The 144,179-nt window shown below is 39.6% G+C and overlaps 1 long non-coding RNA gene across 4 annotated transcripts; it reads left to right on the top strand.

Moving 5' to 3' along the window:
* The first annotated feature begins 38,344 nt into the window (after positions 1 to 38,344).
* On the top strand, positions 38,345 to 127,399 carry LOC140915997 (uncharacterized). Of its 4 annotated transcripts, XR_012160343.1 has the most exons (8): positions 38,345 to 38,755; positions 44,618 to 44,715; positions 80,767 to 80,880; positions 95,853 to 95,997; positions 103,231 to 103,314; positions 117,360 to 117,461; positions 122,614 to 122,685; positions 122,770 to 127,399. It is a non-coding gene; the product is annotated as an uncharacterized lncRNA (long non-coding RNA). The 4 variants fall into 4 exon arrangements; XR_012160342.1 differs by having other exon boundaries at positions 38,348 to 38,755; positions 122,614 to 127,399; XR_012160341.1 differs by lacking the exons at positions 122,614 to 122,685; positions 122,770 to 127,399 and adding an exon at positions 118,556 to 121,009 and having other exon boundaries at positions 38,349 to 38,755.
* The last annotated feature ends 16,780 nt before the right edge of the window (positions 127,400 to 144,179 follow it).

The raw sequence follows: 144,179 nt of genomic DNA, 5'->3' as shown, positions 1-144,179 counted from the left end.
TAGAAGGAAACTCAGCATCTCTACTCCCTTTCATGGGAACACAAATCACACTAACTGTTTTTGTGGCACTAACTACTCAGATGGAAAAAAATATGTCCATCATGGAATGATGGACAGGACTATTTAAGTGACTACCCTGGGAAATGGAGAACATTTCTCATATTGTTCAGGGGATGTTTAAAATCTGGGTTTTGCTTCATTGAAACAGTTCATAATCTAAATGCACCTGTCAATCTGCCACTTAACATCAGGCCTCCTTTAAATATGCACAACAAAAAGCACAATTCTTTACTAAAAATGTTCTGTTCAGTCATGTTTATTTAGGGTCTGAGTAGGGTGACCATATTTCCAAAAGGGAATATGGGACACCATGCAGGGCTGGCCAAAGCCCTCCCCCATCCCCCATGCGGGGCTGGCCCGAGCTGCTTGCTCGAGTCCTCCGCCCCGCCCTGCCCCCCCCCCCCCGTGGGGCTGGCAGTGCCATTCGCTCCCTGCCACATTCCTCCATACCCCACTTTTTTTGACAAAAGTGGGCATTTGTCCTGTTTGCTCTTGTCAACTTGATCAGTCGGCAAGAGCCAATGAGACAAATGCCCACTTCTGTCAAAAAAGTTGGGATGGCTGGGACAGGGCTTAAAAAAAAAAAGGGACTGTCCTAGCCAAAATGGGAAGTATGGTCACGCTAGACCTGAGCCAAATGTCCACTGAAGTCAATGGTAAAACTGCGATTAATTTCAAGGATCAGTGTCTGATCAGTGTCTGACAAAGATACCTAGTCACAGAAAAGGAGTTTACTTTTTGTTTTTGATTTCTTTGAATAATCTCAGATACATTAAATATAACACTAGAAATTGGATGCAGGACATTCCTTTTTCTGGATAAGGAGTCCTGTGATGCAAGGTTCCATCCACTCCCCACCCATCAGCATGGCAGGGAGAGTAGTGTCCTGTGGAAGCTTCTGTCCTTGTGCTGACCCACAACATGGGTAGTCCCTACAGGGAATAAGGGGATGTCCGACATAATTAAACAATTGATTTGCATATCTTGTTTTTGGTAGTGTAGAGTTTTTAATTAATTATTATTATTAAACACTGAAGTCAGCCATCCATGGAAAAAATTTTAATTGCCCCTGATTTTATTATGAAGTGAAGTGAAAGGGAAGCATTACAGTAAAATATAGCTTGCCCATTAAGTTTTTTCCAACCAGGAAAAAAATGGTGCTATAAAAATTGCAGCCATCTTCATTAATGCAGTGGCTGCTGATTTACAGTCATATCAAAAGGTGAGAAAACTGCATTACTTGAAAGAAGAGGAAAATAATTGCAGTCTCTTGGAACCAACTTCCCTGACCCTCCTACATCATCCCCTCCAGTGCTCCTACAAGTACTAGTCTTCAGCCCAGGTTTTACTATACAAAAACTCATGACAGGCTAGAACAGGACTTTGGGAGTGTTAGAGCCTGATCCTGAGCTCACTAAAGTCAGTGGAAATACTCCCATTGACTTCAACAGACTTTGAACTAGGCCCTTAGTTGGTGACAGGTAGATGTCTAGCCAGAATAGATGTGTTCAATAAAGCCGGTAGCACTTTGGAATGAATACTGGAATGGCTCAATATTAACGAAGACTCCCAAGTATCTGGGACACAATGGTGCATGCAAGAAATGAGCACTAAACGGTTTCATTGATAGATTAATTGCAGGTCAATTGAAGCTCTCAATTGATTTGATTTGGAGAGATGCTACATTTTTAAACTTAGAGAACCCAAACATTTAAAGCCCAATTGCAACTTGCGTTTATAAACACAGAATATTAAAATCAATACAGTTGCAGGTGCAGAGAGATTTTTCCCTCTCCCCACATATTAGTACTCACTTGGAAAACTTAGAGGCTGTGGCTGTAGTCTTACCATTAACTTTGCACTGAAACCTAATTCGTTGCACGGCAAGCACATCTGATAATCGATAAATAAACTAATGTTTAGAGCAAAGTTAGTGGTTGGAATACTAATGGCATTTCAAGGCTCCTCCAGTGACAGTTCTGTAAAGGAAACCTGCCTCAGAAATATACTTTGATCCAACAAAACACTTAAGACAGTGCTTTTAACTTTAGCACATGAACATCCCATTGACTTCAATTGAATTACTCGTGTTTAAAGTTAAGCAAATACAAATATACTTTGCTGGAGTGGGGTCATAGTGGTTGATCCAGGAACCATATGCCCAAGTCGAGTCAGAATGGATAACTGACATGTCAAAGTCACCTCAGGTAATTTCTCTCTGCCCATGGATACAAGTATTTTATAGCCAGCACATCTCTAATTATAAACACTGTACATTCAACACACTTTGCTTATAATTCAAAAGCAGCTTTGTACTCAGTCAGCCCTAATGAAATGTCTGCTGATTTTGCTAAAATAATTTCTAGAATTATGTAAAGTGTATTAACGGTATTGGGTGATTGACATGAAATGGATACAGTAGATAGCTAGAGTAAGCAGAAGTCCATACTGGCACTTCCTATGTGATAAGTCAGGCCCTCAGCCTTAAATGCTGCTAGCCACATACCAATAAAAATCACTAACACTAGTAGCAAGAGTTTCCCCAACCATAAATGCTTTTGCATTAGTGATTATGTAATCCACATTTATGGTGCCAGCAGTCTGGGAAAACAAAAAACCTAGCACCTTACAGTGCTTAATGTTAGTACAATGACCATCACATATTTTTTCTCACTATTTATAAGTGGTAGGGGTGGGGAAACCAACAGGCAGAAACTAAGAGAGAGAGAGAGAGAGTGTGTGTATGTGTTCGTTCCAAAAAGGTCCTGATTCTCCACTGACCTGTACACTGTAATCTACACCAACGTACAGTAAGGCAAAATGCTACAATTCTGTGGTGGTAGCATTTTAGGATTTTTGTACTGGTGTAAATGATTGCATATGTGCAGGGAGATGGAGAGCCAATCCCAGAATGTTATAGAACTTTCCAAAAGAAAACTTTGTTCATGGGCAGTTACTTAAAATGTGATCAACCTTTTAAAATGTTATTTGTTTGCATTTCAAAAATTAACCTTTTCCTTAAAAATAAGTCAGAGCCAACCAAACTCCCACATCTTAGGCAATATGTATTCAGCTCTAAAGCCTAGACAGATCACTCTAGTTAGATTGCTTGCTCACAATCTTTTCCCTTGGTTCCCTTTCTTTTCTCCTGATCTCCCTCTCTACCCTTTTGGTCATGTGTATCTCTTACTTTCCCTCTATTTTTCCAGCCTCCCACTTTTCTTCCTGTAATTGTTGTAGATCCTCAGATCTCCAGACTAGCTTCTCCTTTTTCCACTCAATGGCATTCCCATTACTTTTACACCTCACTACATGCATATATTGCCTTCCAACAACTAGCCCCCAATGCCAGTCAACTGTGCTAATTCCATACATTCCAGATGCCACAGATACTTGTCCACTGCATTGTGTCCCTTCGGCCCAGCTGCTAAAATCAAATTTTCTGGATCAGGGACTAAGTGAATTGGTACTCAACCCCTCCCTACCCTGCCCCTGAAAGAATCCAGCCAGCGTAGGGTCAGTGACAACAACAGAACTTTGAACTCAGAACGTTTGGTCCTGTCAGGAGTTGGTCAACCCAACAAACTAAAATTAACTCACAATTGATCAAAATGAGTCCTTGTGTCTCTATTAAATATGATTAAGCTGATGAAGAATCTTTCCAAGAACTCATCTTGGAACTATTTTGGGACTTAAGCAGCTGATGTACAAGCCCTAGAATGGAATCAGGATTGGTTAACAAATAAATAGTAGCAGAGGGTATTTACCAATGCAGTCATCTTTAAAGTCCTCACTAACTGCATTTCTATTTTATATACACACATACACTGCATACCATCTGCTGATGTTTATTTTAATTCCGCAGGAAAGGCCTGTGTTTAAGTCAGAATTTAAGTGACAGAATCAGAACAAAAGGAAAAGGGCTGAAGAAAAAAAACTGAATAAATTCCAGATATGACTTGCAAAGGCAGACAATATAAAAGCTATAATCTTAGCTTAAGACCCACACTTTTTAAACACAGTAATTACTAGACATCTGCTGGTAACACAGCTTTGCTATTGGATAACCTTAATTACCCTGTAATATTTCCTGACACTCCCCAAAATATGCCCCATGGATAATAATTCATTCACCGTTCAGCCCCATTATTAGCTACTAATTCAAACAATCAAGACAAAGACAACGAACAGATGACCTTGAACAATTACCCACTCAGTGAACAGAATTTATTTCATGCCTTTCAAAGACTTTACTGCTTTCCTGGCTTCACGAACAACACTTCAGAATTAGCAAAACCCAGGCAAGAAAAAAGAGCTGCAAAATAAATGCAGAGGTCTGTTTCCCCCTCCCTTTAAATACTGTTTGCTCAGAATTACAGTGATAAAGCCTCCTTCAAAATGTTTCAACTTCTAAGGTTTAAAAAAAAAATCTGGAGAGTCTACGTATGAAACCAGAAATTGCTAAATTTGTCATGATAATTAATAGAATGGATTTGGCCATTATTTATTCAGCATTAAAAAAATATCAAGCAGTTGGGATCGGTTTCTTTTTGTTTAATATTTATTTAGGAAGTATTAACAGGTTTACAGATCCTTGCCATGTAAATATCAGAAACAAAACAATCATTACAACAGTGAGCTTTTGTTTAAAGGGACACAGTAATACAGTAATCAGACCTCTATTTAACAGTGTTACGAGTCAGAAAAAAAATTAATGCACATAGCTAAAGTGAATGGGCCATATTGAGCCGTAGCATAAGCAGAGCTGAATTAGCTTCTTAGAGTGTGGCTGAATGTTCTCTATGGGCTCCCATGCGATATTTTGAAACTACCAGGCCACACTTTGTCCTCAGTTAAACTGATATAACCTCATTACCTTCACTCAGGGCTTGTCTACACTTGAAAAGCTACTATTGCATAGCTGTAGCACTTCAAGGGTAGACTCTACCTACACTGATGGCAGGGGTTCTCACCAAGCTGGGAGGGGCTGCAATCGCTTTGGAGGATAGAATTACACATCAAAATTATCTTGACAAACTGGATAAATGGTCTGAAGTAAACAGGATGAAACTGAATAAGAAAAAAGTCAATTGCACAAATACAAAATGGGAAATGACTGCCTAGGAAGGATTACAGCAAAAAAAGGATCTGGGGGTCATAGTGGATCACAAAGTAAATACGAACCAACAATGCAATACTGTTGCAAAACAAGCAAACATCATCTGGGATTTATTAGCAGGAATGCTGTAAGCAAGACACAAGAAGTAATTATTTCACTCTACTCAGCACTGATATGGCCTCAGCTGGAATACTGGTATCCAGTTCTGGGTATCTCACTTTGGGAACGATGTGGACAAATTGGAGAAAGTCCAGAGGAGAGCAATAAAAATTATTAAAGGTCCAGAAAACATGAAGTATGAGGGAAGTTTGAAAAAATTTGGTTTGTTTAGTCTGGAGAACAGATGACTGATAGTCTTCAAGAACATAAAAGGTGGTTATAAAGAGGAGGGTGATACATTGTTTTAGTTATCCACTGAGAACAGGACAAGAAGTAATGGGCTTAAATTGCAGCAAGGGAGATTTAGGTTAGACATTAGGAAAAAACTTCCTAAGTATCAGGGTAGTTAAGAACAAATTACCTAGGGAGGTTGTGGAATTTCCATTACTAGAGGTTTTTAAGAACAGGTTAGACAGACACCTGTCAGGGATGGTCCAGATAATACTTAATCTTGCCTCACTGTAGGGGACTCTACCTGATGACCTATCAAGGTCCCTTCCAGTCCTACATTTCTATGATTCTCTATCCCATGTGCAGGATGTATCACTATATGGAGATAGACGTTGTGCAGGTCAAGAGCTGAAAACCAATCTTCTGCCTCTAGAAAGGGGATTCTAGCTGCTAGAGTCGCCATCCTGAATTTCAGAGACTTTACAAATTTGTTCAGTTGTCTTAGATCTCAGACCAGTCCCCACTCTTCATCTTTCTTTGGCATGAAAAGATACGTGGAATAAAATATTTCCTCTGTAAGGGGATGGAACCAGTTCTGTCACTCCTACATGAAAGGGATAGTGTACCATTTGACTCACAGTCTTCTGAGAGGGGTCCCTGAAGGGGATGGGAAAGGGGAGTGGGAAGGAGGGAGGGACAGAAAATGGATAGTGTAGGCTGATGTTTCTAACTGTCATGACCCACTTGTCTGTTGTAGTATGCCACCAAGCCTGTTGGAAATGGGAAATATGGTCTCCAAAAGTGTGCAAAAGTTTGCAGCTTACGAACTAGAGGTTAGGAAAGAGTCAAGCCTTTGACCAACCCATCAGAATTGTTGTTTAGATGATGACTGGATACTCGTTGAAGGAGGGCAGAAACTTTTCCTCTGGAATTTTGGTCCTTCTCTAGTGAGTTTGGGGGTTCAGTGAAATCCAGAGAACTGGGCCAGTGTTATCTTTGGCACTGTGAGACCTGCTCAATCTCCTCTTGTTTGTAGGAGTGTATGTACCCAGAGACCTCAATGTGGCCTTGAAATCCTTCAGTGTGTGCAGGGACTCATCTGTAGTGCCCAAAAAGAGCTTCTGATCATCAAATGGAAGATCCTCCACAGTATTCAGAACCTCTCTCAGGAGCCCCAACACCTGGAACCATGACATATGCATGACAACTGCTGTGGAGATGGATTTAGTGACAGATGGGTCTAGCAGCATCACTGATGTGGACAAGGAGCTTTTCAAAGCATGGGCTTCTGTAACAATGTGATGGGGAACTGTGTACTAAGGAGAATGATTGAATGTCTTCTTCATCCTCCTCAATGTCCTCCAATGGAGGGAGTGGCCATAGAAAAGGGCAAATAATCATGCACTACCAGGAAGCAATGGTAATCCAGAGGGGTCTCTGTACCAAGAGTTGTTCGGTACCCATAAGCAGTGGAGTCTCTGGCTCATCTAACACTGACAAGTTCCTGGGGCAGAATTCTTGCCCCATTGGTTGGTACCAATGCAACAGTTGAGGTAGACAGTACCATTGATCTGGAGCGTGCAGGCACCAGGGCCAAAAGTGTCTGGTGCTTCAATTTTGCAGGTACCGTTAGAGCACAGTGTGAAGGTACTGTTCATAAGTCTAACTTAGATGGTGGTGTTCTAGAGTAGGTACATCCTGGGTCTCCTTGTCCTTCAGAGATGGTACTGGGGGTGTGCGGGAGCCATACTTCTCTGAAGTGTGCTGGATCTCCCCTCCCCACCCATACCAGAGGAAGAGTCTCATCTCCACAGTACTAAGTTGAGAGGCCTCTGAAACCATAGACTTAGTAGGAGATTGGAGCCTTTTGGGAGCTAGCTCCTTATGGTGGGAGATTGAGATCCTTTTCTTCAGAGCCTTCCCCCATAGTCCTCAAAATTCGTCCCCCAGTTAGGGGAGACAAGGTCGAAGGGGAACTGGATTTGTCCAGAGACGGATGTACTGGGGGTGTGCGGGTCTTCTGACCTGACTCAGAAGTGGATCGAAAGGAGTGTTCTGTCATCAGAAAATTCAATTTGGTCTCCTAATTCTTCTGTGCTCTAGATTTGAGAGCCAGGCAAAAATTACCTTTTTGGGGAGATATGGAACTCTCCCAAGCTATGGATACATTTACAATAGCCATTCCTGACTGGAATAGGCTCCTGACAAGAGAGGTAACCATTTGAAACCTGGCAAGCCAGGAGTGCCCAATCAGGTCAGATAAACTCCCAGAAAAAAAAGGGGGGGCTGGGTGGGAAATCCAAACTTCTCACTACTATCCAGCTAATTCTATACTGTCACCACCACTAACTACAGAACATCAGCAAAACATACACAAGGCAGACACACTAAAGCTCTGTCTCTGGCCAAGGCAGTAGAAAAGGAACTGAAGGCAGTTTGCCCACACAACCCTATATATCCTTCGTGTGTGGCATGAGGATGGCAGAGAATGTGCATGGGCCAAACAGACACTGCTAACAGAAAATCTCCGATTCAAGGCTTGAGAGGAACATTTACAGCTGAAGAGGAGCCCCCATAGGGACACTATTCGAAGAAGAATTCTTTAGTTGACCCTAGCGCTGTTTACACAGGGACTTAGGTCAACTTAACTACATTGCTCAGAGATGTGGATTTTTCACATCCCTGCGTGATGTAGCTGGGTCAATATAATTTTCTAGTGCAGACCAGTCCTCAGATTACACATGTATAAGTGAGGGTAGCTGTGGAACACAAATGCCAGATAAACAAGTCTCCACTGCTCTTGGTTTCTCATCATCATGTTTGTAAATTATAGTTTTAATGAAAAAAATCAATATGGGTAACTGCTTTTTCTTTTCCTTTTGTTACCAGGATGAACACTTTTGGACAAGTTTGCCTGTGATTAAGGATAAACAGAAAAAAATCTAAAGCTGTACACACAAAACATTTCCAAAAATATGGCCAGTGCCCACATTAGAACACCCTCTGCAAAAATTACATTCTCCCTTCACCTCCTACTTACTTCACCCTCCCATGGAAAGCCTAGGAGAATAGCTGTGCCTTACTGCATGCCCTGAAGGTCAACATATTCATGTTTTGTTGGAACCAAGCCCAGAATCACTGAACTGGAAGGAAAGTCAAACTGCTCCAAAGCATGGGTGAACCAACAGAATGGAAATGAAAAGTAATTGTGAACATGACATCACTGCTTTGTAAGGTGGCTCTGGAAGATATGCCTTCATTTTAGGAGGGTTTTTGATGCTTATGTAAAGCGGAGCTGATGTACTCCAGTGAGAGCAAGTGGCAGGAAAAGGATAAGAGTAGAGCATCTCTTAAGCACGAACCCACTGAGAATGGCGTTTCCAAAATTTCCTGGTGCCCATCATCCTGTGCCACATCCAGAACTGAGAATTCTAAATACTGAGAATTTAACCCCTGAGGAAGTGTGCAGTTCCTAGTAACCCTAGTGCAGTTCCTCATATGCACTAATGATAACAAACCTTCTACCTCAATGTCACTTTCAGTTCTGTAAGAAAATCCCTTCCCTACAAGTGTAGGGCAGGATCCTTGGCTCCACTTCCAACTATACAGCCAGAAATCTGCTCAAAAGGGGACAGCCAGAATTCCCACTCCCCCCAAAATGGAAAAATCCTGGGGAGGTATAGAGCATACAGAAGGGGGGCATGCCAGGAGTAGGTGGAGGCAGGATAACGTTCCATGATGCTCTGCCTGATCCTTGGCAGATATGCATGCTCTATGGGACTGGCATGCATTACAGCATCCCTTAGGCTGGTCTAAATTATGATGTGGAGTCATCTCCCCTGGCTAACTCAGAATCAGGAGCATGGAAAGATGGCTTAGAACCACTGTTTCCCTTTCTCTCAGCTGTACTGAGTTACAGAAACGATTGACTCAATCTTCTCACAGAAAAGATTGTTTTAGAAGCTACACCAGACTTCCAGTTTAAGTTGCAGCATCCCAGGGGATTGTAGATCTCAAGTACAGTTAATTAAGATGGTCTGGTAAAGACATGCTTAGATTTAACAGTGCACCTCCCAGAATGCCTAAGGAAACTAAACATGAGATCCATGGGTTTTTTGCAAATTATGTGTCACAATTTTAGTAAATTGGAATGTAGTATGCAACTGAAGCACTGGTATAAAACTGTCATTACAGGGATGGAGTTGAGCTCCTGGAACATTTTCCTGTACTTTAGTAAACATTTTTGGGATCTAATTATCATAGGGAACTGACATTGCGCATATTTGCATGACATATTAAGCTGAATAGCAGCATAATGCTGATTACCACTACATGATGTGTTTCATCAAAGTTCCTTTGAGGGAGTGCTCAGGAAAACATCTGATACTAGAGAGCTCCAATCTACCAGAAAATGGAACAAAACAAATCTAATGGTTGGAGGTTGGAACTAGGGAAATTCAAATGGGAAATAAGGCACATGTTTTTAATAGTAAGTGCAATTCAACTTTGAAACAACTGGTCAAGGGATGTGGCAGATTCTTCCTCCTTTAAAAGCTTTATATCAAAGATGGATGACTTTCTAAAATGTAGTCTACAGTTCAAATGCAAGTACTGGATTTGAGGCAGGAATTACTGGTTGAAATTATATGGCTTGTACCACACAGGAGGTTCCTGGCTGGCCTCAAAACCTATGATTCACAAAGTTATGCAATAACGTCCTCTCCTCAGTTAGATGCTGATTTATTGATCTGCCATTTTGAATCATCATTGCAGGCTGTACATTTCTCAATTCTAAACATTCTTCAGGGATTGAAATTGAAAATCTCTAACTCCAGAAGATCATTGCTGTCCCCTGGGACACCAATCCAAACCCACAGAAAGTCAATACCGATTTCACTTGGTTTTGGATCATGCCTTGAAAGACTATTGATGTACCAACTCTTAAAAATATATAGTGTCTATTGGTGGGTAAGTAATGGGGAAGACAACAAAATATTTCCCCAGCAATGAGTCCCCTGGCAAACAATTACTTTTTCCCCATTTCCCAAATGCATAAGTATTCAAAATTTTATTTCTAATGGGAGAGTGTGGAGCACCTATGATATTACTGATTTATCCACAGACCAAATTAACGTACTTGTCTGAAGCTCATGTCCTAGTTCATTCAGAAATGCCATGTACAGCAATATAGTATTTTCTTCTAATTAATATAGTCAGACAAATATGCAAATAAGGGCTAAGAGTATTACCGTCCCTCCAGGAAAAAAAAACAGTCAAAATAAACTGTTCAGTTTTATCAGTGGTTTTGAAAGGTCCATCTGTTAAAACAAACTATTTTGCTTAAATTCCATCTGGTTATTAACAGATACTATATTTCCATTATTTCAGAGATCTTAGATGATAAAAGATTTGGAGCTAAAGTTCAGGTTCCAGTATGAATTGCATACTTCTCAGTTTTCCCATGCTTTATCTCAGATGCTGAGCCAAACTCAAAATTAGGTTCACATTTTCTGTGTCTCTCAAAGAAAGCTCCAGTGAGTTCAATGTGGATCTAAATAATTTCTGTTTAACAAAATCTCATGCAGCCAAAAAAAAAAAAAAAGATATGCTATATGACAGGAGCCCTCATGTTTTAACATATTACCCTCGCAAAATGATTGCTACAAAATGAAGTAAGTCTAGTATAAAAAGAAGGAAACTTAGTTACATAATGACCCTTTGCTGTGAAAATATGACTCCAGGCAAGATTACCATTCTACATCAGTGATTCCATTATTGCTGAATATTCAGCATGTTTGACCAAACTTTCAAGAGCACGTAACACAAAGAGAGCCTTGCATCGTCATTTTATGAAATATTTATTTAAGAAATGAAAGCACAAGTCTGTTTATAATCAGAGCTAAGAAATGATCAGACTCAATTTTAAATCTTTATATTGTGCCATTTCCTTAGAAGACTAGTATGGCAGGAGAATGGTCTCTGATATGAAACTGGACACAGTCAAGATGACAATTAAAACTTCACTGCAAAATGTGGCTCTCTCTTTGAAGTTATTACTAGCTATTTTGACCACAGAGCCTCAACATGTTTTCCCACTTGGGTTCCACAGGGGCCACCCTGCATTCTGTAGCTCACGAAAGCTTATGCTCAAATAAATTTGTTAGTCTCTAAGGTGCCACAAGTACTCCTTTTCTTTTTGCGGATACAGACTAAAACGGCTGCTACTCTAAAACCTGCATTCTAGAACCATTATGTATTCATTTCTGCTATCAAGAAAATCAGATGTGGAGCTCTGCCAGCCAAACCACAATACGCACAGATACGGAAAGCATTGTTGTCAAAGGAATACATCTATTAAATTGACTCAATGGGCATGTTAGACAGAACAGAGATAGTCAACCATAGAGAAGATGCTCAGAAAATGACAGACAGAAATATTTCCTCCTTAGACTTGCTGACAAATAATCAGCAGGCTCTGGTTCATAATAGTCGCACAACTCACATCAGCAAAGAGTACTGGTGGGTGGGTGGTGATTGCCACTGCTTACGTCTCATCTCCCCCCAGCTTTTTCTTTGTACTCATTCTACCTTTTCCACCTTGGTGCTTCTTTTTCTCCTCTTCCCATGCTCTCCTGTTTTTTCCCCACGCTGTGAATGAAATGACATTTCTCTTCCTCAACATGCAGCATCCTTACTGTCTGATTTCCTCCCCAAGCCCTGCTATTTCCCCTCCTTGCTTCCCATTGTTTACATACATTCCTGTGCTGTCTAATCCTCCCCACCTCCTGCCTGACCTCAATCTCTCTTTTTAAATATAAGAACTTGTGAGATTCACCTGCTATAGCTTAGACCCACAGGGTTAGATGGGACTACAGGAGCCACCTAATCCAACCCTCTGCCAAGACTCAGGATTTGTTGTGTCTAAACCATCCAAGACAGATCGCTATCCAGCCTTTTTGAAAACCTCCAGTGAAGGCGTTTCCATGCCTTCCCAAGCAATTTATTCCATTGTCCTACTGTTCTTACAATAAGAAAGTTTTTCCTGACATTTAATCTAAATCTGGTATGCTGTAGTTTGAGCCCATTGCCTCTTGTCCTTCCCTCTGTGGCAACAGAGAACAATTTTCCTCCATTTTTTTTTATGGCAGCCTATCATGTCCACCCTTAATCTCCTGGTTTCCAAACTAAACATAGCCAGTTCCTTCAGTCTTTGCTCATATGGCTTGCATTCCATTCCTTGGATCATCTTTGTTGCTATGTTCTGGATCCTTTCCAGTTTCTTTTCATCCTTTCTGTATAGTGGTGACCAGAACTGGACATAGTGCTCCAGCTGAGGCCTAAGCAGCGCTGAGTAGAGCCATGTAATATGACTCATTCTATTATTTTTTTAATTTTGTTTGACCCTTGCTTCTCCATCCATCCCTTTGTCTATTGCTTTCATTGCCCATTTTTATCCATCTTAGATTGAAAACACTTTGGGGAAGGGACAGTATTTTTTCTGTGATAATGTTAATTCCCTAGCTCTATAATGAGGTAAAGATTGTTTCTGAGGCTGAATGAAATAAAACAAAGATAAGTCTCTTGTGTTATCATAAAACATGGAGGACACTGAGAAGGGCTTTGAACAATTGCTTCTACTTAAGCTGGTTGCCAATTTCTTGAAGAATATGTATAGTTTGTACCTGGAGTTTTGGTGCATACCTATTTCGTGTCTTAGTTTATTCTCTGGTATCTTGTCTCAGATGAAATTCTCTGTACAGAGAATGCCCAGCATTATATCTGGTTACATACTTTTTGCCTCTTGGGAGTTCTTGATGGGTTTCGGTATGCTGATTTCAACACAATCTGTCTTATCAGGGACAGAAGAGGTCATTGAGCACTATATTTTCATTTTTACATTTTTCTAAGCATGAAAGTGCTAAGAGTTATGACCAAGTGTAAGGAGGTATGTGATAATTCCATAATGTTGGTGTAAGGGAGGGACTATGGCTTTCCATGATGCTGTGCATTGAAGCTTAGTCATTGTTTAGCACCTATGCTTTAGGGCAACAATCTGGCCAATTTAGAAATGGGTCTCCTGACATCCTAACAGATGGGCATCAAGTAGCCATAAGATCATAGATGTGCATTAAGTGTGAAAGTTTAGGGCATAATTCCCAGGCTTCATCACCATATGGCTTTCCGTCCTCAGTTTTTAATGCCTATGATTAAGGGATATGCACTGAAAAACTATCTTTGAACATGATTAATGGGAATGAAAAATAAAGAAATAGTTCTCAGTAAGATAACTAGTAATAAGATAAGCACGGGGCAAATTTGGAGCAGTGGGAGGATAGTCAACATAATTAACTCCTCACCCACTTTTTTTTCTCTCTGGGGAAGTCCTCTGTTGATTAACTGAGTTTTGTAAATAAATAAGTGTTCAAAAGATGCAGAAACCTGCTCTTTGGCTTCTTCCAGGCTCCTGCATGTGGAAGAGGAATGCTTAATTACTAAAGCCAGTTCCTAGGAAAAGCTCGGACTGATGCACTTAGATTCCTAATTGAACTGAATGCCATATTTCATAGTCACCTCACTACTGAACCCTTCCATACATTTTCACAAGATAAAAGTAGAGAGTGTCATGAAGTCATTTACATTTTACTTTTCTTGTTCTCATTATAGATTGAAACCATTTTTTTTCTTCCTGGATGTGCTGTTTCAGACAACTGCCCCTCAAGTTCACTAATCAAACATCCAAGAATAAAACCCATTCCAGTAGAGTAAATTACGTTAAAGTCTATGTCCAAAACCTAAGTTTTATTTTAAGTAATTTCAGAAGTACATATCTCAGTATCTACAAACACTACCTCAGTTACTGTTGCACACATCCTGTCAGTCTGTTGATAGAGAATAATTAAAATGAACAGTAAATACCCATGTGGGTATTTTGAGTGAGTGCTTGTCAGAAATTTAAAGCTTTCCAAAATTCATGCTTTGGCTTCAGATATGTTTGGATGTTACTTCTGGCATTCAATCATCAATAACACAAGGTTTCACTGTAAGATGCTATTTATATACCCTGATTATGAAAATAATGATCTAATTATACAGAGGCTTGAGAGCAGTATTTAAGCTCTGGTTACATGATAATCTTGCTGTTAAGGCTTGAAGTGGCAGGATAAGAAATACTACATAAATGAGGTGGTGTTTATATTTTCTTATTTCAGTATAAGTTAGAAAATATGAGCCAAATTTACATTTGGTCTGACTCAGTATTGGCTTCAATGGAACTATGTCAATTCATGCCAGCCAGTCAAGGACCTGGCCCAGAATATTTTGCTGGGTTTATATACAAGAACTAGATGGGCAATGCAAACACTTTCCATCAATATTCATTTTATTTGCTTTGCATTTTTTGTGTTTGCTTTCCAACTACATGTGAATGATTGAGATTTGATGGCAAAGTATTTGCAGGAAGTAAATTTCAAAGGTGCATATGTGGACATTAATGGAAACAGAAAAAATCCAAATCTGCACTTGCAAGAATTTCAACAGAAATGCTGTATGCCCATCCAGGTAAGGAAGAGAAACAGTTGGCAAGAAGAATTTCACCAGAATGCTGAAATAAGTCTTGTACAGAACTCTTGAATTAAATGAGAATGATACTTTTGGTTGATATGTGTTGAGCTTTTTCCCTCATCTGAAAAAGGGAGCTAAATCAGAATCCATCCTATTGGTTACTAGGATTACCAATAATCTTTTGCATATATGGATGTGGATGACTAGGGTCCATTGTGATTGGTCAGAATATTTTCCTATGTATTGTGGGAGCGGGGGAGGGATGGTGGTTTATTTGTTGTATTGCTTTTTAAATACTAAATGTTGGCATTTTATATACCAAATCTGAGGCGGAGTAAGGTTATTTTTAGAAGTTTGGGGAATCAGACATAAACATTAAATATTCTAGTCTTGCATTTTTATATACATAAGCCAAAATTAGGTGGTGATTCATTACCTATAGAGATGGTTCCTAAACAATCTTTAGATCCAGACTTACCTCTCCTGTCTATAAAATGGACCAAACCAAAAATGGCTGGATTTAAACATTCTAGAACTTAGATAAAATGTGGATTCACATAGAGTTTTCCAACTCAGGCACATCTATAAATATTTCACATTGTTACAGCACTTAGGAAAATATTAAATATGATATAGAACTATGTGGTGTTTTTCATTATAATTATAATAGGGTGTCCTACTGTAGGTGCTTTTATTTACTTTAAGTGTGGATCTTTTCTGAGAAGTGACTCTAAACATGATATTGTGCATGTTTACTGTCTTTCAGTGACTCATGAATCATATCTGCTTAGTTTACAAGAAACATTTCAGCTTCAAATCTGAAAGTCAAACTGGATTCTTTCCAGCTTGTGCAACGTTAAATGCAGCATAATGCACATTGGAAAGAACAATGGAATTATTCATACATATTTCTGGGTCTAAATTACTAGAATCTCTGTTTAATCTACTGTAGTGGCTTAAAAACAATCAAATTGCTATGATGCATAGGAAAGGGATAGAAGAAATTTAATTTAGAAAGGAAATGAATAAAACAGGACATGATTGAGGGAAACAAAAAATGAAATGAGTAAATAAGGTACTTATCTTATAATACAAGAAAAGGGGGCATCACATGAAAGGAAAAACTTAAAAGTGATAGAGGAAATACATCTTAAGTGTATAACTGACTTGTGGAACTCACTGCCACAAGATATCAGAGTGTCCAAAAATTTAGTTGGTTTAAAAAAAAAAAAACCTGTCTCCCAAGATGCTTCTGGAGAAGCACAACAGCATGCTGGTCCTTATTCTGGGTATGGGTGAAACCACTACTGAGCTCTTGGTCAGCCTTTTGAATGTCAATACTAGTTCCATAAGAAGAAGAGGAGAGTGAGGGGTTTTTATTGATTTTTTGTACCATTTTCAGTTTTAGTACCAAATCATGCCTCATATACAGAGGAATTAGTTGCCTTATGCCCACAGCTATGGAAAATATAAACTAAATATACTTTAAGAGTTTTGGGGGACTGTAGAGAGTGAGACTCACTGGTGCGGCGCCTCCTGCTAGCCATCCTGGGAATTAGCTCTTCCAGCCTCCGGGGCGCCCTCCGCAGGCTGGTGTCCCGCTTGCCTCTGGCTCCTGAGTCCCTCCTGGACCCCAGTGCCCCAGTACCTTGGTGTGCTGCCCCCTGGCAGTGCCCCCAGACTCTGGGTCTCCCATCCCTGGGGAACCCCCCAACCCTCTATCCCCACCTTGCATCAGTGGCTACTGCCAGTCACCATCTAGCCCCCGCACACTGGAGTGGACGGAAGTCTGTAAACCACACATCATTGGCAAGGGGGGTTTGGACCTGCTGTCTTTGCCTACCTTGGGCTACACCTCTGAAACCCCAGTACCCTTCCCGGCCTATAGCCAGACCTGCAGCCTGGGAATTTTCCAGGCTGGAGGTCCCCCAGCTCCTCTAGCCTTCCCCCAGCCCTGCTCCACTCTAGGTACCCTGCTCGGCTCCCAAGCAGCCAGGCCCATCTCTCTGCATCGCTCACAGCCTTTTACAGGGCCAGCTGTGGCCTGATTGGGGTGTGGCCCCAGCTGTGGCTGCCTTCCCCATCAGCTTAGCCTCTTGGCTCCCCCAGGGCAGCCCGCAGCCCTCCCCCGGGGCTCTTTGAACCCCTTCAGGGCCGGAGTGGGTGACCACCCCACTACAGGGATTTATGTTTTTAGAACTGTTCTGAATATTTCCCGATCCCCTGTATTATAGCAGATTGGTAATTTCTCAAAATATACAAACACCTGTCTGGACCAGAATTTTCCCTATTAATTATTGCTGCAAAATGCTAACATTAGATATGCTGAGTATTGAAATTAAGGAGGTAGAAACCCAGACTTTTAAACAGGAATATATTTCCATTTCAACTGATCTTCCCGCTGTACTAATTTTTTTGTCTTCCAGATGTTGGACATTTGTCCTAAATTTGAATGGCCCTTGTCCGAAACTGAAAATTGGAAGGTATAATGTGTCCATCTGCTAGATTCAGAAAGTTCCTTTTTTATAATCCTTTGAATCTTTGTGTATAATCTTTTGTTAGGCCCTGAAGTTCTTTGATTGCATGCACATTATTTTCTATTGATTGGTTGTGCTCACTGTCACATGAAAAGGGTGTTAATCCTCTAGTAATTAACATCTTGCTGAGGTCAGCAGAGGTCAATACTTTACATTTCTGGTTCTGGTGAATTTGGTTCATTGGAACGCCTTGTTTTCATCAGTTCAGCTATTCTATCATTTTTCCTTGGCGTGCTTTGTTCTCCCTGAACACTGGTATTCCCTCTCTTAATCTGCCTGCTTTTCATTTGGTGAAGGATCCATTTTGCTTTTGTACTGTAGAGTGTCCGTGCTGTACAGCTGCCTTTATGGCATTGACTGTTGCCTTCTGGCTATTAAGATAGTTTGTCAGTCTGGAAGCTGATTTTGCATTCTTAATGCCTGTGATGTTAGATAATTATACCACAGGGTTCGCTCTGTACAGTATTTCACAATATACATAGAATGCAATCACTGTGCAAAATAATTTATAGACAACAGTCCCAGGACAGTACAAAGATCATAATTTTAGCTATTGATGGAAACCCTGCATCTTTTTAAAGGACCCAATTTATATTTTGTTTCCCTTTCTTGGGGATTTTTATTCCATCAAGAATGTACTGTATATAAATAATTCCTCACTGCCTCGTAATTTGAAAACCCACTTAGCCTCATTAGTCTGAGACAGTTTTCATTTTTTTGTTGCAACAGTGCCTGTACTGAGTGCATTTGTACTATCTGTCTTCACAGTCTCATATGAAAGAGGTATTTTTGACACAGTTGAAATCCCATTAATCAGATTCCAAGCATTAGTCTGTTTGTATCTTTTATGATGTCTTTCTTCTCTCTGTACCTGATATTAAGGATAAACATAATAGTCACTTTCTTTGGGAAATGGATACAATCTGCAAGTGTTCCTACTTAAGCAAAATTAATGAGACAGTTCACTGAATTTCAGCGAGCTACACTTCTGTGTTAAATGACTGTGCAGTAAACTTTCAGAACTGTGCTTAGCTTCACCCTTGCCACCCTATCTCTGTGTATTTCCTTATAAATTTACCAACCACTGCACCGTATATCCTTTGCAACTTACATACAAACATATAAAGAAGACAAGTGTTTTACTGTGTTCAGTTTTCATACAGAGAAAACATGCAGAGAGGAAACAATTGTGTTTGATGCAATATAAGAATGAAAAACACTTTAGATAATAGGACAGCTTTTATTCTCCCAGCTACAGGAGGAAATACATGCTATAGCTATACTGTATTTGAAACCATTAAAAAAAACCCCTATACAGCACTTTCCACGACAGTTATTGTAGCACAGCTCCATTTGCCTTATTTTCAAACACACATTTATTAAGTGGAGCTTCAAATGGCAAAAATTTGACTTTTTTGTTTTTAAACAAGTTTTGCACATGTTTAGTACTGGCCTCACTAAAGGGCTTAATCCTGCCCTCCCAAAATTCACTCAAAAGTCACATAAGGCCCCAATACACCAGCGTATTTAAGCACATACTTAACTTTAAACACATGACTGCCACCTATTTACTTCAGTTTACCCTACCTCAATGGGACTACTTAACTGCTTTGCTGAATTGGGCTGAGTCAGCTGGAATTTTGGCTGTGCAAGGAATAACTATTTCCCCCCACACTGACTTCTTTTTCCAGGTCTCTAAACTATTGATTCTGCCCTACTCAGAACATGCTGTCATGCTGCCCTATCTATGCACTTACACAGCACCATCACCATAGTATCTAGGCACCTCAAATATTTTTTTCACTCTTTATGAAAATGCCTTTGTTCCTTTACTCCTGTGCTGAGCCTAAACTGAACATTTTGCAGTTTTGATGTTTCTGGTTTGATAATACCCTGATAAGTGACATGAGCAGCTGGATCACATTGCTAGTGCATTGATCTGGCAAGAATACAAGTCAGTTACAGAGGCATTACTTTTACAGTATCATGATTCACATTAGAATACAAGGGTATTTCAAACCATTAAATAAAAGGACTACTGAGGTGCTGGTCACCATGAAGGGAAACATCTGAAAAACAACAACAACAACAACTAATTGACTTATTTTTAGTTAATTTAGGACTACATGCTAAAATGCATTAATTGCAATTGCATGGCTACTGTATGGCATCATTATAGATCAGGTTTAAGGTTGTTTATCATGTGTGAATGTCTTAAATTGAACCTTAATTTTCTGAGTTTGTAAATTTTGAGGGCGAGGGATGCTGGGAGGAAATAAGTACAACATAAGGGAAAAAATTACAGGTCAGTTACTCATATACACTCTCTGCTTTAACGCTATCATAACATATGTTCAGTTATCTGGGAATACTGAAAACAAGATAGCTTGATTCTTCTAAAATATTGTTCCTTAGACGCTGTTATAATGATATAGTATCTTAATAAATATGCACTATATTTAAAAAAAACTGGGAGTGTTTTGAAATGAACTCCTGAAAATTCTGAATAACCGGGTATCCACTGTGATGATGGGTGAGCTCAATAAATTTGCACTTTGTATTCAGGGCTGAAAACATCTACTCATAACTTTTTCAATAAAGCCCTGGTAAGTAATGTTTAGGAGTCTCTCTCATTGTAAATCTGCAGTAAATGGATAGGTACTATTTATTCAGTTGGGAAGAAATAATTTAGAATCACAGGTCCCCTTTGATCCAGGTTTTGCTTTATGAATAACATTTTTTTTGCAATTCCAGATTTAAATTTCAATCTCCAATATAACTTTTTGCTCCAATCTGTGCTTAATGTAAAGAATAATGATAGAATAATTTAAACTGTGTAATAAATTATTCATACTGAATAAATCTTTTGAGTTAATTTAGTCTCCTTCTTTGGTTTGTGAATTGTCTGCAAAAGGCACACAATCATCTCACATAGTTTGTTTGAAATTTCTTACCAAATAATTCTTATTAAAATAATTGTGTCTATAGATTGTTTATATCTGATAGATGGAATTTGACGTGTATTGGTTAGTTTTGCAGGCAGATAGGATTCTGAATACACACAGGGAGAAGCGCTGTTAAGAAGGAAGATACTGGGCTAGATGGACCATTGGTCTTACCCAGTATGGACATTCTTATGTTCTTATACCATTTTAGAGGCACTTTTTTAAAAAGAAAAAAAAGAGTAGAACTATACTTTAAGGGTCTAGATGTCCTGCTCTACAAGGCCATTTGCCTGGGGGATGGCAGACTGAGGTTCTAACAATTCTGGTTTTTAATAAAAGGCATACCTTTCCTTCCTGAACACTAGCACGAAGAATAATAAGAGAGCTGCCACTTGAGTGATCACCTTTAATAATTCAGATGCAACAGTGACTCTACAAGCTGGTATGAAACATGGCCTGTTGCTCCCTGGAGGATCAGCAGTGTCTTCATCTTGGGATGGAGTTGAAGGCTGATCCTCCCTTCCTCCAATTGCCTGGTTAGTCACTCTACACACACACTCCCTCCCTTTAGCTCCTCCCCTACTTCCTTTTGTATTTTATTCATTGGAGGTGAGGAAGCAGACAAAGAAGCTCAAGGGAGATAAATAACTGGCCAGAGAAGAAGCCTCTGCCAGCTCAAAAACTACTTAGCCTGTAGCTTTCTCTTTTCTGCCTTTGAGACTTAAGTCACAAATGAAGGTTGTGAAGGAAAGAGAAGAAACAATAGGGAAAGAAACAGGAAGTGGATCAAATATTATGGTCCCTGTGTACTGTTCTCATGGAAACAAATGGTCGTAAAGATGACAGATAATCGCACAAGGCAATATCTTTGGCATAGGGTAATCTCAGATGGTATAGGGCCAGCATAATCAAGCCTTCACCATTGCAGCTTCACGCACAAGGGCCGTGTAGAGAGCATTCATGTGGGGCAAAGCACCACTGTGCTCTCTATATATCCAGCAGCTGGGATGATTTCTTGGTGCTATAGGAACATGGATTTAAGATGTTTCTGATGGCTGTTCTGGGTGGCCTGTAAACAGGAGAAACACAAAGAAGATTTAAATCCACCTTTGCCTTCATCTGTGCAATCTCTGTGTCTAGTGTAGCTTGGATAGAAGATCGAATCAGAGATAGGTAGTGGGGCATCAAATCAGCCCAAAGAGGAAGCCAAGTTGGAAGGTAAACTAGAGGTGGGTAAAGTGGAGAGAAGGGAAATACAGTAGAGGAAACAAATTAGGGATGGAGACTTCAGAAATATTTGTAGGTAGCAAAATCAGGCTAGAGGATTCATGGCTGGATAAGGGGGGAGGGGAGAACATATTGAAAAGAAGCCTAGCCGAAGAGGGCAGATGTGGTTGGGATGTGCTTCAGAGGAGAGACAGAAGGAAAGAAAATACATTCAGAGGGGCAAAGAGAACTTTAGGGAGGCAAGAATTAAAGAAACCTCCAAAGGCACTCCTGGCCCCTCTCTCCCCAATGAACAGAGAGAGGCACATAAGAATTGCCATACTGGATCAGACCTGAGATCTATCCAGCCCAGTGTCCTATCTCTGGCACTGTACAGTACCACAGACTTCAGAGAAAGATGTAAGAACTCCATAGTAGGCAGAAATGGATAATCTGCCCCCCAAATTGGTTTTGTGATCTCTAATAGTTCCAGACTGATTAAAGCCTTAAGGTTTAATATCCCTTCCAAAATGTGTACTATCATTAATTCTGATCATTCTGGATATTCTCATTATCTATATAAATGTTGAATCTTTTTCTAAATCCTGTTAAGTTCTTGGCCTCACTGACTTCCCGTGGCAAAGAGTTCCACAGTTTTATCACACATTGTGTGAAAAAAGTATTTCCTTTTGTCAGTTTTGAATTAGCCACCTTTAATTTCATTGAAATGTCCCTGTGTTCTTGTGTTGTACAAGGAGAACAACAGTTCCTGAGTGGACTTCTCTAGACCATTCATTATTTTAAATACTCTTATCATGTCCCCTCTTATTCATCTCCTTTCTAAGGTGAGCAAAACCAGTCTTTTCAATCTCCCTTCATGAGAGAGTTTTCCCACGTCTTTGATAATTTTCATTGCTCCTTGAACAATATCTTTTTTGAGATGGGTTGACCAGAATGTCATATAATATTCCAGATAAGGCCACAACACTGATTTGTATGAAGATAAATATTCTCTTCATTTTCACCATTCTGTTCCTTATGCATCTTACCGCCATGAGATTTTTTTTTTTAATTGCAGTTGCACAATAAGCAAATGTCTTCATTAAGCTGTTCACAGTGATGCCTATGTTTCTTTCTGGAGTTGAGATATTTTAATTTAGAATCTTCTGAGGTGTATGAATAATGTAATTTCCCCCCCTCCAGTGTGCATTATTTTACATTTATCAACACTGAATTTCATTTGCCATCCTGTTGCCCATTGACTTAGATTGTCTTGGTTTCTCTGAAGTTCTTCACAATCCTCTCTGTTCTACATGCTGAAATAGAATCTACCTCCGAGGTGAAACAATTGACTTTTCTTTACTGGAATACCCCTAACAAAGAGCCTGATTGTGCTCCTACACAGTGTCTCCCCCACATCTCCAATAAATCTTACACTAGCCTATTTTTTTTCTGTGACGTATGTCCTGGGCAACAGTTATGTGGTCCAGAAAGCAAGAAGTCAAAAATTCCTAAGGTTTACTATCTGCTGCCTCTTTCTGACAGCCCCAGTAACTTCTTTAAGATCTCCTAATTATAAAGAGTTATTGCTCATCAAATTAGGGAACAGAGGCAATACCATGTGACCAACCACAACCAACCAAACTAGATCAAATTTCAATATCTGCTACTGAGCACTTGCAGCAACTGTTCATAATTATGTTATAGAGTTAGATTAAAAACCGCACAATAATCAGACAATGAAATACATCTCAGGAAATAATCGTTCTCATACTCTGCAAACAGAAAAACAGGAATAGTAAGTTGATTAAATGATTTGCTTATTATTCATTCAGCTCAATTTATCTATTACTAACCCCAATTTTTCTCTCTGACATATTCTCAGCACACACACCTTTAAAAGATACTGCTATCTGACAACATTGATCTTGTATTCCTACTTCAAATCACCAATAAGAATATGCCATACCATAAGTAATATCAAATTCTCAATAATGCTGGCAAAATTCCTTTTCTTACTGTTGAGGTATTTAAAATCCCTGCACATTTTACCAAGTTAGCTTCTATCCACTGGCATAACTAAAATCACATGGAAAATTTTACATGGATACGCTATCAGATTCAAACAGAGGAGAGGAAATAAATGAATGAGTTTATGTAAATCCTTGTTAAAATATTCATTTAAAATTAGTCTCTTCTGTTTTCTATAGTTGAAACATAAGCATTATTATTTTCCCAGAACCAATAATTCACTGTATTAGGAACCTTATGAAAAGATTAAGACATAAGGTTAAATCCTGTCCCCATAAAGTCAATGACAAACTCCTATTGGCTTCAAAGGGGCCAGGATTTCACCCGAAAGGCACTAACAATCTAGTTCAAACACGTGTAAGACAGAGTACACACAAACAATATATGGAATATAGACTGAACAGAGTCATAATCTGCTGATGTTCATTTGGCAAGGCATTTTTATTGGAGCCACTTGTAACCAAACATAATTTAAAATTATTATAATATATCATTAATAATATAAAATATATTTTAATAATTATAAAATTATTATAATATATATACACATATGTACACACACACCCCCATACATACTTACACACATGCACTTAAAATAGCATTAGAACTGATGTTTTATCTCTTCTTTGGGGAGCACATGGAATGAGTAAAATCTTCATGTACGTGATTGCTCTTGATATTGAATCCACTAAGTATTTCAAGGAAAGGAGTAAAATATTACTTTCAGTGTTGTTATAATATAAAAACTGGAAACAAGTCACAGCTCCTTAAGTAACTTGTAGTTACAATGTATTATTTATATAACACCACAAGTGCACTATGTTTAAAAGCAATACTAGCAGGGATTAAACTACAGTAGATGAGCTTTACATAAAATGATTGATTTTTCCAAAATAATTTTAGCTCACTTTTCACCTGCAGGGGGTAGCAGTCTGATTGATTTTAAAAAAAGGATAAGAGCAAGGCTTCAGAATGGAGACTACATTAGCACTGGAAGAGAGAAGGGACTGTAAATGGAATATTGAGCTGAAGGTCACTGATTCTAATCCAGTCCAGACTGGGAGTGACGAAGTCATCATCACTACTTTCTGATGGTTGTTTGACGGCCTATCGGAAATGAGCTTGTGGTCTCAGCTCATTTCCCAGTGGACAGGTCTTACAATCACAAAATCACTGTCACAATGGACAATCCTGTTGGCAGTTTCAGCAGCAAAGTGAAAGCTTCAGTGGAGCTATGCTTGCACCACTAAAATTCATGTTTAAGCCTGTTGGTGAGGATATATGTGGATGGGAAGTATGCACTGTTTTCTGGTATGCTATTCTCCCAGGCTATCAAATTTGGTATTTTTCATAAGAACTAAATTTCAACACACACACACACACAGTGGAGCCTAAAACTTAAGTTAAATTTGAGTAGAGTTGGTAAAAGACTTGTAAACACTTTTAAAATAACAGAATATTTTTTCTGCAGGTTAACAAAACAATTTTTTTTTTGTTAAATTGAAAGTATTGATATTTTTCATCTACTCCCCTTTTCCATCCCCTTTTCCATTTTGCCTATCGGGGGGGAAAAGAGTAAGGGGATGGGCTGGAGGAAAATAAATATAAAAATCCTGATTTTTCTAAAATCATTTTCTTTCAACGACAAAGAAAAGCATTGTATGAAAATTTTCATTTTTGAAAAAAGGACATTTTTAATGAAAAAAAGTCTTTCATTTGAAAAATTTTGACAGTCCAAGAAATTTCTTAGGGTGTGGGAGAGCTTTTAAATTTAAATCCATCTCCTCACTTCCTGATGGGAGATTACTCCACCTAGTTAACAGAAAAGGATTAGACAAGGTCTCTCTCTCATTTAACACTGCCACATGCAGTGTTCTCTCAGGATCTAACGAGTTTCCTGCAGCCTCCACAGTGCACAAAACTTCTGTAAGGATATTTAGCTAGTGTTCATGTAGTCAGGTCCATGCCTTTTCCTGGACCATGTCCTAAGTTTAAAATAAAATTATCCAATTTAAGACAATCACTTTTCTTTAAGCATTTAGTTAGAATTAATTTTAAAATAAGATATTTATGTTTGGTTTGGGACTTTTACAATCCCTGAAGAATAAGTGTAGTTTTAGTGATTCTGTTGCATGTAATAAATCTAAAATAAAATCTCACTCTGAAAATAAGATTTCCAAGTCCAATTGAAAGTTAAAATGGACTATTTTCCACCAAAATCCCCCTTTGGCTGCCATTTGTAATTAAAAATGTCTCAACAATTCTTTTAAAGGAAACTTCTGAAGTTTAAATGCAGACTTGGCAACATACATTTGTAGGCACTGTGATTAATTACACAGTATGTGAATGGTATCTCACAGACAGTACTGCATAGATGAGAGACCATAACACAGTTTACAATAGGAAGTGAGTGATCTAATCCTTTTAAGTCTTGATTAAAGGAAAAATTAATTGTATAAATTGCATGTTTTAAACTGATTTTGTTATCTTGAGCTCAGTAAAATCCTAGCACAGCAGAGGTGATTCTTGATCAAGGAGACGTCTACATATTTTGACAAACTAAAGTACCTCCAGGGTGCTGAAGTTCCATGGCACTTACTTCACATCTCAGCCATTTAGTGATAGCAAGATGAAGGTTTCCCTGAGGGATCACTGCTTTGTTACTGAGAGCACACCTTCAGCTCCAGTTAAAATAAGGTATTGATTATCCCCATAATTATTTTTGAATGGACTATTTTGACTGTTCAGTAAAAGGGATACTTGATCTCTAATTTATGCAAATGTACCTTCAAATCAAAATAGTACATAGATGAAAGAATATATAATTTCTCTTTTGAAGTACCCAGTTTTCATAACTTTAATGAAGCATTTCTAAACATGTACTACCAGATTATCATTATCATTGCAGATTGCTAGTATTATTATGGGTGATAATTTAGGTATGGTTACAGTAAACCAATAATTTACTTGAAATATTTCTTTCTTCTAGTAGCCAAGTGATTGAATTTGATACAAAAATTAAATTTTAAAATGGTGCTAAAATTATAATATCTGAAGCAATTTCATTATATAAATTCTTGCTTTCCTTAAGTAAAGTTAAATTGGGCCAGGAGACAGAAAAAAATGTTTTAAAAAGATGATGCTCTAAATGGTGAATTGTGACAGCAGCCAAGTAAATAACTTAACAAGAAAAAGGCTTTGCAGAATATTGATTTAATGCATCACTTAAGCAACAGAATATCTCAAATCAGCATTATACATGCTCTATTTCCTTGTACCTTGGACAGTTTATCAGATCACTTCTCTCAGAGGAACAAACACATATTTCTCCATGAATTGTTGTCTATGATGCAGAGGTTTTAACAGAAGGATAAAAATGCATCCTCAGTAGAACTCTGCTTCTTTGAGAGAGATGCATTTCCAGAAATTCTAGCAAGCTGGAATGCTATATATAAAAAGCTGCTAAAATTAAATTTAGACCAACCTAAGATAACTGGCATTATTATCCTATTGAAAACATATCACAGAAAAAGTAAGCTTTTTCAATATGCACAAAAGACTGTAAATTGCAATTTGACCTCATTGTACAGAATTTCAATAGGCTTCTGAAGCATCAAAAGAATTTAAAAATTCTGTTTAAAAGTTACATTGATTCCAAATTGTGCCTTCAATGTTGTAAACAGTTCAAAGATAAGTGTAAATAAGGAGAATTGTAGAAAAATAAAAGGCAAAAAGCAGAAATAACTTGTCAGGTTCTTTTTTTGTTGTTGTTGTTTTAAAGAACAAGCTACCAAATTATACACTTTATATAAAGGTCCATGTTGTCATCAAAACACAGGTTTTCTGTTCAAAATTTAGGCAAAATTGTCCTCCCCCCCAACACACTATTGCTGGCCCATGGATAGGGATGGTGTCCCTAGCCTCTGTTTGCCAGAAGCTGAGAGTGGGCAACAGGGGATGGATCACTTGATGATTTACCTGTTCCGTTCATCCCCTTTGGGGCACCTGGCATTGGCCCCAGTCGGAAAGCCAAGATACTGGGCTAGATGGACCTTTGGTCTGACCCAGTATGGCCGTTCTTATGTTTGTTCTTATCTTCGAATGACTTAGGCTCCATAGCTACAAAAGGCATCTCTTATTTGACTGGTGAAAACACTCTGTTCTCCAGCAGCTACAGAAAACAGAACTAAATATACCACCGCTTTCTTTTTCTAGGAGCAGAGTCTGTGACTCCACCTTATGCGATTACTATGTATGGCTCTATGGAACTCACACTGATTCACTCACTGAGTATACTCCAATGGTTACTCAAACTCCCAATTTGGGCAATGAATCTTACGAATGAGGATGGGTTCTTCCCCAAAAGGCTGAACAGCCAGCCAGGGAAGAATTTTACAGGGTTCATGGCCCAGGTCATTGGGTTTTCCCTGCCTGAACACACCATGACATACAGAATGGGCTAAGGGCCAGATTCTTTCTTTTAGCATAGCACTGAGACACAGGTAGTATGTAATCTTCACCAAACCAGGAGCAGCCCCAGGAGGTATAATGACTTAGACATACCCCTTGTGCTTTGGAGTATAATCCATAAATGGCAGCACTCTGGGGAGAATGACCTCATTTCTAAAGGAACTCAAGATATTTTAATGTCCGTTTACAAAATCTTGCAGTTGGAATATCCCCACCATAACTAAAATTGGACAATTTATTTGATCATGCAGCAGGTCTCATCATTGTAGTCCAATCCTCATATAGCTCCAATAGAGCCCACTGAAGTCCAATAAGAGCTTTAGGACCAAATTCTCTGCTAGTGTAAAATGGACAAAACTCTATTGAATACAATGCTCCTTCCATTTTTAACAGCAGAGAATTTGGCTGTTAACCTATAGGTCTCCTTCCATCCCAAGAGAAGACAGCATCACACAGCCTTCATTCAATTTAATTTCTTTTTTCCATGCTGTGGTAGGATTGAAATGTTTCCCAATACTTTGTAATATTGTCAAAGCAGATTTAAGGAATTACATAAATTACCTCCTGGGCAGTTTTATCCTTCACAATTAAAGGATGCCTGAAGAGTATCATTTGGGGTCTGCCTGGCCACCCTTTGAGATCTCTTCAGCTGAGTAAGGCAGGGAAGAAGATTCATCTGTTCACCTCATGTTGACTTGTCATTTGAAATCTGTGTCAGAGCAGCCCCTCACAAGAGTAGAGAGTTTGATGCCACCGCAGCTTTCCTTCTGTCTAAAGTAGTGCTGGATGAACTATGCATTGTGAATAAATTTACAGATTTAGCCCTTTTTTCGCTGTCTGAATTTTCTCCAAAATTTCACTTTGTAAAAATTGGTTCATTGGTTGACATTTTTCAAATGCTTTAGTCTTAGTAGTAGTAGTTTGGTTTTTTTTGTTTCATTTTGGGGGGTTTTTTTTAGGTGGTTAGAAGCAAAATGGAAAAAGACGTTCTGGCCCCACGAAGTCAATGGGAAAACTCCTGTTGGCTCCATCAGGGCCAGGATTTCAACCAAGCTCTCTGCAGTGTGAAACCTACAATCTAGATTTGACACAAATGAGGCCAATCATCAAACAACAGGGACGAAAAGGAGAAGTTGGACAAAAAAGTTACAAAAATAAGGATGTGTAGATACTACTGTGGTTGGCTCTGTAGAAAATTGATAGCTAGAGAGATCACAGAGCACTCAGTAAAGGCATAAGTACATTTTTAAGGTTTGGAGGGCAGTTTTGCTTTTGTTTTCTAAACTTCTTGTGGGAAATTGTGTGAATATATTTCACATAATAGTAGTTATGTGAACATGTTTCAGTTTGTGGGTTTTTTCCCCCCCAAGAGCTATGTGTTCAGCTTCTTCCCCCCTCCCCTCCCCTCCTGCACCCTTTCCCTCCATTCTTTACTCAACCCTGGCATTAGCTTGGAGAAGGAATTCTTTGTTTCTATATAAGAATCTAGAAATTCCTTGATAGTTAGCAATCCTATTTTATTATATTCTATGCTATGCTATTTCTTATAACATCCTATCCCAATGGTATTTGTGCAACTAGCAAGGATAGATTCCTTAAAAAGCAGCAGAAAATCCAACTATAATGTTTAAGTGCCCTAGTATTTCACTAGCAATTTCGAAGTCCTCTGGCTTTTAAGATTCAACCAGTAGACTACTCTTTTTAAATTATTAAATAAATTTAATTTAACTTTTCACAAGATACCAAGGAAAATGCATTTCTGTAGACAAGTATTGGGCTTGTTTTCTTTCAATGAAAACTATGGTATCGGTATTGCCTCTTTGGGGTATTAGCTTCCCTTAAGTAAAGCATGAAATAATTTCATTCATTAAAGGGGGAAAATGTGCAAGGCAGATGGTTACAAAAGGAGTTTTAAAGAACTATTACAATTTGAGACCACCCAAAAACTGGAACAATAACTGTGATGAACTACCTAGACTCATCTCCAACACACTGAGACGCCAGAAGAGACTAACAAACCTGATATAGGAGATCTTATTAGAATGCCTGGTTCATCAAAAACCAAACAGAAATAAACTTCAGGTCCAAACTTTACCATATTGGGCATCAATATATAACAAACTATTGAACATTTTAACAGTTTTACTTTACTGAATAAGAAACCACAGTATGTTTACTGACCTGTGGCCTTGCTGTGGATCACACCATTTACGTAGCACCTTTCTAGCAGAGACTGCAGGTGAGGGTGGAAAACTGTAGATAGGGGTCTTATTTACTTTTGTTTGAAAAATACCTCTAATTCATTGTCTGTTTCTTTTGTGAAAAGACAAAGGATTCATCCTGAGTGAAGACTGGAAACCAGCTCAGAGAGATTAAGAACTGGACCAAGTTTCAGTCTAAAAATTAAACCAGTCCCTCTTCCCTCTTTTTTCGCTTTTATTTTTGAAAAAAAAAGTATCCCACTCCTTTTCCTTAGCCCTTAACGTACTCCCTAGCTCTCAAGATTCTATTTGGCTTAGTAACCCAAACTAGATATCTGCCATCTTCAAATCCACAACAGTAACTGTCGGTTTCCCCTTGGTCAGAAAAGAGGACATTCATTCTGCTGTGCCTCATGCCTAGGAAACACTAGAGCAATTTACAACAGATCGTTTTTGTTTATCATGAAAACCCTGTAATCTCCAGGATATCACTAAGAAAGGGACAGTATAGGCTGGGGATGGGCAGAAAGTCAGGTCTATTGAGATCAAAGAACCTGTTTAGAATCAGGGACAGTTTAGGGGTTACACCAAATAATTGAGAAAACAGGAGTCTGCTGATGGTCAGGAACTGGGATTGGGGAAGTAGGGGCCCACTGAGGGATGGAGAGAAGGCAATGTGTGCTGGGGAAAGGACAAGAATATGTTTAGGATGAAAGGAGTAAGGGAAAGGAATGAGTTGGAGAAGAGGGAGAAAGTAGGAAGACTGTCAACAATCAGGTAAGCTTAACAAAAGATTCTCCACTATTTGGAATTTGCAAGTCTATAATATTAAGAAAGCATATCAATGTCTTTTACTTTTGATATACTTTCAAAAATAGTGGCAAATATAACATGTAAACCTGAGTTTAGTGATGCTTTAAAGCATCACTAATCACTGAATTGCTGACCAAAGCTTGAATTGGAGATAAACAGCTCAGTGAAGCTCTAGAAAAATACCCAATTCCGAGTATTATTTCATTCAAATCCACCTGACTAAAATCCATATGAGACAACCTCCACTCTGGTATTGGGAAAGTTTCTCTGCAGATGCAGTTGTTTTTAGCCTATTCTAGTTCTCGCACCTACACACAATTTGTAAAATGTTTTGAACAGAAGCTGACAATATTTTATAATAGATTGATTGGGTCTCCCCACATTTTTCCTTATGTTTAGTGGCATCAGATATTTGAATTAATTCAAATATCCTGTAACCAGAATCATGCTTGGAAAATGTGAAGTAACAACATCTATTAGACATGGATGTTTGGTATTAGAAATGGCACAAATACGAATTTCAACATATGTAGTCATGGCCCATTGAATTCCAAGGCACTTCTGGACTAAGACATCATTCTCCATGTAAGGGCTGGATAAATTCTACCGCAGGAATTGATCAATGTGGACAGTGAAGGAAAAGATTTTCCAGCTGGCACAAAAAGAAGTGAGGACCCAACATCCATTATTTTTAATGGTAGTTGGGCACTGATTACTCTTTTGGCCTTTGAAAAACCTCACAAGTGCCCCAAAATTACACATGCAACTTCATCCACTGTTTAAACTAGGTATAAAAAAAAGCCATGGTCACTCACAAAACCCACACAAAGTAACAACTGTAACCTTAATAAGAACATTGGCAATTTTATTTAACTAAATGAAAACTCTGCAACCTGACCATTCATTCTGCATATCCTTGATACTTCATAGGATGGTTTATCAGATCAGAAGGCATTTTAACAATTAACAGTCATTTCAATAAAGTATGCAAGAATGCCTGCTCTGCATTTTTTTAAAATCCTTCCATATCTTATTGTAACTCAAGCTCTTTTCATGTTAACTCAGGACTGTTCTTAGCCAAGGGATAAAACAGCTTCTGACAGAAACACAAATAAGCCATAGCTGATGTGACCTATGCTTCCAGTCCCTACTAGTCCTTTTCTGCTGCACTGACTCCATGATGTCTTCTTTCCTCCCTCTGCCGCCTTCCCTCCCATACAAGGACTTCTAGTGACTTTGCTTTTCCCTCTGCGGTCTCTTTCCAGACACCTGCTTGGCTCCTGTTCTCTGTAATGGCTTCCTTCTTCTGCAATGCATTACTAACACAGAGCAGAACTTTAGTAGCAGTGGCTAAGAGGTACATTGATTTAAACTTTAGCAGACACCACTCATTAAGTCACAAGCTAATTTACAAGTTTGACCATTACTGTATAGATTGCAATTATTTTCTTGAAGCAAGATTAAATTATTAAAATAGCTGGATGTATTGGACAAAATGAAACCTAACAGCATGCACACTATTGAAATACATTTGATTTTCTTATTAAGAATGTAAAATATTTTCAGACCCATTGCTTTATACAGTACAGCACCCCAACATGCCAGTTCCAAACTTGCATTTATTCTACATATATCTGAAGGAATGTGATTTAAGTCCTTTATCTTTAATATATGATGCACATAATTATGTACAGTGATGGAGGGAAAAATTAGGTACCATATGTATAGTATATAACCATATTCATACTATGACAACATGTTGTCATCGTGACTCTGTACCATCATGTCTAAGCATCATCATGATAAAAGCATTTTTGCAAAGCAATCCCATGTTAACATACTATGATAATTCTGTGGCTCTCTGATTCAATCTGGCATTCTCACACATGTATTGTTTTTCAGCAACCAGGAAGGGGAGGTAGAAAAGAGGAAGAAGAGAGTTTTATGCACACAACATAAAACTGTACTTGCAGTCTAAAAGAAAATATTGTAGTTGCAAAATAAATGACTTTAATGAGTAAATGACGTTTTTGTTTCAGTTTTCACCAAAAGTTTAGTAGTGATTGGACATCTAACGCAGTGGATGCCAGTGAAAACGAGGAACGATCTGAGGCTAAAATAAGAAAGAGCAAGTGAAAAATTACTTAGACAAGTTAGATGTCTTCAAGTCACCAGGGTCTGATGAAATACATCCTAGAATATTCAATGAGCTGAGAGGAGATATCTGAAACATTAGTGATTATCTTTGAAAAGTCATGGAAGATGGGAGAGATTCTGGAGGAAGGGAAAAGGGCTAATATAGTGCCAATCTATAAAAAGGGGAATAAGGACAACCCCGGGAATTACAGACCAGTCAGTTTAACTTCAGTACCCAGAAAGCTAATGGAGTAAATAATTAAGCAATCAATTTGCAAACACCTGGAAGATAATAAGGTGATAAGTAACAGTCAGCATGGATTTGTCAAGAACAAATAATATCAAACCAACCTAATAGCTTTCTTTGACAGGGTAACAAGCCTTGTGGATAGGGACAAAGGGTAGATGTAGCATATCTTGACTTTAGGAAGGCTTTTGATACTGTCTCACCTGACCTTCTCATAAACAAACTAGGGAAATACAACCTACATAGAACTACAATAAGGTGGGTGCATAACTCACTGGAAAACTGTTCCCAGAGAGTAGTTATCAGTGTTCACAGTCAAACTGGAAGGGCATATCAAGTGGGGGGTCCCACAGGGATCAGTTCTGGGTCCGGTTATGCCCAATATCTTCATCAATGATTTAGATAATGGCATTGAGAGTACACTTATAAAATTTATGATAAAAGTTGGTATGATACAATACCAAGCTGGGAGGGGTTGCAAGTGCTTTGGCAGATTGGATTAAAATTCAAAATGATCTGAAAAAACTGGAGAAATGGTCTGACATAAATAGGATGAAATTAAATAAGGACAAATGCAAAGTACTCCACTTAGGAAGGAACAATCAGTTACACACGTACAAAATGGGAAATGATTGCCTGGGAAGGAGTACTGAGGAAAGAGATCTAGGGGTCATAGTAGATCACAAGCTAAATATGAGTCAATAGTGTAACACTGTTGCAAAAAAAGCAAACATCATTCTGGGATACATTAGCAGAAGTGTTGTAAGCAAGACAAGTAGTAATTCTTCTACTCTACTCCAAGGTCATTATGCCTCAACTGGAGTATTGTGTCCAGTTCTGGGCAATGCATTTCAGGAAAGATGTGGACACATTGAAGAAAGTCCAAAGAAGAGCCACAAAAATGATTAAAGGTCTAGAAAAATAACCTGTGAGGGAAGATTGAAAACATTGGGTTTGTTTAGTCTGCAGAAGAGAAGACTGAGAGGGAACAGGATAACGATTTTTTCAAGTACATAAAGGTTATTACAAGGAGGAGGGAGAAAACTTGTTCTCCTTAACCTTTGGAGGATAGGACAAGAAGCAATGGGCTTAAACTGCAGAAAGGGTGGTTTAGATTGGACATTAGGAAAAACTTCCCAACTGTCCGGGTAGTTAAGCACTGGAGTAAACTATTTAGGTAGGTAATGGGAGGTAATCATTGGAGATTTTTAAGAACAGGTTAGACAAACACCTGTCAGGGATGGTCTAGATAATACTGAGTCCTGCCTTGGGTATAGGAGACTGACGAGGAGACCTCTCGAGGTCCCTTGCAGTTCTGTGATTCTATGAACTACTGGAATGAACACAGGTAAAAGCCCCACGAGAACACAGTGTATGTATGTATACAGGCATATATGTTTTGTCTCTGCAGGCTATATCAGAGTTCAGTATTAATGTATTATTATGTTAGCAACTCTGAGAACAGAATGTCTGCTTCTAGACTCTTCAGAAGAGTCCTTAGAAATTAAAAAAATCAGAAGAAGATCTCCATGTGTGTCACGTAATGGTTTTTCTTCTCTCCTTTCGTGCTCTCACACCAGTCAGATCTGTAGCCTGTGCTCGATGCACACATGACACCCCCAAGACCTGGATATGGCTTGAGAAGTATGGGTAGATTACCACTTCTTTAGATTCCCTACATTTCCCTGAAAATGGTGCCATTCAACCTTGATGTTTGAGGAAAAAGCAAAACAATGCTAACAGGAGTCAGATGTTTATTTGCTCTATTGAAATAACCCCCCTCCGCACCCACCCACCCACAAACATTTCAAAACCAAAACCTGACATCAGTACTCAAAATATATTTAAGACAAGACCATGTATAAAGGCTTAAAACCCAAAGAGTTTACTGCTCTCTGGAGTAAGGTTTCTTTTATTAGTATTTATTCCCACTTTAATTGAATTTTTAAAAGTAACCAAAATTACAAAGACCACCAGCACTGTAAAAAAAGAAAAAAGTCTCCCAGGGTTTGCAACTCTGCCCCCTCAGTGTTCTGGAGTCCAGATGTGAAGGGTCTATTGGAGATGAACACATTGTTGGAAGGAGGAGAGAAAGATTTGATGCTACTGCTCTAGCCTCATTTTATTGAAACCATACAGGTACCTGTCCTTATTAGGACTATTATACTTCAGCTTGTTAAAGTGGCAGAAATTGTTTTTCTGCTACTTTATTGCCAACTATTACTTCATATTTTTAAAAGGGGACCTACACAGAAAATATAAAATGACCTGGGATTTCTTTGTTCATAATCAAAAGGCCTAAAAACTGTCATCTCTATTCCTTCTCTGAAAAATATTTGTTGTTCTTGTATTATATTTCAGATATACCAGGAATATCAAGTCTTATCTTCCCAGGTTTTGCTGTAGAACCATAGAGCTAGGGTGGAGGCTTTCAGCCCTTAACTGAAAGGGCTGGGAAAAAATTTAATCCCACCTGTTTGTCCAGAATTTGCCTTAAATATTTTTTTTTTTAATTTTTTTAAAGTCTGAATAAAAACCCCTATTCCTTCTCAAAGATTCAGATTTCACTCTCTTGGTACTTATGATATCCAATCCTAATAGTTCTTTAGTCATCCATAGAGACCTCTACGGAAAACAGAGCAGAGACCACCTGATTTTGTAACATTAAAACATTCAAAAAGACATTTTCGTTTCCCTTGCAGATCATTTTCCCTTATGATCGAGTGCCACATTCTGGTGACACTTACACCACTACAACTCCCCACAAACAACCCAGGCTTATCTTCATGTAAATGACTGAAAAATCTGGGCCTGAATGACTAAAACCCAATCAGATTTGGGGTGAAGATGATAGGAAGAATGAATGGTGTTCCATAGTGTTGCAAGCACTGATTAGTATTAATTACTTGTACAGTGGTAATATCCATAGGCCTCAATTAGGACTGGGCCCCAGCGTACTTGAAGATGTATAAAAATACAGGCAGACATTATCCCTGCTCCAAAGATACCATCCATTGTGCCAGCTAATGTATGCGTGCATGCATCTAGATCCCTCCTCTCATATTAAATAGCAATCTATTGGTGGGTAAAGAGACTGTAGTTAATCCTGTAGTTTCTGTACAGTTCACTATTGATGAAGCACGCCGTCAACACATTTCCTGGGACAAGATGGCAATTTTAACACAGCAGAGAGACGAAAAGCTGCATTTGATACATTCATTCATTTGGTTTCTGCTTCATTCTCTGATTGAGAGAGAAATCAGGATATAACAACCTCCAATGTATGTATTTTTTCCACTAAATCTGGCTTGTTGAATGGATAGGAAACTTATTTTTATATTTACTATATTCATAACATGTCAAAAACAATTTGTTGTGGAGGCATCACAGACTAAGGAGAGAACAACCCCACACTCTATATGGCTTTACACCTGGAATACTGTATTGAGCTAAGTAATGACAAGGGTAGACATGATAAAAGTCTATAAATAGTTGAAGAATGTAAACACTAAGCAGCGAGAGGAATTGTTCAAAGGTGGTACAATAGAGTTTAACTAGCATGAATGAGAAAAGAAATAAAAGTGTGCTGGTTAGGCTAGATAGCAGTAAAATTTCCAGACACCAAAATCTGAGTACGGGATGCTGCATACCACCTATGTAGGAGAAACTCCAACTAACTGTGGGTTTGTCTATACTCGGAAATTTACCAAAATTGAAGTTCTGGAATAGCTATGTTGATAAACTTCCAAGTGTGGACAAGCTATTTGGTTGCTGAATTGGGCCTTTGCACTCAAGAATACTCTCCCATAGAATTGACAGAAGTGCCATTGTTTAGGATATTTAGAACTAGACTGGATGAAAGCCCTTGAAATGTAGAGGAGGGAACAATCTTGAACTGACAGGAGGATGGGCTAGGTAACTCTGACAGATTTCTCCTATATCTAATTTCTGTGACTGTGTGTGTGCATGCTGGATTTCAGAAAGGTCTTTTTAATAAGGGTTAATTGGAGTAGTATGTCACACATGACTGACTACTGTTTCAAATTACCGCTGATGCCTGCATAACTAAATCAGGCAAATGGGCAGAACATTTAAATAGAGAAAAGTTGATCTTCTTCCCCTCCTGTTTAATTCTAATACTTTCTTCATTATTCTTGCAATTGCTACACCTTGGCAAGAATGAAGTTTATGAAATTTCAGTGCTTACTGAATGTAATAACGTTAACATAATAATAGTTCTGTGCAATTGGATAGCTTTGTAAAAGTTATGCTCTAGTTTAATCACAAGTTTATTGTGCAAAATATAGGAATCACTGGATGAATTACGCAGGCTATCAGACTAGATGATCATAGCCATCCCTTTCTGGTCTTAAAATCTGTGAATCTATGAAAAGTGTTAATAAATAATCTGTTTAGTTAGGACACTGTAATGAATCGAATAAAATCACCATACTGAACTCTGCAATATTAAACCTTAATCTAAAACCAAAAATCCTTGCTTAACCCCAAATAAGAACTTTTAGTTTAATCTCCAAAGTTAATTGCAAGTATTTCTGACATAAAAAGCTCAAGCAAGACTGCAGAAGGATATACACACACACACACACACACACACACGCGCAAAAAGCTCAGCCTCCAATCCCCACCCACCAGTCTCAGTCAAAGGATGACTTCAGTCCCTTTCTTAACTAATCCTGTCACTGTAAAATCCTACACTCATTCTTCCACGCACAGAGGGAAAAGGGACTCACTAGGAAGACCTAGTCTTTCAGTTCTAACTATTAACCAATAGTGGAAAAACAAGGATGCCTAAGTTATGCCTTCAGAGCCAATAGGGTGGATTTGTGTGTCCCACATGACAGCATTTCCCCTGTCTTTCACATGAGCAGTATTTAGTTGAATTCAGAATTGCAGATAGTACAGCTTGCACAGCAGCAATGGGATGTCTGAGCACAAGTGACTGACTTCCGAGTGACTTTATAAAACACTTTTGTACTTTCCTTCTGCATTAAATTGGGATCTGCATCCTTGACATTCACCCACCACACACATCTCTACTGAAGGAAACAGTGACTAGCACAGCTTAGCAGTATGAAACTGTGAGTATCGGTTTTTATTTTCCCCCTTAAAGTGTGCAGTGTAATGCTGTTTACATGTTGCATGCACCATATCTTTAAAATATGCTCTTTATTATTTTTCCCTGGCTATGGAGTTTGAAAATTATCTAAAACAATTGGGAATCTTTCAGGAATATTTCCTGTATGCTTCAGTAAAAAAAGAAGAGGGGAAAATCAGTTATCCCTAAGGGCAGTGTCTGCATAAGAGCTGCATGCCACACTGCTTCCTAACATAGCCAGTGTGCTGCTTTGTTCATAAAGAAAAAGGAAGGCAAAAAAGCCCCACGCATGTATGTTGTTCAGTTTTATTTGCACTCTGTGTTTACTCAGGCCTGATCTGTCCCTAATGGGGAAAAAATAAAGGCAAACTTTGCTGTCTCTGCTGGCAAGGACAGTCCAGACTTTCCAAACATCTGACAGTTATTATAATTAGCCCTGAAAGGCAGCAAAGACACTATGGGGCAAATAGCTCTTATGTTTTGAACAATGAAATCAAGCAAAGTTCCCATCCCACCTCTTTCAATGTTTGGGAGGGGGAAACGGACAGGGAGGGGGAAGAGAAAGGTTTATAGTTGCATTAAAAAAAAGGCAGGTAATAAATATTCAATCTGGAATCGTTCAGTGTGAGGAGGGGCTTGGACAGGCTGCTTTAAACATTTCTGAATCCTGCCTTCTATTTAGAAAGAATTCACTCAGATTCCTGATGGGTTGGGAAGGGGTATGAGACTCTTCACAGCATAATGTCAGAAGGCGGGGGTGGGGGGAGAAATAATAAGCCATTCATAATGAGATGCATTTTGATAGCTTACCAAGATCTTTGCTCGCCAGGAGATCTCGGTAGATCTAAGTTGCTTTCTGTGTAAGATTTACTTACACGAGTTCTCAAACAGAAGCAACAGACAAAGCAGAGGTAGTTCTCCCCCGCATTCCCTAGAAACAAAATTGAACTCCAATAGATAATAGCACACTGATTTATCCTTTTGTATTTAAATTAAGAAATCCTTGAATAGTCCAAATCTTCTTTTAAAAAGTTACATTCTGAAAGTATTTTCACTGGACTAACAGAAAAGAAAAAAAGAGAAAAAAAGACAATGGAAACCTGATTCAGACCCAGTTAGTCTGGCTCTGTAAGAAAACATGGAGATGAAAACAGTTTGAGTGAAAGATTTTCATACTTATTCTTAAAAAAAAAAAAAAGAAAAAAAAAAGAAAGAAATTAATTCCAATAAGGAAAAATTGTTTAAAGGCTCAGCCACTACTAAGTATGGCTTAAATAAATCTTCCTGGGCAGATGTTCACGTGCTCCCATTGTGGAGAAAGGAACCCAAAGAATTTATTGTTTAAAAGGAGAACTTGACATGAATTTTCATATAATCTTTTTTAAGTACACCATTTTTTTTCTTTGTCTGCTCTCCTGTTATCTACACCTCCCCCAACTGCCGCTCACTGTGAGCTGAGACACCTGAAGGCTAGACATAATGATCAACAGAGCGCTATGCTAGCCTCTCTGGATTCCAGCCAGATTTTTTCCCCTCTACAATCAAGGAGCCTGCACGCAATGCATGGCAAGCCTATTTCTCTGTTACGTGTAGACTAGGCACAGAAGTCTTACCCATACTGCAGAAACACTGAAGACAAAAATATCCCTTTTTTGTCTTACTCTGGGCAAATTCAGTTTTAAGTCTTGTATTATTTTAAATAATATATGAAAAAATGCATTTATAAATAGGTGTATGCATATATATATATATATATATATATGCGCACACACCAACAATTCTATAGCATGATGTACTATATCTCTATGCCTGCACTGTACATCCAGTATCTTGATTTTTATAAACAGTATACTCCTGTATATGACGTATCTGTATTGCATACAGTATGTTGTTCAGATAGATCACATACACTTATGTAGAAACACTGTATGCATATACAGGATACTATGTATGTATATATGATATACTAGTAATTCAGGGACCTATTTTTGAAAATTTGAATCTTTAGAAAGAGATTAGGTTTTAGAGATTAACAATTCTCTCAGATTATTCTGAGCCCCTTCAAACCTAGTGGTATTCAAATACCAATGGGTAAACCATGTCCAAATTGAGGGGGGTTAGTTGAGGTAGTCAGTCTGACTATGGGAATCTGGCCTTCCAATTGTCAGGCAGTTACTGCACTCCCTGGAGAAACACCGATTGGCTGTGTCTCATTACTTCCAGAAAGTTTGTCTTTTGAACACAGTACTCCCAAAAATAGCTACACACATTATTTTGGTGTGGTCAGGGGTGGGGTTAGCACAGACAGGAAAGGAAGATTATTTTATTTCTTGAACCATTTTCCATTTAATTTTTAAATGTATACACTAGAAATTTTATTCTTTGAAATTCATGCATTTCATTGTCACTGGATACACGGTATAGTGATCTGGAAAAGGAAGGTTTTTTTTAAATCAAATTACTCTGAGTAACACTTTAACACACTTACATACAGTACATACTTTTTTTTTTTAAACGCATCACCTGACAAGGTTTAAGAAAGTATGGTTTATTCAAAATATCAGCTGGCTTTTAGGAAAAAGATAAATGACTTTAGGTGATTTTCTTTTATTGTTGTTATCATTGTCATCACACTCACACTCTCTTCCCCCCTCCCCCAGCAAATAGTATACTAGATTTAGACTTGAAAACAGGACCCAAATATGGGTATCCCATATGTTGATTATTTTGGGTGAGCTGAACAGTTTATAAAACTTTCTAGTAAGTTGCTTAAAGAGGAAAAAAGAGAGAAAATAAGATTAAGTTGTACCTAATGACAACAGCATCCAGGTTTAATAGGGCTACAGGTTTCTAGAGCGTAATTCAAAGAAATGAAGACAGAGAACTTGATTGCTGTATTCAAACTATATAAATCCAAATTCTAATACAAATAATTAAACACTTTCCTGAAAGAATAATTTAATATATTTTATTTGAAAAGGTATAACATATCAGTAGCTACACTGATGGATATATCTGTGAAAAATATATACATATAACATGCATTCCCCACAATTTCATTATTTGCTAATCTTTTTTTTCCTTTTTCTGGTATTATCCTTGAAAATAAAACCGTACATTGATATTTCACCTGTATAATTCAGAATCATTTTGTTAGCTATAGACTAAAGTGCTGATGTGTATTTTCTAAAGGTAATAATTATAATTAGTGGGTTTTTTCCATTTCCTATGGTCTAAAATGCTACAAAAGAATCAATTCTCCTACCAAACGTAAAATAGGGATTACACATGAGCTTTAAACTGGAGTGGATTTTTTCCAGCTAACAAATGAATATTGATGTACAGAATGTGCTTAACTGGAGTAGTTCATTTTTGAATCACAAGAACTATAAGCCAAAATGTTCATTTCTGGGTATTTACAGTTAGGCCTGATGTACATATTTAAGTGCCTGAACAAAAGTGACTCCATTTTCATAAACACTCAGCAAACTCTGCCAAAATCAGTGTAAACTGCAGATTCACAGCATCTTTGAAAATAAAGCCAATTATATTGAAGCACCTAAATATGAATTTGGTTACAAAATTAGTCTCCCAGAGAGTCTAAATTTGAAAATTTTGGCTTCTGTTTCTTGCTAACTCACTTTTTCTTTAAACTTGTAAATAGCTGCTGATGCTGAAACAAAGCATTCATGAAAATTCACACATATTTATGACTCTAGTCCATGCAAAATGAGGAGTTTGATATCTGTTCCATGTGGTCTGCTAGCCGGTGCACTGCGATTGGTTGTATAAACACTACAGCACAACGCATAGAAACTTCCAGTTCTAATGACTTTAAAAAAAGTATTGCCTTTGAGTGCCTCCTTTAAGTATAAATACAAACATCAAGCATGAGTAGAAACTACTTGGGATCACACAAGCCTTTCAAAAAATGGGTTGCTCTGTTGGTACCTTTATGTAGCAAAAGTAGGCTGGGAGTGACTGAAACCTTGCCTGCCAGAAATGCAGTCCAGCTCAGTAAGGCAGTGGGGTCAAATGAGCTCATGCATCACAGATAGGAAATGAACTGTGCATTGCATATTTATAGATAAAACCATTTAGGGTATTTTAATATAAACAGATTTCCGTTTGATTTTTTGGCAAACTGTTGCAAAGATCAAGACTACAACGGAGTTTAAATGACTTTCGGCATGGTATAGTGAGACCAGATGGCCACGTGTTCTTTTCTTATTTAGATGAGAATTTTCCTTTCAATAACATCTTTCTTCCTGACCTGCTTTAAAATTCCAGCAAATGAAATCAGCACAGAATTTTCAATTCTAATTGACCATGTGCAGAGGAAGGGCCAGTACAGAAATCAGTAGAGCCATTGTGAGGCACGCTGCATCAGTCTCCCCTTTGTCTTGTATCCTTTCTAGCCAGAGCTGAAATAATTAAGAATATTTAATTTATATTAGTTATACAAAACTGCAAGGCTAGAAGTGTTCAGGCAAAATCACTGCAAGTTCCTCTTTCTATTGGAAGGACAAGAAAAAAGTTCTGTGTCACTCTCCAGGCAAACAGATCCTCTCCATTTATTCTTTGTCCAATATATAAAAACCTAAACAAATGCTCATTACCGTTAAGGGAAGGAACAAGTGAATTATAGAATGATGGATTTCTTTCCATTGTCTCTTGAAGTTGGAAGATGCAAGTGAGGTGGGACTTTTCAAATAAAAACAAATCTCAAATATTTTAAAATATTACCAGCAAAATGTAATTTCAAACTACTTACGTTTTTATAACTGCAGACACCAACATAACATCTAAAACATGTAATCATTAGCAGCTTGTGTACATGTGTGTTATATATACTCCCTTAAACTGAATTATAGATTGCAATGGAAACTGTGTCAAAATTATATCTTCTGTAGCTGGTGTGTGTGAGAACGTGTACGTACGTATACGCGCGTGCACACACACTATAGATCAAATTGACATGGATTGCACCACAAGGTCTACCACCATTTACAATTTTGTTTGGGTTTAGTAAGAAATTTACTATGGGTGTACATTTATTGAGATTTAACAATGATTGTATTTAAGAAATACATAACAGATCAGAAATCTACAAATTGCCTGAATCTGCAGACAAGCTAAGCGGATAGGATGGACAATTTAGAAGGGGAAGAAAAATTGCCTGACTGAATCCAATACTGGACCCTATACAACAGTTAAAGAAATATCAAAGATGGTAATAAATTGGTTATTGTTGTGATAACTAAATATAAAATTTCTGTATCGTTCAAGTCCCGGACGAGTATTATGCTTCAACTGGAACCCACAACTATGAACCTGAATCAAGAGATTTTTCCCCATAAGTCTCTGGTTTACTGATGAAAGTATGTTTACATGCCACTATGAAATATCCTTCTTTTCTTCAATTGAAGAAAGTTTCATTAATGCCTCAGTCATTCTTCAGGTCTAAGGTGAATGAGGCAAAGGGGAAAGACAGCAGAACAAAAATTACGAGGCAGTTTTTTTTTTAAACCAATATATCTATATATACACACACACCATTTAGGAATGTATCAGAAAGAATGAACAAAATAGTAGATATGTCTGAAAACACCAAATAGGGCACAGACACCTTAGGGCCATTCCTGCATTTGTAGTCTCGTAATAGGAGCATGGTACTAAGAATCAGGAGATTTTGGTTCTAATGCCAGTTCTCCCAATGAGTTATCTAGCTGTGGACAATTCACTTAACCTTTGCCTCAGTTTCCTCATTTCTAACAGGGTAATAGTCACGAATCTACATCACACAGGATTAATTAGTGCTTTGGACTTGTAATTATTGTTGCAGGCCCTATGCTCAAATACCACAAAGAAGGGCATAAGAAGCAGCATTGAACTGAATATGAAGGCAAAATTCCCATTGACTTCCATGTTTATCTGCACCAGGTCTGTATGCTTGGGCCTAATAATTAAACAAAAATGTACTTTCTTTAGCTGGAAAGGTAGAAAGTGTGTGCTTTTAGTTAGGTACAATACTCCATTTTCATTTAATTTATTTAAACATTTCATCTGTTTGGGCATATAGTATTTTGCTTGCTGTTAGCAAAATGTTATTAGTATTTAAGAAGATAAGTGAGATAATTTCATCTTCAGTATAAAATATAGTCACATAGGGCTGGATTGTGAAGCCTACTAATGTGGTGTAGTACCTTACTCTGTAAGTTGTCACACTGATTTAATTTGCTTGACTTGAGAAGTAAGGTGCTACTCAAGGTGAGCAAGGGTGGCAGTCTCTGGTCCCCTTATTTTTACCTGTGATATTGATGCATTTAGGCCCTGATTCAGCAAGGCACTGATTCAGCAAGCACATGGCTAAATTTAAAGTGTACAAGTAGTCCATTGACTTCAGTACGATAACTCCGGTGCTTAAAGTTCAGCACATGCTTAAATACCTTGTAGAAACTGGTTCTACAAAATCCTTGCACTGGTTTGAACAATTACATGTCCTTAACCTGATTCCGCTCTCTGTTATACTGAAGTAGGGTTGGATAAGTAAAGCTGAGAGAAGTATTTAGCCATTCTGTTTTCTATTTGGTAACAGATTTTGTTACTTAATTGATCTAAATCACAAATTCATGGGTGAGCATTTCTAAAATCACGGCACTGTAAAAAGTCCTGCAGAGCATGAGACTTAACAGTGGTTTCTTTCAGGCCACCATTTTGTGATAAAGTGAAATTGCTGTCTGAATCACATGCATAGAACTGGAAAAAAAAATATTTTTGTCTATGTACAACTATGATGGTGCTCTGCAAAAAGAAGAAAACACTCGTTCTCTCCATAAAGTGTTTGCATTAATCAATATTCATGCAGCGTACAAAAGAAGTACTTACAAACATACTTTCAAATGTCTTGACAGCTCTGTTGAGGTTATAAAAACCCATTAGGAAAATGAAACTGTAGCAGGTCCGTGTCCATCTCTCCTCTGTTTCTCAGAATGGGCGGGGTGATGAGAAAGAAGCTTGAGCTGAAATATCCTGTGTGGAACTTCAGACTCATGCAATGCAGAGGATAAAAAGGGGAAGTAAGCAAAATGTGTAGGCTATGGGCTACTGATGGGATGTATTTCACCAGCCTACTGTTACTGTCAAGGCACCAGATTGTATTCGCAGTTTATCCAGTCCCTTAAGCTGTAGGATGTGGATAATGGGATTGGATAAAATGATTAAAATAATTTTGTCTCATGATTTCATATTGTAAAAGCAATATGTGCAAAACTGAAATATTTAATTGTATGATGAAAGCACAAGCACCACTTTTTGTTTTACCTTTACTTTTATTCAACATGGAGAAGTATTTCCTTCTGTACATTTAAAAATAAATAAATAAAATAAAAGTCATGACTGTGCAGTCTTCTAGCTGAAATCAATTAATTTTAACCAGTAAAATAAGCTTGAAACTAATTTTTTTTGCATGAAATATGTGAAGACTTTGTTTAAAATGGTCTTCAAAAGAAGATTGCAGTTAAATTATTTGCAGGGTTGTATGATATTTAAGAAATCTGGTGATTTTCCAGGATATGTTGTCCATATGCTGAGGTTTAACTTCAAATTTCAAGTATTATTTTTAGACCATTTTAAACTATTTTTTCCAGAAGGATAATTTGCAAAGGAGAGCATTTTAAAGAGAAGTATAGTGAATGACAACAGTAAGGGAGAAGATAAGCTGTTCCCAAAGTTTATCCAAAGACATAAGGGTTAAAATTTCAGATCTTCATAGAAGTGGGAAAAAAATTGCAGTTTTTTTTAAAAAAAAAAAAAAAAAAAAAAAAAAAGGAGAGTGAAGCTGCTGGTGATTTGAGTGTATTTATGGATTACTATGTCTTGAAAAGAAGAAAACCAGAGTTGTAAGATGACACTGCAGGGGTTGTCTGGACTTTTCACTGAGTGTGAAGTCTGTTTAGTCAATGCCTTAATGACCTTTGCCCTCTTCATTCCCCTCCCCCCCCCCCCCCGGCTCCAGGTGCAACATTTTTGCAAGTGCTTTAAACTTTATTGGAAAGTTTGTGCAGGTTTCACACACGCTGCAAAGTGCACAGGGTATTTTACACATCATCATCAGAAACATACGACATCAAGGCTTAGCTTTTTTTATTTATTTAGAACACACAGACTTGTTTTATGTGTTCCTCCTCCCCATCCCCCCATTAGCTATTACCACATTAAATAAATAAAGAACAAAATTGTATTTGAAAGAATTCTCCTTCTTGTGTGTCTCGGACCGTACCTCTAAATAGCCAAATGCAAGATTAATGTGCCATACCAGTTAATTTTAGCCAGTATGGTAAATTATAGAAAGGCTATGCAAGATACAGCAGCAACATTATTGACCTCTTAAATTAATTTTCTTTGCTATGGAAATGTAAAACACAAAAACAAGAGAAGCACTTTGGCTAACTGATGTTCTCAGAAACAAATTGATTTCTTGTACTATTAATTAGACCTTGGCTGATATAAATATAGAGAAAAACTAACGTATATAGTTTAGTAATAAAGGGAGCCATATTACATCAAGACTATAATTCAGGTTTGGATTTTAAAAAAATAACTGGATGAACTTCTTCTGGTGTATCTTCAATAAATAACATTATAAACTAAATATGCCATGTGTTATACATACACCATGTAACATTTCATTTGTGTGTGTGTGTGTACCCTAGAGGTTTGATACATCCTTACTGAAATTGCCTGTTTACTAAATTAGGCTACAAGTGTCACCATCTTTCATGCAAGATGTAAAAATGGTATCCTAACCTATGCATCCATTAAAGATTCTATGGCACTTTCTGTAAGAGTAGGGATTTTTTTTCAGCTGTTTTGGTAAATTCCATCTCCAGGGATGCTTTTTACCCCCACATCTGTGTCCTGCTAAGAGATTGCAACTGTTTTGTTCAGGTGTGAACCTGGCTACAATGATTTCACCTTGTGATGTGATTGCTGAAATGCACTCTACACTGGCATAGGAATTTAAAAATCAAGATGAAAACTTAAGTTGGTGACTGTCCATTTGGTAAGGGGCAGCTATGCAGGCTATTTCTGGGGAGAACAAATTTAAAAGTTGACCTAGAAAGCTTTAAATGGCTTCTCTGCCAGGGTCCTTACTTTTAGGAACACACTCCCACCACTGAGATTCAAAATAGACCAGGACTGCTGAGCCTCAGGGTATGCTCCAAGACTGATGTCTTCACTTTAATATTTGGGTAGGATGAGTCTGAAGAAGGTTTCAAGTTTAGATTTTTGAAGGGAAGTTTTTGGCTGGGTGTTGAATTTCATATTGGGTTAAAAATTTTAACTGGACTGTTTTTTCTAAATATGTCAAAGCCACACCTAGGGTAACATAGGTGCCTTTTAAAATATTTTGTACTTTTAATTATATATTTAGATTTATATTAAAAACTTTTTCCACCTATATTATCACTGTGGTTTCAATTGGATGCAGCTTCTGTGCCCTACACTGTTGCATGGTGATGGGTGTGCTGCAGCGGTCATATTCCACCCAAGGGATGGCTGCATTCACTGATGAGTGACATGGCTGAGTTCAAGGTTCTTTGGAACTAGTATTCAAGTGCAGCCTATTCTTGAAGTAGGCTCAAGTCAGAAAGGTTCCCAAAGCTCTAGGAAAGAATTAAAGCCAGCTTTCTGTTTTGGTCTCAACTCCATGTATACTGTACAGACTCGAAAAAAGTGTCAGAAAAATATGGAAACTAGGGTCTTGAATGGCATGTTCAAAATCTCTTTCCAAACCTAGGCAGTGGGTTTTTTTTTTCCAGCACAGTGTGTTCCTGTTAACAATGCAGCTGTTAACATGTCATCAATACTCTTTGTTTGAGAATACATTAAAATGAAGGAAGAGTTTGTTAAAGTGATTTTAAATGTAAACGTGTTACTATACGATGGAACTGGAATTGATTTCTACCAAAACTATTCCTTTTCCCTCCTGAAATGACATGCGTTGTTTTCAAGTCCGCAATTTAGTGCAGGTATTCAATTTTACTGAAGGTCAAATACACTTGTCAAAATTATATTTTTTGCATAGCTGAGAATTCAAATAATTTTGTGGACCAAAAATGGACAGATCTTGTCTTTGTGATGGAAATACGTAGCAGCATAGAGCTGGGATCGGAATAAAAGAGAATGAAGTAGTATTATACACTATGTTCATGTAACATCATAGTGAGACCATCACCAATTTTTGTTTTGCTGTATATGAGGAGATACCCACCCAGACACTCGATTTTTGTTATTGTGGAATTTTTTGTACCAATAAGTGCTTGCACATAAGTTTTATTTTGGTTTTACATCCTAGATTTCTTAATTATACTTGCAATAAATACTTACAGATGCTAACTGCAGGAATATGTTATCACCTCTCTCCTATATGACATGGATATGCCTAGGATATGTCCCAGGATGGCTTATATCTCTCATGTATCACTTATCATCATGGTATCAGAGAGCCTTCCATGCTGAATTGGCAAGGGTTTTGAGAAGGCTAGCTAACCCTACTCATAATGGAAAACAAATCTCTACACTGCCTGAACCAACCAGGGGAGCAAAGCACACTAAGCTTTATTTAGTTAGTTAATAACATTATAAGTAGGGCTGCCAAGTGATTATTTTTTTAAATCATGATTAGTGGCATTGTTAAACAACAATAGAGTATCATTTATTTAAATATTTTTGGAGGTTTTCTACATTTTCAAATATATTGATTTTAGATATAACACAGAATATAAAGTGTACGGTGTTCACTTTTTATTTATTTTTTATTAAAAATATTTGCACTGTAAAAAAACAGTATTTTTCAATTCACCTTCTACAAGTATTGTAGTGCAATTTCTTTAACATGAAAGTTGAACTTACTAATGTAGAATTATGTACAAAAAAACCCTGCATTCAAAAATAGAACAATGTAAAACTTTAGAGCCTACAAGTCCACTCAGTCCTATTTCTTGTTCAGCCAATCACACAAACAACTTTGTTTAAATTTGCAGGAGATAATGCTGCCCACTTCTTGTTCACAATGTCACCTGAAAGCGAGAACAGGCATTCACATGGCACGGTTGTAGCTGGTGTCGCAAGATATTTATGTGCCAGATGCACTAAAGATTCATAGGTCCCTTCATGCTTCAATCACCATTCCAGAGGATGTGTCCATGCTGATGACAGGTTCTGCTCGATAACAACCCAAAGCAGTGCAGTCCGATGCATGTTCATTTTCATCATCTGAGTCAGATGCCACCAGCAGAAGGTTGATTTTCTTTTTTGGTGGTTTGGGTTCTGTAGTTTCCACATCAGAGTGTTGCTCTTTTAAGACTTCTGAAAACATGCTCCACACCTCATCCCTCTCAGATTTTGGAAGGCACTTCAGATTCTTAAACCTTAGGTCGAGTGCTGTAGCTATCTTTAGAAATCTCACATTGGTACCTTCTTTGTGTTTTGTCAAATCTGCAGTGAAAGTGTTCTTAAAACGAAGAATATGTGCTGAGTCATCAACTGAGACTGCTATAACATGAAATATATGGCAGAATGAGGCAAAATAGAGCCTGAGACATACAATTCTTCTCCATGGAGTTCAATCACAAATTTAATTAATGCATTATCTTTTTAACTAGCGTTATCGGCATGGAAGCATGTCCTCTGGAATGGTGGCCGAAGCATGAAGGGGCATATGAATGTTTAGCATATCTGGCATGTAAATACCTTGCAATGCCAGCTACAAAAGTGCCATACAAATGCCTGTTCTCACTTTCTGGTGACACTGTAAATAAGAAGTGTCCCGTAAATGTAAACAAACTTGTTTGTCTGAGTGATTGGCTGAACAAGTAGGAAGACTGAGTGGACTTGTAGGATCTAAAGTTTTGCATTGTTTTGTTTTTGAGTGCAGTTATGTAACAAAAAAAACAATTTACTTTTGTAAATTGCACTTTCACAATTAAGAGATTGCACTATAGTACTTGTATGAAATGAATTGAAAAATACGGTTTATTTTGTTTATCATTTTTACAGTGTAAATATTTGTAATCAATAATATTGATTTTATTCTGTGTTGTAACTGAAATCAATATATTCGAAAATGTAGAAAAACATCCAAAAATATTTAATACATTTCAACTGGTATTCTATTGTTTAACAATGCGATTAAAACTGCAATTAATTGTGATTAATTGTTTTGAGTTAATCACATGAGTTAACTGTGATTAATCGACAGCCCTAGTTATAAATCAAATAATCCTAAAATAAACTACTATATATTCTTTGAAGAATGACTGACTACCTGAAGATTTTTAAAAGGTATGATTTTACCGTAATTTGAAAATATACAACAGAATACAGAAGTTAGCCAATCTTTATTCAGGACAGACAAGGTGGGTAAGGTAATGTCTTTTATTGGACTAACTCCTGTTGGTGAAAGAGACAAGCTTTTGAGCTACACAGAGAAATTCAGGTGTTCACATGGCACTGTTGTAGCCAGCGTTGCAAGATATTTACATGCCAGATGTGCTAAAGATTCATATGTCCCTTCATGCTTCAGTCACCATTATAAAGGACATGTGTTCATGCTGATGACATGTTCTGCTCGATAACAATCCAAAGCATTTCGGACCGAGGCATGTTCATTTTCATCCTCTGAGTCAGATGCCAGATGCTCCGTGTAGCTCAAAAGCTTGTTTCGTTCACCAACAGGAGTTAGTCCTATAAAATATATCACCTCACCCACCTTATCTCTCCAGTATCCTGGGACAAACACGCTTCAGAACACTTGAAACACCTTTATTCAAGACAAGCAAATATGCTTAAAAACACTAAGACATGGTCTGACACACAGTTGGAATATCAAGGTCATGTCACACAAAGCTTTGTTTAAAAAAAAGAAAGACGACTTGTATTAGGCTTATTATGTGTATTTTCTTAGAAGTTTAATTCAGCCTTTATCATTACCTTCTGCACCAGCCATGTAACAAAAACTGTTTTGACTGATTGGTGTAGTTTGGGAAATTGTTCGTGTTTGTCATTATAAATATAGCTATGAAGGACTTATTCCATGTGTAAAAGCAGCATGTATGTTAGATATATACTCTCTTAGGGCCAAACTTTGGCCCCACTGAAATTACTACTAGAGACCTTGAGGGGAGTTTTGCCTGTAAAAAGGGGCTTCAAGACCAGGCCCTCTCTGAGCAGTAATTAGCATTTCAACTCAGTTCCACATTTATAGAAACTAATCCAGTAGTATAATGGTGAACTCATACATTTATTTCTACATAATATTTTGTCACAACATATGCACAATATTTCCCTTCACTGGTTCATCATTTGTTTTTAATACTAGACTATTCGTCCCTCCCACTGAAAATAAATGGCCCCGTACTGTGCAGAAGCCGAGTCCCCTCCCCCCCTCTTTACGTCTGCACGTAGGAAGACAGGAAGGAGATGCACATGCAGTGAGTGCCACAACAGGGCAAGGTTGCAGCCCTATGCTCAAGACAGTTACAACATAGAAATGTAGTAGTGAGCAGAATGGACTAGGAGGAGAATATTTTGCATCTTTTAAGCAGCAGCAGTCAGGTTCACCTCATCCATACATTCCACCTATACTCCCACCAGCCTCCTTGAGCCATCTTGCCTCCTGTTGTCAGGATGATTCTAGTCCCACTTCACAGCCAGCAGAGTTCTACACCAGCCCCAGCCTCTGAAATGTGTCCCCTAGTTGCAAGAACAGGATTTTGCCCATATGCCTTGAGAGACTGGGAAAAGTAAGTCTGCAAGGTGTTTTTTTACTTAAAGTAGCTAGAAGTTCAAAGTATTTCTGGGTAAGAAACATCATTAACATCAGGAACTGCATATATGTTTGTACTACGCACTTCCAGGTATGTTTATATACAGTGTACACAAGTACAGTTTCCCATGATAACAGTGGGAATCATACAAATATATCCATTAGCCTATGGACTCAAAATGTATTCTGTCAGAGGCTACCAGGCTTACAAAACTAGGAGGAAACTTAACCAAGATAAACAGAAGTACTTACAGGGAAGCTAACATTTAGTCTCACCAAATTTCAGAGAGTCAAAACATGAAGCATTCAGTTATTTTAGTCTGTGGGATTAATCTGTCAGCATTTTATTACTAAATCCAAACTTCCTCTTTTCTCCCTTATTGGTGTCATGTGTAAGAGTTTTTTTTAAGTTTTATTTTATGGTTAAGTTCACATTGCAGTTTTATCCTTGCCTCATGCCTTTTTTTGGTAGTTCCTTTCCCTGCTACATATCATAAGACCGTCTTCCTTCGTACACCAAAAATCCATGCTCAGAATACAGGATTTATATCAGTGGTTCCCAGACTTGTTCTGCCACTTGTGCAGGGAAAGCCCCTGGCAGGCCGGGCCGGTTTGTTTACCTGCCGCGTCTGCAGGTTCGGCTGATCACGGCTCCCAGTGGCTGCGGTTTGCTGCTCCAGGCCCATGGGAGCTGCTGGAAGTGGCGGCCAGTACATCCCCCATCCACGCTGCTTCCAGCGGCTCCCATGGGCCTGGAGCAGTGAACCGCGGCCCCTGGGAGCCGCAATCGGCCGAACCTGCGGATGCGGCAGGTAAACAAACCGGCCTGGCCCGCCAGAGGCTTTCCCTGCACGTGCGGTGGAACAAGTTTGGGAACCACTGATTTATATAATCCCATTCAGAAGATCATCATTCATTATGGGAGCTCGATTGGCACTGACATTTAAATTCAGTCTGAAGTCCCAACCAGTTCTGTAGGATAACTTTGGGCTCTAATTAAGACTCCATCCCTGAAAAGCCTATTGGACACGTTCAGTTAGTAAATGAGGAGTGAGCCACTTGGTAAATTATCAGAGCTTGCGCACATCCAAAAGACTATTTGCTGTAACTCTGAATAAGTAAAACCAAATCATTAACCCTCAGTTATAAAGAGGGAAAAAGAAACATGAAGCAAGTCCATTTTCTACACACAGTTTAGGTTGCAGTGCAGGAAAATGTCATGTTTCTTACTGTATAAGAAATAACTGTTCTGTGAATCTCCTTGATAACAGGAGATACCATAATATATTGATGTATTCAGAGTTTTTTTAAAAATAAAATCCAATTATGACTATAAATTTATGAAATATATTGGTGTATATACTGTGGCCAAAATCCCTTTTTACCATGACAAAAGCTGTTTACCCAGGCCATTTGCAAGCTAGTAGTCTTAAGCCAATTACATGTTAACAGAAGAATCAGATAATCAGAAGGTCATTTCATGTCTTCTCACACCTGCTCTCTTACAAACAATATATTTTAGTATCTTCTGTATTCCCCATGGGACTAAAACCTTCTGAGACTTAAATGTCAAGTCTGGATCTCTACAGAATTTACCAATCAATCTGTTTGACACTCTCGAGGTGCCTCTCATTTGCTAGAGTTTCTAATCAAGCAAACCTAGAACCACATAATCCCCTCTTGTGGAAAAACCAAACTGAACTCAAAGGAGAAATCCTAGCCTCATTGAAGTCAATGGCAAAACTCCCACTGACTTAATGGGCCCAGGATTTCTCCGAGGGTTTCCAGGAAATTCATCCATTTGTGCCTAATGGAAGGAGCATGGAGCATCACCTTTAAACCTTGTGAACACACTGAGGCCTTAAGGTCTCATTCAAAGCCCATTGAAATCAATAAAAAGATTCCCCCTCCCCTCCAAGGGTGTGAAAAGCATGGAGAAAGAGGATATCCAAGAGGTAATCTACAGGGCCTCCAACATAAAGTGGGCATTGCCTGGCTTTCTCCTTTTGCCCCAAACATGTGGACGTTCCAGTGGATAGGAATCATTGTATTGCTACTTTAGTATATCCTTGGTGGACTTTCTGCTCTTTTTTTCTACTTAGCATTGCAGATCAAATGGGAACATGCAGAAAACTGGGACTGTGCAACTGCTTTCTCCAAAAGTTAATCTAATATTTTAAAGACAGAACCGTGACTGTGCTAACATTTCTTTTGTTGCATTAATGTGAATTAAGTCTAGTTCAAACTCATTGTGGGGAACAAGAAAAAACAGGAGAGACCTACTTTTCAACTAATCTATTTCATGCCAAGTAATGAAATTTGCTAAGGAATGTCATCTTACATAGATAGTCATTGGGGCACTTTCATTATATGAGCACGTATCTGAAGGAAGACCCTTTGTATTGTTTTCCATTTCCTTAAGAAGGCCTCTGACTGTACCAGCTGTCATAACATATTTCCAGACTCCGTGCTTTCTGCTGCAAACCCACTGTAGTGGAACTTCTCCTAAGGGTCAAAGGTAGCAGAACTGCAGTGACTTAGTGTTTTTAGAGACAGGGAAACATAACAGTGCTTTTTAAACACTATTTTCTATCAAAGTACTTATTTTAACATTATTTGCTACACTTTGTTTCAGCTCTGACCTAACGAATATAACCTCTCTGGTTTCTGTTTCTTTTAGTCATTCAAAAATAAACACTCTAGCAGTTGTTTTTTAGATATCACTAAATATAATGTAAACATTATATAGGTTTTAAAGGAATTCATAAAGATACTTGTCCTTGAGTAGCCTGCTCTTGATACTTATCTGGTTTGCTCTCTGCTACAGTCACACTCATAAAGGAGGCGAGGGGCACATGTGTGTACACGTACGCCATCTGCTAGAATATTATTCGTTTAGTCTCATGTTTTACATGCCCACACGATTAGGAAATAATGAGCTCAGAGGAATGTGGATATGAATGAATATCAGTTTTGGACTACATGATATGATCTATGTCCATATTGAAACCAGGAGCTAAAATCATATCGGGCTAACCAAAATGAAGACAAGTGACCACAGAATGACTAGTGTAGCATATTAATTACTCAAATTAAATATTCAAAGCCCTGTTGAGATGTTTAGTATCTCTTCCAAAAAAAGAAAATGAAAGACGTTTACACTCTCCTTACCCGCATTCTCCAACACAGACATCTGGATAATACTGAATGAAATTTACATTTGAACATTCCTTCTAGTCATTCAAAAAGTATGAACAATGGATATTGTATTCTATCTGGTATCACAGAACATCTCGTGCATTTGATCTTTAAAAGATGGTGTTACTACAGAATTCACCCTTCTGGTTAGAAGTCAAAAATGTTTCATATAATGAAAATCTCTTCCATAACTTATTATACATCATACAAGTCTTAGATTTTCACTTACTTTGAATGAAAGACCAGCACAAAGCATCTCTCATTCAAATGCTACCATGCTATCCTCTCAGTTCTCCAAATGTGCAACAAGATCAAAAGAATCAAGGAACATGTTTCTTAAAAGGTGATAATGTAAAGCAGCAAAAAGAGAAGGAATTAGTCCAAAAGAGAATTAATCATAGAATCATAGAATATCAGGGTTGGAAGGGACCCCAGAAGGTCATCTAGTCCAACCCCCTGCTCGAAGCAGGACCAATTCCCAGTTAAATCATCCCAGCCAGGGCTTTGTCAAGCCTGACCTTAAAAACCTCTAAGGAAGGAGATTCTACGACCTCCCTAGGTAACGCATTCCAGTGTTTCACCACCCTCTTAGTGAAAAAGTTTTTCCTAATATCCAATCTAAACCTCCCCCACTGCAACTTGAGACCATTACTCCTCGTTCTGTCATCTGCTACCATTGAGAACAGTCTAGAGCCATCCTCTTTGGAACCCCCTTTCAGGTAGTTGAAAGCAGCTATCAAATCCCCCCTCATTCTTCTCTTCTGCAGGCTAAACAATCCCAGCTCCCTCAGCCTCTCCTCATAAGTCATGTGTTCTAGACCCCTAATCATTTTTGTTGCCCTTCGCTGGACTCTCTCCAATTTATCCACATCCTTCTTGTAGTGTGGGGCCCAAAACTGGACACAGTACTCCAGATGAGGCCTCACCAATGTTGAATAGAGGGGAACGATCACATCCCTCGATCTGCTCACTATGCCCCTACTTATACATCCCAAAATGCCATTGGCCTTCTTGGCAACAAGGGCACACTGCTGACTCATATCCAGCTTCTCGTCCACTGTCACCCCTAGGTCCTTTTCCGCAGAACTGCTGCCTAGCCATTTGGTCCCTAGTCTGTAGCGGTGCATTGGATTCTTCCATCCTAAGTGCAGGACCCTGCACTTATCCTTATTGAACCTCATCAGATTTCTTTTGGCCCAATCCTCCAATTTGTCTAGGTCCTTCTGTATCCCATCCCTCCCCTCCAGCGTATCTACCACTCCTCCCAGTTTAGTATCATCCGCAAATTTGCTGAGAGTGCAATCCACACCATCCTCCAGATCATTTATGAAGATATTGAACAAAACCGGCCCCAGGACCGACCCTTGGGGCACTCCACTTGATACCGGCTGCCAACTAGACAGTTGGACAATTTGGAAAGGAAAACACCAAGTAAACTCAAAATGGTTTAAAATCCCAAATGTTAAAGTCTCCAGGAGGCAGCTCGAAGTTGGGTATCTGTCCCATCTACAGATCACTCTTGATTTCACAGAGTTTAGCAGCACTGAAAAAGTCATTTTTTAAAACAGACTGACTGTTGCTAAATGCTGTCTTGCCCAGACCAGTACAAACTTACTTCCGTGATACTGAAGGAAAAAACATGTCTTACTCTCTTCTTTTGAATGATCATATTTGTTACCATTGGAAGGAATATTTCAGTTTCTATTAATGGCTGACCTGGTTCAAAAATACCATTTTTAATTCCACTATCGCGATAGGACACTGGATCCCATATCACTGCTTTTAACAGCAATCTCCCCCAAAACTTTAGTAGAGCAACTCTCAGGGTTGAATTGTGAGGACTGTCAGTCATTGAATATGTATGTTCTGAAAGGAATCTTCTTCCAAGAGAAGATGCAGTAAATCTGCCTGTTCAAGAGGTTAGATGGAGGTAATTCAGAGATTGTCAGAAGTTTCAGTCATAGCGAGACCGTCACAAAAAGTTTCCCTACCTGTCCTTTGAATAGTTTGGCTCCATTAGATCGCTTCATTTGATCACTGAGGAAAGTTTGAGTAGATTTTAACATTTGTGATAAAGGGACAGGGGAAGTGTACACTGTAGGGACTGGCAGGAGGAAGGAGAGAGAATATTCTTAAGGGGGATGAGGGAGGAATGTATTATTGAAATCCTGGCTCAACTCCTACCTTTCATATGGAAAAAGTGTGAGGAGTGATTTCTGATTAATAAATCCAAGAAAACTGGACTGTGGTGCAGTAGTTGGGTCAGGAAGAATGAATGACTGCTTTCTACTCAGAGCAAGGCACTGGAGTAGTAATTGGAGATACTGAGGTGGTGAAGGGGAAAGGTTAGAAAGGAAGCTCAGTGGAGACTGATTAAGGGGAGAGGAGGAAGATTAGATTACACATTTAGCCTTTTCCTAAACTCTGGCTGACCCTCTCCTCAGTGTCAAGGAGCTTGAGGTTAGTTACTGCTCAGGCCATTGGATGAAAGATCACCAGATTAATTTGATATGGTAAAAAGAGGTGGGTCACAAGAAGGGAAACAACTTTTTTGTCCAACCCACAAAGGTTGAAATGGGAATTATAGGTGTAGGCCTAGCCAAGGGGGGAATTTTAAGTGGGCAGTGATTGTTTTGAGTAGTAGGAGAGGAGACTATGCTGGTTGTGAAATTGTTTGTGCATCCTGGCTCACCACCCTTATCTCAATGCACGGCTTCGGAGGCTGGCTGCTACCCAATTAACTGGTTGAGATATATCTGGGGGACTGTGAGCATGGTAATGAAAGGACACTCAGAAGGTGGTCTTCAATGGCTAACAGTGTATGCAAAGGGTTCAACAATGCCACAGCAAGCTGTGCATATGGGAATACAGAAGGGAGACCTGGGCATGGACTTGGGACCCTTAATACATGGAGGTAGTGGAAGAAAAAGGCCAGCATCTATTGTGTGAGATCAGGTTTATAGTATACATTCCATGGCTCCCATCATCTGAGGAACAGGTGATCGGAGGACATAGCCCTGGCTCGCTTGCTCATGCTGTTATAATTGCACGATTGTCACTGAACATTAGTTAATATCTATGATGTGATCATTAACACCTCTGATTGTGCATGCATATGAGTTGTCTAGTTCGTCCTGTCCTACTTCTATTAACTCTGTTACAGAGACTGATTGTTTATGGCAACTGTATCAGCCATCCAATTCAGGAAGTCTCCAGAGCCAAACAGTTCTGATACAGCTTTGTCCACTTAGGGCGAGTGACTCATAATAGATTTAGAATGCTGTTGTATTGATGAATAGCTTCACTCCTGAAATCAATGGTCTATAACCTTTCTCATGAAGCTCCTCAGAGGAGTAGCCTGCCAGTCTCTAAAAATTGATTTATTTTGGAGGACTTCCATGTTCATATGTATATGGCTTTATATGTATACGTATATGGCTTCAAAATTAGCTTTGGATTTTACAACTCAAGGCATATACACAGTGACAATCTAGATTTTGTGTTCCTTCAGTCCCATCAGAAGTAGTGGTGTGATTAAACCTTTGTTCTGGATTGGCCACCAACTTCTAAAGTTTAAAAAAAATGCAGATGTGCCACTCCTATTGAGGCGAAGGATCTATTCCCCCCCCCATCCTTGGCTACTCATGGGCTGAATTGCTTTCAAACTGCTGTGAAGCTTCAGTTGCTGAGTTTCTGGAGAAACTGACAGAGCTTCAGGGCACTGACTGCTTCATCTGGGACAAGCCAAAAAAGACCAACAGAGATGACCTGTTGGCACATTATAATACCTTTTTTGGTCCATTACTATTGACACAGGAGTTCCCAAGAACCTTCCACCTTGCCTAACTCTTCTCAGGGAACCAGAAAGACAGATAGCTAGAGCAGCTGGGGCAAAGAGGCAGACTGAGTCCACATGTAGGAAGTGAAGAAGATTCTCTTGCTTACAGAATAGCATATGCAAAGCCCTGAAAAATTGAGGTCTTCCAGGTAGCAGACTGTTAATTCCCTACTGTTTGCAGTAAATGGCAGAGGGGAGTATTTCATGCAAAAAGGTTTTGCTGTGTATCAGATATGTCTCAGTTTTGGTTTGAAGTTTTGAAATACATAGGCCAAAGCCAGTTCCAATGTGGGCAAATAAGATGTTTTTTCTTTGAACTGCAGCAAAAAATATATATTATACACACACACACACTGTGTTGAGTTTTTAATAGGCTCTAGAATTGCTTTAGGACATTGACTTCAATTAGGAACCACACTGCTCCTAGCTATATTAAAAGTCAAAAAATGTCATTAATACAGAGTTAAGGTTGGCCATTGATAACCTATGCCCTTCCAAGAACAACGAGTTGAGCAAAACTCAAACTTCTGAAAACCAGAATACAGGGTTAAGGTAAATACCCACACAACCTTAACTGTACCCACCCCCGTCTCCCAGGGGGTGCCAATAGCCATTAGGAATTATCTGCATGCACTCTGTTAATTAGCTGTACTGAATGATAGGAGGAGATCTGGGTCTGAGTCCCCCAACATGTAGGATCAAAGGACAGAAGTGCACTCGAACCTTATTGTGCCAGTCTGCATCCTTTCAATACTGAATTGTGTATGTTTTGTCTCAGTCTCGGGGCACTGGAATCTTTTTGCCATGGATATTGGCAAGAGTCAGAACAGTCTATGGATTAATGATGGGTAGGGGTAAGTATAGGTTTAGGTGGTCTCCCGTGTGTAAGTGTGAAGCAGGGCTGTAAGAGGGCTTGAATTGGTGGTTAAATTTTACCAGTGTGGTATTTTGTTTGGGGAATAGGCTCAGTGTTTGAGCATTGGGCAAGTGCAGGTAGTGTATGTCCATTACATGAAAAGCCTGGTCATTGTTCAGAGAGGGCAGAATTAAGGTTGTAGTGGGCATTTATCTTAACTCTGTATTTTGTTTTTTAGCAGTTTGAGTTTTGCTGCATTCAGCATTCTGGAAGGGAGACAGCTATCACAAGGCAACCTTACCTCTGAATTAACAAACAGTTCTTTGCCATTTAATTTCCTAATCTCTGTAACACAGATAAACACTTGTTGGTGAGACTCAGTGGTCATTTAGGCACCTGTAGTTCTCAATTAGGTTTGCAGTCAATATGGTACTGTGGATAGGTATAGTCAAAAGGGCTTCTCATCTTAGATATCAAAGAGCTTTACATTGTTATGCCCATTTCACAGAAACAGAGAGGTGAAGTGACTTGGCTAAAGTTTACCCACCTAAGAACAGTCACACACCAGTGGTCTTTCCATTAGGCCACATGGTTGCTATGTAATTCTTAAGTGCTCCTCCCCAGTCCTGTACATTTTCTTACAGTAGAATGGAGATAATGGTCTTGCTTTGAATTTTTTATGTGTAAAAATTAAACAAACAAGGAGTACTTGTGGCACCTTAGAGACTAACAAATTTATTGCTGACAGAACCAGTGAGATAAAGCTCATATATGGCCTATGTCCCAAACCCTTGACAGTTATAGCACATGGTGGTCACAGTTGCTTTAAGCATGAGAGAGGATAGTGGTGGGTCTCTTTTCTTCTCCACCCCTGTCCCAGCATTCCCTACACCACCACCCCACACACCAATATTTCTAGCTCCTCCTCCCCTTCCCATCTCACTAAGACATTAGCTGGCACTGCAGAAGCCATTAACATGTAAGAAGTTGGCCCTTCCCATCTCCTGTCCTATGATGATGTGTACACATCACAGGTAGCAGTTTACCCTAGGGCTGCACACTACCCTGGTTATGGAGCCTTGGCTTCACACTGAACTGGGCCCCTTGCTCCCATCACCCACCCCCAGATGGGACTCCTGACCCTGCTTCAGCAGCCATGCTGCAGGTCTATCCACTTTGCCCCTTTCCCAAACTTAAACCCACAGAGACAGACACATCAGCCAGCCCCCACCCCACTCCAAGGTGATGTTTATCTTAATTATTTATTTTCTGGATTTCAAATGTGTAAATTTGCATTACTTTCAGCCTCCACCCCCTGATCCCAGATCACATGGCGGGTGAAGGTAACCTCGAACTTTAGAGACTCTGATCTCATAATCGGAGACTTGGTTTGATCCCTCTGTGTACAAGAGGACTGCCTAGTTAACTTAAAAACTTTTTTGGGGGGATGTGGGCTCTATATCTCAGGAACCCCTTAGCAAAGTGGCTCCAAATTTGGATTACTGACACTACCCTGACAAGCTCTCCCTCCCACACTACCCCCCAAGGACGCACAACAAATTTCAAGGAAATCCAAATAGCTATATTAGGTTAGAGCACTTAGAATAGTCAGGCTTTAAACAAAAAGTTGGTCTTAAAAATCTAGCAAGGACACAATGAGTTAATCACTGAAATAGATTGTCAATCCCTCTGTTTAGGAGAGCAGAATATCTCTATTCCTTTCTTGTCAAGAGGACACTGAGGGTAGCATTAGATGATAGTTCTCTCAAGTATTCTCTCATTTACTGGAGGGTGTGGACTGTAAATTGTGGGAATACCACACAGTTCCCTCCTATAATTATTATTTTTCCATAGTTTTAGTGAGTGCACCTGGCATTCTTATAAACATCAAAAAAGAAGGGGGAAAGGAGAGTTTGTTTGAACAGACTAGCAGCCCCAACTATCTTTAGACCAAGCACATCCCAGGTGTACAAGTGCCTGTTAACATGAAAGTACCCTCTTTCATATACTCCGTCAGCTTGAAAATCAATTATGTGTTTGATCAACTTTTGGCAGCCTTGATACCTTTTATGTGCCTATGAATTACTACCAAATAGCATATTGGGGCCTAGGGCTTACAAATACCACTAGGATTTACAAAAAAGCCTTTCAGTACCCTGGGCCAAGATGACTATGGAGTCAACTTTTTGTCAAGCATCAGAAATATCAGAATCAATGGGTATGGTTGCCGTTTTCAGTGTCTATGCATTATGCAACACTGAAGGCTTAAGCCTAAATTCTGCAGAAACTTATGCACGTGCTTAACTTCACAGTGTATGAAGTTAAGCATGTGCATAAGTCTTTTCAGGATTAGGACCTTAGTCTTTATTTAGAATATCATGAAAAGGTCATGTTGCACATCAGGACACCTGCTGTTCTTTCATACAGATTTGAAACAAAAGACTAAATATTAAGATAAACAATAAGTAGTTTTATTTAATACATCACTTATCCTTGTTGGATATCTACCTAGAACCACAATTAAACTAAAGCTCCAAAAGTTTCACCCAATACAGGTGAAAGACTTCACCAGGTCTTTGGTAATATGAACTCTGGGATTTTGAAGGAAGCTGTACTCCTATTATTCCAAAGTCCTAGATACATGGAGAAGTTCTTTCCATTGCATTATGTTCCAGATAAATTAGGAATTAAATCTCTTTTCCCCATCTATCCAAAATTCCTTCCCTGTCAATTCAAGTAAAACATTTGTTCACCTCAGACATTTGAAATCTCTCAATCCTGCCCTAATTAATACTATCTCATTTTCCACATAGGAATGGCAAATTGCCAACTAGTGAGGTGCAATGCAAGGAAAATAAGCAGATATGAGTTTTGTCCAGTATGGCTATAGTGCAAATATTTCAAAAATTAGTCATAACCACAAATTCATAGCTCTCAGAATCCAATATATCTTTATTATAACTAAGTCTTTTGGGGGATAGGAGTTCCATTTCTCATTACTTTTTATTTTATTTAAATAAGTCTTACTTTGTTTGGTTCCCTCCCCCACTGGCTCCTAAAACCCTGAAAATAATTTTGTGTGTTCAGACTGTGACAGCAATAACATGTTACACTTATAACCAAACAACATTCAAATACAACACACCCCCACACAGCAAATCATCTTTGTTCATTCTTCTAGTTATAAGGCTGATCCTTTTATCCCCAACTAGTACACAGTTCCAACATAAAACTAACTTTTTATTAAGATGTTTAAATTATATTAGGTATAGCCGGTCTGAACATTAGATGCAATTTTATTTTGTCAAAACTGAAAGGTTGAAATCAGGCAAAGCAATGCCCTAAGCACTGCACTACAGACACTCATCCTGAACTAAAGAGCTCAGGTTTTTGACCTGAAAAAGGACATTGACACCTCAATTTTTTTTCACAAAAAATTGGAAAGTTTTTGGTTCTGTTCCAGTACAGAATAAAACACAGATTTCAAAACCCCAAAAGTTGCTGTGAAATGGCATTTTCTAGTCAGTGTGTGTGTGTGTGTGTGTATTATAAATAAATAAATTAAATAAATAAAATCACACACACACACACACTCCATAATCCTACCCATGTATTAGCTACAACGTACTAAACAATTCAAAAACAGGAGAGGCTACTTTATAACAGACAATTAAAAGCATACAAACCTCAGATCCTAAAAAAACAAATAACCAAGCAAAATTAAATAATATTGATATCAATTGTATTGATTGCATAGGTTCATCACTTACAAAAACAGTATACTCTTTATCAAGTCTGTGCAAATAAAACTCCAACTTTAGATTTATTTTTTTTCCTTTTCCTCTCTAGTCAAGAATATAAGCAGATTGTAACAAAGTAGTATGGGTTTTATAAATCATAGCACGACTGTCCTGATCCTCACCTCAGGTTATGAAGGACTTGGCATCTTGTGCCACATAGCTCTCCATAAACTGCTCTCCTGTAATACACACACCACTTTTGCACAGGACTGCTGCCATTTTTCATGTGAGAAAGCAGCTATATGAAGTGATAGGAGCTTTCAGAAGTGAAAGAATGGGCACTACTTTTAATTTAACAGAAAGTGGCATTTCATCCTTTCGCCTTGCTAGTGAACTTGTTAGTAATGTGACATGTCACATAGGTTGCAGCAAAATCATGCATTGCACCTCAAGGATCAAGTATTGCTTCTCATTGAAAATGTAAGGAGGTTTCACAGTAAATTCCCATTTCAATTCATAAGCTCTATTATGGTTTTCCAGTTGAAAAATAGTGTCCAGTACATAGTGTTTGGTCTTAGTATGAAAACTTTCATACTGACCAGAAATCAGACATTTAAGGGTCATGGGCATTCACAACATCCAGGGTCATGTCACTTTATTCCAGCATAACACAGACACCTGTGTCTTATAGTTACAATTCAGTCTCCCATGATGTAATTTTACTGTTGTAGCCAATCTGCCCAAAGTATCTTGGAGTGGCTTTTAACATAAATTAACAATAGACACATAATTAATGACTCCTGTGTTTCACTGGAATGAAAGCCTTGTGTGGGATTGCTGTGTCACAAGGCATCCTGTGAAGGACAGTATTTGATTACACAATTCAGTAACACAAATGCTTTTAGTTGGTATTCTGGACAAGTGTGCTTAAATTTTATGACCATTTTCAAGTTGTAAAAAGATCTAGTGAAATGAGCTAATAAAGCAGAGCAAAACATGAAGGCACTTTACGTGCATTAGTTAATTGTAACAGAAGTACCTGCCCCATCATTTAAGCACAGATAGTGTAAATATGTTTTACATAGTCTAATTATTACATTTTTGCAAGTAGAATTGGAATTCCATGGTGAAAGAGCTATGCAATGGTTTTTACCGGGCAATATGCACTGATTTTTACATTGCTATGTTTATAACAGTTCTGTTGCCGCCAGAAGATTCCCTTACATTTAAAGAACTGATAGAGTTTTAATTAGAGACAGGTAAGCCATTTCAGAAGAGATAAAAGCCTGCTAAAAAATGAGCCTAGTTTGTGGGCTGAACTAAAGCCTAAACATTTTGCTAAGTACTCCCAATACTTATCTCTTCTCGGTCCCAATCATAGCATCATAGGGAGTGGATGCTATCCTTGCTGAAAACTATCTCAGGACATCAGCAAGTACAGTATGGCAATGTCTGGACTAGCTGTTATCTTCAGAATCATGTGACTTCTAGTGCATTTGAGTGGATCCAATACATTCTGGGATACTTCTCGCATGGGAAAATCCTGGAGTACACAAGATTTCCAGAGAGCTGTTCTAGACATTACCAGTTTTTAAATCTCTCATAAAAAGAAGACCTGTTAGGGGTCATGGATAAGAAATTGAGGGTTAAGGAAAGGAAAGGGTGGTGTCAGGGAAGATGCATCTGTTTATGCTGGATCAGAGGTAGAGAGAAAAGATTCTGATAAACAAGAAAATTCTGTGGACCTTCTGCGCTTCACCCAGTCCCTTGTCATAGAAGGTTATAATGGCTGCTCTGAAAGGAAACTTTTTGGGAATTAAAAATATATTTTGAATTATGCACCAGTTCACTTCCATAGGCATTTGATACTTGATGTTAAAGATGCCATTGACTTTAAAACTAAGATGTCAGATTTTTTAAAAACAGAAAACATCTTTAAAAAGAACACTGTTAGGCACACGATATAGTTAATCGTAAAACAAAAACAAAACAAAGACCCCAAACTCTTACAAAATTCGAGCAATAGCAATGTTTCCACGATTTTTTTAAATTCTAGTAGAAATAGGGGTGTCATTTTTAAATTCTATTCCCCTTCATTTATTGTAAACCAAACTTGGCAGCATTATGCTAGTGCATGAGACCTAGAAGGGAAATTAATTAAAAGCTAAAAAACACTTCACAACTGAACTCAGAAGTATGCAAAAAGTTCATCCAAACTCAGAGAAGACAAATTAAAGTGTATCAAGAGTGAAAAGTGCATTTGATTTTTTTCTTTTTTTGTAGTGTGAGGGGATGGTAGGCAAGGATTTTTTTAAAAAAATGGCAGAGGATCTCTATGCGGTTTCATGGCAGAAGATAATATAATAGTCTTGAGAAGCCATCACTAAAAAGATACATTCGACATTTTAAAAAAATTCTTAGATTCAATCAATTTTAAACAATAAACAGAAATATGGAGTAGGTTTCAGTTTAAGGGTGTAATTTTGATTCCCAGGCATTGCTCATGTAGATGCTCACAAATAAGCTTAAAGGTCCCAATTTCAGAATTAAATGAACACTTTATATTGAAAGAATATAATAAAATCTTGCTTTTTTTAAATCTAAGAATCATTGTTTCAGACTCTTTAAATAATAAAATGTAAGAGGCTTTAACAATCCATTTTAATGAACAAACATGTTAGTATAGTGGATTGTAACATCTACTGTGGTAATAAGACTTGACAGGGTGTTCATTGTTGTACCACAATTGGCTTGGGTGTCTTGTGAGGCACAAGGCCAAAGGCCAACTGCTTTCAACTAAGGAAGGGTGAATGTAGACCAACAATGCATGCCCTGTAGTATTTTCTTGGAAAATACTACCTTATTCCAGGTGTAGAATGGATTTATGTTCTGAAGTGAAACAAGATGGGCAAGAGGCATTTAAAATTATTTCAGCCACTGTTGAGAGAGTTAGGTGCATGTCATGTTAGTGTGATTGCAACGTCATAGTCACTCAGCTGTACCTCAGCAGAAGCCAATCAGATCCACTTGATTTCCTGATGAATCGTAGTCTCTAATTAGAACAACATTTTTCAGTGGAATACACCTTACAATGGATATAATCTGTGTTAATTATAAAAATGAGGACATTATATGCTACACTGCTTGGAAAAAGTGACAAATTACATTCACACACACAAAAGAAAATGGAATTTGACCTCTGAAAAATCTGATTTACAAAAATAGTTTCTCACTGAATGGTAAGATTTATGAACTCATGCAACAAGTTTGGCTGCATCAGTCCAGTTACTATATTGACTTTACTCAGGAGAAAGTACTGTGCCAAAAGGAGCTTGCCAAAAGAAAAAACGAGCAAAGTCTGTGGTTCTCTTATTTAACAAAGCTCCCTTCCCATGTGAATAAACGACTATGCTTCCCTTAAAGCATGAAAGCTACTGAAGGACTGAGATCAGCAAAAAGGCGGTGGGAGAGGAAGAGGGCAAAACATACTGCTCGTGTGAGTGGAGAATGTCTATTCAGAGAAACAGCAACATAGGAACAAAGGGGTCACCTTGAATTTTGTTCTGTCCACCCAGAAGCTTTACAACAAAAGCCAAATACTTATGAACAACAACAATTGTTGAAACATCACTGAGACACTGCCCATGAGAAATAAAGCAGTTTCTGAAAGGAAAAAAAACCCACCAATGAATAATATAAGGGGGATGTTTTCTAGTTCTTTAAGGAAAATATTTTTGGCCAGGGTCCAATGCCTGGAATTGTCACACTTTTTTCTAGACAAGATTTTCTTTTGTAGCTATTCCCCTCTACTGGCTGCTTTTCTAGTTAGCGAAGAGAGAAATGACGACATTTGAGGGAGGAGGGATTGCGGAGAATTCAGGCTACACATGCATGTTTAAATTTGGTATGTTAGTTCATCTTGATTTACCGGGGGCAGCAGTAGGAAGAATAAAAGGAGAAGCTATTTTCTTACTTCCCCACTGGCCAGAAGGGACAGGGCCTGTGGCTAGGATATCACAACCTTGCAGCACCTCATTTCTTCTTTCCCCCTCAAGTGGCAACCATCATGTTGATTCCATCCTCCCCATAGGCTGGTTTGTCTCTGTGCTGGCCATCAGGGAACACACAAGCAGGGGTACAGCCTCTTTTCCCTCATCCTTTACAAAGTTTTTTTTTCCTACCTGAATTTCCACATATTACAGGGGTATTTATTCTTTCCAGCACTGGAATTTGGGATGGACCTGAAAAACCAATGTTCATTTTCCTCTGTTCCTTATGAACAGCCCACCACTATTACTGGCTTCAGCCAATGGACAAAGTTCAGTGGGACAGTTTTATGAGGTTCCCCCTGCCACTCCTCCTCCACAAGTTCTCTCACTCCCTATATACAATGAATGGGTGCAAACAGATTCTGGGCAGCCAACAGCCTTCTCTACTTCACAAGTGGTGCCCAGCTGCTTGTACTGAGACTTGTGCATAGTTCTACCCATCTACCTTTCCCCCCCCCCCCCCAAGGAGCCCAACTCTGTAGTATCTGGCACTTTACAAAAGCTAACCACTTGTCACAACATTTGTATGGTAGGTAAGCATCCTCCACCTGTCATTTTCCAGATAAGAAGCCTAAAAGTTGAAGAATGGAAATTTTGGCAGTGTCTAAAATTAGGCACTTAATTCCATATTTAGGCACCTAAATTAATGGCCTGATTTTCAGAGGCGCCAAGCACCCCCTGGGTTCTACTGATGTTCCATATTTACTCTGGGTGCCTACATATGGCCTTTGGTGCCTAACAGACTCGTAGGATTCAAAATTTTGACCCAAGTGACTTGATGCAGGCTAAAGGGACTCACCAGGTAACATCAGGGATTGAAAGCAGAAGTTTTTTTACTCCCAGTCCTATTTTATTTCATGCTGATGAACTGTTCCTTCCCCTTGAGCTATACTGGTAACTCAGCAAAGGGCCATATCAATTGTGAGCAGCCAGGTGGTAGCCAGGAAATGAGTAGTAGTGAGTAGTGGCATCCTGGACAGCATCCTTGGTTGGGGATCCCACTTGCCAAATAATCAAGGGATGTGGAGAAATGGATTTTCATGGGCCTCAAAGACCAGCAGTGTTCAGCTGTGGGGGAGAATCACTGATAACCTGCAAGTGGTAGTAAAAACTCACACAATGTGAAGCTTTCAACTCTAGCAGTGATTTTACACTTTCAGGGCTATCTTCACAAGGGAGAAGGGTAGAAACAGGCTAATAATAGAAATTGAAATTAGAATGGACATTTTGAGGCTCCCCAAAACTGCAGTCTTCACAGGTCCCAAAGGCTGGCTCTGCCTTCCATGAATTGAATTAAAATAAAAACAAAACAAAAAACACACCATCACATACAGTCACAGGTGGATGAAAGTTCTCAAGGAGTCAGGCATTTGCATTGGAAGGCATGCAAAATTGGACTTGCTGCCTCACAGACGCGCTGGTTTGGGTTCCTCACTTATGATTATGGAGAAGGGGGAACAGGGCCCTGCCTTCTTCTTGCAAGGACTACCCAACATTAGACATTTGCAGATAGTTACATGTTGATAAAGCTGTAGACAATTTCACCATTAAATCAATGTGTTTCCTTTCTACTATGTCCATGGCAAGTGGTGGTGGTATTTGTCTTCTGTATAAGCACCATTTTGTTTAAGAGGAAGATGGGCAGGAACACAGTTGCTCAGTGGTATGCCAGGATTAAGTTAAGCATGATTAACAGAAAGTACACAATATTGTACAACTCCTGTTAGAGATGTTACAGGGATGTTGGATATGGAAAAACCCCTTCCCTAACATAAGTGTCTATAAAAATGGACCCTGAACATAAATACCTGAATAAAAATCATTGTAATGTGATTAGAAACTTGGGAATTCATATTTTGAAGCTGGATGCACTTTTACTTCCCCTTTACAGTACTTGGTCCCTTTTTATAGCAAAACAGCATATCACTGAATTATTAAAAATAAAACATCTTTCTGCTTGTGGGTAAATTATACTCTAGAGAATAATGTTCAGAAATGGTGAAGTAGTAAATGTGTCCTGCTAGGAACTTCATGAGTTGTGTTATCCCCTGAAAAAAATGTACACAAACTAATAAAAAATCCTAAAGAGTAATCTGAAAGGGTGAGTTAAGGGTTTGATCAAAGGCCATGGAAGTCATAGGAGTCTTATTTATCCCAGTAAGCTTTTAATCAGACCCTAAAATGAGCTGCCTTCATATTTTTTGGCAGAGAAAATTACAGTAGAGGATTGTACTGTCGCTTCCAAACATCATTTTTTAAAACTCATGGCATGTCCTAGATACCAATGGAGCTTCACTTCAACTTTGGAATCCTTGTGGTTGCAGAGTCAAGATATTAGCATGTCAGTAGCAGAAGTTGGCACAGCTGTCTTTTTAGCATCCGGGTAGTGAATCTTTTACATATATGATTAATCAGGAATATTCTTTATTTTACACCCTCATTATTTGCTCTTCTTGCTACATCCTCCCTTTGGCACATATGCCACATCAATTTACACCTGACTTAGCTTATGGCACCATTGACATTTTGAAATTGGACTGCAATGCCTGCATTTCAGGATAGTGCTGGGGGAGGGGGTGGCAAATCAAAACATTTTAAAAACATCATGCGAGCTCTGTGAAACACACAGGTGCTACAGACTGAATAGCAAACATAAAGCTTAAGCTCAATGTGATGTTGCCTGCTGATTCCATAAACAACAAACAAATTTAACAAACAACAAACAAAATACAAGCCTTTGAATAAACAGCTTGAGTGAGTTGTTTTCCCTGTGGTCTGAGAACTTGCAAACCCTAGACAAATTATATTCAGTATGTAAAAGTCTCATTATCGGAGATCTCTGATTAAAGAAACTGAATTTGTGCCATTATATTCAGTGAAGGATTAACTACTATAGTCAGTTACCTGAAGGGAGAAAGAAAAATGTAACTCTTTCATGGTGCACTTCATCCAGAATTGTTTTCAAGGATAGCCAATTACTACGATTTCTAGGAAACAAATAATTCTGATGCAATGCCATAGCAAAAATAGTGCCACAACATAGCCGTGCCACAACAATAAAATAGTGTGCCTGGAGTTATGTGAAAAGTGATTACTTAAATATCTAATGGGGGTGACAAGGTGGCAACTGAATTTATAAATAGGCAGGGAGAAGACCATTTACTGTATTTACTTTTTCCATTTAACCATTTTCTACATGGCTTCCATTTTCTATTGCAATATTCATTCTAATGACAGTAGATATTTATCTGTACTAAGAATCCCACATTTGCATTAAATAGTACCTTTCTCTACAAGTAGCCCCACTTGAAACCAGCACGACTACTTGCAGAGTAGATTATTAATGAACATGAGTGAAGTTCGCAGAATCTACCTCTTAATTGGAAAAATTCAAACTTGCATTTAGTGAACTGGAGCTTGGATTGCTTTCTAAATACTTCAGTATTTGAGCTTAATGGGACTATTCACATGCATAAAGTTATCCACGTGTTCAAGTACCTTGTTGAATTTGGTCCTTGGTCATTAATAATGGACTATTTCCACCCTGTTCCCTGATATGGCTAGGTAATAATAGCAACAATGTAAACAATATAAACCTGATTGTAAAGGGGGGAGGGGCGTGGAAGACACACACAAAGTAAATATTTGTTTTAGTTAAGGATGAAAGTATTCGGTCAGTTTAAAAAAAGGGGATACATTATTAGGATGCTTTCTTTGAATCAACTGAATTCCTTCCAAAATGCCTTATGGAGAGGCTGTTTAGTATTCATCTCCATACTCCTGTACAGCAATGGCTGTTAATCTTCTAAAAGGTACAAAAATGGGCAAAAACATAATAGTTCTACAAGCAGGCTTATTTTTGTCTCTCTGCCTTAGTATTTTCTGAACAAAAAATATACAATTCTAATAGTTAACTAAGTTAAATAGCTAACACTATAAAAACAAAGGAATTTATAGCCTAGCGTACCTAAGAATCAGTGACACCACATCACTGCTCTCTTCTGTTTTCAAGGTCAGTGCTAAGATAACACATAGTACATATTATACAATTGTATAGTATAGGAGACATGATAGACTGAGCCATAATTCAGAGAGCTTGGCCCTGAACTCCTAGCATAAATACTGAGTGAACTGTACCTACACCCTCCATTGCTTCTCATTGTGTAGTTAACGTATTCATTTGCTGCTAGCCCCCAGCAAGCAAAACCCAGAACAGGGAGGAGAAATTCCTGAGCCATGTTCATTCAAATCTCAATCTTACCAGTTCAGATCTGGAGTTACTCCATAGACCTTAATAGTGTAATGAAATTAGGTTTGCCAATTTTGGTTGGATGTATTCCTGGAGATTTCATCACATGACAATTTTTAATTCCTGGAGACTCCAGGCCAATCCTGGAGGCTTGGCAACCCGAAATGGAATAAGTGGAGTTGTTCTGATTTTAGATCAGCATAAATGAGATCAGAATGTAGACCATTTTGTTGTTTAGGTCTCTAGAAATATACAGAAAACGTGGCTGGTTGGATTTCTACCATATTCTGAAAAGTTACCTTTGACATGAAAGCCGCTGCTCAAAAATATAAAATGTAATTAGCAAAAACAACTACACACAGACACACACATACATTTAGGAAGATAAACAAAAGAGAACTTGAGGAAAAGCTAGAGGAAAGGTAGGGGTTTTGTTGTTGTACACACACACACACACACACACACAGAGTTTGTTCCAGGAAATGTCTAAAATGCCTTCTGGTAACTTTTAAATAAACATGAAAATCTCTGTTTGAATTCAAAATGTTTCAAATAATGACAAAAAAGAGAAGTGTGCTTGGACTACAAACAAATAAAAGTAAACTAAGGTCAGGAATCACTCTCCATAATTAAAATACATTATCTTTTCTTTCAGACTTCAGTTTTCTATCACATAACTGCATTAGACTTGAACAAGGCTTAAATGTGCTGCACAGTAATCTTTTCCTGTACACTAATGCCAACAGACCTAAGCTACATTTCTCAGCTAGAATCTAACATTTTGGGTACATGTTACTGTCGCAGTTTCATTTGTCAGTAAAACCTTGTTTACTTGCTTCCTGTTATTAATTATGGGAAACAGGATCCCTGCAAACTATAAGAGAGGGCTCTTTTAACTCCTGTCTAGACTTTTCAAGGCAAACTATAGATGAGTCCTTTAATGTTTGTGCAGAGCCAGAGACTGCAAAAAAAAAAAAAAACCCAAAAAAACATTGTTACCTCACACAGCTTAAGACTGCTTATCTCACTCTCACACACAAAAAAACCCTTAAATCACTGCAGCTCCTACCCTTATTATTCGGCACTGAAGTAACATTTTCTTTCATAGTTGGAGACTTTCTTCATCTGTCACACTGATTAATTAACAGCTCACAGTATGAGCTCTGAGCTTCAATAGCCTACTGAAAGCGAGAGAGAAAGATCAACATTAAATATTCCATAAAATGCTGAAAAGGAAAAATGCTCTCTTAATAGGAAGGGATCTCTCATACAAAAAAGCTAGCCTAATTTCTGTTTCGTTACATCACACATGCTAATATCATGCAAGGAGCTAAAAGCAGATGTATTGGGGAGGACTAGTTAGGAGAAAAATTGCCATAGACTTTAAAAAAATATTTAAATCAGGCTATGTTTGCTGAGAGGAAATGGGGGCCATAGAATACCAGCACTACACTAATGGAACAATTCTCACCAGTGTTGTAAGAGCTAGTATTAACCTACTGGAAAAACAAGCCTGTAACACAACAAAAGTTTATACACCAAGATCTGGGGGAAAGATAGATTTTGCAGAGTCTCAACCTACAGCTCACAAAAAAGCATTTACACATTTGTGGGTTCTCTCTCCCCTTCCCCTAAACTGTTACCGTCTGGCAGTTATTTTAAGAGTTTGACTTTCTCCCCCCTTTTCTAAGCCCCTCCAATAGTGCTGAGTGGACAGAAATTATAGATGCAAGAAAAGCTGACAAATGACTAAGGCCCCTCCCCAAGTGCCTCAGACAGTCAAAGCTCCTGCCAAAACATGCCTGAAAGCTAGTGAGGAGACAAAGACACAAAGATTCCATTTTCTCAGTGAAAATAGATTTCATGTGTAGAACACCAATGAGAATAATAGAACACTGACACATGCTTGCATTTTCAGAAGCAAAAATAAGAATGAATATTCCAAGGATGACTGAAATTATACTTGATTATACAGCAAGCCCAACAAATGTTGTTTAACCCAATAATCTTTTCAGACTGCAAAATGGTGTGATAGTCTAAAGAATTTGTTTCAATAATAGAAAGCCTGGGGTTCAATAAAATCCAACTTGATCCTACACTGCTTACTAAGAATAATCTTTGCTATAGTACATATGCAATTAAAACAAAGCAAATTTAAAAAACTATCTTTCTCAAATGTTTGGTGAGGTATTAAAAACCCTCAGGAAGGTTTGATACTATTAAAAGACTCCTCCACGCTCCAGCATGTCTCATTACTAGAACTGCAGAGAGATTTTAAAACCCTGACACCCAAGCCTCTGCAATCTTGCAGGCTTTGCATGGTAAGTTCATTTTGCCTTATTAGGATCTGTGGTGGCATTCATCAATGAGCTGGATCTGGTCTGCCTTGGAGCTGTGCAAATCAGCAGAGAGTTGGATGCAAAGTAGTGAGGTGGAAGGGAGGGGAAGAGCACGATTTCTCTTTGAAAAGAGTCTGTTCATCAGGAAATTGGGGTGAGGCTGTGCAACTGGGAAAGGGGAAGATTTGAGTGTTCAAATTTCTGATTTAAATGTAAGAAGAATATTTACACTAAAATACACTAAGTTAAGTGATTTTTAAAAAAATATTTGGATAGCTCTGATCCCACTCCTTTATCACTTAATAGCAAAAGTAGCTATGATTAAAGGAAGTCTATAAGCTCCCCTCGGGCTGACAATTTTGGAGATCTTTGTTGGGGGAAGTGAGGATGTATGCAAGGGCTTGTTCATTAGTATGGTTTTTCCAAATGCTTTCAGCTCTGATTACTGTTCATCAGAATGCAGCACTCTTGCTAAGCATCTACTTATAATAGCCCCCTTTTTTTCTTTTACACAGGATGCCTACAGGTCTGCTGCTATTCGATATACCCTCCACAGTCCAGTAAACCAGCAGACTTTCAGCAGAAACATTAGGACTTACGAAATACTATATGATTAACAGGTTAAAAATGTAATTAACTATACCTGTTGAGGTAACAGACTAAGAAATAGCACTGGGGATATTTTAATTTTTATAATATTTTAAATAAAAATTCAACCCTCTCCTTCCTTCCCCCCACCCCCTACACACATACCAAAGGAGTCAATGTAGGGCAGGTTTCACACTTCAGGCTAGATCATGATTGCCACAAGCCCTGCATGAGGCATGGCACATAGCTGTGGCACCCCAGGGGCAGCACAAGAAGGGAACTGTTTGCCTTTCAAGCAATCCCTTCCCTTCTTCTCCATGGCTTGCACCACAAGCCATTAAGATATGCCCAGGGGGACTCTGCCGTGAGGACCAGCACATTGTGAAGGCCAAAATCAACTTTCCACTCATTCTCTACCCTTTCCCTGTGCATACAAGTGTGCAATAGTGTCAGTCTCCAGCATACCCAGATCCAGGGGCTAGGCAGGCCATGCTGGGGGGTAAGGAAAGTCCCCTTATTGCTCGGTGTAGACCATGTTGTACTCGAGTCTTCACCATTTGCCTTTTCTATATATTTCTGTAGCAGGGTAAATTTTAGAAACATAGGGCTACAATGAGGTTAACCAACAATAGCCAACAATAAAACACTGAGCAAACATCATTTGTGTTACACTAAGTTTGAGAAAGTTACTTAAGAACAATAAGCGAACAATAGAAAATGGTGCTGAGAGATACTGAATGCTTGTCAAACACAGGCAGGCATAGGCCCCACCCCATAAGAATCAAAGAAAGGTTAAAGATAGGGAAGAGGGTTGCAATATGGAAGCAAAGTGAGTAGTGAGGATAAGCACATGGTGGATTAGCTACAGATTTATTAATTTGTTTTTTAAAAAGCTATAAAACTAAAAAGTTTCCTCCCCAAGTCCTTCCACTAACATCCCAATCACTATAGACACTCCCCAGCCCCCAGTCACTTAGATCCTTAACCTGGGTGTCCTCTTCAACTTGCACCTCTCCTTAGAGCGCCTTTCATCCAAGCAGTGTCTCAGGGCTTGTCCACATGGAGACTTAGTGTGCAGCAAGCTGAGGTGTGAATGTACTAGTTTTTTGACTGCAAAATTTTTAGTGCATGGCAGCAGGATCAACATGATGACTTAGTTGACAGCAGGCTAGTGTGGGTAGATTTACATCCTGCCTCACTGTGTGTGATGGGTAGGGCTACACTCTATTGTAAATCTGGGTTTGCGGGACCTGGGCTTGTGGACTTGGTGTTTCCAAGCCCACACTTGAGTGTCCACAGTGCATTGTAACACCAATTAGTAATTGTTGGGCCTGGGTCTCACAACCTTGCTAACACCTCCATACTGCACTACTCACACCTTATGACAACTCTGTGGCTTGACCTGTGTCCATCACTGCAAGATGACAGGGCTTGGGCCTGAGTCATAGTGGGACTCTGGTTCTGACCCACACCCCAAGCAGGGTTCTAGAACCCAGGTCCTGAGTTTTTGCTGATCCATGTGTGGACAGAAGGGTAGGGGTTGGGCTCCAACCTGAGCCAGAGCCTCAGCTTATTGTGCAGTGTGGACATTCTGCAAGTCTCTGCGTAGAGAAACCCTAAATGTGTTCTGCATCACATCTTTAAGATAGCCTTTTCTGTCTCCCCACACAGCTACAGATATCACCCAAGCCCTCCATCTTAATTATTGCCACATCCTTTCCACCAGCCTTGCCCAATGCAGTCTTGCTCCATGCATAGCCATTCAAAATGCCACAGCTCAGTGGTGGGCAAACTTTTTGGCCCGAGGACCACATCTGGGTATGGATATTGTATGGCGGACCATGAATGCTCACAAAATTGGGCGTTGGGGTGTGGGAGGGGGTGAGGGCTCAAGCTGGGGGTGTGGGCTCTTAGGATGGGGCCTGAAATGAGGGGTTCAGGTGTGGGAAGGGGCTCCAGGCTGGGGAAGGGGTTGGGGTGCGGGCTCCAGCTGGGGGTGCAGGCTCTGGGGTGCAGGAGGGTGCTCCAGGCTGGGACTGAGGGGTTCAGAGAGCGGGATGGGGATCAGGGCTGGGGCAGGTGGTTGGGGTGCAGGCTCTGGGCGGCACTTACCTCAAGCAGCTCCTGAAAGCACCAGCATGTCCCCCCCCCCCCTCCCAGCTCCTACACAGAGGTGCGACCAGGCAGCTCTGGGCGTTGCCCCATCCACAAGCACCACCCCTGCAGCTCCCACTGGCCCCGGCTGCCTCGGACCCCACTCTCCGGTAGTAGCTTGAGGGCCAGATGCGGCCCCCGGGCCGTAGTTTGCCCATCCCTGTTCTAGCTCATTACTTCAACCGTGCCACCTCCACCAGTTCCCTGTACATCACATCAAATACAAGCTGCTGCTTTTCCCTTCCGATCCCCTGGCTACTTTTCTCTCCTAGACTATCAAGAGGTTGACACCAACATCTGCTCAGCCAGTGATGGCAGCCTTTATTGTCCACTTCTTACATTTTCAAACAAGCACCTTTGTGCTTTCTCCTATGCTGCCTTGCACCCATGGTAAGAGTGCATGTAAACATCCACAAAGCCCTTTCATTATCCTCTTTCAATTCCCTCTTTGAAACTTTCTGTTGCTGTGGTGTTAACAAATTAACAGTTAGGGAGCTAGTGTGCTGAAACCACTGGCTATCATTTGTTTTCCTTTGCCCTCGTCTGGCTGTGTCCGGATATCTCATTTTTGACTTAGATCATAAACTCTTGGGGCAAGGAGCATGTTTTTGTTCTGTTTGTATAGCACCTAGCACAGTGCCTAGGCACTATCACAGTACAATACACAATTTACCCTCCTCTGTCTTCCCTCCACCACAGAACACTTTGGACTTCTCCCACAGCAGTCCCCAAACTCATTCCAGTATCCCTTCATCCCCTCCTCTTTTAATGTTCAATCCCTTCGAACCAGGAAGTGACACATGCTTAATTCACATTCAAAAGATAAAATAAAGGTGATTAACTTGGCTAGTTTCCCATCCCAGTGCAAAAGTAGTGGGCCATCAGAAGTGGCAGTTGCTTTGTGGACCAGCTCTGGAAGCTATCGCAAGAGCAGGGGGCAGGTAGCATGGAAGAAAGCAGATAAACAGGGCATGGACGCTGGCATTGTTGACTGGGTGAAAGGGACAGGGAGTGGAGCACGAAATAAGAAACAAGACAAGATTTGTAAGCAGGAGAGGTAGAGTTATGTTTTATCTATTACAATTAGTAAGCTCACCTCTCCGATAAACAATACAAAAGAAAAAGGTTTGAGAGGATAGTTAGCTCAAGGAAGTAGATGACAAACATTACACATTAAACAGATTGACAAATACTTCCCTTTAAACAGGCATATGCTGGTCTCTTCTCCCATTCAGACAACACAATGTATTTATGTTCAAATATTTTATAGAAAAAAGGCTACTTCTCACATCAGCTCCTTAAGATTATTTCTATCTATAAATGCAACAACAATTGAGAATTAAGTCTCATCTTCTTGTCTTTAATTCCTCCTAATGTGTCTGAATCTGTTGCAACAATCACAAGTCCTGGCAATAGCTGCTACAGGGTGAGCAAAGCAGAGATATTCAACCTCTACTCTGAAGTGACTTGCTTATAGACAATTGTAAATTTGTCAGACCCTTGGGATAAAATTTATTAACATAAATGGGGATTGCATGATTAAATCACTGTGCATTGCACTGAACATTTAGTTGTTAATGTTACTTCAACACTGGGTTTAGGGTGATTTAATTTCCTGGTTTTTGTTATAGTAATAAGAAAGGCAGGCAAGAATTTTCAAAGCCATCTGGAGGACTTAAACATCTTCTTCCATTAATTTTAACATAAGATGCATGTCTAAATCCCCTAGATGGCTTTGAAAATCTCTACCAAAAAGTCTCCCATAGAACCAGTATGAGAATTAACTCCACAGACTTTAATAACCTGTGAAGTTTATGCTATTGTAGTATTTCTCTGACTGACAACTCTTTATAAAACAACACAGTCCATCACAAAATAAATATTGAAATTTTGTTTTACCATAACAGTTCAATGTGAGACCGTCCCATTTAAGAGAAATAATTTAAGAAACCCAACAGTTTAATAAAGTGGATTTTTGACAGAGAAACTCAAGTGCTTGTTATTGGGATCTGTTCTAGAGGTATGCCATTCTGGCAAAATTTTCAAACCTGCATGCCAAAAGTGAAGCTCCTTTAGAAATCCCAGCACTAAGAGCGAGGCATCCAACTCTCACAGAATTTCAATAGGAGTCAGGCATCTAACTCCCTTAGGCTCTTTTTGAAGATTCCAGGCTAAACTTCCAAGTCTGTCTTCAGGCATCGAGATGGAAGGATGGCCTGATTTTCAAAAGCATAAAGAATTTGCAGCTTCTATTGACTTCAACAGGATTTAAGAGGGCTCAGGGTTTTTTTGGATAATCAGGCTATTTCTATTTAGCTGTTTAAGGGCTTGTCTTCATTACTGTGCTAAATCAGTGCAGCTGCACGGACATAGTGCATGTGGTTAAGACGTGCAATGCTGATAGGCGAGCACTCTCCTGTTGCATAATTACTCCATCTCAGTGAGAGGTAGAAGCTACATCAGTGGGAGACTTTTTCCACAGCGCCCTTAGTTTACCTAACTTACATTGCTAAGGGGGGTGGCTTTTTCACACCCCAAGTGTTGTAAGTTACATTGACTTAAGCAGTATTGTAGACAAGCCTTACATGTGTACTTGCAGGTTAGGCTCTCAAATTTGAAAAGTTTGGACATAATGTGCATAGCAAAACTTTACTATGAAAAATAGCACTACACAGATTTTAGCGTTTTTAAAATGACCAACAAAAAATGGGATCTTGACACCCTGCTGACTGGCACCATTTAGTTAAAAAAAAAAAAAATAAACCCATGCCTCACTTTGATGACATTTATTATTTTGTGTCCCGTCCCCCTCAATAATCTAACTATTCAACAAAAACAGCAAAAAATGTAGAAATACAAAAAAGTAACCAGCTATTCGTAACATTACTGAAAACTAAACTATTACATTTTGTTAAAGTTTCTCCCAGTTCAAAACCTTGCCTGCTTAGTTTTACCCAAAGCAAACTGTCAGCCAAACATAAACCGCTTGACATCAGAATAATAATGTATTATAATATGTAAATAAAAACAACTCTGATAGAGATTTAACACTAGGGGTCCCTGCTATACTAATGTCAGGATCAATTTTCAGCTGATATATTTAACAATGTCCTGAGCTATCACATAAAATTTCATGTTTCTTTGTCTTCCAGAGGAATTGGAGCAGAATTGCAGACCAACAAACGAAGTGAGCTGAAGGCAATTTGACCAATGTCTTCTGTGTGAATTCCACAGAGGCTGATGAAGCATGTTATCAGGTCTCCAAGGTACAGCACAGTCAGTCAGTTGTGCCATAAAATTAAGAAATTATTAGAGTAAGCCATTTCCTTGACCTTCATGAATATGCCAGGAATACAGAGAAGTCTTGCACTCTGCATTAAAGTACATCTTTACTAATTGGCATTTACTAACATTTTATTAAACATATGCCAACCCTGCCAAATAATCAGGAAGTGCATCACCCTAACACAAGGGCAGAGACTGGCTTTTAAGAAGCTCCACGTGTCTCATGCAGTCTGGTATCGTAAACTATTTCTGTGTCGCAGAGTGCAACATAGTGTTTGAAGGATAGACAAAAAGGACTAAGATGAAAGTGATTTCAAAGCAATCCTGTAAGCCTTTCTTCAGGAATCAAAATCATATAGAGACTGAAATAAACGGACAAGAGTTTGAAATAGGCTATAAAATATCATGGCAAATTTTAATTTATTTATTTTGTAGGAAAGGATCTCAAGTAAATGATGCTTCCTAATAAGGCACATGACAATCTCAATTATGAGACTAATTATTCTGTGCACTGTGTGCTGTTTTATATTCCCAGCAGAATGTTTTTCATCTCATCCAGAGTTTCCAAGGCTGTCTAGTGTTTCTGTATATGCAAAACATATTTGAGCTTCACTCCCTCCCCACCCCCCCAGCCCAAAGCTTCACTAATTAAAAAAGCCCTGTCAAGTGGTCAGACAGACTGGAACTAGAGGATTATAGGTAAGAGGGATGAAATGAAGGGTTGAAAGCTACAATTTCTCTTTCTGTGGTAGCCGCAGAAGTAGCTGTTCTAGACAGGCAAATTAAAAAAGCGGCTGCCTAGGCTAGCAGGCTTTGTAATATCTTGTTCCCCAACAGAAAGTCATCCAAACCCCACTTGTAAGATGCAGTAACTTCTGGGTTGTCTCTTTCTCCCTCTTCCCATGCAAGCACTACACCCTCTGGCTGGTTTCCTTCCGGTCCTTGCTCACTGATTCCATTCCTTCCATTCCCTCACTTTTTTGTTCTGCTGTGTGAACAGTCATTCCTCGGCTTTTGACTAGTGTTCCATGCTGGGAGCTCCTAGCAAACAAAGAGAATACTTTTAAAAAGGAGAGAAATTGAAATGAAGAGGGGAGAAACAATCCCATTCTATCCACTTTTGTATACACGGTTAAGATTGCGCAACGTGAGAGATTATTTATACGCAATGTTAACCACATTTGGTGATGGGGTGGGGGGTAGAAAGCTCTGTCCAGTCAACTGAGATACTGAAAATTCCTAAAGTTCTTTAGGAAAAGACAAATGTGCATGTAAGAAATATGGTGAAGTAATTATCTACTTGCAGCTGAATATTTTCCGACAGAATGGGGGCTTCCTGTCTCCCCAGTCCAGTTTCCAGCCTATTTACTCTGAATCTCACAGAAAAAGTTGTTGTGTTATCTTTAAAATGATTTGTCACATGATGGAGTGTGTGTTATTCTCTAGTACTGCAATTGCTTGAAGCTCTGTGGGATACTGCACCCAAAGAAAGTGGGATACTGCACCACAGACTGTAAAAACAAACATACATACGTGAAAAGCTCAGACTTCGGCCCAAATTCTTAGTTCTACACCAGCTGCAGATTCCCCCAGAACACTGGAAACCTTGGCTACCCGTTTAGGACAGCTTTCAGGCCCCTTGCACCAGCAGAGCCAGGATTTGTCCCCTTTTGTGCCTGCATGTTTATATTGTGACATCATCCCATCTGTCTAGTCAATTTATGTGTGGGGGTCTGCAGTCAAAACAAATTTATCACCTCAGATTTGCTACTGGTGTGTTGCCTAGGAGCTGGGATTTCAAACATTGCTGTAGCTTTTGATTTTGTTGTTGTCATTGTCAATGATAGTGCTGCCACTTACATGGTGTCTTTCATCAGAGGGTCTCAAAAGCTCGTTATGAGCATTAAGGAAACCAGTTTTACAGAGGAGCTGTGAGGCAAGTAGTGTATCCATTTTATGGATGATAAACAGAGTCACAGAGGTTAAGTGATCTGTCCTAGGTCATACAGTGACATTTGATGAATTCAGACAGTGAATTAGTGATAGCAAAGCCAGCACTTTGGGTGGGACTGTGAAAATTCATTTGCGGGCCCCCCCTTCACTGTGATCATCAATCAACTTGTGGTCCACACTTCTGCATAGGGCCAAACTAAGAGCATGGGAGATTAGCAAAATGATCCTCTGGGCTACATCCAAAATTTAATCAAGTCACATTTTATAGAGAAAATACAGATTTGGTGAAGATCTTTAGGTTCTTCCCACAGATCCTGCTTCATAAACTGGACCCTGCTGCTTGTTCCTTTCAAGTCTAGTGATTAGCTGACATTTAGCATTGGTTTAATAATTTCCAACCTATCTTCATAAGGAAGAGGGCCAGGAATTTAAGAAGGGAGATTGTATTTTTACATTTCTACTTCCATCACATTACAGGGGTCCAGGATTTTGTAGTGGGTAGTGAGTGGGAGGAGGGAAAGGATGGCTCCCAAGAGCCAGAGCAAGGAATCCGACCCAGGAGTCAAGGCTTCCACACCAGTGTTTTGTTCACTAAACAACACTTAACTGCAGCTTTTGACTAGCAATGCTGATTTTTGTTGGTATTTTGTTGGTATTTCAATCTCAGCCTCTAAAGAATGTAGATTTTAGAATGAGGATTACATTTACGGCCTGTCAAACTTAGCGGCATTCTTTTAACAAACTCCATAAATGCTATTTAAAAATATATCTTGCATATACACTAGTGATGCAATGGTAGAGAGAGGGAGGGAGAGACACACAGAGGAGCAGGGAAGACAGGGCACAGAAAACCCTTTGGTTCTTGTAGCATAAGCAGGAAGTGGATTAACTGAAATCAAAGCCTTTCAGAATCAAGGCCTCTGTTCTGCAACTGACCGCATGTAGGAGTACCCTTGCACTCACATCGAGCCCCATGGAGAGTCAGTACATGGAGAACAATTGCCGGATCAGGGCTAAAGTCAGAAGAATACGTTCCAGTCTTAAGGTCAAACTCAGTCCTCAAACAATAACATTTGCACATGATCTCTTTAGTTTGCCTTTCAAAAAACAATTGCATTTTTAAATATTTTTTATATTCCTAAAATTTATAAAAATGCTTCTTATGCTACTGCAAAGAGATGGTACAAATCTATTATTTATTGGTACAAATTTTTAAATGAAAATAAAGACTTTCATTCAGCTTTTAAAAAAGAAGAAATAATTTTGAATGCCGAATAAAAATATCAAATTTTAGCCCTGGAGCAAGTCTACATAATGAAGTCCATACATGAGGAACACAGGAAAATAAAAAAGGTGATCTGATGAATAGGCAATCAGTTGATCACAAAATCTTAAAATTAGCCTCTTATATTGCTCAAGTAATTTAGTAGGAGCACTTTCAATGATATATTAAAACTAGAGGCTACTGTTGACTTCTACACTGAATGCAAACTCTGAAAACCAGAAAGGCCTACAAGGCCTATTAACAAAAACTCTGCAGTAATTTAGCTGTTAATGAATAAAATTATGGCTTAATGTTTCAGCAATAGACTAGAGAAAATCTAGCAAAAGCTCCTAAAATGCCGGTGAGATGCTTAAAGCCATACCCCGCTCATTGAGAGGCAAGCCTTAAAAGCCAATCACTGTGTGTTATAGCAACATGTGCAGTTATAATGGACTTCAACAGATCAAAGAGTCAGAGTATATAGACTTTTATCAGAGGATGCTTACCAACAATGAGCCTTAAGAAGTAACAACACTAACAGGATTATTGTGGATGATAGAAAGAAACAGAATGCACAATTATTGTAAAGTAATGAGCATTATCTGATGTGAATAGCTGCCACTGAAGAAAACCACCACAGATGACAGAGACCTGAGTCATAAGGAACCAGTAAATGCCAGCCTATTTTTCTCTGTTACATTGAATTGCATTAGAAGATACCCAAGACTGAATCATTTGTATTGATTTTTTAAAAAAAAAATCAAGGCATCTATAATTGAACATAAGAAACCGTGATAAAAAAAAAATCAAACTGCTTCACAACATCCGCAGGGATTGGATGTAGCTGTTCATCACCTGTGAACATATGACAAAGCAGCCAGTGCTATGTAACTTTAACCCATAGAAACAGGTGAAAACAAAACCAAATAGGAGCCCCCCTCCCCTCCCACAAAATATGAAGGCTAACTCATGGTTGAATGTAGCAGAAACAGAAAGCCCTTTTCACACAGCAGAATGTACTGAAAGCTGCTAGCAGATCTACAGCAGACCTTGAACATTACTACCTTATATTATATATTGCATGCACTTATGCTATACTAGATGTTTTAAACAGTGTCTAAAGCAGACTTTAAGGTCCAACCAAAGCCAAACATCTGAAGGTCATGACATCCTTTCAAGAGAAAGTTTCAGTGCTGTGAGTTTGTCAAGAGAGTGAAACTTATTGAGAAGATTAAACATACACAAAGGAGAAACTGCACCACTGCCATCTTCTCAACTACACTTGAATCAGAAAGATCAGAGAGAGCTTGGAAAGTAACTAGATACTTGTCAGAAGAACTGATCCATTAAAAGGAACAAAGGAGAATGGTGATGCTCTTCAATCAAGCTGGAAACTCACCTTAAGGTAGATAACCGACAAGTCAGTTCCTGAGGCAATTTCTTCTGGCTACAGTTGACCCATAAGGGTCCACAAATGCCTCCAAAGATGATATTTTAGTGACTAAGGAGAGAGAGAAAAACATGTGATTACAAAGAATTAGTGGTATGCAAATAAGGCATGGTCCACATAAAATCCTGGGGGAGGGAAGGCCATTAACATTTTTTTTAAAAGCTGTATTCAAGTATATGTGACAAACTAGAGATACTAAAAATATTCATGGGGGCCATATTGTACCATTTACAATGGACCTCCAGTTCCACTTCCAACAAATGCTACAATAAACTGACCAACACAATTAAGTGTATTTGAAGTTCAAGGTTTTTCACATTGCCTTATGAATTCAAACAAGGAGTCACAGATGAAGGTAACATTACAAAGGAACATGAATCTTTAGCAAAAGTGGGCTAATTCTGCATTGTAAATAGGCATCCCTCTCCCCTCACCGCACACGTCTGATCTATTTGAGAAAAAGCAGCCCACATACAGATAGCAAAAATTAGAATAGCATGTTAAGTGGAAAGAGCCATTCTAAATAAAGCAAAGTATGGGGTGCATGTACATATGTGCAAAAATGGAACCATGAGAATTTCTGTGCAAAATTCCATGGAACAAACGTGGATTTTTTCCCCCACTGATCTGAAAAAAAACATACCATGCTTGTTCAATTATGTATTTATTTTTATATATATGTATCACACCAGTAAACATTGAGGAAACAGCAAGCTCTAGCTCAAACATTTGTTTGTTACTAAAAGACAAGCATTAGAATTGTATGTTAAAATTTCATGTACTGATGTAAATGTGATTTCCCTCCCCCCCCCCAATATCTCTTATCCTTATTTAAATGAGAAAAGTGTGTTTTCTAGAAATTTAATTTTAGAATTTCTTAAAATGAAGTAGCTTGCAATACGGTTAACAGAGGTTGTACCTTTGGAACAACCAGCATAGTGAGATTAAAGTTTTTGACATAACTAGAGCACATTGAATAGGATGGGGAAAAAATATTCAAAACAAGGCTAATATTTTCTCTTGCCTGAATCCTACCCAAGCTTTCTTCCATAAGAGAACTATTAATATCATTATTTGCCTTAAGCTGTGTTAGGTTTACTATTGTGGAAACACATAGTTACACTATGCTGTTCTATTGCTTCATTAAATGTGTTCATAAAGCCTCTGCACATAGATTTGTGCAGGCACCTCAGTAGCATTAATAGAAGCTGTGTGTAGAAATCCCTTGTGTCTCAAGTGAAGAACGGACCACATTGTGCAAGGGGAAAAAACACCATCCATAAACAAATGTATAATGATGGAAGACCACAGATCTTAAAAGACTGTTGCACATCTGAAATATTCACTAGCTATATGCCTATAACATTAATTTTGTAGCACAGAGAATGGTGATTTGGAGTTTCATACTACTTTGAAAACCTGATATAACCAAATAATTCAATTAATTTTGAATAGTGATGATACATCTGACTCCCCACCCCATGTCCTCTGTTTTAATGAATCATGCCATTTTGCTTTTTAAAGAGTATGGGACAAATCCCTGCTGAAGAAGGGCCACAGAAGGCACAAAATGCAGAAGAACCATTATAGTGCCACTGCATGAAGGGGGAAAAGAGACCAGATAGAAGAAGTCCACAACCTTTGTTTGTCACACACTGAGCCAAGCTACATTGCAATTAACTCCAAAGGAATGCAGAGAAAGGAGGGTTGTGGGCAGATCATGTTGTGAGAAGGGTGAGGTTAGTAAGTTTGAAAACTGCCCAGATTTTCAGCCACAAGACACAGTGGGCTCTGGCCACTAATATAGCCTGTTGGCCATAGTAATGGCCACAGACTAGCTGCATGGGTGACTGGAGCTGTAGCCTCAGACTGAAGGCAGCTACAATCCTCCATCCTGACTACTTTTACATTTACTAGGGATTTGAAGAGGGCATGGATTTGGGGATTTCATGCTGTGCACTTTTCTGCAAAAGATGACAGCAGTATATTATTAACAAGAGACAAATTGTGCTACCACAACACAAATAATACACACGAGTTGGGGTTGCTATGTGTGGGCCACACTTTGCTAAACACTGTACAAACAGTGAGAAGAGTTTTTAGGTTAACTAGACAAGACAGAAAGGGTTGGAGGGGAAAAACAGAGGCACAGAAAGGTGAAGTGACTTGGCTAAGGTCACCTAGTAAGCCTGTGGCAGAGCTGAGAACAGAACCCAGGTGCCCTGAGTCCTTGATCAGTGGCCTATCCAGTAAACCACACTGCCTCTGCAAAGTGATGATTGGTTTACGTCTGAAAAGACGCACAGTTAACAGGAAAGGGGAACAGTCTGAAAATAGTGTGAATTTAAAAGGACTGAGTTTGAAGAGTATGGTAACATGGCAGCTCTCTCCCCTCGTTTCTTTGTTAGAATTTAGATAGGAGATTATTTATCAAATAAATAGACATTTCTCCTTAGGCAGAGGAAGCTAGAGCAAATGGGGTTTTAAAGGCAAATGGAAGTCCAGTAATACAGCATTTCCAAAACTTTTCTAACCCTGCCTCCCTTTCAAAATAATAAAGATACAGATGGAGAGGCCAGTTTATTGGAAAGGTCAAAACTAGGATGAGGGCCTATTATTCATACAGGATCAAGTTTATTGCAGCCTGTGGCAGACAGCAAAAGGGAAGAAGTGTCCTGGGGTTTTAGTTCCCAGTTTGGTCACCTCAGCAGGATGCTTGTTTTATTGCCTGAAGTTCATCTAGCCTGTGGGAGATGTACAAGGGAAGAGAAGAGAAACAGATCCTTCTCCCTCTAAAGAGGAGTCTAAAATGGCCAAATCCTGAAGCTTGGTGAGCTCCCTCAATTCCCATTGATTTCCATGGAAACCAAGTATGACAAGGAGATGTTCAGCACCTTTCAGGATCAACCTCATGGGGCAGTGGGAGCACCACTTCCCAACTAAGAGCTACTACTTCGGAGGAGTAACCAAACATATTAAACAGAAAAAGAAATCAATTCTCCTTTGGAGCTATTAACCTGATTTTGAGCATTCTTTCACAGAGCTGTTGAAACAGTCATTTGGTGTCTCAGTAGCTTTGGTCTGATGACTTGCTTTAATTCAGATAGGGTTTCTTATTCATATTTAAGACATGATATCAAGTCACACACCCTAGAATGGCACACAAAGGGATCCTCTATATGCAGATCTCCATTCTCCTGTGTAAAAAGGGGACTCCACTTTGCCATGGTGGTTTTATTCCAGACCTCAACTAGGACGCTCAGAGAGTCCTCAGATGTGTACAAAGAGTGGAGAGAAGACCATGTGTCCTGTCTGGGAACGAATCACATTCCCCAATGGTACAGTCCCAGAAAATATACCACAAGGAGAAATTCACCAAGATTCATCCCTTTAACCTCCCTCCTGTGAGTTTTCCCATCAGAGGAGCAATGAGACCCATTTAAAAAAAATGGATAAGGGTTTGAGTGTCTACTGATATGAAGTTACAGTCAGAGTAATCTGTGTGCATCTCTACTAGGGATGGGCAGAAATTCAGGTTCAGCTGTTAGTCACCAAATTTTGGGGCACTGGGAAGTGATGTAAAGAGACTGTACTACAAATTCCCAGGAAAATATTTTTACCCCTACCAAATTGCTCACTAGAGACTGAAGGGTTTTTGTGGTTTTGATTTAAAAAGAAAAACAAAATAAAAAAAGAAAACCCCACAACCACATCTCCAGCATTCCCACAGAATGTACTGTGGTGTTTGGGGGAAATGCAAGATTAAGCCCCAGCGGGGTGCTAAAGGCATGCGAGGGATTTGAGTTTCTAATCATCCACCCATGGCCCAACTTCTGTTACAACTGTACAAAAGCAAGACATCAAGAGCTCAAACTGCCCCTACGTTCTTCACTCTGAGTTTAGGCATTGCTCAGCTCCCAGCTTACTGAATAAGTTTTACAGTGGGCTGCAATACCTAGGCCAGTATTGGAAATACAAAATGGCACTTCTCATTCAGTTCAAATTTGACTTTAAACATTTTTAAAAAGTTGCTGTTTTTCTTTACATGCTATATAAGATGCCATATTCAGTTCTGAACTCCATATGTGGCTTCCCCAGGACTTAAATGGCAATACTGTGACTTGGAGGGAAATTTTATCCCACTATATTATACTTTACTGTACATTCTGTATCTGCATCATTGCAGCCTGCATCACTGCATCCAAGGGGGTGTCAATGGATACAACATTCTCTGATAGCAAAATCATATCCCTTCCTTCCTGCAATTACAACACTATTCCATACAACAAACACAGACATCTGGAAACCTACTACCATGAGAGCAGCTGCGACTCCTGTTCTAAAATCAGGAAGTGAGCTGTACTCTCCTCAGGGTTTTAATTGTTATGGAACATGCTTGTAGCTTTAAAACACAAGAGCAGCAGCCAGTTTGATATACAATTTTAATGGAAAAGGTGATAAAAGTACCATAAATACATTGTGTGCACACACACGTGCACACACACACAGATCTCCCTCCCCTGTTAGAAACAACTATATTGTAATAGGTTAATTCATCACTGCTATAATACCATGGAATTGGAATTTTTTATATTTATTTCATTCGTTCAAATTTAAAGTGAAGTACAGTGGCACAAGCCATGAGCATTTAATTTTTTAATCAAAGGCAGTGTTATACCAAGCCATCAGTTATCAACATTTATCAGGGTTAATGATGATTTTAAACTTAGTGACTTTCTACTCATTTTAAAAGGCAGGCAGAGTGGTTTGGGAAAATGCTAGTCATTACTTGTGTCATGCTGTCCCCTGGCTTTAAGTTTATCTCATTAATCCTCATAGTAGCTTTAAGGCAAAAAAGTGCAACAGTAGCTACTTGAATCAGCAGATACTGACCTCTGCTATGTGAGAGGGACTAACCATTTGTAATCTTGATCCTTATCAGGTTATTGAGGCCCAGGAGAGAGAGAGAGAGTATGTAGTGTAGTTGTAGCCGTGTGGGTCCCAGGATATTAGAGAGACAAGGTGGGTGACCCACGTCTCTTGGTGTGAGACAAGCTTTCGAGCCATACAGAGCTCTTCTTCAGGTCAGGGAAAGGTATTTCCAGCATCACTGCAAAACTCAAGGTGGAACAGATTTAGTACAAGTTGTTAGCACCTAATGTAAGGGTCCATTCAAGGTAGAGTAGTCTGTTAACAACTCTGCACTCATAGGTCAAGGAGGGAGTTACTGGGTTATAGATTGTTGTAATAAGCTGAAAATCCAGTGTGTTTGTTCAATTCATGATTTTTAGCATTTAGCAGAGTAATGAATTTAGGCTCCCAGGCTTGTCTTTTGAAAGCGTTTACGCAGGTTTCCTTTGAGGACGACAATGGAGGTCAGATATAGAGTGATAGCTTTGTGAAAAAAACCTTCACCCTGTGTGAATTTATTCGAGAACATAATGATTTTCTAGTTTCACCCACACATTAGTTGTTGAGGGTATTTAATGCTCTGGATGAGGTACACCACATTTGTGATAGGCATGTGTAGGACCCATGGATCTTGAATGGTGAGTTATAGGGGGTGTTGATCATTGTAGCCGTGGAGATGTGTCAGGTTTTGGATCTGTTATTCTGGAAATGTCTGGTGCCACTTTGAGTTGTTGTGTCCTGGTCTGTAGGGAGCTTGCTTCTGATGAGGACCTTGGAGAGGTTGGAAGGTTCAACCTCCACTTCTGGCCTTGCTCTTCATTTAGTTCCACTAATGACTCTTGGAATGGTTCTATTGAAACGTACTACTCAACATAAAAAAAAAGTATAAAATCAGATCTTATAGAAACGCACAATTTTCTAACATCACTAGACCAGCTCCTGTGGTTAACTTGTCAAACTGTGTACTTGAAAGATTCCCAGTGTTTCTTTCACCTCTTTCAGATACTGGTTACTTTCCCCAATTGATCCGATAGTTACAATATTGTACTGAGGGTATCAAAAAGGAGATATGACATCAGTTTGAAAGCCATGAATCCTTTAGTCCTGCCAGAGTGCTTACTCAGCAATGCCTATTCCCCTAGAGCTAGCAATAGGTAGCACCAAACACCTTGTTCACTTTCCATTCCCCACAGCCTCTCAGAAGTTAAACCCACCTGCAGCTCAGATGAAGGAAGAGGGAATCCATCACAATATTCTGCCTTACTATTTAATATGATCTTTCAGTTGGAATCTGTTAATAATAGTCTTAACAGTGCTGATGCAAACAACTTCTCTCCTGCCTCTTTGGGGTATCCTTTTCAATATTTAGATTCCAGAGTTGATCTATTCCTACCATAGGATTTAATCTCCATGCCCATTGTAAAACGTGCAGGAGTAACCTTACATCCAGGAGGATGGGGAAGGGCGATGAGGGGGCGACACAAAACAAAAAAACTACACTTTTTTCCCCTCAGAGTTTCCTCCAAATATTTTCAAGGAGGGTAGGATTTGATCCCAAACAAACAGAAGCAGCAGCAGGTTAGGCCACAATTTCTGGAGACTAGCTGAAGGCACAGGACCTTCTTCATAGAGACTGTGCCTCTACTGGATTTGCAGCCTTCGCTGCTTAACACTCCTTACCCAACAGAATCATGCTGCCAGACTATCCAGGGGATCCTAGAAATGCCCCCATTAAATAGGAGGAGGTTCCAGCAGGGAAGGTGATTGAGATATAGGCCAGTTCAACTGCTGTTGATTTGTGAGTGAGGAGGTGAAAAACGATTCATGTCCGTCCACTGCTGAACTCATTCCTGTCCAGAGCTCCCATTTCCAACAGCTAGCTACCCTGTGTGCAGTCTGCAGAAAGGCTATTGTGGAAGTAGCTGTTTTCCCCCTTCCCAGCACTCACAAGCCAACAGTGAGAGATTTCTCAGGATTGATAGCATCCTTGGTTTCCATTTTCAGCAAATGATACACATTTCATTTTATAAGTAGCAGTGCACAGGTTCCACTCACAATTATTTTATGTAAATGAGATAGAATTCAAACAACAAAACATCTGAGGTGTTTAAATTTCAGCAGCTCTGACATTATGTGTAATGAACTGTGTCTATATGTATGTACACATGCAAACAGACACACACACCGCCCCAAATTAGAAAAAAAGATAAATTTGGGACATTCAGCATCAAAAACTGCAGGCATTTATCCTTTGAGCTAAGAGGAGAATTTCTTCAGTAGCGAGTAAATACCAGGCTGTTATAGTCATTGGGGAGATACAATGACACTAAACCAGTGCATTTCATATTCAGTTGTTCCTATCCGGAAAGCAGCTCTGACCATAGATCTTTCCCTACTAGAGAAGAAGGAGACCTGTTCTTTAAGAAACCAGTTTCTACTTGCATAAAGAGTAAACATTAGGTACTCAGTAAAGATTAAGATTCATAACAAAAAATGGGATAAGTACACTGGCAGAGCAATGACACGAAAGAGGTGGAAAGAATATGGGAGGAAGAGTTTTATTCCCTTTTTGCCATTAGTTTTACCAAAATAATCAAACTTTGTTGTTCTACTCATATCATCTCCGATTAATAAAACAAAGAAAGTGGAAGGAGATATGAGGAATACGATGAGGAGAGGCCCTTCTTTCCATACCTGATGGATGTCTCAGTTTGTTTATATTGGTTGACAGAAGAAGTTTACACCAAAATTATGTCACAGAATATTTATTGTTGTCAGAACTTCAGGTCACAATTACTGCAATTCTGGTAAGCTATCCTTGTCTTGAAGCACCCAACACCTTGGTTTTTGGCCTACTAATCATAGCATTATGCCTAATAGCTTCAGTAATGGAAGCCTCTAGCAAGTCTCACTAGCTCAGTCATACCTGGAGGGGACGATCTTGGAGAAACTGACCTAATGAAGGCAACAAAAAACAAGGTTTATTAATAATCTTGCTATCTTTTTATTAACTATTCGGTATTAAGAAAACTCTGAAAACCAAAGCCTTTACAGTACTTGAGAGTTTTACCACATCCTAACATGCAGAAGGTTATGAAATAGCTTGATTTATTATATAAAAGTGTACAGGATAAGTAGGCTGCTGTGAAAGTAGCAAAATTTTCCACAGGTTTGAAGAATGATCCTTGAAAGGATCACTATGGCCAGTAAAAAAAACCGCACCAACCACACAGGATTAAATACACCTCAAAGGAGTAACCTCTGTTTTGAATAACACTTCTTTAAATTAACATGGTAGCCTTAATTCTCTTGACTTCTGTTTGTTTATCAATATTTGCATCATTCAACATAGAAATGGCAATTGAGTTTTAGACCTGGTTTATGCAATGAGGGGAAGAGGCACATGCACACATTGACTAAAGGTTTGGGGCTTTCTCCAGTTTACTAGATGACTGGTTTTGGAGAAGCTGCCTTATTGACCAACAATTTACTTTTGGTTTGTCCATAGAACAAAAATAGGACTTAAGTCATGCATGGCATGAATATTTTGGTAAGAGTACATAAACTTAACCATGGGGAGGGAGGCAAGTAGTGGCAGAAAATATTTAACTGGTATGGCAATCGAGTTATATACAATGAGCCAATGTACATGAAAAGTGGTATGAGTAACTGCAACTTACAAAGGCTATATTCTTTTGTTTGGGTTTGCTCTATTTCTTTGTATTGTGTATCTATCATCAGAAGTCCCCCCACTAGAAATCTGGAATACTTTAAACAAGCTTAATTTACACAATATTTATTTTCCCTTTTGAAATATGTATTTGAAAAAACAGCTCACAACCTATTATACACACACACTTCATGAGGTATTCAATGATCAGGCCGGTTCCTGGAAAGAATCACTAATTTGACAAACAAACAGTTACAGCATACATTACACTAAGGTGTATTAAAAGTCTGGCTTCCATGAGGGTGAGGAATGTGAGCGGCTACATAGCTTAAATCCAATGAGCAAAACATACCCTAGTTATAATTTTAATAGCAGAGAATTAAAAAAAATAGAAAACTCTAAAAGCCAGAGAGAGTATTACAACAACTTGGTGGAACCAAATAAGATATATCAGCCAAATAAGATATATCAGGGATGCAGTCACAGGGTTATGGGAAACTCTGTTACAGCTGAACATCAATGGCTGCTTGTAAAAGTTAGCTTTGTGTGCTACTTTAATGAAAGTATAAAGGAGCATATTAAAAGTCAACAGTACAAAGAACACACAGTCATGATATAGTTCACAACAGTGAATTCTGTACTGAATGGCAAAACTGGGCATGGGATATCAAAATATAAACTGCTTCCCTTTGCCTGGCATCCTTGTAATGACACAAGCCAAGCACCCTAACCAGAAAAAGCCTATGGTAGGGGAAAAGAAAACACCACACACCTCTTTTCCATACGGAAGAGTAGGGTCTTTGGACAACATTTGGCTCCACAAGTTCAAAGGGGGCTATTTTATCTGCATTGTAAGTACAGACCCAAAGATTTCTCGTCTCCACACTATAGCTATTTTGTCCCATTTAATGTCATTTAAAATGATAGACGTGCAGCAGCCAAGTAGTCAAAACACCACATCATCTGACGAAACACTGCATTATAATGTCAGCGTGTCTGTGTTTTAACTATTCTTTCTTATACTGTACTTGTCCTCAATCAATCACACACTCACTCTCTGCCAGAGAATAGCTATAAGAGACAGCTATCTTTAGAACTCACTAAAGTTTCTAACAAAGGGCCCTAATACTTCATTCACTGCACAGGCAAGACTCCTTGATATCCAAAAATTCCATTGATATAAACAAAATGCAGGCTCAGACTAAAAAGCTTTTATGATTATTTAAACTAGGACTGTGAGAGGCAGCTCGATAAAAGAAAGCACAAAGTTTCTTTTAATTAAATTAAGCTAGATCAAATATGTTTTTTCCTTTTAGTATTTAGGATCTTTGCATCTTAGGTACAGTAATACCTACATATACAAATAGATGGAAGCACAATATTTTCTGGGAGGCACATATGGGCCTTTGCGTCTATCAAGTTATTTGCAATAGCAAATACCCATTAAATCCTTCATACTTCTATAGCACATTCTAACTGGACTAATTAATTTAGCTTCAACACTGCTTTGTGGTTGGGAAATACCCTAAGGCTCCCCCCTCCCTCAACTCCTTCCTCCACTATACATGGCAAAACTGAAGTAGAGAAGTTAAGTAACAGGAACCCAGGGTCACATCAAGTCAGTGGCAGAGCTGGGACCAGAACTTACATCCCTACCCTTCCAAGCCTGCATTTTAAATCACTTCCTCTGATGCTTTCTTTGCAGAGGAAGGCTCTAACATCAGATATAAACAAAGGAACTGCTTTCTTTAAAATTCAGCTGTTTTAAGGCCAGAGAATTGTTCTTTCGGGGCCTGATCCGGCAAGACCTCACATGGGCTACTCCACTGAATACAAGAGAGATTACTCAGGTGAGTAAGGACCAGCAGGATTTAGCCTCATTTCTTCCCCTCCTCCCCACAGATCATAGTTCTCCATAATCCAAAACGGAGTGTTGCCCATCAGTTTGGACACACATAAGGAACTGAAGGTTGTAGGTCACTAGACTCCTCATGTAAAATGAAAAGCACACACTGAAACCGATTATAATGGGCCAAATTTATCACTGGAATAGGCCAGTTTCCAACAGCACATGACAGGCTAAGCATTTTCAAATATAAAATGAATAGTACCTCCCCTAAAGAGTGCACAACCCAAGATACAGGGACAGCGTAGTAGAGGGGAGTTACAACATGCAAAACGAAGGAAACTAGATAGCATTAGGCCTTGTCTTGATAGTACAAAGTATTTATATTCCAGGGGGGCTTTTTATTGTTATTATCCTCAGACTTTAAAGAAAAGTGCACTGTGTACTTCTGACAAATTCAAACAGTTGACAACAAATATTTTAAATGCAAACAAGAAGATTTTTTTTAAAGTCTGGCTTAGTATAAAGCTTTCTGGAGCATTTCACATTTTCAAAGTTTACCAGATAGTCTAAAATATGTTAAAACTAAAGAGGTTTTGGTTTAGCAGGCTGTAAAACAGCTGGTCACTTAAATACCCCATTTGCTTCATCATCAGCTTTACTTTATACTACATCACAATTTTTAATCACAGACCTGATCTTTGACTTGGACTTGGATCAAGATACCTCTACTTTTCTCATATCTGAAGCTTGATTGTACTTCCATCATAGTCAATGGGAACACTGATATTGACTTTACTAGCTGCAGGAACTGATCCTCACAATTTAAAATATTTAAGTGAATATAATCATTATTAAAAGATTTCAGTGTGTTTACCATATGAATTGTCATCACTGAAACAAGCAGTTCTCTAGACACACAGAGGTGTACTCAGTAAACTTAAAATATTTTCATAATCTTCTCACAGGAGGTGTTGCACCGTTTAACTGTTGAGTTAATAAATGCTGTATATATGCACTAGCATATAATATCTGCTTATTGCTAAACTAAGGAGAAATGCATCCACATGTTGGCTGTAGTATTCAAGTCACAGGGTTTAAACTATCGTCAGAAGAGGTGACTTCATATAGTTATTTGTTATGACTGAGAATGCATCATTAAGTCAACAGCATTTACCATCTGGCATACCATAATTATTTCCTTATACTGAGATGAGCCTATTTTTCACTGAGGCAACACTGTCTCTCATCTTTCTGAGATCTCTTGCCTGATATTGACCTCACCACATTTGTCCACACTTAACTTCCAGATTCTATTAGTGCAATGTCATTGTTGGGAATGCCCTTAAAGGTTATTCATACCTTAGTGAAATCTGAATCTGCATTGAGTTATTGCCAGGTGCACTTGGTGTAAATGCTGATTTTGGTCTATAAGGGTGGGATTTTCAAGAGCGCCCAGCATTGACCTTACTGTGCTCTCACTGAAGTCAGCAGTAAAACTCACACTGACTTTGGGAAAAAGCTACTTAGGCCAACACTGGGCACTTTTGAAAATCCTACCCCAAAGCTGGCGTGGACCTTAGCTGCCTTCTGGAACAGCTCTTTCCTTATAAATCATCGCAACTATTGTGCTAGCCAAGAAGCTTCTGATTAAAAAAATCCCTAGATTTGACTGCTTAGGACTTGGAGGCCATATAACTACAATTGGCTTCCCTCCATTGGTCTGGTAAAGGTCATGTTTGCTGCCTCTCAAGGAAGGATACAAGTCCCAGATGGTTACTGTAAACTTTTCTGGGCGGGGTGGTATGATTCTCTAGAACATCCCCTTTGTGTATTTCATTTTAGTTCAGATCAGTCAATATGCTCCAATTTATGCGTGCAATCATTTGCTTTGCATCACTTCACTGGGTCAAAGAAACCATAAATGCACATTAAAGGCTCGTGGATGGCTTCTCCCTGCACAGGAGAATCCTCTAATATCATAAAACTGCTGTAGCAGCTCTTCTCCCAGTTCCCCTCCCCCCATCATGGCCACCAGTGTATGGGATATGGCTAGGATCCCAGCTGATCCTTTGATGTCACAACAGCTCCAGGAACCATGGACAGCTGGGTTTATGTTAGAGAAACCTGAAGGTTGTTGTAACTTATGCTAGTGAATGAACCAGCCCTAGGATTGGGGGAGCACAAAGATGCATATTCAAATACAACATTAAAAAAAATGGACCAGACAAAAAGCATCTACAGACTTAGGGTCAGAAGTGGACAGCAGAACCCCCACTGGTTACAGTTGCAGCGGGATGATAGCATTTAAAACAATAACTAGAATCACAGAGCTATCTATTTGTAATCCTTCTGTTGTATACAGCTCTCTATCAAGTGATTTTATCACTTCCATATACGCCCAATAGTCAGGTACAAAGGAAAATTGTTCTTTATGATAAACCATGCTGGTGCTACGAACTCATGACTTTTGAGGCCTACTTGGACTGTTTTCCTGGCTACTTTCAAATATATTTACTTTTCTATACAACAACAGATGACTTCTTCCTTTCCCTTTTTTCTGAACACCCAATGGGATCTCATTTCAATCTGTATATTCCATGATTACCAGAGAGTTAATGATGAAATGTTATATCTACAGCCTGCTATTTAATTCTATTTATATTTATTAAGTTCAGGAAAAAAACAGTTTAATACCAAATGTAAAAGTGCCAAAACAAGACACATTAGGATGTCAAGTACGTTCAGACAGATGTATAGCTTTTCTGTGCACACTCCAAGACTCAATCTACACATTTTCAAAAATAGCTTGCAAAACAAGATATTATTGCATGTGAGTGGGCATAAGACTTAACAAAAACCTGGTGCAATAATAGATTTTTTTTCTTAGCTGTACAAAAAAAGTTTTTGTTCCAGGAGACCAATTAAATATACAGATTTCTTTAACACAAAGGCAAATGATTATTTGTTACCACCTCAGCCAAAATCTATTTTTGCAGCAGTCATTGGTCTTCCTGTGTTCAGACAGGATTGTATTTAGTTGTGTTCACAATGGTTGTATTTTGAACAGTCTGATAAAAAGCCTCAATATGTCAATTTGTTTTAGGTAATTTGAAACCATTCTGCTGCCTGCTGTAGTTAAAACATCTCTTGTGTACTCCATCTCCCTGCACTTAAATATAGAAGGAAGTGTCCTAAACTTGCAATCCCTTAATTTTATAAACATCCTGAAGAACAAATGCTAATAACTTCCTTGCTTAGTCAAATAGCAAACTGTAGGTTTCAGAGCTCTCTGATGGGAGTCAAGACGACAGTGAAAGGCAAAAAGCAATATGTCAGCTCTGTGGGCTGCTTATTTGTTCACTATCAACCAGAACGTGCAGGGAACTGGAGAGGGAGGACAAAGTTAGAGCAGACCTACTGCAGCTGTGCTTCCGGAACATTGTACAATTTTAGCACATGAAACCTATGGCAATGAAGATGAAAATATTTTAAACAGACAGAGATAATTTCTGTATTAATTCCAATAATTACTTTAAATCAGACAATTCACTGCAGAGGTTCCCTACAGAGCAGCCATGAATTAACAATCTGTATATCGTCATGCTTATCTCAGATAAAACTCTTTTGAAGACCTGCTTTTGAAAGCTGCAAATTTTAACAGATTTTACTGTCCTTGTCACATGCAGAGAAAATGGTACCAAATGGCTCATGTTTTTGTGACTCTGGGAACCTGGATCTGATTGTGGATGAGAATCAGAAGTATGCATTTGCAATCACCTTCAGTGATCTAGCCAAATCCATAGAGGTGGTTCTCTATTTGTGTTTTGGTGTCTTACAGATGCTGTCAATTGACTGCCCAATACAGAATAGGCTGGATATATTTTTTTTTGGTTGGTTGGTTCTTTAAACCAGATATAACAAAACCAAAATAATGGGGATTAGAATTCTATAAGGAACAACAGCCAAAGCTAAATGGAATCAGGATGCAAATGGGTATTCATCACAAAAACACAAAACCAAACCAAAAACCAATGAAATGATATATTATATATCTAACCTCCCCAGAAATAAATAACTGCAAACCGGGGAGGTGAAATATAGATATAGATATCTCACCCAGGGACTGCTCCAGGCACCAGCGAACCAAACAGGTACCTGGGGCAGCAGATGTAAAGGGGCGGCAGGACGTCGGGCTCTGGGGCGGCAGTCCGCCCTTGGTGGTGGCGGGAATTCAGCGGTCGCTCCGTCACAGCATGTTTCGTGCTTGGCGGCAATTCAGCGGCCACACCATTACTCCGCGTCCGTGTTCAGAGGCGAGGTTTTTTGTTTTTGTTTTTTTGCTGGTTGGGGCGACAAAAACACTGGGACCGGCCCTGCTCTCACCTCCCCAGTTTGCAGTTTCCAGTATATATATTTATAAAGAGCCTTGACATGCAATATATTTTGCAACATTTTCAAGTAGGGGTGGCACCTAGAGTTAACATTTGGCCTTCTTGGCTCCTTGTTACAGTCACGCCTTCTCCAAGATATTCCTGTAGTTTATCACCAGACTTCTGTCCATTTGGGAACACTGTTGTCATCCCTCGGTGTTTCTCCAAGGTCCCCCCCGAGAGAAAGTGCATGGTTTAGTATTGGGAGTGTGATGGGGGTAAGACAGACCCAATCAGATGTAGGAGTTCTAGCAGCAACATTTGGTAGCATCTGGACAGTTTTAGTCAGGTGAAAATCATGTCATATAATAGCTTATCAGCTTTACCTCAACTGATAATGTAGTGAAAAAAGTGTACTGCACAAGTAGGATATCCAGTGTCATCCCTCCTTCTCCCCTTGTGTCCAATAATGTTCATTCTTGTGAAAAACTCAAACCAAAAAGTTTTCAAAGCCAGCTAAGTAAGATCAACAACAGGGTATCTATTACATATTTTTACAACTTGTTTTCTGATTAGACACTCATTTTGCACATGGAACAAGTACAAACTCTCCCTCTAGGATTGAGGGTTGCTCACCACTGACACTGAACCTACGCTGTGAATCTTGTAGTAAAAAAATTGGTCAGAGTTGGTTTTACATTGTTTTACTAGATAAGTTTGCGAGGTAATACTTTTTTCTTTTTAACTTTAACTTTTATTTGCTAGTAGTAATAAAAAAAGTCTACCATTCCTTATATACCAGTTCTATTTACTTATCTTTATTCCTTAGTCTGAGATGAGATGGATTTAGAATACTTAAGTAGGTTATACTGAGCAAAAATAATACTTGAACGCTCAACAGAGGCTTAAATTTTCAGCCACTATAATCACACACCTAGAAACAGGCAGCTGCATACAATGGACCCGTCAAGTTATCAATTGCAGCTAACACTCTTTCTTATAGAGGCAGACTTTGTGGCTCTGGTTTCCTTGCTGAACCTCTCCCTGGAGGACTGCCCAGCTGGAGACAATACAAACCCCCGAGGGCCAATTACTTGGCTTGGTTCTTGTCCACATCACCTGAGAGCTGTCACTTCAACACACAGATAAAGAAACCATATGGAAAAAACAGAAGTTGGGTGGTGGTTGGGGGGGGGGAAGGATCATAACCAGATTGTTAAGATGACTGCTTTTGTCCTGCTTGCCAGAATATTGATTATTTACATCATAACTAATTTAATAAGGAGATTAAGGGGAGGGGGGTGAACAAGGTCTCTTGTCCACAGAGGTAGTCCACTGAAATACTGTCCTGTTTATTGTGAGATGTCATATAATGTGTCTGAAATAGCTAGAAAAATTCAGGCCCAGTCCTCAGCTGGTGTGAAGTCACCATAGTTCCATTGACGTCAATTTACACTACCTGAGAATCAGGCCCTGATCGTAATCATCCATTTTAGGTCACTATTTTGGAGATGGGATTGAAACTTATATTTTCAATCAGAGGCTAAGGCTTAAAAATGGTAAGAAGGGATACTGACGTATATTCCATATTCAAAACTCTACCTCTTCTATGGAATCATTGGGCCATATCCTCCGCTAGTGTTAAGTCAGCAGATCTCCAAGTTTGACACAAAAGTTCTTGGCATCAGTAAATCTGTGGCACATAATTTTAAACCAAGCTAATGTAGCCTGCTCAGGTTTCCATAAGACTAAATTTCGAAATTGTTTTTTTCCCCCCAATTCCAAATTTAAATAAATAATCTGTAAAATTGCATGACAATAAAAGAAAATGCATTCCAATCAAGGCCATGTCCTCCCCCAGCATGCTGGGCATCAAATCTTTGGCAAGGTCACCGGTTTCTGTGACATTCTAGCATGGCAATTTGATTTAAATTTTAAAAATGAAGGCTTGTAATTAAATATGGAAATGATAAATCTGCACATTAGCCCCTGGCATTACTTATTTTGCCATTATATTCAGTTAGGTTCTGCTGTTCCATATTTTAAGTTTTCAGTATTCCAGAAGGATAATTGCATCAGTAAAGTTGGGGGGAAAAGGAGGCAGGGAAGTTGTAGGCTTTGGTAGCTGAGTAGTTTGGTGGGGCTTTTGTTACCTGGGCAGACAGTTTGTAATGGTTGGATTAATACATCAACTGGATGTTTAGGCTGAAAGATCAGCAGTAAAACAGTTAATGCTGACATTTTAAAATTTACATCTTTAGGTTCCAGAGTAAACAGTCAATTGAGACGAATAAGGCTGTTCACTTTCACTCCTTTCAGACCCCTTGTTTCAGATTGTTTGCAAACTCAGAAAGACAAAACATTGCATTGGTTTATACTTGGTTCCTAGTATCAAAGTTATCTTTGAACCAACGTTTGTTGCTGCTGTTTAAAGAAAGCTATTTTAAAAACAAACAAAAAACCCACAACCCTATAACAAGGGATAATTTTGTGGCAAATTCCACATGGCAGAATCCATAGAACACTACATGTCATTTATTTTAGGGAAAAAGAAAGCAATATCCCCTCCTGATTCTGTTTTAAGGCAACTAACTCACACCTAATTAATGCAGATTACCAGGGAAGTTATTACATAACGGCAACTTCACATGTCGTTTTCTTTAAAGTTTATAACTAAGTATCTGAAAAATCTAAATATATTGAACATAGAGTTGCTTTCGTTAATCTTTATGAGATAAAGTGTTATGTTAAAAAGTATAGATCTCATCTGACTTTGCTATGGTGGGATTTTCTTTACCTGCTTTTTTTTTTTTAAATCAACCCACAAAACTAATCACTGCTTTTCATTATTTGTATTTGTTCAGAACCCTTAAGATTCCAGCGAGAGTCCAGAGACAAAAAGTAGACGCTAAGAACAGGTTCATTTACCACATTTCACTTAAAACAAAGTAAGTCTTAGATTTGGAGAATTCCAAAGGGAGGTTCGGGGTCTCTTAGTCTTGTCAAAAGAGACCACAACAATGGTTTTGTTATTGTTGCTGCTGCTGAAAATGAAGATGGAATAAAAAACCATAGTTTAAAAGGTTGGCATAATAGGAGCTCATTTGGGCTTTATAGCCGTTTGAAAAATGTAATGCTTTTAATAAAATAATGATTAGACATACAATTTGCAGATGCAAAAAATGGAAGCCACTGCTCAGATGTTCTTACTGGAAAAAAAACTGGAGGTGTGTGCCAGGTGACAGTTACAGCAAACTACAATACTTTATCTTTGATGCACACCCCTTTTTAATTCATGTTTTACTGTACAATAATCAGCTAAATATCAGAAGTGCTATCCCTACACCCTTTGCCCTCATTTGATGTACAGAGCACAGCTCAACTCTTACTACAGCTTCTCAAAACAAAATACCCATTTTAACGTTCACCTCATTCATTTGGTCAATGAACATTAATGTCTTCCCTTTTTCCTTTAAGAGAGGTCACATGTTCAGATGCCATTGGGCACAACTAATGTAATATTGAATCACATTCAAGAAAGTTAAGTATCTTAACAGTGAAGTTGGATTGTTCTTATATGCCTTCTCCTGTAATCCACCCAAGGTGGCCCTCTGTCCCCCTCCACAGATTTGCCTTAGGGGACTGGGTCTTTTGGCTCAGGCCAGAGAGACTCATGCTGCTACATCAGGAGGTCTCCTGGGTTCGATCTGCATTGTTGATGGTGTCTCACTCGGGGTGTTGTGCAACATTCCTAACCCCAAATCAACCCTTGCATTTCATGATTTCATCTTTCAGTAGCCGTTTGTAGGGAGGGGAAGAACAACAATTATTCTTAAATCACATAGGGAGATAGTCTGGAGTTGGGTGGGGGGGGGGGGGGGGGTGTTGCTTTAAAAGAAAAATGAGAGTCTCATATTCACTGTTCCCTAGACAGTAACGAGAGTTTTTTTCAGATGACGGATCCATCTCTTCTGAGCATGCAAATCAACAAAGGGCCTTAGAGCACGTCTTCAGAACAGAGACCATTCATGCTCAGTTGGCTGTCAGTCAGCATTTTATGATAGCTGAACATGCCACATCTTTGGCTAGAGATAGGCACGAATTTGAACAATCCAAACAGGAGGAGTTCAAAACTTTTATCAGGATCTGCATTTGAATTTTGTAAATGGTACCTATCTTAAAATTTCAACGCTACAAAATTTCCATGGGTAACGAGAGCTTTCACTGAATCCTCTCCCCACCCCCCTTTTTGTGACCAGCTCCCATATTTTAGATATTCCCAATTTCAGCGCTGCCTAACAGTCTCTTGGATGTCTACATTTATGCCCATCTGTTATAATGGCAGTGCGCCCAGTTTGAAGTAGTTTGCTCCATTTCTCTGAGACAGATACTAAGCTAAGGCTGGTTTGAATGTACAGATAACACTGCAGTGCCAATTTGCTACAGGAAGGTCCTCTCGGAGACAGCTCTGCCATATTGGTTCCATGTTTCTTTTTCGTGAAATTATATTTGCTGACATGTATTCAAACCTGCCTTCATAAAAAGTTCTCCAGGATCTTACCCTTTACTGTAATTCCACCTACCAGCGAAACAGGTAGTATCACAGCCAGAACTGAGGAAAAACAGCAAGATCTCAATATGTCAGACACTTCAGACTATATGGTGTCGAGACCATATCCACATGCACTGTGCAGATAATCTGATAAAACCAGGAAGGACTAATCTGATGCTATCAAGACTCAATGGCCCCAATCTTGTCCATCAACTGGATGATCAGGCCCCAGCCTCGTCGCCCTGCCACTAATTGTTCTAAACAGCTCTGCTACAAGTGGGCAGCACAGACTTGTGAGGCTTCAACATATGTGGAAGCCAGCAAGAGTAGGGGGCTGAGAGAGCAGTGCAGGAAGGGCAAAAAGGAGGAGATAAGAAGAAAGAGGAAGAAAAGTGACAGGTGTTGAATGAGGTGGTATCTGCTTGAACTTCCCTTGCCCCTCATCTCTTGTTTTGCTAAGCAGCAATGAGAGTTTATGACTCCCACCAATACATTTACTGAACAATAAATAATATTTGGCACTTCCATGGTACCAAAGGTTCTCAAACATTTTACATGCATTAGTGACTACATTTCCTAACCTTGCCAAGAAAGGAAAAAGTAAAAAGCAAAGGCTACAAGGACATCTGTTCTCTCCTGTAAATACACAGCAATGAAATATACTCCTTTTCTCCCCAAATATTTGTGGGAGGGGTGGAGGGGGAACACTGCCACTGGGAACATGGGATAATGGAGAAGTGATAACTCCGCTGCATGCCCAGTGGATAGAAATAGGAAGTGACAACACTGCTGCATGTCATGTCTGTATTTCAGAGCTTGTTTTACACTTGATATTCCCCCCCCCAACCCCCCAGATTTCATTTAAAAAAAAATAGGGTGAAATCCTGGTCTCATTGCAGTAAGTGGCAAGTCATCCATGGATTTCAGTGAGGCCAGTATCTCACCTTAAATCACTTTCTTGATAGTTTTCTTAATATACCTGTAAATTTAAGTCTAAAAAATCATCTGGCCCAGGTTTGGAAATGTTTTCCCCATCCCTCCTCACCCCACAGTTTCAACAGAACACAACATACAGTAGTACCATTAAACACAGCACTTTTCAGCCATAGATCTCCAAGTGTTTTGTTAAACAAATAACTGTTAACCCCACTTTATCAAAAAGGAAACTGAGGTACAATCAGGGAGCATGATCTGTCCAGAAGCTCTGAGGCAGAGCTGGCAATAGAATTTGAGTCTTCAGAGACATAGTCTAATGCTCTAACCTTTAGGTATACTACCTATTAGTTATCAGCTTTAATTAAAGTAAAAAAGTTTTTGAATTATATTAAATGAAAGCAGAAAAGTTATGTCTCCTTTCTGGTCCCTCCCCAAACCCCTTAGGTCATTTTCCACAACAGAAATAAAAGCTTTCTTGGTCGTGTCTTTTGTCCTAAACAGCAGCGGTTAGCTGCTTGTGGCTAATTAGTTACTCAAGTGTAATAATCTTCCAGTGTGACAGAAACTGTTTAGATGGAGTTCTCTGCAAGTAGTGTACTATTGGAAAAGATGCCATAAATCAGCAGGGCTATGGAACTCTTTAAACAAAGCAAATCTGCTGTGGGAACCCATTACAGATTTAACCATGTAATATTTATGTACCTAGCTGACTTGTGCTTTTAACTTAACACTTTTCAGCCAGGGCTTTTTAGCACCTGGATCACATTAACCAAGAATGAAAGTCACCCAGTATGCAGAGTCAGCATAAAGCCTCGACACAAGGCCTTCAATATAGGGTTTGCATAGGAATTAAGTGGTATACACAGGCCTTGCACTGGACCTCTGCATAGAGGTGAATTTTACCTAAAGCTTTGAACAAGAAAGATACAAAAAGTATCAGTTTCACTTGTTTACCTATACAAAATGCTAAATCCATGGAGTACAGAATCCCCACTTATTACTATCCATGAAGATAGGTAGGTATACAAGAGATGCAGACAATCAAGGAAAGTTCTTATTCCGAAGAGGGTTTTATGCAAAAGCAAGACAACAGAAATCTACAAACATATTAGACAATGGTTGTGGACACTGAAGACAAAGTCTCATCTAACAGTGACTATCAAGTTTGGGTGCCCAACCTGAGACACCTTTAAAGGGTCTGATTTTTTGAGAGGGCTGAACACCCATTCTCTGAAAACCAGCCCCTTCAATGAGTCACAAGTTAGGCACCCAAACTCATTGCTGAATATGTAAACTATAGGCCCAGGTGTCCAGGCATATTTTATTAGCCTTCAGTAGGTCACAGCTGCGTACCATCTGGTCCTTAAGTTACCAAGCGGAAGAGAACCCATTAAGGGGTTAAAAGCTTATATGCATGTTTTACTTACACACACACACAATTTAACTCTCTCTCATCACTAAAGTCTATCCCCCATTTAACCTAACAGCCGCAGGGGGTTCTTTTTAAATTACACTTTGCAGACAAAATCTGTAACTTCACCTCTTCGTGCCTTTGGTTTATCTTTCTACCCTGTCTTGTCTATTTAGGGGCAGAGGCAGTCCCTTACTATGTGTTTGTACAGTGCCTAGCACAACAGGGCCCTGATCTCTGTTTGGGCTGCTCTGCACTATCATGATACAAATAATGAAAATTAAGCTTGTCTCTCAACCATGGTCTCTCACACCTCCTTTGCCAATCCTCTGAGAAATGGAATTTGGGTCATTAAACCAGCTCCCAGTCAAGTTTCCTAAATGGGATGTTAGTCAGGATTTAAGCTATCACTGCAGTGGCTGGCCTGCAAGGTAAAGCATCACTGCTGCTGGGCTGGAGAAGCAGCTGGGGGGCATTTAAGCTAAGATTTAAAGGACAAGGACAAGGCTTGTGAGCTGCTCTATGGACCCAAATTCAGTTTCTCAGGACTTTAGGCAAGTGGGAGAGAAGAAAGCAAAAAGGAAAGAACTAGAGGTGCTGGGAGGAGCGAGGAATCATAGAATATCAGGGTTGGAAGGGACCTCCGGAGGTCATCTAGTCCAACCCTCTGCTCAAAGCAGGACCAATCCCCAATTAAATCATCCCAGCCAGGGCTTTGTCAAGCCTGACCTTAAAAACTTCTAAGGAAGGAGATTCCATCACCTCCCTAGGTAACCCATTCCAGTGTTTCACCACCCTCCTAGTGAAAGTTTTTCCTAATATCCAACCTAACCTCCCCCACTGCAACTTGAGACCATTACTCCTCGTTCAGTCATCTGCTACCACTGAGAACAGTCTAGATCCATCCTCTTTCAGGTAGTTGAAAGCAGCTATCAAATCCCCCCTCATTCTTCTCTTCCTCAGACTAAACAATCCCAGTTGCCTCAGCCTCTCCTCATAAGTCATGTGTTCCAGTCCCCTAATCATTTTTGTTGCCCTCCGCTGGACGTTTTCCAATTTTTCCACATCCTTCTTGTAGTGTGGGGCCCAAAACTGGACGCAGTACTCCAGATGAGGCCTCACCAATGTCAAATAGAGGGGAACGATCACGCCCCTCAATCTGCTGGCAATGCCCCTACTTATACATCCCAAAATGCCATTGGCCTTCTTGGCAACAAGGGCACACTGTTGACTCATACCGAGCTTCTCGTCCACTGTAACCCCTAGGTCCTTTTCTGCAGAAGTGCTGCCTAGCCATTCGGTCCCTAGTCTGTAGCAGTGCATGGGATTCTTCTGTCCTAAGTGCAGGACTCTGCACTTGTCCTTGTTGAACCTCATCAGATTTCTTTTGGCCCAATCCTCTAATTTGTCTAGGTCCCTCTGTATCCTATCCCTACCCTCCAGTGTATCTACCTCTCCTCCCAGTTTAGTGTCATCTGCAAACTTGCTGAGGTTGCAATCCACACCATCCTCGAGATCATTTATGAAGGTATTGAACAAAACTGGCCCGAGGACCGACCCTTGGGGCACTCCACTTGATACCAGCTGCCAACTAGACATAGAGCCATTGATCACTACCTGTTGAGCCCGACAATCTAGCCAGCTTTCTATCCACCTTATCGTCCAATCATCCAGCCCATACTTCATTAACTTACTGGCAAGAATACTGTGGGAGACCATGTCAAAAGCTTTGCTAAAGTCAAGGAACAACACGTTCACTGCTTTCCCCTCATGCACAGAGCCAGTTATCTCGTCATAGAAGGCAATTAGATTAGTTAGGCATGACTTGCCCTTGGTGAATCCATGCTGACTGTTCCTGATCACTTTCCTCTCCCCTAAGTGCTTCAGAATTGATTCCTTGAGGACCTGCTTCATGATTTTTCCAGGGACTGAGGTGAGGCTGACTGGCCTGTAGTTTCCAGGATCCTCCTCCTTCCCTTTTTTAAAGATGGGCACTACATTAGCCTTTTTTCCAGTTGTCTGGGACCTCCCCCGATCACCATGAGTTTTCAAAGATAACGGCCAATGGCTCTGCAATCACATCCGCCAACTCCTTTAGCACTCTCGGATGCAGCGCATCCAGCTCCATGGACTTGTGCTCATCCAGTTTTTCTAAATAGTCCTGAACCAGGAACTGAAGGATAAAGAAAAGGAGACTTTATATAAAACAAACCAAACAAACAAACAAAAAAGAACCCACCACACAGCAACCAACCAAAAAAACACCTCACCCCTCTTCCCAACTCTCCAATTACCCCACTCAGCACACGTTGTACTTCAACAATCCCTTCCACCTGGCATTTTCCTATTGGAAAAAAAAATAAAGTAGGGGTCCTGTTTAGTCTTGTCAATAGAAAGCAAGAGTCGACAGTGCTTACTGAACCATAAAGTGCCCTGCAAAGTGCCACGCTCACTGTACAGGAAGCAGGACACTAGGTAGACAGAGAGGACAAAGCCTTAGATTATAAAGATTACTATCTTGCATAAAAGTTGAGAAGGGGTTTGTAGCCTTTGATCTACTATTTTATCCCTCTATGGGTAACTAATTTTCTTTAGTCACAGATACATTGCACAATATATACCTGCTCATGCACATAAAAATGTATTTTAAAGGGGTAAAAGAAGACTAACAATAAGCCACTGTACTAACAGGTTTCTGGTCCACTTCAGATGGTTGAAGCTACTGGAGCAAGTGCCAAAGTAGAGTGGCCCTGGCTATATTAAACATGTACATTTTGGGTCTGTTCCTCTCAGCTGTTGAGCATGCAATTTATGTCAAGCTCAGCAGAACTGAGCCCATAATCAGCATATTTGTTTTGAATGGGTGTAGCTGGGTGCTCAGAATTTTTGAAAATTTGGCAGTTTATTTAGGAGATTAGCTTTGGGTAATTAACCCCTCCACCCCAAATTCTTGTCCATGTGTAAATAATTTCTGTAAATTCTCAGATGTTATGCAATGCTTGAGGTGGTCCTCATGACTGCAAGTGGGGAAAGGTGCTTGAGTCTCTGTCCATGAGACACCTTATGGAATAGGTTGGAGTCCTTGTCACATAGTATCTGCATTCCAGAAGCGGTGGTAAAAGTCTGAGATGTGACACTGAAAAACTAAGATCTACTGAGAGAACCTCTACTGCAAAAATTCTCATCTTGTTTTGTCTCCTCTGAGCAAGTCTAGGACAACACAGCAACATTTTCCTCCCAAGTGGGCAATCTCACATTAGTAGCAACTTTATCATTAATCATCAGCTCTATTTTGTGCATTCTGTACTAGCCTCAATACTAGATTGTGTGATGTACTCCTTGCTTAGAATTAAACTGTGGATCGAGAAACTATTGCCATATTTGAGTGTAGCAGGCAGGGACTTCAGCAGCAGTGGCTGGGGTTGACCTGCCAGTAGAAAACTTCTGGAGGCACTGGAGCAGCAATCGTTATAATTTTGAAAAGGGCACAACATGAGTTCTCTCCACTGCAGGCCACTGTGGAGTGTATGGTGGCATTGGTGGTGCTAACTCTCTCCCCCCGTGCTTCAAATCAGGAAATATGGGCTACACCCTGTGCAGAAATGCAATAGGAACAGGGCTGGATTTCACCTGTATACTTATGGAGCCAGAGTATGACCCTTGATTTCTTGGTAAGTTTCATGAAAATTAAAAAATTTTCTTTGGAACATGCAGATACTTAAATGATAAATATATGCTCCTGTAGCATTAAAGTCGTTTCTGTTCCAAGAGAAATTGCCTGTCCTGCAGGACGAGTTCTACAGAGTCCCTCCCTCCCTGCAGGATAGATGAGATTTTAAGGCTATGGGTCCGCAGAAATAAACACCTGCCTATAATACATGAAAGGATTGTTCTTGATTGTCAAAATGCTACTTAATGGCCTGATCCAGTTACTACTTGTCTCAGTGCACAGCCAATGATTCATGGAAATTCTACCAACCTCCCAAACTCTAGAGACACAGGAGTTTGTTCTACTAGGCTCTAACAGAAGAAAGCTCTCCTTTCCTGGGATTGTAGGAGCACCACTCCTTTCCCAAGAAGATCATTATTGACATTGTTCTAGAAATGGGGTTGTTGAGAAAGCTCTTAGGGGAACCCAATGCATCTTTGTAGGAAGGCTGAGCATCTTAATACTTGGTGTGTAGGGAATGGGTTACCCTCCAGTTGCCTGAACATCAGCAGCAGATTAAAATACAAGAGTTGAAAGTGGGCTAAACTTATTAAGCTTCTCAATAGTTGCTGTTGGTCAGCTGAACTGTTCAGCTGATGTCTTCTTAGCCATCAGTAAGCCATCTATAGTCATTATGTCTGAGAACAATGGACATACTAGCAAGTCAAGATGACAATATTGTTAATGCCCAGGATGCTGTTTGTACTTGAGAACAACAAATTTCCATCTTCAAAGAATGCTAGAAGTCTTAACTCTAGGCCAAATCCTCCCTTGTGATGAGCATTAGAGTGATGATTGAGGTGAAGAGACCCTAGGGAGCTTCTCTGTATCCCCAAACCAGTATGCCATACAATTGCACTAGAGGAGTCCTACTAACATTCAAGACAGGAGCCTTTGTACTGCAACCCACAGCACTTCAAGATCCCAAGTGGGGGGAAGGGGGCATGATGTGTCAGCTGTGGATGTGATAGTGTTCTGTTGTCTAGTGTGTACGCAGAGGTTGGCACAGTCACTAGCTCTCATTTTCAGAGCAGCAGTAAGGTGAACTGAGCATTCCCACCAATCCCTTTCAACCTCAGTTCCACCTAACTAGTCCTGTTGGTGCTGGTGGGCAGTCCAACAGTAAATGCTGATCCAGTGCCACTTCATCTCCCTCACATGGCCACATCTCAAGAGTAGAATTTCACCCCATATACTCATAGGATTAGTTCATCCACCATTGAAATGCTCAGCCTCTGATGTTGAAGATTGGTTATGCAGCTAGTTAATAGTAACAGTGATATTTTTAGGACAGGAAGTGAAGTACAATGCTACAACCAGTTGACGCTACCTAGGATATTATGTGAGAAATAATGTAATATTTATGCCTGAAACTTGTTCAGTACACAGAGCTTTCAAAAAAAGAAAAAAGGGTGTTAAAGCACTATGGTATATTCACTACCAAAATGATAAGGTTATCACTGATTTAGTGCCCTGCAGACTTTAAAGTTGCAATTCTGAGTGGAGTGCCATTTGTGCCTTGAGCTCATTTCCATCTTAAACATATGCTTAGTATTGAATGCCTTATTTAAGACCCTAGACAATGTTCAATGTCATGTTTCCTAGAAGAATAAAATTCCTTGTGCCTACTCTAGATACAACTTGCAAGTTATCAGCATATAAAGTAGGTCTGTACACAATAACGCTATTTAGGGTTTATATAGTATTTTAATGTCTGTATAGTGCTTTGAACAAATTCATCTTTGTGAGGCAGGTAACTCTTATCCATCTTTTAGACAAGGGAAATAGACACTGTGAGGGTAAAAACACTCACCTTGGTTGAAAGTAACTGAGTGGCAGAGTTAGGATTATTAGAATTTTGTAGGTTTCAGAGTAACAGCCGTGTTAGTCTGTATTCGCAAAAAGAAAAGGAGTACTTGTGGCACCTTAGAGACTAACCAATTTATTTGAGCATAAGCTTTCGTGAGCTACAGCTCACTTCATCGGATGCATACCGTGGAAACTGCAGCAGACTTTATATATACACAGAGAATATGAAACAATACCTCCTCCCACCCCACTGTCCTGCTGGTAATAGCTTATCTAAAGTGATCATCAGGTGGGCCATTTCCAGCACAAATCCAGCTTTCTCACCCTCCACCCCCCCACACAAATTCACTCTCCTGCTGGTGATAGCCCATCCAAAGTGACAACTCTTTACACAATGTGCATGACAATCAAGTTGGGCTATTTCCTGCACAAATCCAGGTTTTCTCACATCCCCCCACCCCGTGTGGATCATGTGGTGTGGTCAGGGTGAAAGCTGGAGGCATGCAGGTAGGAATAGCGGTCAGTAGGTTTCCAGTATAGGGTGGTGTTTATGTGACCATTGTTTATTAGCACTGTAGTGTCCAGGAAGTGGATCTCTTGTGTGGACTGGACCAGGCTGAGGTTGGTGGTGGGATGGAAATTGTTGAAATCATGGTGGAATTCCTCAAGGGCTTCTTTTCCATGGGTCCAGATGATGAAGATGTCATCAATATAGCACAAGTAGAGTAGGGGCTTTAGGGGACGAGAGCTGAGGAAGCGTTGTTCTAAATCAGCCATAAAAATGTTGGCATACTGTGGGGCCATGCAGGTACCCATAGCAGTGCCGCTGATCTGAAGGTATACATTGTCCCCAAATGTGAAATAGTTATGGGTAAGGACAAAGTCACAAAGTTCAGCCACCAGGTTAGCCGTGACATTATCGGGGATAGTGTTCTTGACGGCTTGTAGTCCATCTTTGTGTGGAATGTTGGTGTAGAGGGCTTCTACATCCATAGTGGCCAGGATGGTGTTATCAGGAAGATCACCGATGGATTGAAGTTTCCTCAGGAAGTCAGTGGTGTCTCGAAGGTAGCTGGGAGTGCTGGTAGCGTAGGGCCTGAGGAGGGAGTCTACATAGCCAGACAATCCTGCTGTCAGGGTGCCAATGCCTGAGATGATGGGGCGCCCAGGATTTCCAGGTTTATGGATCTTGGGTAGTAGATAGAATATCCCAGGTCGGGGTTCCAGGGGTATGTCTGTGCGGATTTGATCTTGTGCTTTTTCAGGAAGTTTCTTGAGCAAATTTTGTAGTTCCAAGGGTTCAATTCTACAGTGAATCAGAAAGAAAGGGGGAACAAGTTTAAATCGTATTGTTACTCCACCAGACTCTGAAGGGTGATGGGAGCACGCATATACATCTGAACCGTTAAATGTCATCTTTGCTTTAAAATAGGATCTCTAGAGGAAATGCTAAAAACATCCTTCTCTCTCTAATTAGCAATTCATTTTGATCTTACACGATGAATAACCTGAAATATAGCCATTATAGTCATGCAGTGCTGCCATCAGCAAAAAACACACGTAATGTGCAAAATGGATTAAAATAGCTCCTAGATGACAAAACCAATTTCAGGGTTCTATTATGTTAGGCGCTGTACAAACCCATTTAAGCAGGGACAGTTTCTTGTAAAGAGATTTTGAAAACAAGGCAGATCAAGGGCCGTAGAAACAAAGTAATATGTCCACTTTACAGCTAGGGAACCGAGGTACAGAGATTAAGCTCAAGAGGACATGGAAAATCTGTTAGAAGCAGGAATTGAATACACATCTCCCAATCCAGTACCTAGACCAGAAAATCATCCTCTCTTCTAAAATCTGTTCATGCTGTTGAATGCAGGCAATTATCCTGCTCCCTCTTGATCCAAGGAAACAAATGTCTAATTGAGCTTTATATAAAGCCCCAATCCTGCACTAGGTACTGTATAGATGCAGGATTGGGTTTGCAGTCTAAAATTCAATTACTACAGAGACTTCAAAGTTAATACCTTATTGTTCATATAAAATTATCCATACTTTGCACTAACTACCATAAAGGTTGCTTTGCAAACATTTATGAAGGGAACCTCACAATACCATTCCTGTCAGGAGGGGAAATATTATATTCCCATTTTACAGATGAGTGCACTCAAAAACAAAACAGCTCTTAGCACCTAAGACACTGAATGCACTTATGCACTTTCAGACTTCAACAACAATTACTTCTATAGTGCCTTTCATCCACGGATCTTAACATGATTTACAAAAGCAGACAAGTATTTTAATCTCTGTTTTACAGATGGGGACAAGGAGACAAAGCCCTGAAGAGAGCAGAACCAGCAATAGAAAGAGCTCTGATCTCCTAACTCCCAGCCCAGTACCCTATTTATTGGGCAACATTGCCTCACATGTACTTAAACATTTGCTTGTGAACAACTACAGCTGGCAGGTGCACCAGATATTTTATGAGTGCAGCTTTAAAATTATTGGCTTCAGTGACTTGTATGCAAAAAATTAAATAATGTGGCAGAGTTGGGACTAGAGAGCACAGATCTCCAAATTCATCATTTTGGTCTTTAACCACTAGACTATGTTCTATGTCAGATAAGGAAAGTATGTCTGTCTGAGGCAATCAAAACAGGAGAGATGGTAAGAAATGGTCTTCAAAAGGTGATAGTGAGTACAGAGAGTTGCTAGCTGAACTGCTTATGCTTTAGCTTGAGCCTATCATGTTGCTTCTAATTTTCACCTCTTCTTTGATTTAGCTTCCACTTGACATGTTTTGGGCCTGGGCCACACAGATCTCTATGCCAGACTGTTTGCAATTCCGAGTGTTTTGCCTTGCCTAGAAAGTTAGATTGCTGAAATATTTGCTAGAATAAATAGAGGTTAAGTGTGAAGTCAGTAGGTGAGCTTTGCTTCACGGATATTGGTATAAAAAGCAGTTGCCATACTACTTTGAGTGATCTAAAGAACAGATGTTTGTATGTGATTTATGAACACAAATGTGTTCATCTTCCATAAATAGCAATATGTTCCAGTAACAAACTGAATAGAGAATTCTAGCCCAAGAGGGCTGGGCAACTGCAGGCAGTATTTGAAATTGTCCATTAATTCTTGGTTTTACATGAAAAATAGACTATAAATCCAATCCTGTAATCCCTTCACATTTGAGTGGTTCCTCTGATTTCAAAATAGGACTATTCATGTAAGTATGGCATAATCAGACCTGATAATACAGATGTCTGTTTAAGATAATTAAATGTAATTAAACCAATAAATAATGACATTCAATATACAGTAAATGCACTTTGGAAACATTACATTAATATGACCTAGTTTGTATTTTAGTCATTATCAGAATTTTAGCAAATTTCCAAAGCTAAAAATTTTATGGCTAAGTATTCACTGAAAGCTTCTAGTTCTCTGAATAATTTCTGTAAGAGTAATCAAATATTTGATTAAGCAAATAGGTCATCACCACTGCTCACACTTGCACTGGTCCTAAACTATTGTGGTTAAACAGCATCCCATTTCTCAGAAAGATTGTGTTGCAGACATGTAATATTAGCTGATGTGTTTAATTTTAACAGCACAGTTAATTTTTGGACAGCAAGTTTACTCAAAAACCATCTTCAGTAGCCATCAGTGAAATCTTCTGGACTGAAGGAAGCTATGTATTTATTCAGCAATTTGCCATGTAGGTCACAAAGTTTTTAAAAGATTTCTATAGCTGCTATTTTATTTCAAAGCAGGTTTTCTAACATGCCAACATTTATTCTTTAAATTTCATGGGCAGTTGCATTACACCAGGAATACATTTGGTACACAGTATAGTTTCCGTTTATACACACATTATATATACATACATATATACACACCATATCACTAGAAAAAATGGCTCCATAAGTGGCAGAATTTACACAAAGCAATCTATTATGATTCGTATTGAATATAACATTTTCCCTTTCTGTGTTAGACTGGTAAGTGGTATTGCTCTGACATGTTACACAGCTGCTACTCTTTTCCCCAGAGGTGGCTGCATTTCATGGTGGGTGAAAGGATTCCCTAGAACATCCTTTTGCTCCAGTACTACACAAGGATATTAAAATATTTTCATAAACTTTAAGGCCAGATGAGACCATTATGACAATCTAATCTGATCTCCTGCGTACACCAGCCATCTAATGCCACCCAGTAACTCCCACATTGAGTCCATATTTAGGAATTGATTCTGCACTCCCAACACACCCCAAACTTCTATGCACTTCAGTTAGGGTTTTTAAAAATATTGTGAGATCAGATAATACTGCTTCACAGTTTAGGTTCTGTTGTTGTCTTTTACCCATGTGTTGCAGAAGTGAATGCTTCTTCCCCACCCCCCTTTCTGCTACAGAAGGACTTCCTTTCTTGCAGTGTCCATAAATTTTTACTTTTAACACTAAGTTTCATTTCAATAAGTTACTTGCGTTGGACAGCCAGCCAAGAAATAAAATAAAGCTTCTGTTGACAATGGTCAAGTGGATTTAACTCATTCTTTGTGTGTGTTACTTTATTTCAGGTCCAGTGTCAATACAATATGAAGATGTGGCATTTGAGAGGGTTATATATATATATATATTTTAAATGGAGAAACAACATGAAAAATGGAACAGAAGAACAGGTAAACTGGTTTTAAAAGGGAACAAAAAGGAGCCAATAATTATGCCTCACTCTACTTGCAAATCATGCTCAGGACCTCATATGGTGCGAACTGGCCTAGCTCTATTGATACCAATAGAGCTATGCCAATTTATACTAGCTGAGGATCTGTCTTAATACCATTTTTAGATACTGCCACTGGCATTCACACTTTCGTGTCAAAATTGAAAAAGAGTTTGAAAATGCACTTTCTTTCTTCCTGTCTCCAAGTGTATAACTGAAGGCTTGCTGACTGTGGGAGATTAATGAAAGTAGCCAAAAACTGTGCACAAGTGATTGTTTGTGACACGTGCAGAACAATGTGTTTTTGCCCCTTGCTTCTAGACAAATGAATATTTATATGCAAGGCATAATTTTCCCTCTAGTAACAATTTAACAACATCAAGGGGATGCTATTAACTGTTAAACGTTGTCAGTGCAAGTTAAAGATGCTGTAAGCCACTCAAAGCCTTTACCACTGAGCTACATTAACAGAATCTTTCAATCAGTGCAGAAGCTGCATAGAATTTTTTTTAAAATGTATCCCTAAAAAGCGATGCTAGGAGTGCAATACTTAGAACTTGTATGTACTTTCAAGAAATCCCCAATTCCAGACTATTTGTATAACCAGGTGCTTGTCTTAACAATCTCACTGCATGTAAAGGTAGCAAGATAGATTCAAAAGGATGTTCAATGCAGTCAACATGGATCCAGACTTATTTGGCGTCTATCATGTATTCCGCAATCGGTGGGTGGGTATGTGGAGGAGGAAAAAGGAAGGTGAGGGACAAAGAAGAGGGCAGGGAAGAGTTTCAAATTAAAGCTGCAGTCACTATTTCCAAATAGGGAAAGGAAGCCTAAATAACTATACCATATAGGGAAACTGATAAACATGAGTGGTAGTGAACAGTAAAATCTAGTTGCTGATATTAGCCAATATTATGCAGTTAAACATTCTTCTTTGATACCAGATAAAAAAGTCAAGATGTGGACTCCTGTTAATTAGGAGTTGAGATGCAGCTTCCTCAGCAGCAAAGTAATTGTTTGTGCAACACACACCCCATATCTTCAATTTAGGTCAGCCATCAAGAAGAGGAAAAAAGGACTGGAGACTGAAGATGAGATGCTCTATTTCACACAGTTGCCCTCTGGAAGGACTGGCAAAGGCAGTCACTTAAATTAAGTGCAGGTCATCAGACAAGATATATAATCTATTCATGAAACAGACAACCTCAACAGCCCAAATCCCTATGGCCTTTACAGCGACACAATGAACTACTTCCTCATGTACCTCTGTCAATTCACGTTAGGTTCCTACTTTTTTAAAAGTGATATTTCATGTACATTATGACCCTATTGCTCATGGCAAGGAAAGTGCTTTGGTTTATTTATGACCTACTAACCTTAAATTAAAAAAAAGCATACAAGTAATCTGAATGTTCTCATAAGCCTGGAGATTTGAAATAAAACTTAAAATAAATCTGGCATTTGTAGCACAGCCAGCTAAGCTATATTTGTCCAGTTGGGATTTTTTTTTTTAAATGAAAACCAGATGACAAGAGGAAAGTATTATTACCCTACATAAACTGCAGGTTTGGGGCATCGGGACTGCAGCTCATGAGTGCCTGGATTTCTCATGAGCCTCTGCTTCCATCAGCATAGAGTTAAATAAAGCAACACTGTGGTTTTACATCTATCTCCAGTCTAGAAGACTAGAATGAAAAGCCAGCTGTAGTTTTTGACATAGAATTTAACCCAGCCACAGAACCTAACCTTGGAAATAGAGAGGTTGGTTATCAGCCAGGCAAGATAGAGAGTGTGTGTGTGTGTGTGAGAGAGAGAGAGAGAGAGTGGGGGGGGGAGTGACAGAAAAGGAGAAGTAGAACTAAAAGAAATGGAGAATAAAAAGCAAACATCCTCCCTCTTCTATGCTAAAATGTGAGTGACCCTAAACTGCTCATTTAGCTGGGACAACATTGACCACACGCAGATTGGAACAAAGGCCTGTCGAATCCAAGAGCCTGATTCTCCACTCACTCATGATGATGTAAATCAGGAGTAACCTCACTGAAGCCAATGGAGTTGCAGTGGAATAAAACCAGTGTGAGTGAGCAGATAATCAAGCCCCAAGACTGTGGTCTGCTATATGTGGATACATCACAAGTTCTTGGCTGTATTGGCAAAACAAGTTTACTCTGCATTTACTTTGAATTCTGAAGCTTTCACAATTGCAAGTGATTCATTTCCCAGGCCAAAAAAAAAAAAAAGAAAAGAAAAAGAAAAAGGAGCCTCCTGTCTACAACACACACTGTAGCCCACAGAAGAAAGAGGACTCCAGTTTATGCTACTACAGTCATGCTGATGCGCACCAGTACGATTTTCTGTTCGATAAAGGACAGCAAATCATTTATCTTAGTTTACTGTTACATGTTTAAAAAGTGGGGCAATCAATTCCAGTATATGCAGGTGTCATAAATATAAAGGGAAGGGGGTTAAGAAGCTCTGATACAGTACTATAAAATCCTCTTACCTGTAAAGGGTTAAGAAGCTCGGGTAAACTGGCTGGCACCTGACCAAGAAATGACCAATGTGGGGACAAGATACTTTTAAATCGGGGGGGGGGGGGGAGAAAGTCTGTGTGTCTGTGGGATACCTTTGCCGGGAACAGATCAAGGATGCAAGCCCTCCAACTCCTGTAAAGTTCGTAACTAATCTAGCTAGAAAATGCATTAGATTTTTCTTTTGTTTTTGGCTTGTGAAATTCACTGTGCTGGAGGGCATGTGTAGTTCTGTTTTTGTGGTTTTTTTGTAACTTAAGGTTTTGCTTAGAGGGATTCTCTATGTTTTGAATTGGATTACCCTGTAAAGTATTTACCATCCTGATTTTACAGAGGTGATTCTTTTACCTTTTCTTTAAATAAAATTCTTCTTTTAAGAACCTGATTGCTTTTTCATTGTTCTTAAGATCCAAGGGTTTGGGTCTGTGTTCACCTATACAAATTGGTGAGGATATTATCAAGCCTTCCCCAGGAAAGGGGATGTACGGCTTGGGGGAATATTTTGGGAGAATAGGACTCCAACTGGTCCTTTCCCTGTTCTGTGTCTAAATCACTTGGTGGTGGCAGCATACTGTTCAAGGACAAGGCAGAATTTGTGCCTTGGGAAAAAGTTTTTAAACTAAGCTGGTAAAAATAAACTTAGGGGTTCTTTCATGTGGGTCCCCACATCTGTACCCTAGAGTTCAGAGTGGGGAGGGAACCTGACATGGTGCTAGCAGTGGGATCATTTTTGAACCAAAAGCACAGCAGGATTTTTAAAAGGACATTTTTTTCTCTCTGCTTGAAAAACAGGGAGAGTTTTTTAAAGCTGATTAGAGCTGAAGGTTCTGTCCCTTTGCCTGGAGACAGAGCAGCCGCATAACAAAAGTATCACACAGACAGACAAAGCCTTCCCCCGGCCCCCAGATTTGAAAGTATCTTGTCCCCCCATTGGTCATTTCATGGTCAGGTTCCAGCCAGGTTACCCGAGCTTCTTAACCCTTTACAGGTAAGAGGATTTTATAGTACTGTATCAGAGCTTCTTAACCCTTCCCTTTATATTTATGGCAGCAGGACAAATCAGTTAAAAGAAATAGCTATGACTTAAAGTCCTTGTCACGGAGCCTTATTTACCATACTATACCATACCATACCATAAAGGAAATAGCACAGAGTCATGATATGTGGTGTCTTTTAGCTTTGGGGTTCCATTCATGTGAATATTAGCAAGTTGAACAAGAGATGCTTGAAGTGAAAATAGGTTATGCATTGATATGCCAAATATACCACACCAACCCCACTTGGAAACAAGCTTTCAGATGCAGCACTTAATGAAAACCAACAAATCATCAGTTTCATGATAACTAGTTCTGCTGCACAGTAAGATAAAAACTCTCTAGTTGAGCTTGAACCTTTCAAGGGATTTCTCTTCTGCAGAACAATTCTGCTTGCCAGTGCAGATAGTAAGCAAGGTAGATGACTATGAATCAGAGGACAAAGCGAGACTTGTCTTTCCATTTCCCAACCCTTCCCATTAATGGCCAAAGACGACAAATCTTTGTTGCGTTACACATGAATTGCAATACTACGTACACTTCCTTTTCTCTAAAAGCCAGTTTTGATGGAAGAGAAAGTCTAAATGAACTGGCAAAGTTTAGAAGAAAGGCAAACAACTTCCATTATTGCTGGAGCCTTATCAGAATGAGCACTTCACGAAGTGTGATAATCAAATCCTTGATATGGACAAGACACTTCAAACAAACAAAAACAAAAAAAGCCTATCACACACACATCCCATTGCACTCCAAGAAGGAATCTCTAGGTTAGAATGACCCAGATAAGTTCACCTCTTGCTTTCATAACAGGGGGAGCGAACTGAAATTTACATTTAAAGAAAGTCTAACACTGCATCAGATTGCAATCTGATTACCTCTAAACTACTATAATGGGATTTCAGTTGACTTCTTAGGTTAGGCAGATGTGTGTGTAGAAGGGCTTTCTAAATTAGATTAATTGTATGGGTTGTATAGAAGCATTTGAAGAAACAGGATGCTCCTTTTAGAACAGACAATTATTTAATATAGTGCTACTGGCATATATGGTAATTTACAAAGAGAATGAAGTAGTTCTACCTCCCCATCTTCCCCTAGAAGCTTATTGAGAAACAAAAGCTGCTTAAAACAGTCAATACCCAACAACCTTAAACAGATTCAGGTTTGATTGAATTTACCCAGCAGAAGAGACTTTACTGGGACTGGGCAATCTATTAGTGACATTGCTGGTTCATTTTGCTTTTACCCAGTTGTGTAGAGGTATGGGACTGCACACTCTGATTAACGTGAGTCAAACCATGGAGCTAAACAACACTAGATATTTCAGTCTAGATTTCCAAACTAGATAAATAAAGCTTTTAAATAAATGAAACAGACCTTTTCTTTTCATAGGATCAAAGCCTGGAGTGTTGCCAGTTCCTTGCTGTAGGACTGTAATAGAATGGGCCAAGGAGGGTGGGTGATGGTGCTAAGGGAACAATGACAAACTGCATAATCTGTATGATTAAAACCACTGTGTCAGTTATGATTCCCCCTCCCCTTTCAGTTTTTAAGGATGCTGTCAAGTCCGTGGAGTTCTGTTTTTAGTGGTTGCTTCAGTGAACATTCAACGCTGTCGGTGAGTTTGGAATTAAAGTGAAAACCATCGACCGTTGATTGTACCCTCCAGCTAACCATCATCCTCCTTGCTTCATGCTTTCAGGACTTTCACTGAAGACAGCTGCCAAACCAGCAAACAAGGTATCTCTTACCCCCACCCCATCCTCCTTGCAAAGCTTTACTAAAAAGGTCACAATCAACATTCATTGCTGTCGGTGGGTTTAACTATGTGGACAAGCTCACTGAACAATGAATGCAACTGTGGCCCCACTTTTTGCGATCACAGTCAAGAGGAATATCAGCTCTGAAAGCAGCATTGAAAGTCTTTCAGATATGAAACTTTTCTGATCAAAAGACGAATATCTTCAGGATTTTTTGTTTTAAGCTGGTTTGACTCAGATGGTTGAGACAACAATCACTCCTCCCTGGAGTTGATTACAACATAAAGGGAGATCATTCGGCCATTAATATCTCTTACTTACTACAGATATGAACAAAAACTCTGGTATAGAAAAAGCTTCCCTGTGTGCATGCCTGAAGACACTGAGCACAGGAAAGATGGTTGAAAACACTTCTAAAATAATAAATAATAATCATCATCATCAAATTTATGCACTGCAACATTGCACATGCAAAGAGATGACAGCTGTGTGTGTCCTTGGCAAAACAAGACAAACCCACCCCAAAATTTCTTGCAAATGGGAGCCTTAGTTAAAGAACGGCGATAATATTCCTTATTTTGGTGTAATACAATTCATTGTTATGTGAAGTTTATTTAAACACCTAATAAACATTAAAATACAAACCTTATTGGACTTGCCTCTTTGTACTGTTTTGAGATAAGCTGGAAAGAAATTACTTGTGTGGCTGGTAACGAAGTTTTGCTCATTGTTTCAATTGTGGGATAGAGTGGTGAGTGGTCATGCTGCATTCCCTGCTGCTGGGTGTAAGTGGAAAAAAAATAAAAAGGGAAAATTGACACACACCACCACTTCCTCATCCCCACCGATGCTTCACCTACAAATCTCAGGCACCAACCTAAATTTCTAACACCAGCTGAATGGGTACTGAAATATCATGCAATTCTCTAAGCCAATTTCATCCATGAGCTTCAGTTTCTAGTATCAGAGTAACAGCCGTGTTAGTCTGTATTCGCAAAAAGAAAAGGAGGACTTGTGGCACCTTAGAGACTAACCAATTTATTAGAGCATAAGCTTTCGTGAGCTACAGCTCATACAGTTTCTAGTATGTTGGTGAGTTTTTGCATAGCCATTACTCCCAAAAGGAGAAGAATGACAAATCATTTCTTTTGTCTCTCCCTTGTGACATGCATTCCCACTGACAATGTCTGCTTTTTATTATGCATATAAATAGAAGCTTCAAACACATTTCACCTAAGATTTCCTTCTTAGCTCAAACAGGTAAATATTAGGGTATCTGGCCCTCATCCTGCTCATATACAAGTAGTGTATTATACAGTACCATGCTAATGAAATGGCATTTTCTTCTGTAACTTGATCATGATGGGGTGATTGAATCTAACTTTTTTTTTTAATTATTCTTTACAACAGAAATCTGACATGCATCCAATGGGAGATCAATGCACATAGAATGCATAGAGCACCAGTTCGCTAAACAAATACCTGAAATTCTAAGGCCGTGTCCTCCTAGAAACGTATGGATTTTTAGTTAACTTTGGTGCTGTGTGGTACCCTTAGTATGAAGATACATTTTGCTTTGTTCTAGTTACTGCAATAAAGAGGGGATAGCTCCAGGTGAACTGTTGTTGGAGACACTGCAAGGTTCTAGACTGCATTCATTGGGTCCTTTGTCCCATCACTTTTCCTAAGGTTCTTTTCCTCCCAGCCCAAGGTATTTTAAGTGGTACCCACCCACATCCTCTCTCTGTGTTCCCTCTTCTTTTCTGGCATGGTGCCCCAGATGACTATAGAAGTTCTTACTCTAAGTACCCCAAAAGTATATTAAAAAAAGGGAGCATTTTCTCTGGAGATCACAAAAGCTACATCTTATAACTGAAAGTAGTAACTTTCAGATCAAGGTGCAGCTAATATCTCCTGGCATTAGTGTGAATTCAGATTTATTTAAACACGATTTATAATATGCTATATCCTGTTGTCCTCAGGGAGCCTCTTAAATATAAGATAGATAGCTATGGTGTGCTATGAGTTTATGAATAGACATGGTATTCATCTGAATAGAAGAACCTGGAATTTGGCAACACAGGAAGAATAACCACCTGGTATGGAATCATCCTAACACAGAGAAGTAATGGGAATCATTCATGCTCTTTGGTTAGCAAAATTGCATACTAGAATTGGTGTGAAGATATGAACTTCAGCTCCACATAGAAGGAAGCTGATTTTGAATATATTGTTTTGTATAAGGGATCTTTCTTTATAATACCTGATTACCTTCCTGTGTCAGAGGAGCTCTACCTTATTTTGTTTCCTGCACTGATTCAATATTACTTAACATTTATATTACAGTAGTGCAGAGAGGCCTCCATCAGGATTAGGCTAGGCACTATACAGACACTTATGAGGAGACCAGCCTTATCACAGAGAAAAACTTATAATTTAAATGGTTTTCATAAAGAGTGTATCTGTGTGTGTGTGTGCGCACACGTGCGTGCATATAAACATTTTCACCTGGACCAGGTTATACTCAAAGCAGCGGTAGGTTATGAAATTAAGCATGATATGTAGACTGACCCTATGTGAATTTCAAGACAGATATCCCAGATACATGGATATAAGAACATTTGGACAGATAAAGGAGAAACAGAAAACAAAAAAGCCAAGAATTTCTACAAGTTCTTAAGAACAAGTTCCATCTCACATACAGAAATTAGGAGGGACTGAGTTTGGTATGTGTATATGGTGTGAGCCATCAAGGACTATATATTAACCACTCTGTCATAAAAACAAAGCGAAGGGTAACAACCTTTCTGTATATAGTGCTATAAAATCCCTCCTGGCCAGAGGCAAAACTCTTTCACCTGTAAAGGGTTAAGAAGCTAAGGTAACCTCGCTGGCACCTGACCCAAAATGACCAATGAGCGGACAAGATACTTTCAAATCTGGAGGGGGGGAGAGAACAAAGGGGTGTGTGTGTGTGTGTGTGTGTGTGTGAGAGAGAGAGAGAGATGATGCTTTTGCCGGGAACAGATCAGGAATCATCGAATATCAGGGTTGGAAGGGACCTCAGGAGGTCATCTAGTCCAACCCCCTGCTCAAAGCAGGACCAATCCCCAACTAAATCATCCCAGCCAGGGCTTTGTCAAGCTTGACCTTAAAAACTTCTAAGGAAGGAGATTCCACCACCTCCCTAGGTAACGCATTCCAGTGTTTCACCACCCTCCTAGTGAAAAAGTTTTTCCTAATATCCAACCTAAACCTCCCCCACTGCAACTTGAGACCATTACTCCTTGTTCTGTCATCTGCCACCACTGAGAACAGTCTAGACCGATCCTCTTTCAGATAGATGAAAGTAGTTATCAAACCCACCCTCATTCTTCTCTTTCTCAGACTAAACAATCCCAGTTGCCTCAGCCTCTCCTCATAAATCATTTTTGTTGCCCTCTACTGGACATTTTCCAATTTTTCCACATCCTTCTTGTAGTGTGGGGCCCAAAACTGGACGCAGTACTCCAGATGAGGCCTCACCAATGTTGAATAGAGGGGAATGATCACATCCCTCGATCTGCTGGCAATGCCCCTACTTATACATCCCAAAATGCCATTGGCCTTCTTGGCAACAAGGGCACACTGTTCACTCATATCCAGCTTCTCGTCCACTGTAACCCCTATGGCCTTTTCTGCAGAACTGCTGCCTAGCCATTCGGTCCCTAGTCTGTAGCAGTGCATGGGATTCTTCCGACCTAAGTGCAGGACTCTGCATTTGTCCTTGTTGAACCTCATCAGATTTCTTTTGGCCCAATCCCCTAATTTGTCTAGGTCCCTCTGTATCCTATCCCTACCCTCCAGCGTATCTACCTCTTCTCCCAGTTTAGTGTCATCTGCAAACTTGCTGAGGTTGCAATCCACACCATCCTCGAGATCATTTATGAAGATATTGAACAAAACTGGCCCGAGGACCGACCCTTGGGGCACTCCACTTGATACCGGCTGCCAACTAGACATGGAGCCATTGACCACTACCTGTTGAGCCCGACAATCTAGCCAGCTTTCTATCCACCTTATCGTCCAATCATCCAGTCCATACTTCATTAACTTACTGGCAAGAATACTGTGGGAGACCATGTCAAAAGCTTTGCTAAAGTCAAGGAACAACACGTTCACTGCTTTCCCCTCATGCACAGAGCCAGTTATCTCGTCATAGAAGGCAATTAGATTAGGTAGGCATGACTTGCCCTTGGTGAATCCATGCTGACTGTTCCTGATCACTTTCCTCTCCTCTAAGTGCTTCAAAATTGATTCCTGCTCCATGATTTTTCCAGGGACTGAGGTGAGGCTGACTGGCCTGTCATTCCCAGGATCCTCCTCCTTCCCTTTTTTAAAGATGGGCACTACATTAGCCTTTTTCCAGTCATCCGGGACCTCCCCCGATCGCCATGAGTTTTCAAAGATGATGGCCAATGGCTCTGCAATCACATCCGCCAATTCCTTTAGCACTCTCGGATGCAGCGCATCCAGCCCCATGGACTTGTGCTCGCACAGATTTTCTAAATAGTCCCGAACCACTTCTTTCTTCACAGAGGGCTGGTCACCTCCTCCCCATGCTGTGCTGCCCAGTGCAGCAGTCTGGGAGCTGACCTTGTTCATGAAGACAGAGGCAAAAGAAGCATTGAGTACATTAGTTTTTTCCACATCCTCTGTCACTACGTTACCTCCCTCATTCAGTAAGGAGCCCACCACTTTCCTTGACTTTCTTCTTGTTGCTAACATACCTGAAGAAACTCTTGTTGTTACTCTTAACATCTCTTGCTAGCTGCAACTCCAGGTGTGATTTGGCCTTCCTGATTTCACTCCTGCATGCCCGAGCAATATTTTTATACTCTTCGCTGGTCATTTGTCCAATCTTCCACTTCTTGTAAGCTTCTCTTTTGTGTTTAAGATCAGCAAGGATTTCACTGTTAAGCCAAGCTGGTCGCCTGCCATATTTACTATTCTTTCTACACATTGGGATGGTTTGTCCCTGTAACTTCAATAACGATTCTTTAAGATACAGCCAGCTCTCCTGGACTCCTTTTCCCCTCATGTTATTCTCCCAAGGGATCCTGCCCATCAGTTCCCTGAGGTAGTCAAAGTCTGCTTTTCTGAAGTCCAGGGTCCATATTCTGCTGCTCTCCTTTCTTCCCTATGTCAGGATCCTAAACTCGACCAGGAATGCAGCCTTACAACTCCTGTTAGGTAATGTAGCTAGAAATGTGTTAGATTTCCTTTTGTTTAATGGCTGGTAAAATAAGCTGTGCTGGATGGAACGTATATTCCTGTTTGTGTGTCTTTTTGTAACTTAAGGTTTTGCCTAGAGGGATTCTCTATGTTTTGAATCCTATTACCCTGTAAGGTATTTACCATCCTGATTTTACAGAGGTGATTCTTTTACCTTTTCTTTAATTAAAATTCCTCTTTTAAGAACCTGATTGATTTTTTCATTGTTCTTAAGATCCAAGGATTTGGGTCTGTGTTCACCTATACAAATTGGTGAGGATTCTTATCAAGCCTTCCCCAGGAAAGGGAGTGTAGGGCTTGGGGAGATATTTTGGGGGAACACATCTCCAAGTGGGCTCTTTCCCTGTTCTTTGTTTAAAACGCTTGCTGGTGGCAGCATATGGTCAAGGACAAGGCAAAGTTTGTACCTTGGGGAAGTTTTTAACCTAAGCTGGTAAGAATAACCTTAGGAGGTCCTTCACGCAGGTCCCCACATCTGTACCCTAGAGTTCAGAGTGGGGAAGGAACCTTGACATGGTGGCAGAGTGGTGGGATCATTTTGAACCAGAGATCATTTTGAACCAGAAGCACAGCAGGATTTTAAAAGGTTTTGTAAAAGGTGATTGCAGCTGTAGATTCTGTCTCTCTGCCTGGGGGACAGAGCAGCAGACATAACAAAAGGATTTTTCTGTAGTCTGAGAACAGCTGTGAGAGAAAAAGGTACCAGGTTACAGCACAGCAAAATTTTACAAGCCAGTTTTTGTTTTGTTTTCTTTCTAATTCTCGGGTGTAAAATTAGTTAAAAACAGAGAGGTTAGGATGACAGACTGCACTGTTCAACAGAAGCTGGAATTAGCCAGATTTGAGGCTGAGGAAAAACAAAAGGAACATGAAAGATGGGTAGAACTCAGACAGATGGAAATGGAGGCAAAAGAAAAAGAAATGGCAGCCAACGAAAAAGAAAGGGAGGCTGCCCACAGGAGAGAAATGGAGTCAAAAGAAAAAGAAAGGGAGGATACTGAGGAGGAAAAGGAAAAAGAGAGGAAGCATGCACTGGAGATAGAGAAGGCAAAGGCTCAGCAGAATATACCAGATAACCCTAACAATCCTTCCCCAACAATCCACAAATGGGAGCGAGTATGTCCACAGTATGATGAATCCAGTGATATTGCTGAATATTTTCTCACCTTTGAGAGACTGTGCACACTCCATCAAATTCCTGAAGCTCACAAGATGACCACCTTGGTCGTAAAATTGACTGGAAGAGCTCTGGACATATTCAATAAGATGCCTATTGAGGAGGCTTCTGACTATGGTAAATTTAAGAATTTGGTTTTAAAGCAATTTCAAGTTACACCTGAAACTTACAGAGTAAAATTTAGAGCCCTTAAGAGAGGGCCTAGGACTAAGTAATGTGTCTTAAGTGAACCAGATGAAGGATCTGTTAGATAAATGGGTCAAAGGAAGGGATGTAACTAGCTTTGAAGGAGTGTGTGATTTGATGACTCGGGAACAATTCCTGAATATGTCTAAGGAGGATATAAAACAGTGTTTATGGGATAAGAAAATGGACTCAGACAAATGTCTTGCTTCTTATGCTGAACAATACAAGCAGTCCCAGACCATCAGAGAGGCGGGGCATGCCGGAACAAAATGGATGGAGGGAGGAGAGAGGAACAACCCTGGTCGCAGTTGGAGTGGATACCAGAAGGGTCACCCTCAGACCACACCCTACTACCAGGGGCAGCCCAAGGCCCCAACTACACACCAAGGAACACTTCAGACACCTTATCGTCCCGCCACACCGTTCTCCAGAAACCCACCTCGCCCCAGTGACCCATCAGCTGGACGATGTTTTAAATATAACGAGCCGGGGCATGTAAAGGCCAACTGCCCCAAGAACCCCAACAGATTACAGTTCATTGCACCGGAATCACACCAGAGATCCTCAGGCCCAGATGCTTCCCAGATACCCTCAGAGAGAAGGGAAATTGAGTGTGGGCGGGAAGAAGGTCACCGCATGGAGGGACACCATAGCACAAGTGTCAGCTATCTATGCTTCCTTAGTGGACCCCAATTTAATCAACCCAGAGATCCAAGTGATGAATCAACCCTTCAAGTCAAACTCTTTTGACTTGCCTACAGCCAAGTTGCCTGTCCAGTACAAGGGCTGGTCAGGAATGTGGACTTTTGCAGTCTATGATGATTATCCCATCCCCATGCTGTTGCGGGAAGACTTAGCCAGTCATGTGAAGCTAGCCAAGAGGGTGGGAATGGTCATCCGCAGCCTGGCTAGGCAAGCTGTCGTACCGAGCTCTGTTCTGGAAACATCTACCAGGACCTGGTCTGGGGTGATGGAACTGGACCCCATGCCAACGTCTGCAACAGCAGTAGTGGATCCAGTCCCAGAGACCCAGACAGAGCAAGTCTCAGAACCAGAACCAGCGGAACCACCAGCACCAGAACCATTGCCAGCACTGAATCCAGTACTTGCAACCCTAACACCAGAGGGCCCCACTGAACCTGCACCGGCAGCAGCAGATAACCCTACACAAGAGGCTCAGCCAGAGCCTGAACCCCAATATAGTGCACCAGCGGAGAGCGGTTCACAGTCAATGGAAACAGCCCCATCACCTGCATCACTTCCAGAGGGACCAAGCCCAGGTCCACAATCCAATGAGGAACCGATATCTCCAGCATCAAGGGAACAGTTCCAGACCAAACAGAAAGCAGATGAAAGCCTCCAGAGAGCTTGAACAGCAGCAGGAGCAACCCACCACCTCTCAGCTCTTCTAATCAATCCAGGTTTGTTGTAGAAAGAGGACTTTTATACAAAGGAAACTCTTTCTGCTGGAAACCAGGAAGACTGGCATCCTCAGAGACAGCTGGTAGTTCCAACTAAGTACCGGGTAAAGCTCTTAAGCATAGCCCACGATCATCCTAGTGGCCATGCTGGGGTGAACAGAACCAAAGACCATTTGGGAAAGTCGTTCCACTGGGAGGGAATGGGCAAGGATGTTTCTACCTATATCTGGTCTTGTGAGGTGTGTCAAAAAGTGGGAAAACCCCAAGACCAGGTCAAAGCCCGTCTCCAGCCACTCCCCATCATTGAGGTTCCATTTCAGTGAGTAACTGTGGATATTCTGGGTCCTTTTCCAAAAAAGACACCCAGAGGAAAGCAGTACATACCAACTTTCATGGATTTTGCCACCCGATGGCCTGAAGCAGTAGCTCTAAGCAACACCAGGGCTAAAAGTGTGTGCCAGGCACTAACAGACATTTTTGCCAGGGTAGGTTGGCCCTCCAACATCCTTACAGATGCAGGAACTAATTTCCTGGCAGGAACTATAGAAAGCCTTTGGGAAGCTCATGGGGTGAACCACTTGGTTGCCACCATCAAACAAATGGTCTGGTGGAGAAGTTTAATGCAACTTTGGGGGCCATGATACGTAAATTCGTAAATGAGCACTCCAATGATTGGGACCTAGTGTTGCAGCAGTTGCTCTTTGCCTACAGAGCTGTACCACATCCCAGTTTAGGGTTTTCACCATTTGAACTTGTATATGGCTGCGAGGTTAAGGGGCCATTACAGTTGGTGAAACAGCAATGGGAGTGATTTACACCTTCTCCAGGAACTAACATTCTGGACTTTGTAACCAACTACAAAACACCCTCCAAACCTCTTTAGCCCTTGCTAAAGAAAACCTACAGAATGCTCAAAAAGAGCAAAAAGCCTGGTATGATAAACATGCCAGAGAGCGTTCCTTCAAAGTAGGGGACCAGGTCATGGTCTTAAAGGCGCTCCAAGCCCATAAAATGGAAGCATCGTGGGAAGGGCCATTCACGGTCCAAGAGCGCCTGGGAGCTGTTAATTATCTCATAGCATTCCACACCTCCAACCAAAAGCCTAAGGTGTACCATAATAATTCTCTAAATCCCTTTTATTCCAGAGAATTAAAGGTTTGTCAGTTTACAGTCCAGGGAGGAGATGATGCTGAGTGGCCTGAAGGTGTCTATTATGAAGGGAAAAGTGATGGTGGCGTGGAAGAGGTGAACCTCTCCATGACTCTTGGGCATATGCAGCGACAGCAGATCAAGGAGCTGTGCACTAGCTACGCGCCAATGTTCTCAGCCACCCCAGGACTGACTGAACGGGCATACCCCTCCATTGTCACAGGTAATGCTCACCCAATTAGAGCCCAACCTTACCGGGTGTCTCCTCAAGCTAAAACTGCTACAGAATGGGAGATCCAGGATATGCTACAGATGGGTGTAATCCGCCCCTCTGGCAGTGCATGGGCATCTCCAGTGGTTCTAGTTCCCAAACTAGATGGGGAGATACATTTTTTTGTGGACTATCGTAAGCTAAATGCTGTAACTCGCCCAGATAACCATCCAATGCCACGCACAGATGAACTATTGGAGAAACTGGGATGGTCCCAGTTCATCTCTACCTTAGACTTAACCAAGGGGTACTGGCAGGTACCGCTAGATGAATCCGCCAAGGAAAGGTCAGCCTTCATCACACACGTCGGGCTGTATGAATTTAATGTGCTCCCTTTCGGGCTGCAGAAGGCACCTGCCACCTTCCAAAAACTTGTATTGGGGGATTGGGAGAATATGCAGTCGCCTACCTTTATGATGTGGCCATATTTTCGGATTCCTGGGCAGAACACCTGGAACATCTACAAAAAGTCTTAGAGCGCATAAGGGAGGCAGGACTAACTGTTAAGACTAAGAAGTGTCAAATAGGCCTAAACAGAATGACTTACCTTTTACACCAGGTGGGTCAAGGAACTATCAACCCCCTACAGGCCAAAGTGGATGCTATCCAAAAGTGGCCTGTCCCAAAGTCAAAGAAACAGGTCCAATCCTTCTTAGGCTTGGCTGGATATTACAAGCGATTTGTACCACAATAGAGCCAAATCGCTGCCCCACTGACAGACCTAACCAAAAAGAAACAGCCAAATGCTGTTCAGTGGACCGAAGAGTGTCAGAAGGCCTTTAACCAGCTTAGACCTGTCTGATCCTGTGCTAAGGGCCCCAGACTTTGACAAACTGTTCCTAGTAACCACAGATGTGTCCGAGCGTGGTGTGGGAGCAGTCTTAATGCAGGAAGGACCGAATCAAGAGTTCCATCCTGTCGTATTTCTCAGCAAGAAGCTGTCTGAGAGGGAAAGCCACTGATCAATCAGTGAAAAGGAATGTTATGCCATTGTCTACGCTCTGGAAAAGCTACGCCCATACGTTTGGGGACGGCATTTCCACCTGCAAACCGATCATGCTGTGCTACAGTGGCTTCATACCAACATGAGAAATAACAAAAAACGTATTCAGTGGAGTTTAGCTCTCCAAGATTTTGATTTCGACATACAACACATTTCAGAAGCGTCTAACAAAGTGGTTGATGCACTCTCCCATGAAAGTTTCCCAGAATCAACTGGTTAAAATCGTCCTTGAGATGTGGAAAATATTCTTAGTCTTTAAACAGTTAGTAGTATATTTAGAGGTGCATGTGTCTTAACAACTCTGTTTTCTCCTAGAGCTCCAGGAAGAAATCACAGCCAGTGTTTCACCCTATCTATGATTTGGGGGGGGTGTCATAAAAATAAAGGGAAGGGTAACCACCTTTCTGTATACACAGTGCTATAAAATCCCTCCTGGCCAGAAGCAAAACCCTTTCACCTGTAAAGGGTTAAGAAACTAAAGTAACCTCTCTGGCACCTGACCCAAAATGACCAAAGAGGGGACAAGATACTTTCAAATCTGGAGGGTGGGGGGGAACAAAGGGTTCTGTGTGTGTGATACTTTTGCCGGGAACAGATCAGGAATGCAGCCTTACAACTCCTGTTAAGTAATCTAGCTAGAAATGTGTTAGATTTCCTTTTGTTTAATGGCTGGTAAAATAAGCTATGCTGGATGGAATGTATATTCCTGTTTGTGTGTCTTTTTGTAACTTAAGGTTTTGCCTAGAGGGATTCTCTATGTTTTGAATCCTATTACCCTGTAAGGTATTTACCATCCTGATTTTACAGAGGTGATTCTTTTACTTTTTCTTTAATTAAAATTTCTCTTTTAAGAGCCTGATTGATTTTTTCATTGTTCTTAAGATCCAAGGATTTGGGTCTGTGTTCACCTATACAGATTGGTGAGGATTCTTATCAAGCCTTCCCCAGGAAAGGGGGTGTAGGGCTTGGGGGGATATTTTTGGGGAATACATCTCCAAGTGGGCTCTTTCCCTGTTCTTTGTTTAAAACGCTTGCTGGTGGCAGCAGCATACGGTTCAAGGACAAGGCAAAATTTGTACCTTGGGGAAGTTTTTAACCTAAGCTGGTAAGAATAAGCTTGGGGGGTCCTTCATGCTGGTCCCCACATCTGTACCCTAGATTTTCAGAGTGGGGAAGGAACCTTGACACACCTACTATTAGGTTTACTGAAATACTTGTGGTATTTCCCACTGAAATTATCAGGAATGCTAGAAATTACAAGACAAAAGTAAATAGTATGGTTTAATAACCAGCTATGTTTCAATGGTACCAACTGTAACTTCTATTAATGGGCATCATCCTTGTGTATCAAAGGAAGAAGAGACTTAACTCTGTTTAGACAGAAGATACCTCATTATAGCCAACATATTGCATAGTATTCCTCCTGACCAGCTAGTTTACAGACCACTTACTTGCATACAATACTATCGTTATAAAAAATGCATAAAACAAAGTATTAGCCCAGGGGATGTCCCTGTTAGTAATGATTATTCCGAAGTCCCATGGAAAGGTCTCATTTTTATGGTTTGTTGATATTATATATAATGTTATAAATCCCCATGGACCAGAGGTCTTCTGCAAAAATGGCCATGAACAATGCCATTGGTAGTAATTCACTCACAGTAATATATACTATGAGGTCAAGCATATCAAAGCTACAGGGAATGGAATGGATCCTGACTGTTAATAGGAATGCTAGTTTATGATTTATCTTCCTTATAGAAAGATTAAGGGGGTAAAATACAGTTCTCTATTTTGATAAACCACTTGCTGTTCCCTCATCAGTGGTCACAATAGCATGACTGGAATTACATTAAATTAAAGATCAGATTTTTAAAATTTTCTCTGAGTGTTCCTGCAGTTAGCACGACATCCTGGATAACACAAGCCAGAGAACTTCACCCAAAAATTTTTGGATCAAGCCCTGGATTTATGTTTGAGCTCATAGATGCAGACTTTAAGGCCAGAAGGACCACTGTGATCATCTAGTCTGACCTCCTGCACATTGCAGGCCACTGTGCCTCATTTAGAAAGATCCAGTTTTGACTTAAAGACTGCAAGGGATGAAGAATCTGATGTTCACTACCACAGAAGGAAGAACACTTCAAAGTCATTACTCATGCTTTATCTACACTAGGAACTGAAGAGCACCCAGTTGTTATGCTCTAATTGCCTCACATGGTCACTGCTAGCATGAACTAAAAAGGTACATAGTTTGGATTAATGTAATCCTGTTGATAAAAGACAAACTAAGTACCTTTTAGTTCATGCCAGCAGCATCCACATTGGGCAGTCAAAGTGCAGTACACTAATGCCCTATGCAACTCCTGTAGTCCAAACTGAGGGGCTGTGTAGACAGAGGACTGGTCTACAATACTACTATGAAGGAGGGAAATCTTATCCCTATTTTACAGGAGGGTGAAGCAAAGTATGTAGAGATTAAATGACATGCCCAAAATTACACAGGAAGTCTGTGGAAGACCTGGGTTCCATTCCCAGGTCTGCCAAGTCCCAAGCACATGTGTTACTGGGAAGAAAGGAAAAATCCCTTAACCACAAGAACATCCAATGATGAAACCCACATTTTTTGTCATACATTGCAGCACTGCTCTTTGTCCTTCTGTATTTGCAATTACTGTACTTTATTCTCTTTTCTGCCTTTATATGGTTACGCTTCAAAAGATACCTAAAAACCATAATCAGATTTATGTTTATATGTGCCCAACCACTTTGAATTCTTTCTGCTGTACAGAGTAGTAGTGGGCCATATACAATTAAAGAGCAAACAGATAGGCATGTTCAACTGTAACTTCCTCATTCACCCTTAATCAAATTCTATATCTTTTTTGCCTTTCTTTGCATTGTTTTATATCCTCCTCAAACTACAGGTACCAGAAATTCACACAATATTCCAAATGCAGACAAGTTAAGGCTCCCTAAAATGAGCTTTTAACCCCATGCCTTTCAGCCAAGCATAATGATGCAGTGCCATTACAAATGCCGACATTTACATTTATCGACTATCATTCCTTGCTGAGTCCCAGGTAGCCAAGTCCACTTTGTATCAGTGTATTTCATCTCACTGCAATGCAGGACTTAGCATTTGCTGAACTGGAGAGCAATTTCTCCAGAACATAATTTCCCTTCAGAACAACAGACATTTCTCTAAAATTTTAAAACTTAAAGAAAGTGGGCAGCATGCATTAGCAGGCAACAACATAAACAGCAGTCTCTTACAACATGGCTATTGAAAACAATTTATTTACCAGAACACTTTACCACCAGCCCTTAAAAAGCCCCTCCCCCCAAGTGCAGGGAGGGGCTCAGAGGACCCTCTACCCCCCAAAACAAACCAGAACATTTCCACAGGCGCTAAAGAAGAATAGGTTCCATCTCAAACAGAAATAAGAGTTGTCTTCAGAGTGTGTGCGCATATACCAAGGGAGCCATTAAAACCTGGAAATTTACCACAAGCTATGCAATCAGGAAGCACTGCAGATATTGTGGTAAACCCAATTTAAATAATGAGGATTCCTGAAATTCTATTGTAAAAGTGAACAACCATCCAACACATCTTAAAATGGCACTCATTATAAACTCCAATTTACACTAAAATGGAAGGTGGGGAGGACCCGTTGCATCGTCTTTCTACCCATAAAGTGGACTTGCTGGTTGTTCCCTCAAAAAAATGGGGAAAAACAGATGCGAACAAGATCACTTTTAGACAGAAATTTTCTACTCTGTTCTAGAGAGATCAAGTGATGAAAGAGAAACAGTCATGTTCACTAGCTCAGCATTGTATATTGAGATACTAGTTTCCTCCTGTATTTCACTTTGTCACAACTAGTGAGCATTTCCCTGAGGCCTGCAAATGCAGACATACCTGGCACAGCCACATAGCAATTTCTGTTATGAGACCTTCAGCTTCTAATTTTAGATGAGGTTTAAGGCTGGGATTAGAGTTTTTGGTTTGATGGAATCAAGGCCAGTGTTTGCATTGGACAGCCTCGAAATACTGAACTGTTTTCAGAAGATTTGGACAGCAATAGTGGATGTCTCAGAAGATCTTGTGTTATGAAATTTCAGCCTGACTGGTATTGAAAGCAAGTGCCCCTTTCTAGGCTCATATCTGAACAAGGGCCAAAACCAAAGAGACAGATTCAGATCTAGGGATTCTAAATTGATGCCCACTGCAAGTGAGAGGGGTTCAGCTTTGAAGTTCTGTTTTTTTTTCTCATTAGTAGAGAATGATACAGAACCCAATATACTGTCAAAGGAGAATTTCTCTTATTCTCTTGTGGCTTTCTCCACCAAGCAATGGTATCTTTTTCAGTGATAACTGTTTGAAAAAAAATAAAATAAAAAAAATAAAAACTGCCCCCCCCCCACAGCTTGGTGAGCTAACCAAGGGCCTATCCTTCCAATAGTGAAGTCAATTGGAATTTTACCATGCACTTTAAAAGAAGCAGGATTGGACTCTTCATTCAGTAAATAATAGGATGTACTGATGATACATATCCCAGTTTCCTCCTATGTTGTTTCATATACACACAATTACATGAATAGGGACATTAAGGGTTGTGGATGATGCATTTGTGATAGCAAACAAAAGCTTGCACCTAAGTTACTTTAAATAATGGCTCCTGATTAAAACTGTAATTCCAATGACAAAAACCTCCTCAAGATAACAAGTTTGCTGCCATTCATTTCTCAGTACTGCTCTTCATACTGAAGCCTCAAAGTTTCCCATTAGGCTCTGATGATGGAGCGCAAGTCTGAAATTGAGCCAAACTGTATGCTTCTAAGATGCCAAAATTCATAGATTTCAGGCATAGGAGACAAAGCTGCAAAGCAACGTTCAGATGAACATTGTCATAGTTATGACTTCATTCTGTATTAGACACACCCTCGGGTGGCCAACTTTCCATTTTTTCAAACCCAAATACTACAGGCCACCCTGTCACTTACTCTCCCCTCCCAAAGGACTCACTTGCTGCCCACAGAGCTGGGGTGGGAGGAGCTGATATGGAGCCTGCCTGCCCAACTGGGGTACAGAGGGGTGGAGGGAGTGTCTATCCCTGGAGCAAGGGGATGGAGAGAACCAGGGCAATGGGAGGGTGAGAAGGCAGGATGGGTAGCAAGCCCAGCTGCCGGCCCACCTCCTCAGGTGCTGTGCACTGTCAGGATCCCTCCTCCTCCAGAAAGAGCTGCTCTTCCAGCCTTCCTGGTGGCAGAGGCAGATCAAAAGTCCGGTTACCACAGTAACTGCGGTGTCCAGACAGCAGTGCTGACCAGAGACTGCACAGGTCCCCTTTCGACTGGACTTTCTGATCAGAAACTGGCCACCTGGCAACCCCACTAAAGAATGAGATATCTAAACTGTCAGAATGCCTATGGGAAATAGCAAGTTACCCCCAATTTATTTGAATAGCAAGATGCACAAGATACTTGAGTCAACAATTCAGTGGTGAAAGAAACCATTTTAAAACAATTTCTCATAAGCGTTTTGTACCACTGAAATCAGAAAAAGATACAGAAATATTTTGGCTAAATTGAGTTGGGCCCAGGTGGTTGCTCTCAAAAGTCAGCATCACCATCTGATGTGTAAAACATTCCTAAATATCATAAAGTACACCCAGTGCTAATTGCTGTATTTGAAACAAAATAATGAGCCATGGCAAGTCAAACTCATGCTGGTGCATCTACATTAAACTGCTTTTGGATAGCATTTCCATAGTGTCAATATGCTGCTCGTTATCAGGAAGACAGAGATGATGAGGCTACCAAGCCCACTGCCCTTTCCCTCCCACAGACTCTGGATCCTGTTAAAAGGCCAAGAACTGCTACAGAGCTAACAGGAACTGAAGAATTTCAGGTAAGATGTTTGGAGATACAGAAAGGTGGGGGGCGGGGGAAGGAGGGAAGAGAGAGGACTCAGTAACAGTAAGCAGCAGCTGTAACCCTGAGAATATTATTGAGGAAAACTTATTAGCATTATCCTGAGAACAATCTTTGTATTCCCCCAAAATAATTGCATGAGATCATTCCAGAAGTTTTAGCTGCTGCTGATCTGCTAGCTAATTCACAAACGGGGTCAGATCCTCATCTTGTTTGAGTCAGCATACATCTACTGACTTCAGCAGAGTTATACCAGTTTATACTAACTGAAGATCTACAAACAAACTGCAACACCATTTACATGAGAAACACAGCCCCTGCATGTTCTGCAGTTTATTACACTAAATGCAAGGTTTTTCAGCTGTAGGGTACATGGGCTGTCTTTAAACACTGCATCTGAAAATAGTGTTCTCTCCTACAGACACATACATTTCTACCAGGAAAAGAGTTGTGGGTGTTCCTTGGCAATTGGGCATATAACACATGGATGCCCAGTTACCCAGTTTGCATATGCAAAGGACTTTTGCAGCTACATGCAAGAGGCTTTAGGACACAATGTACATTTTGCAGATACACCCTTTACACCCACATTATGATAATCTGGCCTTACCTGCCACAAGGCATTCTCTTCAGCTTTGTTCATGCTGAGGTATGTGGGTGGGGAGAGAAAGTTCACAGCATAGTTACATTTGACAGTGGCAACATCAACACACTTGACGGTGGCTTGCTTCCCCTTTCACTGCACACACACTGTACTTTATGCTCTACTTTCCCTAATTAGGATATAAAGCAGAGAACTGGTAAAAATAGCTTCATTTGTTGCACTTGAACTATCAGGAAGAATAAAAGTCATCTAAGATTTTCATCAGGTCACTCATCACTGTGCCATCTGTGTGCCTTCCTGGTTCAGAGCCCCTGCTCAATCATCTCCTCAATACCCTAGTTTCATACCCCATTGGAGTCATTAGGAGCCCTTCCAATGACTTCAAAGAGCTTTGGCTCAGGAACCTAGAAACAAAGGTTTCATTTAAATAATGTATCATTATGTTTCAGACACTACAGATTGCTGCATTTATTGGTGATCAGGTATAAGCATTGTGTAAAGCCATTTCTGGAATCAGATACAATACTACAAGCAGCATAATAGCTAAAAGTGAACCAAAATGCAGCGTCTGATCCATATGGGCATCACAAACTGGACCCTTCAGAGTTAATTTACACAAAGGAGGTTACCACCGAGTCCAAACTTTACCATGATCCATTCCTTGAGTCCATAAGGGTGATTACTCACCCTCCTCCTTCACCATTTTCTATCTTCTTAAGGCTACCTTGTACAGCCACTACCCCCTTACTTCCATGAAGGTCTTTGCAGTGGGTGCCTCCCCCATAAAGGAGCAGGTGACGGACTAAGCAGCAGGGTCAGACACCCCCTAGTGCTTGGCGCAGAAGCTAGTGAACTTGCTGATGTTTTCTAGAAGCTGGCTATTACTTTCTTGGGAACCTCAGCAAGAATAGTCCAGGTCTGTCAAACTTGTGTATCCCAACAAGAACCTGAACTCACCCCACTTCCATATGGGTTCTTGGTTCCAGGCAAGGATTGTGCATAACCAATGGTAATACTCAATTCTAAGAAGATTATTTGAACCATTAATCACCTTGATATTTTTTTCTAACATAAGAGTATAGTCAGATTTGTTTAATCTCTCTATGACCATAACATTATTTAGCAGGAGGAAATACTAACCTCTGCTGAACAGAGTAAGGGCTAGTATAATTAGGTGTCTATGAGGGACACCGTTTTGGGGGGAATCCTGCCAATTAGAGTTAAAAGAAATATGTAGATCATTGTTATAGATAGTGGGGTACAACACATTTCTTTCCTCCACACGGCCTCGTTGAATCAAAGGGGTCTATAAAGGATCAGGAGAGGTCCTACAGGAATTTCAGTGCAGATCTCTGGTTTCCTGAATTGGACTTCAGTTTCTCTAGTTTGGGGTTTGTTTGTTTTTAAAAACCTTCATCGTCATCCGATGACATTTCCTCAACACTTTTACTCACTATGAGGGTCTCTCTTCACTTGAATTAAGATTCTGCTGGTTACAAAGTGTTACCAACTTTTAAATAAAGTTGCTCACTAATCTGGTTTTCCATGCCTTTGCATGTGCATTGTTTCATTCATGCCCCACCACAAATTTCACAGGCAAATGGGGAAAAAAAAGTCTTCCTGAATTTTCATTGTAACTCAAGTTTTCCATCATATTTTTAACTGAACTGTTGGTAAAGCCTCCTCTGAAAAGTTAATGTCACCACAGTTTGGTTGTGTTTGATTAAAATGGAACCTTTGATGTGTCCATTACAGAATTAAAATATTACTAGCATTCAGGGAATTAAGGTAGAACATGGATCATTGCCATTTGGCAACGTTATGTAGTCTTATAGGGCTGCATTTTCAGCCACTGCCTCTGAATTTTGAACACTCATCTTGAAGAACCTTTGATTTAAGGTGTCCAAGAACATGGCATTTGCTCCTAGAAATAAACTTGTGATTTTGTGCATGTAAACTGGGTAGACCTCTAACTGCTCATTTTTGCACAGAAGTACCGAGTACCAAGTCCAAAATTAGTTCTTGGTTAGAGGCTGCTTTGAAAATTTGGTCCACAATGTCAATAAATAAACTTTTATAAATATAGTTCTGAGTCAGCCCCAGCAGTAGAAAAATAAATAGATTGCATGTTCCTTTCCTACAGAAAGTGATTCCAAAAATATATAACTGTCACTTTTCATCTTTAGAATAAATGTTAGCTATTTGAAAAAAAGACCCACAATGAGCAATTATGTTTTCATCCTTCATGTCATTTTACATCATTCCATTATCTCAGCTATGCTAGGAAGCTTAAAGGCAACATTTTAGGTCAGTGACTTGTCTACAGTGTATTTGCTATTTTGATAATTAAATTACATACATTTTTTTAAATAACCAAATTCTGAAACAGACATCCATTAAAAAAAACCCATGACCCGCTGCATCTATGATGCTACTGACACTGGGTGGGAAAATTATTTTTGTTAAAGATATTGAGGATTATAAAAATTAAAGTGTTATAGTATAAAGACTTGATAGATCAGCAAATAATTGCAGAGAAAAAAATATTTTTAAACCAAATACCCATGAGTCAGATAATTTGACCTACTTATAAGCCATTTCTTTTCCAAATTCAAAATTTCAGAGACTGTAAATCCAAGCTAAAAAAGGAGCAAATATCTGTTCTATATGCATTGATATGATTAGCAAAATACTGGTTCTCATTAGGAAAGGTCACAAGATTATTAATTTAACCACATAACATGGAAACTCAGTGAGCAAGGGGTTATGGACTCATGATTCATTCTAATAGCTATTAGCATGGTTTAGGATCACAATTTCAGTATCAAAAGCAGATTTGAAAACTATTTTCCCTCTCTGAATACAAAATTTATGGCAGATATACAAAGATTAGGTCTCCAGGCAAGTATTTTTTAAAGGCTGCATATTCCTATTGCCAATTACTTTTACCATAGTCAGTCATATAACAAAGCAGAAAAAATAGGTAGGTCAAGATCTTCAAGATTCTTGGTTCCAGCTCCAACTCTGGTTTGACACAACTAAGAGCTGTTGACAGGATGCTCTAAATTCTGCCACTGATGTGGTGTCCATATGTTAGTGGAGCACAGACATAGCATAGCAGAGCTCCATGTTGCCTCTGCAGCCTCAATTTAACTTATCCCTCCCCAACACATCTGAGGCATAGACCTGAAGCTAGCACAGTTGTACATCAGGAAATCCTCCTAGCACATGGTAATACTCTACTACACATTTGCAGTCAAATTGTGGCCCTTTTACACCACCTGACAGGTCTGTAGAGAACCTGGCCCATAAAATCTATTTCAGCGGTAAGGAATAGATACATGCTAGCACACAGTACCTAGTTCTGAGTCAGCCCCAGCAGTAGAAAAATAAATTGATTTTTTATTTGTGTGTGATTGATTGCAAAGTACCAGGCTAGTGGGTAGAGTTTAATTTTCAAAGCCTTTTCTTGAGATGAAACACCACACAGATGGAGTCTGGCCCCAGGAAAACAAGCAGCACAGAACAAGTAGATTTGTTGCTATTGTAAAAAGTTAGGCTTAAAGCTTTACGGTCTCCCTTTCTGTGCCAGAGGGTGGCAGGTTTGCAGCAGTGTTGCTCTCAGCTGCCAGCAGGTGTTGCTGTATGTGTCAGTCTAAAGGCTCTATTCACTAAACTTCCCCACTCCAGTCACCTCACATACTCATTATGACAGGAAAAACAGGAGAAAACAGAGAGACTGTTATACCGCTTAGTCTAAAAGTCTTCACAGCCTGACCCCAGCTATGTTCCTAAGGCTGTGCAGACCAGAAGGGAGGAAAAGTTTGGCCAGGCAGAGATATTTTTGGTTCCAATAATCTGGTCTTTGTAAGTAAGTATAACAAGGGAAAATTTGAGAGACTTTTTTTTAAAAAAACATGTAGTAGGTGTAAAGGCGCAGGTGTAGTAGGAACAGACAGTCATTTGACTAACAAGCAAGTTTTACACAAGCTTCCAGGTTCTCATAAAGACTTCCCTCATAGGTGAGAGTAATCAGAAGTTTATACACAAGTGCTTCAAATATCAGTGCACTGGAGGATTTAGTAGATATTGGTTTTCCCAATTTACAGTTCCTCCTGGAGTTAGTCTCCAATTGCACCAATTTCCTCTCCATTAGAAGAAAATCTTTTATGAGATCCCAAAAGCTTGCATACAATATTTATTCAATTCATCTAACTAAAGGTATTACTATGTACCTATAGTTATTGGATTTGTCCCCGATGGCACGACACATCATATAATAGATGCAGCCCTGTTGAGAAAAGCACCAGTAATCAACTGCTGCTTTGCT

The sequence above is a fragment of the Lepidochelys kempii genome, chromosome 8 (assembly GCF_965140265.1).
Source record: "Lepidochelys kempii isolate rLepKem1 chromosome 8, rLepKem1.hap2, whole genome shotgun sequence".
NCBI classification, from domain to species: Eukaryota; Metazoa; Chordata; order Testudines; family Cheloniidae; genus Lepidochelys; species Lepidochelys kempii.
This window is presented reverse-complemented; position numbering and strand designations above follow the sequence as displayed.